The sequence below is a fragment of the Ixodes scapularis genome, unplaced genomic scaffold (genome assembly GCF_016920785.2).
Source record: "Ixodes scapularis isolate PalLabHiFi unplaced genomic scaffold, ASM1692078v2 PGA_scaffold3__209_contigs__length_174095766, whole genome shotgun sequence".
In the NCBI taxonomy this organism is placed as follows: Eukaryota; Metazoa; Arthropoda; class Arachnida; order Ixodida; family Ixodidae; genus Ixodes; species Ixodes scapularis.
The window spans coordinates 113,962,992-114,106,767 of record NW_024609868.1 but is presented as its reverse complement, the minus strand read 5'-3'; the positions used below and the strand labels follow the sequence as shown (position 1 = coordinate 114,106,767).

The 143,776-nt window shown below is 46.8% G+C and overlaps 5 protein-coding genes across 6 annotated transcripts in view; 3 read left to right on the top strand and 2 right to left on the bottom strand.

Annotated features, from left to right (window-relative positions):
- The window catches only part of LOC120842270, a 5,074-nt gene extending 2,759 nt beyond the window's left edge, over window positions 1-2,315 (bottom strand). Inside the window, exon 1 of the mRNA XM_042292851.1 lies at window positions 1,239-2,315. Coding sequence (XP_042148785.1) covers window positions 1,239-2,252 — 1,014 coding nt within the window. The 5' untranslated portion in view covers window positions 2,253-2,315. The remainder of the gene's footprint in view (window positions 1-1,238) is intronic.
- Window positions 2,316-44,162: 41,847 nt separating this feature from the next.
- Window positions 44,163-52,827, top strand: LOC8030966 (NHL repeat-containing protein 2). The gene is made up of 4 exons (XM_002403827.5): window positions 44,163-44,405; window positions 45,015-45,936; window positions 46,002-46,224; window positions 48,386-52,827. The coding sequence occupies exons 1-4, from the start codon at window positions 44,219-44,221 to the stop codon at window positions 49,121-49,123; spliced, it is 2,070 nt and encodes a 689-aa protein (XP_002403871.3). The 5' UTR covers window positions 44,163-44,218; the 3' UTR covers window positions 49,124-52,827.
- A 19,468-nt stretch (window positions 52,828-72,295) lies between these two features.
- LOC8053960 (pre-mRNA-splicing factor ATP-dependent RNA helicase DHX16) lies at window positions 72,296-138,233 on the top strand. 2 transcript variants are annotated; one of them, XM_042292595.1, is made up of 23 exons: window positions 72,296-72,366; window positions 72,606-72,815; window positions 75,477-75,614; window positions 75,683-75,747; window positions 77,022-77,190; window positions 78,769-78,941; window positions 82,074-82,203; window positions 82,271-82,411; window positions 83,231-83,308; window positions 83,390-83,509; window positions 94,930-94,998; window positions 98,489-98,599; window positions 104,759-104,874; window positions 108,304-108,445; window positions 113,685-113,753; window positions 114,422-114,553; window positions 116,618-116,737; window positions 119,082-119,222; window positions 127,212-127,430; window positions 128,887-129,180; window positions 131,664-131,825; window positions 134,527-134,703; window positions 137,911-138,233. In XM_042292595.1, the coding sequence occupies exons 2-23, from the start codon at window positions 72,618-72,620 to the stop codon at window positions 138,046-138,048; spliced, it is 3,102 nt and encodes a 1,033-aa protein (XP_042148529.1). In that variant the 5' UTR covers window positions 72,296-72,366; window positions 72,606-72,617; the 3' UTR covers window positions 138,049-138,233. The 2 variants fall into 2 exon arrangements, with proteins under 2 accessions (XP_042148529.1, XP_042148530.1); XM_042292596.1 differs by having other exon boundaries at window positions 72,296-72,478.
- A 2,909-nt stretch (window positions 138,234-141,142) lies between these two features.
- On the bottom strand, window positions 141,143-142,096 carry LOC8053959 (proteasome subunit alpha type-3). The gene has a single exon (XM_002435334.5). The coding sequence runs from the start codon at window positions 141,956-141,958 to the stop codon at window positions 141,197-141,199; it is 762 nt and encodes a 253-aa protein (XP_002435379.1). The 5' UTR covers window positions 141,959-142,096; the 3' UTR covers window positions 141,143-141,196.
- Window positions 142,097-142,311: 215 nt separating this feature from the next.
- The window catches only part of LOC8053958, a 2,928-nt gene continuing 1,463 nt past the window's right edge, over window positions 142,312-143,776 (top strand). Inside the window, exons 1-2 of the mRNA XM_002435335.4 lie at window positions 142,312-142,497; window positions 143,331-143,776. The exon at window positions 143,331-143,776 is cut by the window's right edge and continues 1,463 nt beyond it. Of these exons, the coding sequence (XP_002435380.4) occupies window positions 142,429-142,497; window positions 143,331-143,776 (515 nt within the window). The 5' untranslated portion in view covers window positions 142,312-142,428. The remainder of the gene's footprint in view (window positions 142,498-143,330) is intronic.

Below are 143,776 nucleotides of genomic sequence, written 5' to 3'. Positions count from 1 at the left end.
GCCAGGTCCAGCTTCGAAAAATGAGATGCTCCGTGCAATGAGTGGAGGAGCTCCTCTATGTGTGGCAGCGGAAAGGAATCTATGACGACGGCTTGGTTGGGCGCACGCAAGTCGACGCACATCCTGATGCTGCCATCCTTTTTTCTTACTACAACGATTGGCGAGACCCACTCTGACGCATTTATTCTTTCGATGACGCCTTGGCGCTTGAGCTTGAAAATTTCTTCTGAGACCGCTTCACGCAGACTGATGGGTAGGCGACGTAGCCTGGACTGTACTGGAGGTACGTTTTGGCGCACCTTGACAGTGTGTGTCTGGTTTCGTAGCAGGCCAAGTTCTGATGTTAACAGATGCTCAAATTCCTCGAATCCGCGTGGAAGTTTTGACGTATCTTGTACAGAAGGGCTTGAAGCTTGTGTACAGCTTACCGCAGGCTGCTTCACCTTCGTGGAAAACTCGTCCACGCTGTCTGTACTTGGGGACTGTAATCGGGCTGCGCTGGTGACCAGTGGTGATCTTGACTGAGGGTGGGCTGCGTTAGTACCTGGTGGCACTGACGATTGGCCTGATGGTTGTGGACCAATGCCATGGGCATTCGGTAGATTTGGCCGTAACTGACTTGAGCGCTGCGACGATACGGTGAACGGGCGCCGCTGACGGTCACCCGCCGGCCTCACATCGGAGCGTGGCGTTTGGCCTGGGTCAGCTGCATCCAGATGAAAACATTCAAATTCAGCTCCTGATAGCCGAAGTTTCAATTCTCTGACGGCGTCAATACCAAGTAGAGAACGTCCTCCATGAATGACGTAAAAATCTAGTGGCGTCTGTCGGTTTTTGAATACGACTTGAGCCGTGAAACATCCCAACACAGGAATCGGTTGATGCAGATAATGCATAAGCCGTCTCGTAGGCTTGCGTAAGCAGATCTTTTTAGTCTTGTTAAGTGTCTCGAAAATCTTTTCGTTCAGAATTGAAACCTGCGAACCAGTGTCGATCAGTAACTGGAGAGGCAAGCCGTTTACCTTTACGTCAGCAATGAAGGCGTCGTACAGGCTGCGGTCTTGTGACTCCAAAGACAGGACGGGAGCATCCCCGTCGATGGTGACGTTATAGTTGAACGCAGTGGTCGGACCAGGCCTCCGCGGGCGTCCGGAGTTCTGTCCACGGCCACGACTTGGAAGTGCAGGTCGCCGGCACCCACCATCCGCGGCTGGCGGCGGCGCGCGGCTTCGACAAACGACGGCAAAATGTCCGATTTTACCGCACTGGAAACACTGCGAGTTGAGTGCAGGGCAGTTCTCCCTGGCGTGATTCCTTCGGCCGCAAAACCAACATGAGTAGTTGTCCTGTTGCGGCCCCGTTCTCGCAGGAGGCGGGTCTCGATGTGGAATGTTACTCTGTCGCGCCGGCGGGCGTGGAGCATGGGCTGTCCCAGGACGCCCCCATTGAGACCTCGGAGCATGTCTGGTGGGGTCACGTGGCCACGATGGGAACCTTGCCCCATGTTCGCTGAAACAGTCGTCTCCCGAGAAGAGTGCTGGAGACTGGTCGTCATGACGAGCAGCCGCTTGTACTTGTTCGGTCTCGGGCCCAGCAACATACTGCACGGGTGCAGTGGAACAGCTGGCGACGGGCTCCCCCTGAGGTGGCTGATGGTACTGCTCTGCTGTGCGTGCCAACTGCTCAAACTGCAGCGCGAGCTGTATCGCGCGCTCAAGCGTCGGTACCTGGCGACCTACGCAGTCTCTAAGAATGCGATCCTGAACACGGCGCGAGATCAAACCATCAAGAAAAAGATCACAAAGTCGCGTGTTCTCGGACCCGTCTTCAAACGCGCAAAGCGCGTGCTGATGGCGTAACGCCGCTAAAAATTCCGTGACACTCTCTCCCGGCTGCTGAACGCGAAGACGGAGCTTCTTACGCTCGAGTGCTAGAGATCCGGAAAAAACAAAATGGCTCTCCACGGCCGCTAAAAAGGTCTCGAACTCGTCAAGAAGTTCCGAGTGTGGAAGGTTAGTGAATCCAAATGCGGACACTATTCGTTGCCCTTCAATGCCCAACAACGAAAAAAGAATCTGTTTTTTTCTCTTCGGGTCAACACCCTCGAGGCCCGCCGCACCTAGGAATGACATGAATGTCTCTTTCCATGCAGGCCAGGCCTGTGGTGGCGGTCCCGGAACTGCGAGAAACGGCGGTGGCGGTGGCAACGCCGCGGACTGAACGACCGTTATCTGCCGTTGTTCAGTATTCATGATGTCTGTTTGAATATATCGTTAAAGCAAGAGTATACGCTCAACTGTGCATGAAAGAGCGCGGACTCTTACAGCTACTTTACAAAACAGAACCAAAATCGTGTAAAACCCGAAAAACACTTTGGCTTAAAGCCTCTGAGCACCGCACCGCAAATCAAGAACAAGAATTGCGTAGCTCGAGTCGCACAGTCACGATAAGCGAGTCGAAAAGGTGCGAGGACCGTAATCGAAGCTCACATACAAACTGCAGCAGCTAAGTGCCATAACGACTTCAAAGTGTAAGTTTTGAAAATAGGTGAGCGACTCAAAAGATGCTCGTAGCCAACGGCTACATACAGTTGCTGCAGTATACAGAGCACTTAGCAGTCGCACACCCTTACGCGGTGTTTAGGACAAAAGGGGAATTCTGCCGGCAAGCCGCGAAACAGAAAATACGGTGAAAAACGAAATGAAAGCAAAGAGCTCGGGGCTTGAAACCGCTACAATAAACCAACGTAGGGAGCCGGGATAGCTACCGGGTGCCCAAGCCGATGACTACCCTAACGTTCCAAACGGCGGTTGGCTGTAGGAAAACGAAGCCCGAATTGACAGCGGAGAGCGGCAGACGCGGAGGACCGTCAGACCACGAACCCTGAACAATCCTCGTCGCCATAAATGTAGTATTATAAGACCGCGCGCTGGCCAGCTAGTCTTCGGGGTGATGAAGTGCCGTTCACCTAAAGGCAGGTTCGCCGGGACATCGCTGGATGCGTGAGGTCCGACTCACCGGGCTGCGGTGTGGGTTCCGGGAGACGGCCGGTCATTTCGGAGCGGCGATTCCTCCGACGACATCAGATCCCGCAGGAGCAAGCCAACGGACACGTTCGTTCTGGATTGTGGTCTGAGCGTGTCCTCGAGCGATCGGCCCGATCGCTCGCCTTTTATTGACTTTATAACAATGGGAACCGCTACCCAATCAGTGCACTCGCGTGATATGATCTGACGTAACTTTCTCTTTTACACATCACTACACTTAGCCAGCTCCTTCTTGTGCATGCGGGCGTGGTGTTCTCGTCTTTTCTTGTGCCGCGCAGCGTCCATGTTTCTTGGGAGAGGTTTGCACCCGTGAGTGACGTCAATGAGTTCCCATGGTGCCTTATTGCTCGATGACATGGGGCGTCTTCTTGTATTTCAATTCCCAATTACTTAGCAATTTTTCTTCCCTCGGTTGTATGCTGTAGACGGGAGAGTTGAGCCTTGTTCTGTTGGTTCATGCGGTCGGTGAGTTCTGGGAGGATCATGCATTTGCTTACTTCCTCTGCCGAAGTGTGGCTGGGAGCCCGAGGATGGCTTTTCTTGCTCCGTTGAGCATGCTTTTAAATCTGGAAAGATGGGTTTTCGTGAGCGGGTAGAATCTCGCCGCGTATGCTATTTTGGATACTAGCACTGCAGTCAGGAGCTTTTTGGCTGTTTTTCCCCACCTCTTCCCATTTTCGTGGATATTCTTCGGACGAGATTGATACCGTGTTTCAATTTCTTGGACAACTCGGCCAGCCAAGCTTTGCTTATTCTTGGCTTGTACCCAAAGTTCATTCCGAGGATTTTAACGGAGTCTTCTTTTTGGACCGGGTCTCCCGCAAAGGTAAGACCTAAGCTTTTGTTGTCATGAACGCGGTCGTAGATGGTATATTTCGTTTTTTTCTGGCGATGGGAACATTCCCGTTTCGGCCAGATATTCTTCAATGGTGCCGAGCCCCTTCTGCAAGGCGAGAACTTGGGTTTCGGGAGGCCCTTGATACGTCCAGATCGTGACATCATATGCGTACATCGTCGCCCTGAGGTTGGGTATTTTATAAAGTTACCAGAGGAGTGGTGCCATGACGATGTTGAATAGTGTAGGTGACAGTATGGCGCCCTGGAGAATTCCATGGTGTTTTCTTGAGGGGTTCCTTCTCCACATTCTCTGCGAGAGAAATGATTTTACGAAGTCTAGTTGTTTCCCGTAAGGCCTTGCTGCTCCATTTTGCCAAGGACTGATTGATGGGGGACAGAATCGGATGCCTTCTTTATATAAAACGACACGATCGCTCGAATTTTTTTTCTGGGTGCATGTCCACGGCGTCTGTGTATATCACGTGCCGACTGTCATCTGTGCACAAGTTCAATCTAAATCCTGTTGGCGTTGGATGGAAGATGCCGAGGGTTTCGGCGTTGTGCTGAATCCTTGCGAGTACCATTCTTTCCATAAGTTTTCCCATGATTGAGGTCAAGCGAATACCTTGACATCAATCATGTTGCTGGCTTGTTGGACGTTCTTGGGGTCAGTTGCTGGCTTCCCTGGTTTAGGTATAGGTGTGACCAGGGACAGCTTTCATTCTTCGGAAAGTTTCCCGCTTTCCCAGATCTCGTTAAACCATTTGAGGATAACAAGCATCAAGGAGAATTCAGGGATGGGTGTTACACGCGCCGCACGTGCTGGCCTCAGCAGTAGTACCTTTTCTAAAACAAATGCCTAAAACAAATTTCCTATTGGTCTGCTGTGGCTGCCGGTGACGCGCCGCCGTTTGTAAGCATGCTCGCACCGCCGCGACAAACTAGATTGGCGGAGACGCTCCACCATTTTCGGCTCAAGTGCGTCCCAACATGCCCAAGCTTGGCGGTACTTATTTCTAAAACCCAAATTCATCCAGCGCTTTAATCTCACCGTTAGTTTATGTTGTATTTAAATTTTTTTCGTTTAAGTTTCACCACACTAGCTAGGTGGCGCCACGAACTGCCACAGGAATCCCCGTAGCCAGGCGGCGCTACTGTTCACCCATCAGGCCCGTGCGCCCAGGTAGGTTTCCCCCGGGGCGGTTGGCCCCCGGGTTGTTTGCCCATGAAAAAATGAGTACGTGTTTGGACCTTGAACCTGCTCGACGTGTCGTCTCTTCTGGGGCGTTCCCGCCCCTGGGCCTGCCGGTGCTCTCTTCCCCGCTTCGGCATGAAAGACTTCGTCTTTGGAGCAGGCCGCCTCGGCCCTGCTTCTTTTCCTTTTTTTTTTATTTTATTGGGCTCTCCGAATCACAACAGTTTACAAACAGAAACCGCTTCTTGCGTCCCAAGCGGCTACCGGTCGCTCCGTCTCTGCAAGCCTGTCGAGGCTGCTTATTTCACCAGTGCTAGAAAGCACAAATGCTACACGGGAGACAAAGTTGGAAATTTAATGAAGGCCTTCGGCTGTACGGTTTAACGTCTTGGAGGAGACAAGTTGGTTTGCAAAAATATTCGAAACTTTTTAGCAGACCTCGCGTTTCTTTGTTCCTTTGGTGTTCACCTGGCGAATTGGCGGTTAGATGTTTCATTGGCGTTTCGAGCAGCCGTTCATCGTATTCCTTCTGAAAACGTCCAAAAACGAGAATGTCGTCGATCATGTTGGCCACGCCGTCTTGACCTTCTGTGGGATTCTGGCCATTTGTTTCTGAAAGTACTCCGGCGGTGAGGTGATGCCGAATGGAAGTCGACAAAAACAATAACGAGTAAAGGGAGTAACGAAAGTCCTGAGCTCCTCTCAGTCGGCTGCCAGCCTAACCTGATGAAAGCTCGCTGTAGCGCCCAACTACGAGAAGACGGTGGCGTCACTACTCGATCGTCGGAAGAACGTGGCGCTCTCTGAGTACCACCCCGTTTAGACGCGTAGGGTCGACGCAGAGTTGATATGCTTCTGTAGGCTTCGGGACGACGACGAGTCCGGAACACCATGGGGATGGCTTGTCGACACTGCGAATCACTTCGTCGCTCTCCGACTTCACGAGCTCGTGCCTGACGACCTCTTTCAGCGGAATAGAAATCTGACGAGGCCCGCTGAGTGAGAATTTGGCACGGCGTCCGGTTTACATATGCCAATGGTGTATTCGTATTTGAGTGTTCTCAGTCCGCGAAACAATTCGGCATGGAGTTCCATAGCACCAAATTGATCGTACAACCTTGAAAGCTCAAATGCCCAGCCGACCCAGAAAAGATACAAAAAGGGACTCGATGACGTAGAGCCGCTGAGAACTTGTTTTTTCTTGCCACTGCAGTTGTGCCAGATGTGATCCCAGCACACGCCGCGGTTGATTTCCAAGTCCTGTTTGTAGGCTCTCAATCTTCTCAAGCTTGGACGGCACGTTAGGTAAGTCACCTGATACGGCAGACACCTCTACTCCGGAATCCACCTTGAATTTCGCTGTATAGTTATATACTGTGACGACCACGTACTCTGCCTTGGCGGGCTCTCCCACGGCGTGCAGCTGGATAAGTTCAGGAGCGCTAATCTGGACACTTGGCGAAAGGGTCGGCGAAAATTATGACGGCCGTAATTGGCCAACGCCGCACTTGATCTGGACGTCAACCAATCATAGCCCCAGCTTAGCTTTTCTTGAACGGCACGCTTCTGCAAAGTACCCTTTGCTTTTGCTGTAATTGCAAAGCGAGTTTCGTGTTGGGAAGTCTGAACGCGCGTGGAGGTGCGCGAACGCAGAACGAGCAAGTCGATGAGTCACAGCAGCCTAATGTTTCCGCTTTAGCTCCAGTTGGACGTGCTGGCTAGGCGTCCGAGCGTCGACGGGAAGAAACTTCTTGATTCTTCGCGGCGCCGACTTGGGCGGCACGGAAGCCCTAGATGCTTTGTCGAGCAGGCGCTCTTTCTTTATCGGCGTGTTCAGACGGGCGCGCGCATGAGTCCATTCCATGTTGAGCGTAAGCCTTGCTTTCCGGCACAGCTTATCCGAGAGACGCGTGTCTCGCAAGCCTATACGACAAACCTGTCGCGAACTAGCTGCTCCTTTATCACCGCTGACGGGTAGGGTCAGCGTTTTACGAGCTTGTAGAGCTCTGCGTAGTAAGCATCCACGCTCTTTTCTGGCCGCTGGACGCATTTGTGGAAACATGACGACTCGTAGAGCTCGTTCGCTAGGTGTTCCAACTGCGCGGTAAAGCGTGCAAGCACCGCGTCATACGATTTGAGACACGCTTCGTCGAGCAAGAACGTGTCCAGCAGCTGACGAGCTTCTGGACCCACACAATAAAGCAGGGAGCGTATTTGCACGTCTTTGGACGCTTAGCCAAAACCTGAGACAGCGGTGTAGTAATGGTAGCGGTCTCGCCAGGTGGGTGAGCTCCCGGCGTTCGAAAAGTCGAAGGTATCGCAGATTGACGCCAACCCACTGCTGGCTGGACTCATTCGACATACTTATGTCGTATTGACTGGAGTCCAGAGTATAGTTCAACACTTCTGATACCATTTTCGATGCTCTGAGAGACCATGCCGTGGAGGTGTGGGTGCAGTGAGCGAGGCCGTAACCGACACGTATCAAACCAGCAATCAGAATGGATTCCGTCCCTAGGACCAACTAACTATTTACAACGACACGAGGCGCCACAAACTTGTGGCAGATAATTCTTACAGACAATAGGTTGCGACCTCTGCAACATTCTGCACGAAGACACTGATGATGGATTCGCCATTTATTTGCAAACAGAACGAAATACAATGTAGCGATGCAGGCGAGTTGGTTCATTATTACAAACGGGTAGCAGCGCCCAAACCGTACACAGACAAAGGGACGAATGAACAGGACGAGCGCCGAAACTTCTCGACCGCAAACAGGAACGTTAGCACAGCTGCCACTTGTATTATGGTTGGGGCCGTGGGACCGCTGCCTTCGGCATTGGTAATGCAGTTTTGTGAATGAGTTCTGCAGCTCTGGCGAGATTAGTGATAAAACAAACAAGCGTTGACAGGAAGCTCTACGGGCACATGCGAACACTCCAAATGAACGGGTGCAGGGGGATAGGACATGAGGTGGGCGTATAAATTCTGTAAATACGTGTATAGGGTGTATTCACATGCCGTCAATCCGCGATTTTGCTGTTAAAGTGAGTGTAAAAAAAGTTTTATTTTTCTGAACAAAAAAAAAAAAAAAGGCCTGGTGAAAAAAGTTTTTGTTCACTCCTGATGTGAGGGTGTCATGCGAATCTTCGGAATACTCATCTTCAGCACACGCCAGACAGCTCATAACTACGAAATGGTGCACGAAATTACGTCAGTGAAAACAGCCTATATGAGGAGTTTAAACAGGAAATGGACGAAACGAACAGAGATGCTTAGAATTAAATTCCTGAAAATGGGCAATGGGGAAGGGGAGAGGGGGACTCAATTTTTTTTATCAGGCGATTTATTGCAGTGTTATTAAACTATCCAATCAATATTTTGCTACAGCGTAACGTATATTGTTATTAATAAAGTGAAAAAAATGCAACTGCTCGGAACCGAAACCGAAACTTGACTGGGGAGGAATAAGAATTAAGAATTAAAAACACCGCTAAGACACGGACAAGAACGAGAAGGTAGACGAACAAGGCGCTGACTTACACCTGAAGTTTATTCGTGCTAACATCAAGTATAAACACTGCAACGTCAAAAAAAAAAAAAAAATACATGACTTGGACGCCACGTGCTCCTTCCCGTACGAAAATGTCAGATACAGGCCGGAATGAAAAATGACGGTTCCGCCTAGACCCAAAGTTGGGGCACCAGTTTGTATCCAGCTTGGGACCGCGCATTTTAGACCCAGTCGATGTTTAGCGACAGAAAGACGTTTGCCGGTTTAAAGACAAACAAATGTTTATCACAACAATTAATTTTTAAAAAAAGGAGCTGCTAAAGGTCCATCCTGCTGCCGCCGTGATCCCAACCAGTCTCGACGTTCGGGCAGAGCTCGTGATCTGTGTCTGATACGCGCCACACGTGCGTCACGCGGCGTTGCACCACTGTCACGCGTCTTGGCATGGCAGACATTCCTACAGTTATCGCTTGTCCGCTACAAGGGCTCCCCCCCTAGAGGAGTCTCTGGGGAGATGTTTTGTCCAAGAGACGGAGCGATTTTTGCGGTACTGGGCGGGGTTTAGAGGTGGTGTCGAGTGTGGGGCAGAGGAGGGCCAACATAGAGGCTGGACGCTTGAAACTTCTGTTGTCTCAAGGTGCGCAGGTTTAAGGCGGTCGATGGAGATGGTGTCTCGCCGCCCGTTCAAGTCTAGTACAAAAAACTTCTCTCGTCTGTCCAGCACCTTGAAGGGACCGTCGTAGGGTGGGTCGAGCGGTTTCTTGACTGCGTCTCGACGTACAAAAACATGTGTGGCCGAGGTTAATTCGTCGCACACATACGTCGGGTGGCGGTCGCGCTGCCTTGTTGGTGTGGCACGAAGCTTCCGCATTACTTCTCGAAGCTGTGTGACATAGCTAAGGGGATCGGGCACGGTGGAATTAAGCTGAGTGTCAATCATTTCAGCTGGGAGGCGAAGCGTCTGTCCATAGACTAGGTCTGCTGCAGTGCATCCGATGTCTGTCTTGAGGGTGGTGCGCAGGCCTAGTAGGACGATAGGAAGTAGTCTGGCCCAGTTGTTAGGGTCGTTGTGTGCTTTTAGCGCGGCCTTTAATGTTCGGTGGAACCTTTCCACGAGGCCGTTAGCAGCAGGATGGTATGTTGTGGTACGAATACGAGATGTTCCGACGAGTACCATGAGCTCCTGAAACAGTCTCGATGCGAACTGTGCGCCTCGGTCGGTAGATATGGTTGACGGAACGCCGAAACGCGATATCCAGCCGTCGACTAGGGTCCTCATAATTGTTGTCGCGCAGATGTCTGCGATGGGGAAGGACTCTGGCCAACGCGTGAATCGGTCTATGCACGTGAGCATGTATCTGGCCCCTTGCGATGGTGGTAAAGGACCTACAATGTCCAGGTGAATGTTGTCGAAACGAGCGGTGGCTGTCTTCATTGTAGCGAAAGGTGCAAAGGTATGTCGTTGAACCTTGGAACGCTGACAAAGAAGACAAGTACGTGCCTACGCGCGCACATCTTTGTTCATTCCCTGCTAAACAAAGCGTTGAGCGACGAGATGTTGGGTCGCTCGGATGCCGGGATGAGAAAGGTTGTGCAGCGAGTTAAAAATGGGCCGCCGGAAAATGGGCGGTACCACTGGTCGAGGTGTACCTGTGGACATGTCGCAGATGACCGTTGTATCGCAGCCTGGAAGTAAAACGTCGCGTAGATCAAACTTCCTGGACGCGGAACGTAGTCTCAGGATCTGCTGGTCGCCCTGCTGAGCTGCTGCTAGAGCAGCGAAATCTACAGCTTTGGGGATGGCTTTCCAACAAGTGATCCGAGACAACGCATCAGCAGGTGAGTTGTCGGTGCCCTTGATGTGGCGGATGTCACAAGTAAATTCTGCGATAAACGAAAGATGCCGACTTTCCCTGGAGGAGAGACGGCTGTGTGTTGCTTGAATTGCAAAAGTGATCGGCTTGTGGTCGGTAAGGACGTGAAATTCCCGACCCTGTAGGTAGTGCCGAAAATGCTTGATGGTGAGGTAGATACCTAGAAGTTCTCGACTGAAGGTACTGTAGCGGGACTCCGCTGGCGAAAGCTTCCTGGAAAAGAATCCTAGAGGTTACCAGTGTCCACCAACAAGCTGTTGAAGTACTCCGCCGACAGCGACATCTGAGGCGTCTGTCATCACACAGAGAGGCGCACCAGTTAGCGGATGCTCTAATAGTGCAGCTTCTGCGAGCGATGCCTTGATCGCCCCGAAAGCCTCCGCTGCTTCCGGAGACCATGGTAGAGCTGCAGAGTCGCGCTGATTTCCCTTCAGGAGATCGGTCAAGGGCTGCAGAATAGTTGCACAGTGTGGTAGAAAACGCTGGTAAAAATTCACAAGTCCGAGGAACTCTCGAAGCTTCCTGCGCGACGTTGGTGTGGGGAACGTTGTGAGCGCGTCGACCTTTGATGAAAGTGGGCGGATGCCTTTGGAGTCGACGTGGTGGCCTAGAAAATCCAGTTCGGAAACGCCAAACTGACATTTGGCCTTGTTGATAATGAGTCCATATTGAGCCAGGCGCTGGAAGAGGATCTCTAGGTGTTCAAGATGTTGCTCGGCATCAGCGCTGGACACCAGAATATCGTCGACATATGCGAAGCAAAATGTCAGCCCCCGGGTGACGCTGTCGACGAATCGCTGAAATGTCTGTGCCGCGTTACGAAGGCCGAATGGCATCCTCACTTACTCGAAGAGGCCGAACGGAGTGATGATAGCCGTCTTTGGTATGCTGGATGGTTCCACCGGGATCTGGTGATAAGCTTTGACTAGATCGATTTTTGAAAATATAGTTGTCCCGTCCAACGACACGGTGAAATCCGTGATGTGTGGTAGGGGATAGCGGTCTGGAACGGTGGAGTTGTTCAGCGCGCGGTAGTCGCCGCAAGGCCGCCAATCCCCTGGGGATTTCTTCTGCACCATGTGGAGGGAAGATGCCCATAGACTTGACGAAGGCCTGATAATGCCGAACTCAAGCATATGCTTGAACTCAGCCTTTGCAATCTTTAACCGATCTTCCAGAAGTCTTCGAGGTCGAGCATAAATGGGAGGTCCGGTCGTCACGATGTGATGAGTGACGTCATGTTCCACTGGCTGTAGAAAGTTGGCAGGCCGTGTGAGCGTAGGGCACCTTCGAAGCAGATCTTCAAACTTTGTGGCGGGTGGAGTGCAACGTTGCGGGAGTGATGATGAGGATTCTATGCCTTGGACTTTGAAGTTGGTCGTTGAATCCACAAGGCGCAGTCGCTGCATGTCCACTAGGAGTTTGAAGTGATGAAGAAAAGCTGCCCCTAGGATTGGATGCGTCACGTCAGCCACCAGGAACACCCATCTCAGAGGTCGTCGCAAGCCGATGTTTAGTGTGAGTGCTTGTTCGCCGTAGGTGGCAATGGCAGACTTGTTCGCCGCTTGCAAAATGACGTTGGAGCGCTCTGGCTTGCTTGAGATGGACGTCACTGGTAGGATGCTAACTTCGGCGCCGGTGTCGACTAGGAACCAAAAACCAGAATTCTTGTCTGATATGAAAAAGAGACGGCTGGCTTCGGAACCGGCACCACTCGCCGCCTCTAGTGGTGGGTCTGGGCGTTTTCCGAGGCCGTGCATGGTGGAACGCACTTCTTGGCTTGCGCGCCGAAAGTGCGATGGTACCAGCACGTACCTTGGTAGGGCGAGTGAGAACGATGCCGGCGCTGTTGGGAAGTCGATCTGTGACGTCGGCTTGTTGAAATGCGGGTGGTGAGGGCAGCGATCTGAGCAGACAGGCGTCCTATCTCACGATGAAACTCCTCCCTAAGGCCGCTGACGTCGGCTGTGGCAGTCGTCACGCCAGCAGGTGAAGTCGTGGGCGGTAGTGGTCCGGTCTCACCTTGGACTTGTGCAATGGTGGGCACAGCAACTTCTATGACGGAGTCTGCGAGCTTTGCCAGTTCTTCGAGGTTAAGTCCAGACGCACACGTCAGGACCATGCGGACGTTAGTCGGCAGCCTCTCAAGGAAAAGCTCCCGGAGCAATGCGACGTCGAAGGTAGGCGCCTTCTCACCCAGAAGTTGCTGTAGGCGCCGCAGCAGCTGTGAAGGCTTACGGTCGCCCAACTCCTCTGAAGTGAGGAGCTGTTGGAGTCGACGCTGTTCCGAAGACGTGGTCCTCCGTATGAGCTCCGCCTTGAGGGTGTCGTAAGGAGTGTTCGCAGGCGATGTAAGGACCAGGTCCCTGATTTCCGCTGCGATATCTGGCGGAAGCGCTGCGATGATGTGGTGGAACCTCTGAACTTGTGAAGTGATCCGCCAGGTGGTGAACTGGCTCTCCACTTGGGCAAACCAGATCTGTGGGTCCGCCGTCCAGAATGGAGGCAGGCGAAGGTGGAGTGCTGAGAGTTGACCCGCAGCGGCCTGCTCAGGAGTAGACATTGCGAGGTAGGGTGGCTTGGATATCGTTGGCGCAGAAGATGAAGGTCTTCGGAGGTGGAGCGTTCTCCGGGTCACCAATTTGTAGCGACAGAAAGACGTTTGCCGGTTTAAAAACAAACAAATCTTTATCACCACAATTAATTAAAAAAAAAAGGAGCTGCTAAAGATCCATCCTGCTGCCGCCGTGATCCCAACCAGTCTCGACATTCGGGCAGAGCTCGTGATCTGTGTCTGGTACGCGCCACACGTGCGTCACGCGGCGTTGCACCACTGTCACGCGTCTTGGCATGGGAGACATTCCTATAGTTATCGCTTGTCCGCTACAGATGCACCGCCAAAATTCCAGCTGCGCTCACCACTGGGCTCTACTACAAAAGAATTTCGTGCTATGCCCTTAGCCGTTACAACCGAGAGATCGTCGCGATTTCAAACCCAGGCGGACTGGGTCTGAAGTCGCTACGATCTCTCGCTTGTAACGGCTAAGGGCATCGCGTGAAATACTTTTGTAGAGTCCAGTGGTGGGCGCAGCAGTAATTCCGGCGGCGCACACGGTCGTCCAGGCGTCGTCGCGTCGTCATTAAACACAGTGCACGGAACGCACTCACACAGCACGCACAAGCACAGTATCCAGTGTTGAGTGCATCGGGAAGTTCCGGCGGGCAAGCGGTATCCGAGTTGTCCAAATACAGTTTTAGTGGACCGTACGCTATAGCTTTGCGTACGCAAGGAAATTGCGGGTCGTGAGTGCGCATGCGCAGAACGCAATAGAAGGGCTAGCGTATTGCGTACGCACGCAACGCTGGGGATTTTGCGTGGCTGGCTAGCGGGCTTTGCGGCACGCCGGGGACGCTCCCGAGAGATTTCGGACCCAGCGAGAGCGCAAGTTTCAAGATGGTGGTTACCTCGAGCGGCGCAGCAAGGGCGACGTTGTGTTTTCGAATTTGAAACTGCGTAATGTTCAGCTCGGCTATTCTTTCTGGGACCTACTGCGGTCGAATCAGATCATCGTGCAGCCGAAGGAGTGCACAGTGAAAATGTTCGCCGCTCGGAATGTGTGTCAACGCTGCGATCTGCTCAATGCTAAGCCTATTCGCACAGTTCATCGCCGACGGACGAACGACTCTAAAAGAAAACGCCGAAGTTCTCTCTATGCACTGGACATCAGTAGGTCATGAATTTCATTCCGCGATAACATTGATAAAAGGTGCCGTTTCCACGGGACGCCATAACGTCGCGTATTTTTTTTTTTTCTCCTTAGCGTTCCTTTCTTCGACGGCTTTTTTAGGTATTCCTGCGGGTTGGACTTGGGTCACGTGAAAATAAGGCTGGAATCAACTAGAACAAGTCTAGAAGCGAATAGGTTTTTGGACGCCGAGGCGACCGGGGGTCGAAAGTGAAACCCTCGAGTGAGATCGAGCACATTTTGGAATACAACACAACCGCGGCCTCGTGTGTGAACGTGAACGTTGCTTTTCGACTGTCGGTGCTGTCATTCCGTACAGATGTTGTTTATCCGCGCTTTGACGGCAAACTGGATGTGAAAGTGTCCATATTTGAGTTTCTGCAAGGATGACTGCGAAAGCGTGGACTATACAGCGAAGCGACCGGAAGATCTCGCTCCTTGACGGCATGGCAGGGTGAGAACTTTTTAAATTTTTATGGTCGTGTTTTCGTTTCTTGTTTTTACTTTTCGCTGAATGCATGCTTGGGGGTGATTTGATTGTGGCCTGGAAGCAACATATTTAAATGCTGGCGCTACTTGCAGGTGCAGAACTAAAAAAAATGACTTGATTTATGAGTTCAGGTGGGAATGTTTTCGCAATGTATGGAAGTGCTAGGTTATCGCGGTTGCAACCAGCACATCAATTTAAAAACAACAACAGAACTACATTGTGTCGTTTCTGCGTATCCTCGTCGGAGCGCAGAAATGATCCGCTACAACTAACCAGTAAGACCTACATTTTAGCGGGTCTCTGAGCTGTAGTTTGGAGTGCACGCAAGCCGGAATATGGTACATTGACCAGTTTACTACTTATCCATACACCAGAGCCATATGCTAACAATTCAGCTGGAGCTCCTTAGGCTCCCCAAGGAATCCCACCACACACCAGGAAGCTCTATGGAGCATATTATTATTATTATTATTTTCTATACCTGGTTTTATGTGATCGTGCAATAAACGTTATTATTACTATTATTATTATTATTATTATTGTTATAGTGCATTCGGCACATCAAATTCAAGAATAATTTGGATGTTTGTGATCCAAAATACCAAATCGAAACACTGACAGTGTTTTCTCTCAAATACAGAACCCTTCAGCTGCACTTTAAGAAAGAGCAATATTTTTTTGTTTTGTATTTTTATAACCAATTTTCGATTACATTACCTTTCTTTGGATTAATATGATTTCCCCCTTTTTCGTTCCATTTCCTGCAGAAGCGGTCAAATACACATCCTGGATACTGCTTTGAGGAACTCGGGCTACTGTACGGCCTCCATGGAACAAGCTGAAAACTGACAACTCAGAAGAGTGCTTCGGAATGTATAGGCAACTGGCTTGCTTCTAATATCACGTGTCTACAAGGCACATTTACGAAGATGAAACAAACTACTGCTGAGGAGCACGCTGTCAACGATCACTACAGCTAGCAAGTATGGAAACTAGAAAGATCTTCCCAAGCGAGCAGATACTTGACGCCCTACCTGCAACGTGGTATACCTGCAATGTGGCCCTGGGCTGTAAAAAATAAGACACAGCATCCCGGCCTTGGGCTATGTGGCCAGCCGTGCAGTCTACACCACCTTGAAAAACCAAAGGGGCGAAAAATGCAAGGCCGCATCGACAGCACGAAACAAGTTGGTTACAGTTTGTACGCACACACGGGCAGCGCTCCTCCCATGTGTTTCTTTTTCGTCCACGTCTGTTATACGCGCTGTGTCCCAAGAGGAAGACTGAGCTCTCGCATTGAAACTCGTTATAGAAGGGCTTGTATTTCCTGGTGTAAGTGCTGTAGAACACAACTATGTTGTTCACCAGTTGGTGATGCCCAGCCAGTACCGACTTGTCACATATCTTATAATGGAACTACTTGCCAAAAAGACTTCCGTCTGTGAAAATTAACATACGAGTGAGCTCATTTTAAAACACGTGTTGTCACAACAAAATGCACAAGCATTTTCTTGTGACATGTTTGCAGCAAAATGAATGTTCGCAGTAATGCCAAGAATGCCAAACAAAAGAAATGAAAAGCTAAAACTCTGCAATCAAAGACACTCGCTGCCAACCGTCACGGACGTCAAGAAGTGAACTCGGACCAAGGAAGAGTATGTCTGACGCCTGTGATGATGAACCCATCGTGAGTTCGAGCTGAAGCATCTGTTGGGCCGCAGTGAAAGCATTCAACTGAGAAACCTTTGTTGCAAGATGACAACAATGTTTTAAGTGCCAGGCAGCATCTAAAAAAAAGCTAAGGGGTCAAAGATAAACAAATTAGTTCCTGTCCGGCCAGGAACATGCTTGCGCTTCATCCTCATGCAAAGGCAACTGCTCTCTGAAGTCGGTGAATCTGTGTGTGTGTGTGTGTGTGTGTGCGTGTGCGTGTGCGTGTGCGTGTGCGTACGTGCGTGCGTGCGTGTGTGTGTGTGTGCGTGTGTGCGCGCGCGCGCGCGCGCGCGTGTGTGTGTGTGTGTGTGTGTGTGTGTGTGTGTGTGTGTGTGTGTGTGTGTGTGTGTGTGTGTGTGTGTGTGTGTGTGTGTGTGTGTGTGTGTGTGTGCAGATAGTCGTTGTCCTTGTAGCAGTCTCTTGGGTATCTCGTGGTGCTACAGCGTAAATGCCAACATGCTGCACAGATTTTGTGTCTCGGTGTCACGAAATCTACAGCATCTAAGATGCATCTGTATAAACGTTTTTCATGGCGGATATTTTCAGAACTTATGGATACCAGGAGGCTCGTTTCGCAGTGTTCAAAGGTGACCAATTTCTTATTTATGACTTTCTTTTGTATTGTAAATGCAAGCAACTTTGAATACGAAGCTCCCATGCCCACTTCTGTTTGTGTACAAAACTTGCTTTTAGCCTCCCTAACTGTGTCGTTTCACAGACTCGGTACTGTCGAAGTACATCAGCGTATGGGGCAACGCTCGGGTATTACGGTACTTTTTTTTTTTTGCAAATATGAAGTTGATACATTATGATAGTGCCAAGAAATAGGTCACAGGTGTTTTTTCGATGTAGTAACAAGAACAAGTACTATATTTTAACAGGCAGAGTGCATTAAATTGCTGAACCTTCGCAGGTTTATCACAGGTCTAAGAAAAGTTTGTCAAAATATGTGCAATACATTTTTCAAACTATGTGCAATAAATTTTTCAAACCAGCACATCACAATTTTAGAATGTTATTACTTTCATACTTGTCTGGCAATTCGCGTCCCGTTGCTGTTGCATCAGGTGTCCCTAAGGGTAGTGTACTCGGGCCTTTATTGTTTCTAATATATATCAATGACCTACCATCATCAATTAAATCGACAATTAGACTTTTCGCTGATGCTTCAGTTATTTACCAGAAAATTAATACATCTATAGTGATCACAATATTGTCCAAGACGATTTAGATAGAATATCATCATTGTGAATCCTATGGCAGATGAACATTAACAGATGTAAATGCAAAGAAATGTCCGTAATGTAGTCCTCCACTAAAACAATAACCCTGTACTCGTTACTTTCCCAACCACAAGAACAATCATTGTCATACAAGTATTTGGGCGTGTATTTCACAGACTCATTATCATGGATTGAGCAAATAAAAAATAGCGCACTAAAAACACTTGGTTTGCGAAAGAGCCATTTGTATGAGAAACTTATTGTGTTCAACTAACATATGAATCATACAAGATATATACGAGCCCTATAAGAAGCATATAAGAACTATATAAGAACATATAAGAAACTTGTAAGAAGTTTCTTATGTATCATAGTTTTTCATATAGTTTTATATGGTTATTATATATCTTGTATGATTCATGTGTTTATTGAACACAAGACGTTTCTCATTAAAATGTTTTTTTCCCATACCAAGTGTCCAATACACATATGAATCATACAAGATATATAAGAGCCCCATAAGAAACATATAAGAACTATATAAGAACATATAAGAAACTTGTAAGAAGTTTCTTATGTATCAGTTTTTCATATAGTTTTTATATGGTTATTATATATCTTGTATGATTCATATGTGTATTGGACACAAATTCCTCATACAAATGAGATTTTTTCGGTAGGGATCTAGCTCCCTTCAAGACAAATCTACTCGCATACAAAACATTTATCCTCCCAAAATTAGAATATGCAAGCAGAATTTGAAATCCACACCTAAGTTACCTAATCTCGAGGCTCGAATCTTCAGAGCAAAGCAGCCATATTTATATGCAGTGGTTATTCATCCGAAACTAGTGTCTCTGCTTTAAAAGCTAGCATAAATCTTTCTAATCTTGAAAGAAGACGAAAAATAGCCCGATTGTGTTTTTTTAAAGATTAATATTACTCAGATTGCAATTTTCAATCTATTTAGTGCTGGGCTGCCAATTTTACATCATCTATAATAGATAATTCCTGCAAGATTGAACCATTTCATTGCCATACTTACACTTTCCTCTTTTCTTCCTTAGTACTTTGCAACACTGACTGGAACAAACTGCCTGACCATATTGTACTGAGATATCCCATTTCATTTAAAAAGAAGGGCATCAATTTGTGTAACTGCACCTTGATTTGTAAAACTGCATCATAACAATAACATGCTAATAAGCGTTTTTTTTGTGCGTGTGTAACATCTTTTGTTGGTGTCGCCCGTTTCCGGCTTGAGCGGCGTCGGCGTCGCCGTCGGCGTAACCAAGGTCACCCCAAGGTCACGTGACCCCCCGAGGTCACGTGACCCCTCTTAAGGTCACGTGACCCCCAAGGTCACGTGACCCCTCCCAAGGTCACTTCAAGGTCACGTGACCCCCAAGGCCACGTAACCTCCAAGGTCACATGACCCCTCCCCGAGGTCACGTGACCCCCGCCGAAGTCACGTGACCCCCCCCCCCCCCCCGAGGTCAGGTGATACCCCCCGGAGCATATTAAAGAATGAGGGAAGAAGGAGGAGGAGGGGTCTACCCTCCCCTCTGTACCCTTCCCTCCTCCTCCTCAAGAGCGGCGCTCCAATTCGGCGTTACAGGGAGTTGTAAACGGCTTTCACTTTTTATGTTTCATTACTTCTTGTCTTTTATTTTTGAATCCCCCCTGATGTAATGCGTGTTTGGATTCCTTTGACGTGAATAAAATTAGATGACATGAATGCCGCTACATCATTTATTCAATTGTTACTTTAGTTCATTTTATCTGGTCCTACTACCTCGATTATTGCCATTTCAGAGGGATTCTTTTTTTTTTATACAACTCCCATGTCGTTCAGAAATAATTACACCACCCAGTTTATCGCTTAAAAAATAACAAATCTGTCTCAAGATATCACTTTCTTGTATTTCACTACAATAATTGTAGGTTATAATAATTTTCCTGCGTTCTAAAATTGGTTCTTTAAATCACTCGGCGTTCACAGCTCTCATGTTAGCTCATAAAAAATAAATAGTGCGAAAATCCGCGTTTCTACGACGTAAAAGCTACGCGCGAAGCCTTCAGCTCAGCTCTATAGCGCGGCGCTCGTCAGCCTGTTGCCGTGACGTCACTGGAGGCGTGTGCTGGCCTTCTCCTCTAGGTGGTGTTGGCCGACCCCCCCACCCTCCCCCACCGTCCCCCCCCCCCCTCCCTCCCCTCCTCCAGTCACGCATGTGCGCACCCGCTGGCTGGGAGCAGAACCTACTGGAACAAGGGGAGCGGATCGGATTCACCGATCACCGTGCGATTCCAGTGCGTTGCGTCTCACTGGATCCGACTGGTTACACCCAAAATCGCGTGGATCGGAACTGTCCACAAGTTTAGAACCCCGCGAATCCGAATTGGAACCGCCCCGATCTGACATTTTCGTACGGGGCCGCGGACTGTCGCCGGTGAACGAGAGGGGTCGGTTGAGTTCACACGCGCCTCATGTGACTCAACTTGAGTTCACACGCCGCCCGCCACTGCGCTTCCGAAAAGGGCTAACCGCTAAAAAGCACGAAAGTGTCTTTGGGGAACTGTAGTAGACCGTTTCCGCAGCCCGCTAAGCACCCGGATAGCGCTCCGTAATCCGCCACGAGACCTTGAACTATGCAGATAAGGCTGGCGGCGCGCATGCGCAGCTGCGGCGTTTTCTTCAGGTATACCGTAGCGGCGGAGAAAAACGCTCTACTACAGTTCCCTAAAATTGTCGCATCCTGCTTGCGAAAGAGCGGGACGTTCAAATATGCCAATGAGGGCTCTGGATTTTAATAAAACTTTGGTTGGGGCTAGTTGGTACATATCGATTAAAAGGTTAAAAGGCGCGAACAATACAGGACGAAAAAAGACACGTACAACACGGACAGGGGCCTGTCTGTGTCGTACGCAGGGCCGGATTAAGGTACGGGCTAAGGGGGCTGCAGCCCTGGGCCCCAGGCTGTCAGGGGGCCCCATGATGGCCGCTGAAAATTTAAAAATGTTAGTTTTTTTTTGTTTTTTTTAATTTAAGAAAGTTTAGGCAGAAAGCAGGAGAAACCCTCTGAAGGGCCTCTGGCGCAATGGCCTTCTCGTTCTCTTTTCCTCAACAAGGAAACAAGGATGCCATAAAGCCCCCGTCTCTAGGTCAGCTGGCGTTTGTGAGCTCGTTGTACAAGAGCGTGCCAGAACAACAAAGTTTAACACGGCCTCCCATGCCAATTGTTAGATTTTTTTTTTTTTTTTAATTGGAGCTTTCTTCTGTACTGGGGCCCCCTTAGCGTGTTTTAGGGACAATTATGGGCAGGAAGTTAAGCAAGCGTTAAGCAAGCAACGCAGATGGTTCACACATGTTGTTTCGAACCTTTTCACGGAACTCCATATGGAGTTTATTCCAGAACGATAAGTTTGAAACAAGCGAAAAGGTTTCGTCACGCCGCGGTGGTGGCGCGTCGGACGCACTTCCGGTCCGGGGCTGTGGGCGGAAGTGCCCATGTGAGACGTGTATTCCTGTGTTGTTTTGAAAGGAACCAGACAAAAACCTGCCTTCTCGTCAAAATGCTGTGACTGGGGCTGTACCAAAAGTGTCGAGAAAGATTTGAAGGTCAGTTTTCATGCGCTCGGTTCGTTCGAGAACGTGGATATGTGCCGTGAAAAGAGAAAACCAGACGCCGTCGGACCACGATTGCTTGGGCGGGAAGCATTTTGGGTTGAATTCACGGATACTTCTGGTCATCAAATTTATTTGTTTTGTTCCAAAATGAGCGCCGGAAAATCGTCAAGTTGTAAGGACCACCTGCGGACTACGTTCAGTGCGTCTTTAAGTTCAAACGGCCGCCTGATCGTTCGAACTGTCGTCTGCTCTTTCAAACGTTTTTGCTTGTCGTCTGCTCTTTTAGAGGACACCGGCCCGCAGACCAAACGTGGGCCCGGTACTTGCGGTAAGAGGTAAGTGCAGGCCTCAAAAGACTCAAGTTTGAAGGTTGGTAAGCAGGCTGGACGTAAACAGTAGATACAAGGAGATGTTGGTCATTGTTACCAGTGGCCATCACCGACTTGTTATGCCTGATTCACTTGGTTAGATTCTGCTTGCGATTTTCAGTATCGACGTCGACATCTCAGCTCCGGTTCACGCTTTTGCAGTCTGAGCGACGTCGCTACTGAAAATTGCGAGCGAAATCTCATCATGTGAATCAGGCTTTAGCATACATTCTGCGGCGTCCAGGCGGAATAAATCGCCGCATGTCAGATGATTCACGCGAAGTATTGTGGTGTAACGAGCCTCGGTAATTTCGTTGACGCCGCTCAAGTAGTCAAACATCGTTAGGAGGACGTAGAATCAACAATTTTAACGCCAAAAAGAGCGCGGGGACTCACACCGACGCCGACAACATCGCATTTCAATGGTTTGTTTATGGGCGACGGCGAGCTTCTTGCCCACAACCCCATCGCGCATGCGCGGCGCCGGTGGCGTCCGCTAGGGGCGCTCCGGGCGCTCCGGTTTGTTTACATGAGTTGGAGTATAGCCACCAACAAAAAGGAGTTTTAAGGAGCCGGCTCTTAAAGGGGCCCTGCAATGACTTTTTTATTAATTTTTAATTTGCACCGAACCTGAGCGCACTGAACATAGTAACTTAGTGAAACTTTTCTTTTCTCGAAATTCCTTTTATTTTAAAAGTTATAGGCAAATTAAAATTACAAAAACAAGCAAAAAATAACCTCCCTCATGACGTCCTTGGTTGCTTGAGAGTGGCCGTGAACTAGAAGAGGGGTAGTGAGCTTATCGAGCGCTCACGGCTGCCGCACTCCGAGTCGACGGCGCGAGAGGGCGCCTTTGAAGCATGTTCTGGATAGGCTGTATGCAGCGCGCAGCCAGAGCGGCTCTCATTGCATTTGCTGCGCGATTAAATACTAATTCGGCATGACACTTCATTGGCCACAAACGACAGCAAATACGGGGTAAGGATCAGTTTATAATGGGAGCTACTTTGCGCTGCCATACCGCGAAACGGCCAAACCGCAAGACATAGCTTCTCGCCGAAGGCCTTCGGAACGCTCGGAGCCGCTCGGATCCTCCTGCCCAAATGACCGCAGCGCCGCCGCGTACATCCGTGACCTTTCCGTGTCGGCGCCTGATCCCACTACTCCTTTCTAGTATGCGCCGCCTTTTCCACCGCTTGGTGGCGGGTATGCCGACGGGTCATTTCTTGTTTCCGTACTTTATGAACTGCATTCGTTTCTTTTTTTATCTAAAATACTGAACAAAAACAACTTTTATAAAAAATTGAAACGGTTCGCGCCACTTATATTTTGTATTTCGACTAAAAAGAAGCTTTTAGCGGCTCTGACCAGTAGTAAGCCTAGGACCAAAGACGTCACATTTTGCGCGCTTTCGGTACCATGGGTCGCCCTCGTCGGTGGAGGAGGTTTCCGCGTCGTCCGGTTAAATGACGCACTGATATTTAGTTACTCTCTCCGTGCCCGCTGGAATGCCTGAACCCCAAGAGACGTGGAAACCGCAAAAAAGGTGGACGCTTAAATATGATTGCAGGGCCCCTTTAAGACGCCCCTTAGTAGTTTTCGATGAGTACTGACTTAGGGTGACCACCCGTCCCGCGACTCGCGGGACTGTCCGGCATTGAGGGCTTGTGTCCCGCGTCCCGCAAGATAATCCAGAAATGTTCAAAATGTCCCGCATTTCACGCTGTCGTAAAATTCACAATTTACCTCATGGGGCTGCCGAACAAAGGGACGCGGGGAAGCGTGGGGGCCTCTGGTAATAGGGAGTTGTAGTAGATCGTTTTTCTCCTCCGCTACGGTATCCCCGAAGAAAACGTCGCAGCTGCGCATGAGCGCCGTTAGCCTTGTGTGCATAGTTCAAGGTTTTGTGGCGGATTACGGAGCGCTATCCGGGTGCTTAGCGGGCTGCGGAAACGGTCTACTACAATTCCCTAATCGTATAAATTGCGATGGTGCTCTATTTACCATCCTAGCATTGCGGGAAGCGACCGTCGTTCTTGGAGGAGATCGACGCTCATCTGCTGTTGTGCCTCTCGCCCTAGTGGAGAAGCACTGCAAGGGAAAATCGCTAGCCAAAATATGAAATATAAATTATTGCAATTGTTTTCAAATTAAACTGTGTCAATGCGAAAGGGTTGATTTGAACTATTTTTTAGTGAAGAGGTAGCGCCTGTCCCGTCGTCTTCGTCTCTTCACTGTCCTCGTTTTACATGATGGGGAAAACAGTTCAGAAAACACGGACTACGAAGAGGAACAAACACGACCGGACATGTATAACGTCAACCAGCTGGCCCAGTTCTCCGCCTTATTACTGTCCTCGTTTTGTTCGTACTTTTGTCCTTTTAATTCAGTGTGGGCCAACTAGCCCAAACCCAAGTTTTAATAAAAACATAGGGTTCTAAATTTGAGTACGAGTATGTTGATAAAAGTATATCGACAGGAAACAATGAGCCGAAAAAAGGTTTACTGTTTCTTCTTTACTTTTGATGCATTGAGCTTTATTGCAGTCAATTTTGATGTTTTAAACTTTTCACATTTTTCTTTTCACAACTTAGACACATTTAATAGCTTTGCTGTCATTAACATTAGTGTGAAATTTATTTGAGCTTAATGGCAGCAACACGGTGCGCAGGTGTATAATATGCTTTCAGCCACATTTAGTGGTGTGCGTGGTAATACATTTTCTCCACTGTATCCTTCTTAGATGCCGAAGTTGTAACCCCCCCCCCCCCCCCCCCCCCACCCCCGTTCAGCGTGTCCCGCATTTGAGTATCAGGAAGGTGGTCACCCTATACTGACTGCAAGGAAGTGCTCTAGAGTCGATTTATTTTCCTGCTGATTTAGATAATTTAGGGAAAGCCCCTAGTTATGATACCACATATTATACTCAAGTTTATTAACGTTCAAACGCTAGACATGTTCAGGCACTGCGTGGCGTCTAAAAACTGGAATGTGGTGCTCTCAAGGAACTCGGCTGATGAAGCGTACGATTACTTTATAGATCAATTTGGTGCTATATATAAAGAATGTTTTAAGCCTAAAAAAGTCACCATATCGAAAAAGTCTAAGGAACCGTGGGTCACCAAAGTAATATTAAGAATGATAACTAAAAGAAACAAGCTCTATGCACGTTTTTGAGCACTAGAGACCTAGATGTGTTTCAAAAGTTTAAGAAGTGTCGAAACGAGATAACCAGCATGCTGAGGAAAGCAAAATGTTCATATTATTATAGAATGTTTCACAGTGAAAATAGAAGTGACGTAATTTGGAAAAAAGTTAAAGGGCAACTCCACTCCATTTTTACAATTTTTGGGTTATGATCTGTTTAGTCGAAGCCGGCGACCCTGAATCACGAGATATAATTTGTTTTTCGGTAGTGTGTATAGTTTTGTAGATATCGCGAATGCAAGAATCGGTCCGGTGGCACGGCGAAACCGAAACTACCAGTTGAAGCAGCTTGGCAACACTGATACAAGTGGCGCGTCGTCGGCAAGTCCCGCGCTTCTGAGCCGACGCGCCGACAAGGTCGGCTCAGTCGCACGTGGAGTTTCAAAACAGAAGGTTAGATGCACATTTTCTTTTTTTACCGCTTCACTTTGTTGATATGCATCAAATGTAGTAAGTTTTAGTATGTATTTATAAAGTTGCCGGCCGAAAAAAAATTGGCTTGCTCTTTATGTTTATACAGCCTTGATGGAGATGCGCCTCAACGGGTAATCGGTCTCTTAGCTGTCGATGAGAAATTTGGCCAGTGCGGTACAACCGCTAACCTGGGGCTTTTAACGTGCATCACGCAGTAATGATCACACGAACGCGTGCCGGTACGAAATTTATCCAGATCAAAACGGGCGGGGGCGGCGGGGATCGAACCTAGGAGGTTCCCAGCGCAAGCTTTCGCTCCACGCTCCGAGCTGAGACGCGTTAGCCCACTCGGCCACTTCCTCCCCTTGCCGGCCTAAAAGCGAATCCGACTGCTATAAATATGACGCGGTCGGTGCCGACGCAGCGTGACTGTATTTGTTTCTTGCGCGCGGACCGAGAAAACGAAATAATGGGAGATAGATGGACAGATCTATCCACAAGTGGTAGCCAAGGTGCCTTTATGTGCACGCTAGTTAGATCAGCCGCGACCTGCTGCGTCCGGCCGATCGTGCTGGAGCAGCCGGCGGACGGTACGCGAACAGCGACGGCACCGCATCGTTCTTCAAAGACGCCTGTTTCGTGGTGAAACCCGCAACAGTCAGCAGCCGCAGATCCCGTCTCTAGGTGTCTGACGTAAAGTGCTGGGAGCAGAGCTTCGCGTTGGAGCTCGGAGTCAACGGTCTTCCGAAGTCTATCCGGCGAACGGCACCGACCCACACCTTGTGCCTCTTCCGGTCTCTTGGGAACTGGTGGAACCGCAGCTCCGGGTTGCGCACCCGGTTGTTGGTGCAGCCCACAGCACTACAAATCCTGCTCGACATTGCCCAACGCGAGACTGGCGAATCTCTCCGGCTCCACGACGCGCGCGTGAGCGAGCAGCACCGCTTCGCTCTCTTCCGCGCTGTCGCGGAAGCAATGCTGGAATTAAAGCAACTGCCTGGACGCTAATAAAAATAGGAGAACACAGGATAATGTGGTAAACACCTCGTGCCGTCAGCAGAATCGCAGAATGCCACGGGAAACGAAGCGTTCGCGGCGTCCGTACGAGAGCGTAGGACTAGACCTACGTCATTGCCCAGTGTTGCTTCACTAGCTCACCCGGTGCCAGCGTTGCTCACCCGCTTTCGGGCCGCTAACCGAGCCGATAGAACATTTCTAATATCGGTATTAATCGGTAACGCGGCGTCGGTTTGACGTGATATTTTGGGTATGGCCGTATTTTGACCTCCTAAAGCGATATCAGTCATTTCGATAGGGTCGACTTTTTGAGTGGAGTTGCCCTTTAATATTTTATTAGACCGGAAAGATCACGATAACCTTATAAGGGAACTTATAATAGAAGGTAATAAGTTGAGTGGAGTTGAACTAGCAAATAAATTTAATGATTATTTCCCAAATTTGCTTTCCCCTGCGCAAACAAGCGGCTCCCCGTGTTCAACTCAAGGAATTTCACAAAACTGTTTTCTGTTTCCTACCTACGAGAGCGAGGTAAGCTCGGCATTTCTGACACTCAAAAACAGTAAATGTACCGATTTTAATGGAATGCAGGTGCAGCCAATAAAATACGTGCTTGACATTATCTCGCCTTGCCTTACACATATCTTTAATTTGTCGCTCTCGACTGGGGTTTTTCCTAAAGGTATGCAGATAGCTAAGGTGTCTGTCTTATATATACAAGTCCGGAGGCAAAAATAATATGTCCAACTACAGACCGATCTCAATATTGCCTGTTTTTTCCAAGGGTTTAGAGAAAGTTATTCATGTTAGGCTTAATAATTTTTGTGAAAAAAATATGCTACTTACAGGTTCTCAGTATGGTTTTCGGAAAGGTCGCTCTACTGAACCGGCTCCTTTACAGCAAAAAGAAATTATCTTAAACAATTTTGAAAACAAGTGTCTAACTCTAGGAATATTTATTGATTTTTCTAAAGCCTTTGACCGGCTGAGTCACAAAGTTCCGCTAGAAAAACTATATTCTTATGGAATTCGAGGGCATTCACTGGCTCTTATAGAAAGTTACTTGAGTTTCCGGCATCAAACTGTTGAAATAAACGGAATTCCTCAATGCTGAAAGCAGTTCGGACAGGAGTACCTCAAGGTAGTGTCTTGGGGCCATTGCTGTTTAATCTATTTATAAATGATATAGTTACTATCACAAGAAAGGCCTCATTTCTCATTTTTGCAGATGATACCAGTATATTTTTTTCAGGAAAGGACATTGATAGTTTAATTACCGATGCAAATATATGCCTTGAAGAACTTAGTTGGTGGACTGTCTGTAATTCTCTGAAAATTAATGAACGTAAAACAAATGCAATTATCTTCAAACCGAAAGGTACAGTGTGTAAGGCCACCACAAAAATAATGATGAATTCCTCGGAGGTTAAGTTTGTAACTACTGTTAAAACACTAGGCGTGATTTTTCACGAACATATGTTATGGGACTCGCATGTTCAAAGTCTTACTCTCAAACTTTCAAGCATCATAGGCATTCTATATAAGAATCGCTATATATTACCATCTCGTGTAAAGCTTTTAATTTACATTGCATTATTTAATCCTCGCATATCATACTGTCATCTAGCTTGGGGAACTACGACAAGTACTAACGTTAATAAATTGTTTTTGCTGCAGAAAAAAGCAATTCGCATCGTAACTAAGGAGTCTTATTGCGCACATACTGAACCTCTTTTTTCGAAACATAAAGTAATGAAAATCAAAGAATATTTTAAATATAAGCTAGCAGCTATCTACATGACATCACTTAAATTTCATAATCATCCATTACGGCAAATTTCCAAACTGACTAGCAAAAATATTGCATACGATATGCGCAGCGCCGGAACCTTGAGAGTACCACGTCCAAGAACTAATTATGGTCTTCAGATGATTCAGCACACACTTCCAACAGTATTGAATTTTTTCAAACAAAAAGGTGTCTGCATTGAAAATGTTAACAAGAATAGGTTGCGTGAAATATTATCCTCCTAGTAACATATTTTTCGGTGTGGTGCATAAATGTTCTTTTTTTTTTTTTTTTTTTAAATGATGTAATTGTGTCCCGCTGACCGATCTGCCTGTAGGGGGCAGGGGCTTCGTCAAGCTGCATTTCTGCAGCTTTTTCTCCTGCCTCCATCGCCCATTTTGTGTTATGGGAGTAAATAAAATGAATTTAAATTAATTGAATTGAATATCTGGTCTGCCTGTGCAACTGGCAGACCAGATATCCTTCCAGCGACTGATACGAATACTGCAATGGTTTCACCAACCTCTGAGGTGTAACCTCTTATGTTTTAAACGTTGAGTCACAGGACAAAATGGCCGCCGAGGTCTAAATTATTGCATTTAAAAAGAACAGGATTAGTACTACGTCTGATGCGAAACATTTTTTCCATTCAAAAAGACAGCTTGTAGATACAAAAAGAAAACATCTTCTCGATTCTCATGATAAATTCTTTAAATGCAAATGTGCCCGAACGACATTGGTCGATGTCTTAGAATTACACGCAGTTTCTCATATGCTTTAAATGTGAAAGTATGTGTTTGTTTGCGAAACGAGGGTAAAGTTATTAGAAGAGCGTTTACGAAGTAGTTTGATCCCGATAAAGACTGCTTCAACCAACGAAATTTCTTTCTTGCCTATGTCAGTTCCTTTACTGTTCACACCAGTAATTAATTAACAGAGGGCTAGTTAGAAGTTAAAACACTTCCAATAATTTGGAACAATTACAAGAATAAGGGCTCTAGATTTTCGTGGCAGTTGTCGATTTGCGAGGCATGCCATTTAGGGGAAGCAAAATTAGAATGGGAATTTTGCAGGTACCTTTTCGGTTGCTGTATAACCCAATCCATGTGTGATTAATGATGTCACTCAACATGTTAGCAAGAGGGTCACCTGTGCTACAAATCGACATTGTGACCAATTTGTATAAACTGGCCCAGGCATGTACTCTATGAATCTAGCTGTAATTCTAGTCAAACAAATTCATGAACGGAGTCAACATTTTAAACGAAAGCAATTTATTTTATTTTTTTGTGGTTAAGTTGCTGGATGTGAACGGCAAATCCTGATATTTTCAGCAATGTTTATTTTATATCTTTTTTGTACCTCAAAATTACAATATTGTAAATTGCTAGAGCGGTTGATTATTTGCGAAGTAGCTTCTAAACAATCGCATCCGCCTCAATGCCAGCAAGGAAAACTTGAAATCCATTGAATCTACGGATCTAAACAAGGCTCGACAGTAATCATACGATGAAACATATCTAGGTTTAACAAGTTCAAAAATATACATATTGCCGTCGTCATCGTTACCTCCACCACCACCACCATTATCATAGGTAGATGCCTCATAACAGCCTCAGCCCAGGGCCCCCAAATGCCTTAATCCGGCACTGGTCGTACGTGTGTCTTTTTCCGTCCTGTTTCAGTTTGCGCCTTTTAACCTTTTAATCTCTGGATTTTTTTCCGCCGCCGGGGAGATGAGGCAGGGGTGCGGCTTTTAGTTATTTTTTATCGTTTTTGTCCAATCCTCTACGCTTTTTTTTTTTGTCGCGTTTATTTTTACAGTTTGGCTGCAGAAATGCAACAACTTCAAAAGTGTTTTTCTTTCTTTTTTTTTAGTTTGGGTAGCGAAGTTCGTTGTAAAGGGTACAACCATCTATCCTTGACGGGGGCGTTCGACGCTGGGCTTTGCTAAAATAACTTTACAGGGTGATTTCAGATAAAATCGATCAAAGGTGGCTGGTCGACATTTTTAAATCAACTGATGTGTTTGTTTATATGCCATTCTCTAGTGTGTGGTATAAACAAATCCTAATAATCATAAAATTACGGTCATGCGCGGCGGATTTCTTTATTAAAATTGCTATCAAAGTCCCCGGCACGCCCCCCTTTCTGAGATGACCCCGGAAAACGAGAGGGGCACCTCTTTACGCGTCAGCCAATAGAAAGCGAAGGATTCCGGCGTCGCTGCGCGCCGCCAACGCGGCCGACCGCCGACCCGCGGAGGAATCTCTCAAACACGCACGGACCGTCGTCGATGTGGCCCGGACTTTGTGCTCGGCAGTCGTCGTTCGTCGCACCGCACCGTCGCGCTGCTACTCCACTACGCAGTCGCATTCCACAGATGACAAGGAAACGTTTGCCTCGTTGACGTGGAAGGATCGCAAAGCTGGCTTCGGAGTCGGGATTCACGGGAAGAAGGAACACGTGTCCCGCAAACGCACTCCTGCACACGCCCCGGGAAGCAGACGAGCCGACGCATCACCCCCTAGCAACAAGCTTGCGGGGAAAAAACATAGTTCGCTGGTATAGGAGCGATAATTGCGGACTATGTTTCCCGCACCACAATCAGTTTACGTTTTTCTGAAACTCTAATTTACAACAAGTTTAAAAAGTGTTGCAATAATAACGTTCGCATTCACCGCAAGATGCAGCATTTCCATTTGTCAAGTTTTAGCGATGGGCAGGGAATGGGGGATTGCCTTCCAAGAGAAAATAGTCCCGATATATTTCTACTGCATCTGCTTAATAAACGGTTTTGTAATCGAAAACTTTGTATACATATTAACTTGCACCTACTACACAATATAACAATATAAACAGACTATCTCAGAAAGCTCCGGAGGGCCCCTTTATGGGGTATCCACACGAAGGAGAAATCCGCCACTTTCCTCCTCGGAGCGCGTATCACGTGAGACAAACGTAATCCCTTTTTGACGCCTCGCGGCGCCGTTCTCCTCCGTGGCGGAGGCGCGGATGCTTCGTGCTGTCAGCACGAAAGCTCTGCAGGTGCACGTGGCGGAGCTGGGGACGGAGTTTCCCGGGTTGTTGACGTCACGACATCCGTCCGCGGAGTTCTCCTTCGTGTGGATACCCCTTTAAGGCATGAAGAGGTGGACAGTTGCACGTTTAAAAGTGAATAGCTAAAACGAAAAAAAAAAAGGAGAATTCGAATGCTTTATTAGAAGCACACTATGAGTGCAGCTTGCTTGTAATTGATAGTAATTATATTTATTTCTATTGTAGTTCTTTTTTTTTTAATTGCCAAACATGCCAGCTCGAACGACAGTTGGCAAAATGTGGAGGCCTGTATCTCTTGAAATAATTTAATCATTATCATTTATTTTTCAGATAGCATTCTACTTATAAATGGCTATTTTTAAAAACTAAATAAGGTATCTGAGTGATATGGTAGTCGGTATGTATTTAGGCAAACATGGGGAAAAAATTCAAACAACGAAAATTTCCGATGGCAATAAAAAACAAACACCATCGTCGTTTTTTTTTTTTTTTGGGGTACCTTGTCATACTTTATTTTGGAATTCATTTCTATTAAAAACATGTTGCATTATTTAATTGAGAAAGACGGCACAACTCCCCAAAGTACGGTCCTTTTTTCAAAGCCTTCGATCACTCAGCAGTTCCAGTTTCAGTTTGAGTTCCAGTTTCAGGAACCTGTGGTGTCATCCTGACCGCATCATCATAATATTGCTGTACCATCACTGACTGTCATTCACTATCTGACCTGCGTACGTGACTCGCCTCGCTCTCCGCTTATCAGTGATACGGCGGTTGGCGATATATACGCGCGCGGAATAAAGGCTGGGGGTTGTTCTGCTGGGAACTACTTGGTTGGCTGTCACTTTCTTCATCGTGCCGCGAGACACACGACATGGTGTCAGAAGTGGGATGATGCTTCTCGCCCGTGTTGTTTTGGCGGCCCTCGTCTTGCACTCGGTTTGCAAGATGGAAGTACCTACAGCGGTCCCTCCTCTGGCAGTTCCTCCGCCCAAACAATTCAACTTCGACCGAACTTCAGAATGGCCGGAGTGGATTCAAGAATTCGACGATTTCCGCTACGCCGTGGGTCTCAACGAGAGGTCGGAGGAAGCCCAGGTGCGGACGCTGCTGTATACCATGGGAAGGCAGGCCAGGAAAATTTTCCAGACGTTTGGCCTCTCGGAAACGCAGTCTCAAAGTTACGATACAGTGAGGAAGAAGTTCGACGGCCACTTCGTAGCCACAAAGAACGTGGTTTACGAAAGCGCCTGTTTCCATCGTCGCAAGCAAGAGAGCGGGGAGAGTGTCGACCAGTTCGTTACCGACCTCCACGTGCTCGCTGACCGCTGCGACTTCGCACAGTTCAGAGACCGTATGATCCGTGACCGGTTCGTCGTGGGACTTGCCGATGCAAAGTTATCCGAAACCCTCCAAATGGATGCCAGCCTCACTCTCGAGACGGCACTAGCCAAGGCCCGCCTCAAGGAGACCGTTCGTCGCCAGCAGCAGGAGCTGCGTCCTCACTCAGATGCAGCGACCTCGGGGGAAGTGGACGCCGTGGGCCAGCGGAGTGGACGCACTGGAGCACCCGGCAACATGCACAGTCGGCTGCCTTCACTTCAGCAGCAGCAGCAGTGGCGGCTCTCCGAGCAGCACCACCAGCTCTGCACGTATTGCGGACGTCCGAACCACCTCAGGACTCAGTGCCCGGCGCGCTCCGCGCGTTGCCACCACTGCAATGCCAGAGGACATTTTGCTGCGGTGTGCCGTAACAAGGTTGAGAAGCCGAAGGTAGGCGTTTCTTCGCTCGAATGGGACCAACCTACCTATTTTGTAGGATCAGTTGGCGCTTCGAAAGCTAGGTTTGTTCAAGTGTCAATTAATGGCGTGCCGGTCTCCGCAAAAGTAGACTCTGGGGCAGAAGTGTCAGTTGTTCCGCCCAGCTTCCCAGGAGCACCGCCTAAGTTAACGCCCTCGTCGGCACAGCTGACTGGCGCAGGAAATGAGCGCCTTCGCTTGAAAGGCACGTTTGAATCTGACATTTTTTGGAAGGGCAAAACCACACGACAGACTCTGTATGTCGTAGAATCGGCACATGCAGTTTTGCTAGGTCTTCCCGCCATAGAGGCGCTCGGTGTGGTGAAATTTGTAGATGTGCTGGAAGATAAAAATTATGAGCAAAGGTACCCCCAGCTTTTCTCTGGTCTTGGGGCATTGTCTGGCGAGTACACCATTCGGTTGAAGGCCAACGCGATACCTTTCGCTATTTTCACGCCCAGGCGCATTCCCATTCCTTTAAAGGAGGCTGTTAGAACGGAGTTATCTAAGATGGAAGCCAATGGGGTGATACGGAAGGTAGATGGTCCAACAGAATGGTGTGCAGGCATAGTGCCTGTACTGAAACCCTCTGGCGAAGTTCGCCTCTGTGTAGACCTGACGCAGCTGAATAAGAGTGTACTGCGCGAACGCTTTGTCTTGCCAACAGTGGACGATACTTTGGGCCAGTTGGCGGGAGCTACGTATTTTTCGAAGCTGGACGCTAACTCTGGGTTTCACCAGATAAAGTTGGCAAGGGAAAGCCAGACATTAACAATATTCATCACCCCGTATGGCCGCTATTGCTTCCGGCGATTACCGTTTGGAATCAGCTCGGCACCAGAGCATTTTCAAAAGCGAATGGCCGAAGTCTTGGACGGGCTTCCGGGAGTAGCAAACATGATGGACGACATTTTAATTTTTGGAGCCACAAAGACTGAGCATGATGACAGATTGCGCGCCGTTCTCGAACGGTTGAGCACTGCCGGCGTCACCCTTAACCGGGCTAAGTGCTCGTTTGCGGTTCGCGAAGTGGCGTTTTTGGGCTACGTTGTTGGCGACTCGGGTATCAGACCAGACCCCAGAAAGGTACAGGCTATAACAGAAATGGCCATACCTTCGTCAGTTGCAGACATACGTAGATTTTTGGGCATGGTTAATTACTTGGCGAGGTTTGTGCCGAATCTCGCTGAAATATCTGCACCACTGCGGGAGTTGCTGTTGAAGGATAAAGATTGGTGCTGGGGCGGGTCGCAGCAAAAATCTTTCGATTCATTGAAGGAGGTTATTTCTTCAGCCGATTGTGTTGCGAAATTTAATCCGAGGCTTCCCACTGTAGTATCAGCCGATGCATCATCGTTTGGGATCGGCGCTGTATTGGCGCAGGTGCAGCCAGATGGTCAAAGACGGCCAGTTGTATATCTTTCTCGTTCTTTAACGCAAACCGAGCAGCGGTATGCTCAAATAGAAAAAGAAGCGCTGGCATTGACGTGGGCAGCAGAACGGTTGGAATGTTATTTGAAGGGTCTTGACTTTCAGTTTGAAACTGATCACAAGCCTCTGGTGACGCTTCTTGGGAAATCGCCGGTAGATGTGCTTCCGCCGAGAGTACAAAGATTTCCCTTAAGGCTCATGCGTTTTTCTTTCTCAATCTGTTACGTACCCGGAAAGCAGATTGTTACTGCGGACACCCTCTCTCGGGCGCCCCGCAAAGAAACCGATTTTGTTTTGGGGGAACTGTCATCTGAGGACGTTTCTAGTTTTGTAGCCGGCTGCGTCAGTGAATTGAGACTGTCGGCGCACCTCGACAAAATAAGGTTGGCACAAGAGCAGGACACCTCATGCCAACAACTTTTGCTTTACTGTCGCAATGGTTGGCCACGCTTCACAGTTGTGAGCAGTTGGTTAAGGCCTTATTGGTCAGAAAGAGCGAACCTTACGATTTGTGATGGCGTGCTAATGTATAAGTCTCGCCTTGTGATTCCTCAAAAACTCAGAAAGGAAGTTGTGGCTTCATTGCATGAAGGTCATCAGGGTATTGTCAAATGTCGCGCTAGAGCTCGCGAGTCGGTTTGGTGACCCGGTCTCAGCTCGGAGCTGGCTTCTGTGGTGAACAACTGCCTGCAATGTGCAAAGCTCCGTGTTCAAAGAGCGGAACCGATGCTGCCCTCAGAAACCCCCGCTCTGCCGTGGCAAAAGCTAGGTGCAGACCTTTTTCATTTTAGGGGGAAAGAGTACCTCGTTGTGGTTGACTATTTTTCACGTTTCCCTGAGCTCGCGCTACTGTCGTCAACGACATCTGCCGCTGTCATTGTGCAATTGAAAAGTTTTTTTTGCCAGACATGGTATTCCAGAGCTTATTGTAACTGATAATGGTAGTCAATTTGTATCTACAGAGTTCAAGGCTTTCTCAGAAAGCTACCAGTTCTGTCACGTGACGTCGAGCCCTCGGTACCCGCAATCTAACGGAGAAGCGGAACGCACAGTTCAGACAGTGAAAAGGCTGCTAGAGAAATCGGCGGATCCATACTTGGCACTTCTGGCTTACAGAAGCACCCCAGGCCCTCTCGGAAAAAGCCCATCGGAATTGCTCATGGGCAGACGCCTGCGCTCTACGCTACCTGTGCACCCTAAAGAGTTGACGCCGTGCACCGCAAGAGGCCTGGCGAGCCTCAGAAGGAAGGATGAGGCGTTCCGTGACAAACAAAGGCGCGACTACGACCACCGCCATGCGGCCAGGCCACTTCCACGGTTGCTACCTGGAGACCAGGTGTGGGTGAAGGACTGTCGAGCCCGGGCTACGGTTTTGAGACCAGCCTCCCGGCCAAGGTCTTATATGGTGCAAACAGAAACAGGAGCAGAGCTAGAGAGGAACCGCCGAGGCCTGGTACTATATAAGGAACCAGCACACGAAACAAGCGGTTCCCTCTATGAATTTCCGCAGGATTCCGGGGAAGGGGAAAATGGAGAGTCAGAAAACGAGGCGAATTTAACAGAGCCTTCCGCGCTCAATTCTGACTCAGCAGCTCAAGAAGAGAGCGGTACACAGGGCACGTACGTCACGCGTTTTGGTCGACCCGTGAAAAGGCCGCAATTTTATGGGTGTAGCTAGCATCACTAAGTTTGTTTTAGGTGTTCCACTGTTTGTTTTTGGGGGCAATATAGTTCAACTGTTGCATTAAAAAAAAAAGGGGGGAAATGTGGTGTCATCCTGACCGCATCATCATAATATTGCTGTACCATCACTGACTGTCATTCACTATCTGACCTGCGTACGTGACTCGCCTCGCTCTCCGCTTATCAGTGATACGGCGGTTGGCGATATATACGCGCGCGGAATAAAGGCTGGGGGTTGTTCTGCTGGGAACTACTTGGTTGGCTGTCACTTTCTTCATCGTGCCGCGAGACGCACGACAGAACCTAACACACATCTTTCATATATTTTATTCAGATGAGGTGACTGACAACTAGAGCAATCGGTCATACAGTAAAAGTGAGGAGAAACTAGATACAGCATTTTACATACAGCGTACAATTAGAGACTATTCGAGAAAAAGATGATGCAGAGTGAAGTTTTACTTTCCGGTATATTTTATGTTTAGAATTAAAGAAATAACTTTACTTCCGCGTACAAAAATAAAGACTAAAATTGTTTAGGTTAGCTCTGTATTTCCGGGACAAACCCTTTCAGGTGCGCGGCGCCACCGCGCCGCATTATAAGGGCTTCGATACTCTCGGTGTACGAATGGATCGTGGCAAGCCGAGATATTTTATCCTGAACGAGGATAACGTCTCGTGATTCTCATATGGTGATGAGATACAGAATATAAGCTATCACCAAGTAAAACAGTAGGTTAAATACCCCGCGAAGAAAACTGTGATAAATAAGATGTCCCTGCATTCAAAATGAGAAGTCCCATGGAGAATCGAATTCGGCACTTTACGCTAAGGCTTCTCTCGATGTACCCATTTAATAAAGTTTCTTCTAACCAGATACGACTGTCCGTGCTACATATATGTCACAGGTTCCTTCTATTGATGACTTGCACAGCCGCCACGCGTGCCAAGACTGAATGCCAGGAAAGGCGCGCACCGTCAGCCACTCCTTTTTTTTGACGATACCGAACAACCTACGTTCAGATACACAAGATGCACCCAGTTTCTCGGATAAAACGCTCACCATAAATATCGTAACTTTTTCTCCTTTAGTGGTAGGCTTGAACTTTGTCAGGAAGCACGAGGGTCCAGTTTTCAACAAAGTCAAAATGAAAGACAATGCTCCCGCGCTGCTTGCACTGCTTTTATACTCACACCATGCATAACGAAAGGACTGTCGCGCCTGGAAGCTACAACCCTGTTCAGATTACGTACAAGAAGTGCTAGGACACCCGCGTGGTTATACAAGATCGGAGTCACGCAGTCTCCGCTTTCCTCAACATGTGCCGTCCGCTGCGACCAAAATCACCTGCTTCTGGAGTGCCCAAACTTTCAATCACAACGAGATACGCTTTTCCAGCGTCTCCGGGCGATCGGCGTGGCACATGCAACTGCAGATGACCTGACTTTTCCTAGCGGTTCTCGATCACACCGTGAAAAGACGCAGCGCTTTCTACTCGACTTCTTAAAATCGACGACTCTGCTTACACATTTGTGACCATATCTTCTTAGCCGAACGATACTCCCGATGTAATTGCGTACTTTGGAGCGCACATAAGTGCTGCTTTAGGACAATATGTGTGAATGTAAATATGTATGAGTGAGGATGTATATGAGCAACAGAGTCAACACATCAATGTTAGGCTAACCGCTTACTATTAAAACGTCATTCTCTCTCTCTGCACTGCCGTTTTCATCGTAGCTCGCTTTATCTTGCGTTTGTCGGATAAGGTTGTGAAATATCCAACTTTCAACCGTTACTTGAACGACTTTTAGGACAGTATCAGGATCCAATGTTTTTTTGTTTGTTTTTTCACAAGGTCGTTGGACTCCCATGTTGTAAGCACAATCTCTTCATCCTCTGGGATATGAGGTTCCTCGAGTGTAAGAGACTGGCCATTTGGGTAGTGATCACAGCCTCCTTAAATACACAGACTTGTTATTAGGGGGTCACACAGAAATGCTGAGTTCATTTCACGAGTGTTGAATGTTCAGCCTGTAACGTTCTCCACAGAGGAAACACAAAGGTAATGATTCTGGTGTGGAATACATTTGACCCATCTAGGGCGCAAGGAATCAAATTTCGTTAGCCCAACGCCGGAATCAAGATGTCTTTGTATGCACGAAATGCCTCTCGGGTGGAGCGTGTCAGGAAGCGCTTTGGCACGAACGTCTTCTCCCCGTCCAGCATGACAGAGATCACGGCCTTCTGGTTGGCACCTTGGCGCGAACATTGTAGATCCTCTTTCGTGAAGTACTCTTGGGCAGCAGACACGTTCTCAGGGCTCAGCTTGCACCTCGTGTAAGGATCCGGCTCATACCACGCGCCATGATTTTCCTTACCTAGAGCGTAACACTGTCGCCATGCTAACCTTGCCTATATTTTAACACGGCCGACAGTGTATGCGCACAATTGCATTTAGGCGGGGCTCGAATATATGGGTGTTCTGCTGTCTGTCGGTGTGCCTCTTTGTGCCTGATATTACCGCCCGTAACGCCAGCGAGTGGGATGGCGACAGGCACGACTGCTCAGTAAACAGGCATCGGCGGCCATATTTTGCTGGTTGAAGCGAACACCGTCATCCTCGACAGCGAGCGAGGAAATTCAAAAAAGACTGAATTGGCCGTAGCGACAAGTGTCGTCTGTTACTTCCGTCAACTATTGCGCCATAATCGTGATCTTCGCGAGGAATCGCGAGGAAATGATTGTTGTTAGCCACAAAACACTATGCATGCAGAAAGGGAATGTTTAAATATGTTTTTATTCTAAATATAAGTCAGGGATATATATGAGAGAGAGATGGAGATAGAGGGGAAGAGAGAGGAGCATATAGTGTCGTAGGAAAATAACGTAAACAAAGTTCCCAGAGGCCGATAGCTGCAGGATCTTTTCTCGGGTCACTAGCTCGTAATATGATAGCTCTTTGCGCACAGTAGTTTCTCCTCACTTTTACTGTGTGAAAAATGTCTATATTTATCGATGGCCTCATTTGAATAAAATTATGTAAAAGATATCAGTTAGTTTCATAAAACTGGAACTCAGAGTCACTTCTCGTATAGGGCACTGCTAAGTGTAGGCTTTGAAAAATTAACCATGTTGAATATACCTGAGACTGGGGTAGAAAATAACATAAAAGTCGAAGAAACAGAAAGTGACAGGACGACGTCTCAAACTCAGCTACCAAGTTTATTTAGTCCTCCTCCTTATATAGCCCAAGAGTTGCCCCTTTGTGTTGGTGGTGGGCTGTTTGTGGGCTATATAACGAGGAGGACTAAATAAACCTGGTAGCTGAGTTTGAGACGTCGTCCTGTCCCTTTCTGTTTCTTCGACTTTTATGTCCTTTTCTACCCCAGTCTCAGGTATATTCAACATGGTTAACATCCACCAGCTCGCCTGCACCCTTACTATTTTATCTTTGAAAAATTACCATACTTTGGGGAGTTGTCTTCTTTCCCAATCAAAAATTCCAACATGTTTTTCATAGAAATGAATTCCGATATAGAATATGACAGGGTACCCAAATTTAAAAAAAAAAAAACGAAGGTTTTTTTTTATTTTTTTAATTTGCATCGGATTTTTTTGTTGCTTGAAGTTTTTCTCATGTTTGCCTAAATATATACCGACTATCGTATCACTCAGATACCTTATTTAGTTTTTAAATGATAGCCATATATAAGTAGAATATTATCTTAAAGGTATATGATAATGATTAAATTATTTCATGAGATACAGGTCGCCAAATTTTTCCATTTGTCGTTCGAGCGGCCCTTTTTGGCAATTTTTAGAAAACGAAATATAATATAAATAAATAAAATTACTATATATTACAAGCAAGGTGTACTGATAGCTTGTTTCTAAAAAGTATTAGAATTCTCCTTTTTTTCGTTTTAGTAATTCACTTTCAAACATGCCCCCTCCATCAGTGCGCGTAAATACAACTGTCCACCTCTTCATGCCTTATGGTTTTTTCTATTCCCACATTTTTTTTTTTTTTTTTTTTTTGTCAAAACTAAGTTTGGATTTGTTCATACCAGACACATAAAAACATCAGTTGATTTAAAAATGTCGACCAGCTACCCTTTGGTCGATCTTATCTGAAATCACCCTGCAGTGCCATTTCCTTACATTACCCGAAACTGGGGCGAAACTGGGACGTTTCGACGCATACCCGTGCCACACGGGCAACTCGAGTGCCATTTACAACGAATGACATTTGAACGATCGGCCAATCAGCGCGCGACACTCCGAGCGTGGAGCGTTCCACGCGCGACAGATCGCGAGCCGATTCATCGATCACACGAATGTCATTCGTTGTAAATGGCATTCGAGTTGCCCCTGTGCCACGGGTATGCATCAAAACGGGGAAGAGAAAGGCAAAATGATAGGAAGGCGACGTCTCGAACACAAGGTTTATGCCACGGCTCTGGTTTATTCAGTTCACTCTCCTATATTATATACCCCCACTCTTATACCGCCCTCTAAATACTATACAGGCTCCGCTAGCATACACAGTTTCACTAAGTTTCGCTTGCTGGCAGCCTGGCACCGATGGAAGAATGAAGGAGAAAAGGATTACATCACAAAGAGGTGGCCAGAAGGTTGAAGGAAATTATCTGCAGGGCCATTTGAATGAAATACAACTAACTATCACAGCTGAGACAGGTGGGACAAAGAAAGTGAGACTCACCTCCTCGCTGCTCTGGCCCAGTCTCAACTAGGGATGTCGCGAACCACCCTAGGTTCGATTTCAAAAGGTTTTCGATATTTGCGAAGTGAACTGAGGTTCGATATCGAAAGATTTCGATATTTTCGTACCGACCGAGGTTCGAATTCGAAAAATTCGGAACTTTCGATCACAGTAGAGTTTCGAATTCGAAAAGTTCGAAGCTTTCACGGTTTTTAAAATTTCGGGTTCGAATATTTCGAATATTTTTTCACTTGAGGCTCGATAAATTCGAAGATTTCTAACTTTCCTAACTTGAAGTTCGAGATATTCGAAAAATCTGAATTTTTGGGGATCTGAAGTTCGAAAAGTTCGAAGATTTTGAAATTTTTGGAAATAAAATTCGAAAACCTCAAACGCTTCGATTTTTTATATACATGAAGTTCGAACAACTCGAAGATTTCGAATTTCTTTGTGCATAAAGTTCGAAAAGTCCGAAAGTTTCGAAATTCGGGGGGAAAAAAGAACTTCGAAGATTTTGAATTTTGAGTTTTCAAAGTTCGAAATCCGGTTTTCAAGTTCCTCCACAGTTTCAGTTTCAAATAACGTTTTCACGACTCACTGGTTTCCACGAAATCAAGTTTAGAAAAGTTAGGGTGTGATATCTAGACTCTGCGAAGTTGGTCAGGCAATTAAATGAGACGACCAGTGTCCCGGATGTGCTGGAATATTTGCCAGTGCCGAGTGACGTGTGACCATAAATCAGTAATTGTGACCGCCAGCCCGAGGGGGGGTCTTTGACGTGCATCACGCAGTAGTGATCACGCGAACACACTGTTTTACGATACTCATCTAGTTCGAAATGGCCAGGGGCGGGCAGGAGGTTGAGGCTCAGAAAAACCTTGAAGCGACCTGGCAGACTACCTCCCCACCCCTTGCACGCTGGTAGTAATCCGATCGAACGCCGCCCGAGTGACGCTGGCATATAGTAAGTTAAGTTTGTAATTGTTTAGGAGGTTTATATTCTGGGACGGAGGAATCGCCTCGCAAAAAGCACAGAACCCGACACAACTCGAGGTCGAGGAGCGTTCTACCATACAAGTGGCGTCGGAAGAGGAAAAACGGGAGAGGAGGGGGGGGGGGGGGGGGGGGGGGCTGGGGTTCAGCCCCCCCTTCTAGATATTTCGGACTTATTTTAATCTGAAATTATTTAGGCATATGTATAGCTACTGTCGCTCTTCACTACATAAAAGATCGCGTAGATGGTCATTGTTAGAAACTCGTTGTCAGAAGGCACTACTCGTCACATGCTGAGTGGTTCGGAAGTTCAAAGCTATGTCTTAACGACCTAAATAACTGTGCCAATGGTAAAAAAAAAAAAAAAAAAAAAAAAAAAAAAAAAACATATTAATAAATGCGGGGATAAAAAGCTAGAGGAAAAAAAAACTATCAAGAACTCGCCGGAAATGTTGCAGTCTTGCATATTCAGAGGTTCAGAACTTCGAAACAACTTTCTCCTACCAAAATGTGTACAGGCTAAAAGAAACACGTCCCAGGAACGTGAAGCGAAAAAAAAAAATGTTTTAGTTTAATGATGTGCTGAACTTTAACAATATTAGAAATCTTCTCCCATGAGTTAATTTATCCCTTAACTTGAAAAAAACAATAAATACATTATTTTGTATTCTGCAGATGGCAATGATATGTACTGTCTGTGGTGTTAATTTAAATGCGATACCTCAAACAACTTAGACGAAAATAAACACATGTAGATACTTGTTCGGACATTTCTTCGAAACTCAGCTTAAATAACAATAATCATATCTTAAGACTACACTTACCTATGCTATACATAGATCAATCTTAAAAAGTTTAACATCTCTACCATAAATAGCTTCGGCTACATCGCGCTTCAAATCTGGCACAAGCGATAAACGTCAAACACCCGTCGTCCTTCCTCGCTCCTTCGGGAATTTATTTCTTTAAAACTAAGCATGCCAGAACATTGAAATAAACGGCATTGTCTTTCGTAAAGAACGCAACACCGCATGTAAAAGTTCGAGAAAAAAAAAATTACGAATGTGCCTCAGTACTTGAATTCAAATGAGACCGTCCGCCGGTCTTTCGAAGTTCGACGAACTTCGAACTTTTACCTTAAAAGGTCGAAGGTCGTCGACCTTGTGACTTCTCAGGATTCGAAAGTTCGAAACTATAAATAAGGTCGAAAGTTCGAAAATTATCGAATTCCTGAGCACAGGAAATTCGAAAGGTCGAACAGCTTCGACCTTTTTAGTGCAAGAAATTTGAAGGTTCGAAAATCATCGAATTTTTGGTCAGTCAAGTTCGGAAGTTCGGCAAGAGTCGAATTTTGCAGCGTGATAAGGTCGAAAGTTCGAAAAGGATAGAATTTTTTAGCGTAATAAGTTCGACGGTTCGAAAAGCGTCGAACTTCTTAGCTTAACAAGCTCGAAAATTTGACTTCCGTCGAATTTTACGATATAGAAAAGTCGAATGTTCGAAATCTTTCGAACCTTTTGAACCGCTTGAATCGATCATCGAAACTTCGATTCGAAAAAAGTTCGCGGCATCCCTAGTCCCAACTAGGGGTGTCGCGAACCGGCCGAGGTTCGAGTTCGACCAGGTTCGACTTTTTCGACCTTTTGGTGGAAAATTCGACGAACCTTGTATTGAGGTTCGACTCGTGTGCGCATGCGCGACAGGCTGGCCAGTTGGCTTCGGATTGGATGGTAATGGCTAAGGGATAAATTAAGGGCAGCGCTGATTGGTTATTTCACTTAATACAGTACAAAAAAAATTAAGTTATTAACCTCTTCAGTGATTAGAATTAGTTTTTTTTAATTGCAACTGCTTATAAAATAAAATAATTATTTTCTTAAAAAAACATTCTCCAAACCTAGACATGCTTGTATCAAGGTCTGGCCACACTGTCCACAAAGTCGAACCAGTGGTCGAACCGGTCGAATCTGGGGAAAAGGTCGAAGGTTCGTCGAACCAGTTCGACCCAGTCGAACCCCGAAAGTTCGACTTAAAAATCTGGTTCGACAAAAGTTCGCGACACCCCTAGTCCCAACCCGGTGTTTGGGTAAAAAGGAAAATTGGCGGCTCCCTCGCCTGTGTGAAAAGGCGGAAAATGCATGATTTTATTTTATTTTATTTTTTGTCTGGCTTTTCAAAGGTTATTCTGATGATATCCCTCACGGCCTGGCAATAGACAAAAAATGCAGAGGAGAAGGACGTTTCACCTTAGCATGCACTAACTGCGAAGGCTGTGCAAACGCGAGCGGGTAGCCTTGACTGAAGCAATCGCCGTGTTTTGGTTTTAGGCTAGGCGGCGCAAGTTACCGCCTTTTGTGAAGGGTACAGCCAGGTACAGCCGTTAACATTCTTTCGTCTAGCGACCCAACACCGTGCCCATTTTCGTGCCTGCACCCTGCACCACCTGCACGCCCGCACCCCGCATGCACACCGAGAAAATGACGGGCGCTGAGTACCCAAGCTCGCTGCTCAGGTTGCGAGAGCTGCAGGAAAGCTTTGAGAGAGAATATAAAGACGCAGAGACGGAAGATCGGAACTCGCTAATCCACCGCTATATTGCCTCTGTTGATGACAGCGATGATCGTTTCCTACTCGGTGACTTCGGTTCAGGTCGGTTCCTCTTCCTTACCTAAACTTTAGTACAGCGCATGCTAAAGCTCTACGTGTGCTAAAATATATATATATATAAAAAAAAGCCTAATCGTCACTGTGTATTCGCCGAACTCGGAACGCGTCTTGGGCTTCGTTGCTCTCGCGAGGCCGACGAGACGAGCATCTCCTGCTGAATGTAAACAAATACAGAACGTGCACACCGAGGTGCCGCCGATTGGCTTGACTGCGTACAACTTGGTTTGGAAGTGACTGTCCCGAACTGGTCGCTTTCGTTCGTGATCGTCGCTTTTGTGAAGAGTATGAACGCACCTGAAAAGACTCCGCTGATGTGCTCACGGGCCACGGTCCTGGGTATCGGCTATTTTCTTACTCGGGTCGTGTTGGCTTTAGCCAACTTCTCGCGCATTACGAAAGCAACTCAAAGATGAGTTTACGTACGCACGCAATTTCGCAAAAATGACACACGCACGCAAAAGCCCAAAACGTGCTTTGCGTTCGCTACGTACACAGTGGCGACGACGCTATTTCTTCGCGTGTGGCCTTCTAAAACTGCCAAATGAAAAAAAAAAAAAAAAAAAAAAATTACGAACCCGTTGCATCTTTCAGACATGGACTGGATTAATACCTCTAGACCGCTGACTGCGTCGGACCTGCGCGGCCGCGTGGTGGTGCTGGACTTCTTCACCTTCTGTTGCATCAACTGCCAGCACGTGTTGCCCGAGATCAAGCGCCTCGAGGAGGAGCTTCCCCCGTCCTCGGGGCTGCTGGTGGTCGGCATCCATTCGGCCAAGTTCCAGCACGAGAAGCGGCCGTCGAGCATCGGACAGGCGGTGCAACGCCTGGGCATCAACCACCCCGTCGTCAATGACTCCTCGAGCCGGCTTTGGCGAAAGTTGTGGGTTAACTGCTGGCCCACAATGGTGGTCCTAGGGCCCTCGTCGCAGGCCCTGCTCATGCTGGTCGGCGAAGGGTCCACGAGTTTCCTGCATCTTTTCTGCCGAGCAGCGGTGGACCACTTTGGACCCGACCTGCGGCTCAGTGCGTTGCCATTGGACCCAGGCGGCACGCCTTTTTCCAAACCCCTCCACTTTCCTGCCAAAGTGTTTGCCACCGAGACGAGGCTGGTCGTCGCCGACACGGGACATCATCGGGTGCTGGTGGCGGACCATGACGGCAGAGTGCTGTACACGGTCGGGTCGCCGGAGCCAGGATGGCGGGACGGCGCCCTCAATGACGCCCGCTTCAACGGTCCGCAAGGGGTCGTATGGAGGGACCCTCACTTTGTGTACGTCGCAGACACGGGGAATCACACCGTTCGCGAAGTGGACTTGGAGCAGGCGCAAGTACGGACCGTGGCGGGCACGGGGCAACGGGGCTCCGACCTGGAGGGGGGCAGGCAGGGACCCCAGCAGCCGCTTAGTTCGCCGTGGGACCTCTGTTTGGTGGAAGACATACTCTTCATTGCCATGGCCGGCTCCCACCAGCTCTGGGCGCTTGCGCTGCGGGATAGCCAACTCTTTGGAAAGCTGTGAGTTCGGAGAGTGCTGCACACGATCGAGTTCAACAGTTGCCGTGCTTGTTCCGTCTTTTCAGGCATCTCGGCGCGGGCACGTGCTTGCGCATCGCGGGCAGCGGCAGCGAGGAGAACAGGAACAACAGTTACCCGTTGCGAGCCTCGTTTGCCCAGCCCTCGGGAATTGCCTTCCATCCGCCGGATGTGCTCTGCATTGCCGACAGTGAGAGCTCGGCAATCCGGACGTTGTCTCTGCGGACTGGAGCTGTGAAAAATCTTGTTGGTGGAGCCCTTAATCCTACGGTAGGCACGTTCCTGGGTTCTTCTTGACTCTAATTCAAATGCCGGAGGACGGAGCGGGCCTTTGCATCTTTGCACTCCCTTTAATTAGATCAACATCTTCACAGAAGTACCTGAGTAGGGTAGACTAAATAGTGAATGCTTAATGAAATACTAAAAACAGTATTTGAAACTGTATAGTATGAATGTTGCAGTTTCAAACCTGATGGCAGAGGCACACTGCTGTTCAACCTTAAAGGTGCACTGAAGACATTTCTGAGATTGTCTCTTCTTGGTGATAACTTGCCCATGGGCTCCAAGCATCCAGAAATCCAGAAATTATGCCGGTGCGACGTCTATTTCCCTACCATACTCAAAATGTGGTCGAAGTTCGTGCCACGCCCCATTGTGAGAAGAAAAATTGAGCACAAAATTCAGTGGAGGCGCCGGCGGCGTGACAACGAGCGCACAGCAGCCAGTCACAAGCAGCCTCTCTTGGAAAGGCAGCTTGCGGTTGGCTGACGCACGCACATCGTCATACCGTCGGCGCCCCCGCTGAATTTTGTGCTTTAGATTTTTCTGCTCATAAAGGGGCACGGCACAAACTTCTATTACATTTTAGTAAGGAAATAGACGGTGCACGAGCATAATTTTTTCGATTTCTCGGATGCTAAGATCCTGTAGAGTGAGTTATCAACAAGAACAGACAATCTCAGAAACGTCTTTAGAACAGACAATCTCAGAAACGTCTTTAAATGCATTTAATAGTGCCACATGAGAGCCAGGCTTTGGCGAAGGGACACTCTCCTAGCAACTTGTTTTGCCTGTTGTGTGAGGAGGCATAAGCAACCTCCAGACCTGGGTGTGTGGAGGAAGTTGGACCACTTATGCGATTGACTGATTGCTTAGCACGTTTTGGCTGTCTATTCATATGAAACAAACTGCAAAACACCGATTCATGTCGTTGGAGTTTTGTGCTGTAGTAAGGTGGATAGTCGAGCTAGTTGGTAGTTGTGCAAGATTTGGGGAAAACAGTGCTATAAGACAAGGACAAAGAGAAGGAACATCGATGCACAAGAGCAAGACAACAGGTAATGGAGGTCTACCCCATCATCTGTAGGGGAAGTAACCGTGCGGGCCATGCATCACTGGCATTATCTGAAAAAGAGTTGGAATTTCTAAGGATATGACGATAAAGGTACCGCATGGGCCACCATGAACGGGGGGCCTGCTATTATGGGGGCTGTGTGCCACATACGCGCGTGAAGGATTTTCTCTTTTGTCTTCGTTTTCTTCTAGTAAACCATATAGTGGTGAGTCAGCGCTTGTCCTGTCGTGTATGTTCCTTCTCTTTGTCCATGTCTTGTAGTGTTTTTCTTTTTTTTTCTAAATTAGTGTGCTGTGTTGTTGCAGTGAAGTAAGAAATATTTGGATGCTGTGTTGCCTTTTTCGATGGCCCCACCCCAAGGATGATGTACATGCCAGTTTTCAGTTTCTCTGTCAAACTCGATAGCTGCATTTTGGTGCTCTTGACCAAACATAACCTCCAAAGGGTCATTAAAGTTAAAATACTATGCACCTCCAACGAAATGAGATTTGCAGCTTGTTCCTTAATATTGGTAAACTGCCACAGTATATGGTAATTGGGCCGCTGCTTGAGCAGTTCAATTGCCTCCTCTTGGCCCAATTCAGAGGTTGAGAATGTACTGTCATGCGATGAGTAGTTTAACAATAACCGCTACGATAATGTCCCCGTGCCAGTGTTGGGAGCTTGCGCAGCAGTGTTAAAGGATGACGTGCAAAATTATGTTCTGCCTGGCAGAAAACTCTTCCCCAGTGTCCTTCTCTCTATTTCTTCTTGCACTCTCCTTGGACAGGGAGCTAATCCATGCAGAGAGGAAAGGTTTCCTCCTTTCTGGCTGCATAGGGCTTTAGGGTTGGAGAGCATGGAAAACTTAATTGCGGGCCAGTTCTACAAATCACTGGGGTAATCTGAGCATAGTGGAGGACTCCTTGCTAGCATGCTTAGCTTCCCACTTTTGCTCAGATTTCAAAAAGTGGAAGGCTCGCCTTTTGGGAAAATGTCAACTTCTGTCACCTCTACCAGGTCACTTAGCTATTCCTCTGCTGCCCATTTACCCACTGGACAAAAATCTCATTTTATTTTTTTCTCTTCTCCCAACAGGACCTGTTTTGTTTCGGGGATGCCGACGGCAGCGCGCTGGATGTCCGGCTCCAGCATCCCCTGGGCGTTTGCTGGAGTTCCGACAAACAGCTTCTCTACGTGGCCGACAGTTACAACCACAAGATCCGGAAAGTGGACGTGCAGAAGCGCCTCTGCACCACGCTCGCCGGCACCGGCGTCGCGGGTGACGCTACCGGGTCCTTTTCGGACGAAGTGCAGTTTGATGAGCCCGGCGGCCTCTGCGTCGTAGGCTCCCGCCTTTATGTTGCCGACACCAACAATCACTGCGTCAAGCTGGTTCACCTGGACTTGGGTTTTGTGGAGAAGGTAACTTTGACCCTGCCGGATGCGACCGACTCCAGGGACGAGGATAGTGCCAGTATGGACGTGAGCAGAGTGGCTCTGGCGCCAGAAGCGTGCCTGCGGTTAGTTCTGGAGCTCCCGGCGGACCTTGCGCCCGGCGCTCCCCACCAATGGAGACTCTCCTTCGACGAAGAGTGCTGGCTGCCCCTCTCTCCCTGCTCTGGGACTCTCGGGGAAACCGAGGTCGCCGCGAAGCTCCGGCTGCGGTCGGAAAACGTGGCACGCCTGGACGTGCGAGTGATTCTGGAGACCTACACGTGCAGGAACGGGACGTGCACTCCTCGGCTCCATTCGTTTCGCGTTCCCGTTGCTGTGGCCGGCCGGGGCAAGCTACTTGGTGAATGCCGCATCACGAAAGAAATGTACGAGGAGTGAGCGTGGATCTCGTTCGACAAGTGCTAAGCGGCGAGGGTGCTGTGAAAATAAGTAACTAATGCCGGGGAGCAACGGGGATGATCCTCTGCCTCCCTTTCGAGGCCGGCTTCGGCCAGTTTGAGCCAACAAACGGCTAATGCTGTTTAGCTGTGTACATGTACATCCGGTCAAAGTTCTAAGGGTGAGCGCTCGTTTATCCAGCATTCTTTCTCGCCATGGAGCAAAAAGAGACACTGGAGAAGATTAATATGTATCAGAGATTTGCAGTAATATCCCAAGTCGTCGTACACCCCACTCCATCACTTCAAATATTCTAAATTTGAACCCCGCAATTCACAAACACCCGTACTCCCTGAACATTGCGACCGTGAACCACAAGGTTGGCAGATGTTCCGGGACGAAGACGAGAGAAAAGAAATTGAACTTTTTCACTTTTTTCGAAATGGACAACTGAGTGTGTAGTACTATGCAATTTTATGATGGTAGCTAGGACCATACTGCTGCAACATTTCTAAAAGTTAGTTTTTTTTTAAGAACCATTACCGAATAGAACTGCCTACTGAAAGAGACCATTGACAGCCCATTGCCTTAGGACTTTTTCTCAATGCTTAATATATTTACTATACATGTGCATATAGTGGATTTGGATTTTAAAGCGAATGCATTAGTGGTTTTGGCCGAATATCTTTTATTCAAATATCGATTAGTTTCTTCAAAACCTTCCACTACTGTTGCATCGTGGTTGATTTCGTGACGGTTGTTTCCGAGCTTCCACTGGTTGATTTCTAAGCGAAGTTAATTTTAATCTAAGTATAAATATAAACTATGGTCTCAGAAAGTCCAGTGCCTACATTGGGATTGCAAAGTAAATGACGGATTTGACATAACATTAAACCTGTTGAGGTGCCAACCTATACCTAATCGAGAGGATTTATAAATCTTTCTATGCCAATATCCTTCCACATGATGAAAATAGCTCAAAGGACGAAGTGAAGAAACACCCGGCAGGAGAAAACTTCTTTCAATCTTAAATTTGTATAAAAAAAAAAAATCATGAATGACGTTACGTGATTGCGATATTTGTACTTTTGGAGAGGTAATCACGGCGGCTTAGCCTTGTTGAGCACGCTTTTTAGCGGGCACCGGTGTATTGCAAAGAAGAAACACACGCGGAAGCAAATTTTGCGTATGTTGCTTCTCCGCAGTGCTCCAGTGCTTGGCAAGTTGCACGCTCAACAGGGCTAACCCGCCGTGATCAACGCTCGAAAAATATTAATATCGCAGTTTATCTCGAAATAAATGTCAAATAGCGTATTATTCGAAACTACTTTTCGAAATTCGGATAGTCGGGCAGTCTTAGTATTTAAGGACTTGCCTGGTTGAATTTGTTTTTTTCTTATTTGTTATTGCTGTTTTGTATTGAAGATGTGCCACCTTTTACTACGTCCTTTGACTTGTGTTATATTCACACTTATCTGACCCCTAGCGGGGTCTGTCAAATACATAAATGAATAACTTCAGTGCCTTGTCTGGTAGCGTGCCAAAGGCAGCATAATAGTCCCTCCCGGGCCGCCGGTTGCCGACCCCTGGTTTAGCCGATGAAAGTACACGCACAGGAGGATGACAAATATTATGATGTCGTGCATTAGAAGCTCTCTGGTCCCGTCATCGTCTGAATCTCCAAACGATGTCGGCAACGCCAGGAGCTAAAATTCGTAAGAAAAAATTGCAATATAGTTGGATAGTGGCTCCTGTGATAAAACATCATTAGCTCGGTGCGCGCGCGCATCGAGCTTCACCGCTTTGCATCGGAGTGCTAGGAGCAGCGGTTGACATGGGTGATGGTGGAGCGCATGTGTTAGCGCGATAGACTCGGTAATTATGCTCGGTAATATTACAAATCGACCTTCTTTAATCCAAATTGTAAATTGACCTAAAAAAAAACAGTTGAGAAATAAATAAAATGCGGGTCTATATCTGATAAATATGGTATATATAGTTTCCGCGCGACAGTCATTGAAAAAGCAGCGAACTTTAACTCAACTCTGGCTCCATCGCCTCTTTATAGAGCATTGTCGTTTTTAAATCACAAGAGTAGGTTTTCATACGTGTTTAGGGGTGGTTGTTCTTGCAGTTTATGATATTAGTCTTGCGTTTGGTAGTTGCATAAAACTGGGGGACGCATTTAAGAGCGCAGCTCTTAGGCGCCCGTTTCCGGCTTGAGCGGCGTCGCCGTCGGCGTAACCGCGCGGTGCGTTATGGGATGTTTCCCATAATGACGTCACCGCGCGTTGCATTATGGGTAATTTCCCCCGCTAAATTTCGCGGAAAAAATTCCCCGCTAAATTTAGTGGAAAATATTTCCCGCTAAAGTTAGCGGAAAATATTTCCCGCTAAATTTAGCGGGAAGTTTAGCGAAATTTTTCCACGAAATGGGAGGAGGGGAGAATACGGATGAGGAGGAGGGGCATACGCTCCTCTCATCCTCCTCCTTCCCTTCCTCCTCCTCAAGGGCTGCGCTCTAATTCGGCGTTACAGGGGGCTATAAACGTCTAATTTTTTAAAGCGAAGTTGTTATGCGCTAGGGTCTGGGAAAAAATGCGTCCGCGGATGTTGACAGAAAGCTTCCCGTTGGTCGTGGCAAGTATGAATAAATAAAAAGAGGGGCAACCAGCGTGAGTCAGCCGTCTTTGGCATTGAGGTCCTGATCCCTTGTTACCATCTCTAGGCATCGTCCTCGAGGTAGTCCTTGAGTTCGTCCTAGCTGTCGTCCTCTAGGACGTCGTAAAGATAACAGCTTCGCTGGTCCTCCGTCTTCACGTGAAGTGGAAGGGCTCTACAATTTTTTATTGATAGATACGTTTTAGCGGATATGCAAATTTTACTGGCATTTTACATACATTATCTTTACCAGCTAAATAAACTACCGAGCGTAAAAGAGGGGGGGGGGGGGGGTAGCGGTTTTATCTCAGCTGAAATGTTGCGCCACATTTCGTTTGTCTTTTTTTTTTTTTTTTTTTAATTCCCATTGTAGTGGAACTTACTCTAAAAAGAAGGCCCTGTGTTCCCGTTGCGCCCTCTAAATGGTGTTTTTTGTTTTGTTTAAAAAAAACAAAAAAAGAAAGATTTGTTTAAAAAACCGTGAAAGCTACACTAATGCGGTTTGTGCAAGTGATTTATATGGTCGTTAATTAACTAAAACATGTTAATTAACTTTTTTAACTATTGAAGATACACATATATGGTTCTCATTAGAACTTTGCTGATCATCATCGAAAACAACTCAATCTACAATAGAAACTTTGAGCACGAGGGAAGTGCGTTGTGGCATTAAAGTTACCACTCGTGCAGCAGGAGCAAGGCTGCAGGAGGGAGTAAGGAAGGAGCAGTCCCGGATATCCACCTCTTAGCGGGCGATCCCGGAACTACTGATCGAAGGCCAAGTACCGTGTTGATCACTTTGGGGAGCATCTGTGAGCCGTCTTCATAAAAACAACAAAAAGGATGATGAGCAGTATGAAAAGGGGGGTTCCTTCTTTTTTAAGCTTCCCAAAGACAACTTCTTTTATGAAGAAAACGACATACTAGATTTTCTTAGTAAGAAATGTTTAGTTTTCGGTGAAATTGTATTTATTACGTCAATAAAATAGGTCTGCGCAAGTGTCTAACCAGTATATTGTATTTTTGTCATTGCCTTTTTTTTTTTCTTTTTTTTTTCCTGCTTTCTTCTTTTCTGTAATGCCTCTGGACCCTGAGGGGACAATAAATGAATTCATAACTAAAGTGTAGTCTGGTGCTCGGGTCCTCATCTGGCGACCTCTCTTTACCTCAGGTCCGAGTCAGTTTTGTCATTTCTAAAATACAGGGTGATTCAAGGAGACGCCAAGCTCTTCAAATCGACCGCAAAATTCGGTTTCTTAACCTATCGCGCTACGACTTTCTGCAGCGTTGCTCACAGATGGTGCATTTTTTTTTTTTTTTTGTAAAATTTGCAAAGAGCGAACTTACCTGAGGAAAAAGTAAAGAAAGAAAAAGGCTTCGCTTCTATGAAAACGCAGCGACGCCACCGGTCTTCAAACAACACGGTGCCGTTTCGCAAGGGAGACAAGAGATGGCGCAAGGAACGCTGCCAACGAACGAGCATACGGCGCCGAGAGCCGGCCTCTACAATCTTTTCGACTCAAAAGCGGCGCGCGTTCCGCAGGCAGCGACAGTCGCGGAACCAAAAATAGGCGCGGTGGCAAAAAGGAACTGCAGTTGCTTGTCTGCTAAAGACGCCGGCTCTCGGCGTCGTATGCTCGTTCGTTGGCGGCAGTTGGCGTCGCGACCGCTTGCGCCATCTCTTGTCTCCCGTGCGAAACGGTGCCGTGTTGCTTCAAGACCGGTGGCGTCGCTGCGTTTCTATTGTAGCTAAGCCTTTTTCTTTTGTTTACTTTTTCCTCGGGTAAATTCGCTCTTTGCAAAATTCAAAAAAAAAAAAAAAAAAAAGCACCATTTGTGGGCAAGCTGCACGAAGTCGCGGTCGATTTAAGAGCCTGGCGTCTCCTTGAATCACCCTGTATATATATATATATATAAAACTCCTTTTTTATCTTTTTAGATTGGAACCGTCTTCTTACTTCTGTTGCCATAATCCAGTCCGATTGTTTGTGTCTTGCCTTTACAGTTACATTTTATAAAATTGTATTTATTGTACGACTGTCGACCCTAAAGGTGTTGAAGTAAACAAATGAATAGAAAAGGAAGTAAATAACGACGATAAATTTGTTTTCTTTGTTCCCCTTCTACAGAGATAATTATCGTCATTATTGTCTAGATCACTTGCACCTTTGCATTAATTACATCGTCATCCTTGTAAGTAAATTACGGCTACCTCGCACAATATTGACAGGTGGTATGCTCGATACCCAATAAAAAGTTTACATACCATGCAAACAATTTTTTTTTGTAACTGCTTAATTTTAATAATTGTATTTTTTTGAAAGGAAACAGGGCAGACGAAGTTGGGATTCGTGGAGCCGACTGATTAGTAGTGGAGCCCATTACTCGAATTCCTCTTGATCACTAAACTTTTGCCCTAATCACCCTAACCGTTGTTAATGTGCAAAATACAAAAAAAAAAAAAAGAAAACAAACAGATAAAACCATTGCCAATGGCGGTTTCCAATTGCTTGTTTCCCATATATTTTCAAAACGTCGCACGACAGTAATTTTGAATTACGCGCCAATCCGCCGCCTGCTAGATCGCAAACTCAACGATGAAGTTAACTCAATCGGTCGCTGATTGGCCGCCCTTTTGGTCACGTGATGTGACGTTGCGATTGAGTTTTCCCTACGGATTCCGATGAAGTTCGAGCTATGCTGTTGAAATAATGAAGTTCGCGGTGACGTCAAAATGTCGTCACGATTGAGTTCGGCGATGGAGATAACTTTGTAGTAGTCGGGCAGCAAAAGTTGCCAAAGTCAATGAAGATGGCGACGTTCATGCCCGCGGACGGGGCGGACCAAAGCGGACTATCGCTACGTTTTTATGTGTTCGCCGTTCAAGGTTCGTCAGGGACGTAATCGGGGAATACTGCCCGACACTCGCTGGTGCTGACATTTGCCGTGGAAGCTTTGGCGGCGTCGCGAGGGGCCCCATATGGTGACCGCCGAGCAGCAAGTGCTCTCTTTGAGCGTTGCTGGCGGCACGTTTTGCTGCGACGAAGACGTCACCGTGCGTCGGTGTGCTGCGAGTCGCATTCTTTGGATGCTACAGAGGCGATAATCGATAACCCGGGGCTGAAGGTGGGTGGGCTTCGCGCGCCAAGTGAAGACGGAAAGACGACGACCAAGAAGTTCAGCGATGCGAATTCAGCGGTGTTGTCGGTAAGTGCTCAATACACATTTTCTCAATGCGCTTGCACGAGAGCTCTCGGTAGAAAACGGGTGCCTCGTTCACCGTGATGAGTGTCGTGTGAGATAGTCGCACGGATTCAAGCTTACTCGTGATTGCATGTGTATCATCCAAATGTCTCGGGCCTCAACATCTGGAAATTGTTCTGCTGCAGCACGTTGTGTACGTTTTCATTTTACGATTGCAGGTTCAAACTGGTACAGTATCTTGTTCTTTGCTTGTGTTGTCTGAAACGTTTCTGCTGCTTTTCTGCCACACCGGGTAGGGCGCCTCGTCGCTGGTCTGCCGCTGGCGTGGCCTAAGAAGAGGGGAGGAGCCTGGGAGAGGGGAGGGGGAGGGGCTATTGCGGAGCGCCAATGGCGAGGTGCGCGGAGGGGCGCGCGCCGGGAAGCAGGCACGGGCGCTGCGGGCTCCTATTTCAGTTGCTTTGTCGGAGTACAGATGGCGCTACGAGCGCGCTGTCGCGTGGAGTGGGGAAGACAGGGCAGACGGGCGCACCAAGGACGCGGACACCTCTTTGAGTTGCTTTGTCAGAGTACAGATGGCGCTACGAGCGGCGCAGTGCGCTCGTGACGGTTGTGCGCCTTTGCGCTACGCGGTGAAACGGGCGCACGGTCGCACTAGCGACGCCGGCGTGCTGTCGTGACGGCTCTTGCGGCGCGCCGCCGTGGTTCGCTTGCTTTTGACGGCTCTGCGCTCGGTCGCGCGTCGTCGCTCTCTCTGCACGCTTATGGCGCAGGTCACTTGATGAACTCGCGCTCACTTTTCTGCGCGCTTTTAAACTGCAGATGACGGGGCTCTTTAGCGCTTTTGAGTGTACACATTTGAAAAGTGATGGCAGTGAGGTCTTGTGAAAGTAATTCGGAATACGTAAAACAATCCCTGATTGATAGACAGTTTGACGTCTATTTTTAGGTTATTGGTTGTCGTATCAATACTGCTTTTCTTCTAGCAGTCTGCTAGCTGAAAGGCTCAAGACAAACAAAGACAACGCACTGGGTACATGACCTCGCATTAACGGAGATGAAAGCGAGGAACAGAAATAACTCTCGAACGGTAATAAAGTTGTTATTTTTGCATGAAAAAGCAATGCTTGTAAATTGCGAAGGGAAATGAATTTCCTTATCAGATATTCCTGCTTTCTTTTCACAAATTTCTTTTTCTTTTCGTAGGTTTGTTAGTTTGTGCACGGGTATTGTGACTCAAAATTGGAGCGAGCAAGCCAAAAGGCACTACGGCGCAAAGCAGCAGGGACTGGGTTAAAGAATTTTACATATATTCAATTTTTTGGACTGCACAATTAGTTCACATCTCTCGCCCACCATCAAACAACTTCTCACTCAGTGTATCAGTAACCTGAAAAAAAAAAATACAGTACAAATATTTCCACTTGTGTAGGTGATCAACCCAGTATAAAAGGCTCTGGATCAACCAATCGAGCGAGCACGGAAATAGAAACCGGAGCAGCTATCATCCAAGCATTTCAAACTTCGCAGTGTAGCAACTGCTGCCTGGCGAAAACAATAAAAATAAAGGAACAGCTGCACTGCGCGAAAAACTGGCTCCCACGCCACAATGCCCGATTGGAATTTTTTTTTTTTTTTTTCGCGGTGGTGCTTAGATACGTGTTCCCCACCAATACAAGCCTCGTCATCGTCCGTTTATTAGAGCTCAGTTATAAAATTTATTGAGGTTTTTCGTGTTTTGTTTTTTGCTTCCAAAGCACCTGTCAACGTGCTCCTGGCACTACTTGACCGCGCGCAGAGCAGAAGACATCGCGGTATTACAAAGTCCCTACATACGAGCAACTCTTACAAGCTGCGACATTCTTTGAAGCGCCGACTGCTTGACGGTGCAGTTCTAAGGAAGCGAATGGCGGCGCACAGCAGAAGACTGAACGGAATGGCGCCATTTTGTTCCAGTGGAATCTGCTTCGTCATTTGTATACATGCCTTGAACCTACGTCACATGACGACGTTGAACACCGGTAACAGGTACCCATGCTGGTGGTTGAGTCGATGGTGATTCGCGGCAAGAGCCTTGGTAAACTGCGCCGCGCTCGGTTGTAGCAATTGCTAAGTGCCCCGCCCAGCGTTTCGTCGGCATGCCCCGCGACAGAGTAATCATCAGGTTAGAAAAAGTACGAGCAGCAGGAAAGGAATGCGGGCGCGCATTACTGAGTTTGCGGACGGATTTCATAGCGGCGAGCGACCGCACTTTTCTACCGTTGTTTACGTTGGTGCACACCTTTGCCTCTGCTTTCTCCGTTCGTCCTGTGGATACCCTCGGCCTTTCGTTTCATCACGCCGTTTCCACGCTTCAAGCGCACATTTGGGCTGTTTGCCCGGCCAGGCGGCGATCGGTCAGCGGCGCCGCCGTGTGCACGCTCACAGAGACGCCGCCGCCGGGGCATCGGCTTGTGCCGTCTGCGACATGATAACCTTTGCAAGGAGCGAAAGTGTGCACGTGAGCTGCTTAGGAAATATAATTTAAACCTTGATACAAGGAGAGTCGTCTTGTTCAGTATTTTTTTTCTCCTTTTTTCAGGGTTTAGATTATGACGGTAACCTTACTTTGCTTACCAGTACTTCGCGAGATCGTAAATGTTTTACTACAAGCGGCTTTTTTTTTGCCGACAGGATGGTTTTTTTGCGTCAAAACTTCGTTGGCGGCATATGGAAACTTTTTGCTCATAGCGCAATCGCACCCACGCTAGCAGCCGCCTGCCGCTCCTTTTATAACGTCACATTTCTCCATATCGCTAGCAGGGAATCCCGATGGACAATGCCCCGGCCAAAGCGATAGGGCCATTGTCTCAACGTACAGCTATGCCTTTCCTTCTCCCTCAAACACCGCCATTCGCGTCACCCGCGCCGAGGGGCCAGACGTCCTTCGTCGCTGTGTCGCCATCGAAGTCCGGACGGAGGAAGAGGATAATCCATGCGGTAAGGGATAATCCCACAAACGCGCCAGAAGCTAGGAGAAGGCGGAATCTCTCCAAGGCTGTCGGGACGAACTTCGTCAGTCAACTCAATAATCCTTCGTTGAAGGCCACGTTGGCGACCCCAAGGCGCCTCTCGCTTTGCTTCCGGGCACAGCTGACCGGAGCCATCCGCATATTTGTGTACTCTTGTCCCCGGCCACTTAATAAACGTATCCGGTGTGGGCGACGAAAAAATAATAAAACGCTTCAACCTGTAAATAGTAAAAAAAAATTAAAAAAATAGAGGGGCGGCAAAACGAGAATGTGTGACGGGACGGCTACCACTTATATCCTAAATATATTGTTTACTCATTTTTCATTCGCGACTTCTATATTTGCTTTGAATATTTACCTGCAAATTGTGTGTTGAATATTATTTTTCTGCTTGTAATATTTCAAACTGTACCACCCTACAACAACCCCGAATGGGGTTAGTAGTATTGGAAATAAATAAATAATAAATGTTATATTGGCGTGGCGACGGCAAAACAACGTTTTCGCCGATACTGGGGCGCCCTTGTGAAAAGTGTCTATACTCCATTTCACTAAAACCGTGCAGTACAGCCAAAGTTAAAGGGGAGTAAAAAAAAATAAAAAAATAGAGGGGCGGCAAAACGAGAATGTGTGACGGGACGGCTACCACTTATATCCTAAATATATTGTTTACTCATTTTTCATTCGCGACTTCTATATTTGCTTTGAATATTTACCTGCAAATTGTGTGTTGAATATTATTTTTCTGCTTGTAATATTTCAAACTGTACCACCCTACAACAACCCCGAATGGGGTTAGTAGTATTGGAAATAAACAAATAATAAATGTTATATTAGCGTGGCGACGGCAAAACAACGTTTTCGCCGATACTGGGGCGCCCTTGTGAAAAGTGTCTATACTCCATTTCACTAAAACCGTGCAGTACAGCCAAAGTTACAGGGGAGAGAGCATGTGCTAACCTGTTCACGAGGAGGGAACGGGGGAACGGGATTCCCTCCTCCCCCCTTTCCCTCCTCTTGAACAGGTCAGGGGTACACTCTCTCCTGTAGCTTTGGCTGTACTGCACAGTTTTAGTGAGACGGGGTATAGTCACGCGATAACGCAGTGCATGCGCACTTATTAATACTAGTAATAATACTATTAATAATATAATAATTATACATTTTTATTCATAGTAATATACAAATACAAATACAGGTCTGCGTGAGCCAAGGGAGGCTTATGTTGCATGACCTTGCGGTACAGCCCATTCCTTGCAGAAATAGCAGGTAGCAACATAACTCACTAAATATCAACTGTAGATTTATCACTTGGGAATATCATGTAATAAATTTTTTCACTCTTTTTGAACCCATGGTTAGAATAAGTTATCTGGTAGCTCATTAAAAATCTTCGGCACGTAAAATTACCTAATGCTTTGCCCATAATGAGTATAGATACGAGGAATTTCAAAGCCGAGTAGTGTTCTAAATATACGTGGGGCCAAACTCTCAGTTTTAAAATCACTGCATCAAAAGTGACAAAAAACAACCGCCTGAATGAATAACGAATAGAAACAAGGCAATTTGAGTAAACTAAAAAAGTTATCACCTGAGGTGTTGAAGTAACACTTTTCAACATCCCCCTCAGAATGCTATCAATTCTGGCGTGCCATTGTCGAAAGCAGTTAAAAAATAGAGTGACACCATACCTAAGGACACCACACCAAAGAGTGCATGAGCATTTTTCTACTTGCAAACAGAAGGTACACCTTTAGGTTATGGAGCTAACAAGATACACTGGCGACCAATCTCCGATAGAGGCGTCCGCTTTCAAACGGCAAACGCTCCCCATAGTTTGAGTTGGACCCTCTCTACAATCTAGGCTACAATCTAGGTAAACTCAGTTTTCCGAGGGACGTTTTTAGATTTCATTTGCTTATATGACTACTCTGGGCCCTGACTTGTTGTGATATAATGATAATTAAAATGACACCGCCCCGCCAACGTGCTCGCATTTTTAAAATAAGAGAGCAAGTATACTGCCGTTCCCGTTGCTCAATTCACTCGGGAATTAACCAAGCTCGATATGTCTCTATGAAAGAATCAGTTAATTTGGCAGTTCTTGCTTTCCCGAAGATTTTCATTACTACACCCATATACTTGTCTTTTCATGGCGATATATATATATATATATATATATATTTTTAAGGCGAGAATCCCGAGCTCGTAGTTTTATCTTAGGCAGTTGCTCCTGCTGATCGAGAGTTCTCCGAGATGCATTTTTCAAGGAAGAGTTCACGCTTGCAGCCTAGTCGCGGAATTGTTGTACATAACAAAAAACTGGGAAGCAAAACATAAAGCAAAACAAAGGGCAAATGAACACAGATATGGTATGTAGAAACGATGTGAAAAAGTTGAAAAAAGAGGGCCAATTTCCGAGCGAAAATGAATCGGCGAGATGAGATCACGATGGCGCATGCCATTTCTAGTACTCGAGACATGGGAACCGGGACTCGTAGCCGGTTGCCTGCGGGCTGCGTCTCGGCGAGTCGCGGGCCGCATGCGGTCCGCGTGTTTGAGACCCCTGATCTAGGCTATCACGAACAATAGGCGAAAGAAGCGATGCCGCCGGCATGATCCTTTCCTCGTTATGTCGTCACTCTAAGTATCGAAGCCGATTTTATATAAAGGCATTTTGTCTCGTTTATAGCCGTTAGAAAACAGTTCCGATAACGCGTCTTGCTCTCTTTATGGCACACAAAACAAACACTATTGGCCTCGAGACCCAGATTGGATTGTATGGAAGCGTGCTTTTGTTTATCTATGGTTCTCTATGAGGCATGTGGTGATTCTAAGGACATTGAGGCACCCTAGGTGATTCCATCTGTCCACAATGCGGGTGGAGACAAAGCATCCACACCAGCGGCACAGAGCACGGGCAAGGGTACAGAGCACGAGCTCTTAGCATTTGACCCCAGTGCGCGAGCGCTGCATTGGCGTCTCCCATGGGTTCGGCCTCACGTGCGTAGCATTCCTTTTGCTCCAACTAAGTGTAAAACAAAGCGTAGTTCTGAATTTCACCGTATGAGTCGTGTCGATCGAATCTCGGGGCGAATAGTCGTGGGCGAAGAGCGCAGTCGAAGTTCCGCCTCCAGCGCGAGCTCTCTCGTCTTGAAAGCGGAAGAGTGCTCACGCAGCTGTAGGGAGTATTCACTGGACGCCATATTTGTGGATGCTGTTTAGAGCGCAAGCTCAGAACGAGCTCACATCAATAGGTTGCTAAGACCGGCACTCTTGATGGTGCGGAATGCACGTTGCAAAAGAACTGTGGAAGCTCGCCGTCAGCACGCGCTCAGCATTCGCGCACACAGCTATGGCCGACAGTGAATACTCCCTATACACGCAGCCAAAGTACACTCTAGCCAAAGCGCTGCGAAAGACAAAGAGCGCGTGATGGAGGCACTGACTGTAAATGCCACTAAGATGGCCGCAATGCCATCAAAAGCATCTCTTTTTTTTTTTTTTTTTTTTTTTTTTTTTTTTTTAAGACGAGAAAAACAACTTTGTTCTGCGACGTGCCGGGATCGTGGATTTGTACAAATTCGTTTTGTTAAACGTCTCACTTTCCTCAGTTATTCGTCGTTCTGTTACATGTCATTCGTAGTGATTGGCGATGCAAAAAAAAAAAAAAAACTGACAATTTTTTTAACACTAAAATTGTTGCACTACCCCTACAAATGGGCGGTGCAAGGATATTCAGTTGGAATGTGTTTCACTTTACACGAGTTTACTGGCGCTCGTGGGACCCATGTATACTCGCACGCAACACCACTGACCGAGAAACCTCTTTCTTGCAGTGTAATTTCAAGGATAAAAGCGAGCGTGATCTTTCAGTCTATCCTTCGCAAAACTTGATGACGTGCGTGGGGGTCGCAGTGTTGGTATAGTCCCCTAGTGATAATATTTAAATGCGGCTCATAGATTGAACCCGAGCATCGCGTGAGCACTCGATTTGGACTCGTGATAATCGATAGCTCGACAAGCATTCGGGTATAGTGGCTCGTGTGTCCGATCGCGGCAATCACGACGCCGAACCCAAATAATGTCTGAAACTCAGCGCGTGTCCTGTGCTTTGCCAACCTCAGCGTGTGGCTATGATCCACACTGGCGGCATATCATCGGCTCCAGATCACTCGGCCGCTTGTTCTGACTGCGAGTTGAGAAAATAAACGCTGTTTTTTTTTTTTTTTTGCGACGTTTATTTTGTGCGGGGAAAAACGAACGCGTGTTTGATTGGTCACAAACGTGCAGGGATTCGTTCTAAGCCAGGGGTTTCAAACACGCGGCCCGCAGGCTATCAGCTTCGAGTCCCGCGGTTCCAATGTCTCGACCACTAGACATGGCATGCGCCGTAGTGATCTCGTGTCGTCGATTCATTTTTGCTCGAAAAGTACCTCTGCTCTTTTAACGTATTCACATAGTTTAAACTTATCCGTGTTCATTTGCCCTTTGTATTGTTTTATTTTTTGCTTTCCAGCTTTTTGTAATGCAAGAGCGAGCTATTCGTTGAGGGATGCATCTCGGTTGCGCGATCTCTCGATCAACAGGAGCAACTGCCAAAAATAAAGCTAAAAGCTCGGGATTCTCGCCTTCAAAAAAATATAAAATAAATATCACCATCAAAGGAGCCACGAAACGATTTTTGTACCTTCGCCAATTACTACTTAAAATCACTCACTAACGTTAATAACTGAATAAACTTGACTTAGTTTTTCTTTCTAGGCAATGGGCAGTCGCTAAAAAAATTCGAGAAATATCTATATGCATCGTCTATCCCCTCAAATCTAAGCCAGAACAAGCGGCCACGTGGCCTCGTGCCAATCCTATGCCGTTAAACGGCTCCAGGAATCCAGGAATTGTTACGGCTATTCTCATCACCGCAGTGGGTGGACACGAGCCACGATCCGAGTGTCCGCCGAGGCATTGACTGTTACGAGCCGAAGTCGAGTCTCCACGCAGTTGTCCTGTCTAATCTATAAGCCTACACTCAAATGAGTTTGAGACCACTGTACTAATACCCCTGCCAGACGGGCACGTTAAATGACATTTAAGCAAAATGACATTACAGCTCGGCCAATCCGCGTGTTTAATAAGCCACGCTGCGCGTGCACCCGCCACATGCAGAACTATAGCATCACGAGCTGATTCGCCGAGCGATGAATGACATTCAATCAAAATGACATTTACCTTCCCGTCTGACGTGGGTATAGGCCGTATTCGCGCAAAATACATAATTTGTTTTACCGCCCCCTTTATGGGCTAGTTTTGATTTCGTCTTGAAAGGGCAACATATAATTGTTTTTTCTCTTTATATCCAACGGTCGCATTATGAATTGTATTTGAAATGATTACGCGTATCTTCAAATAGATCCGACTTCTGTGTGTAAAGTGCATCAGTTTATTCAGTGCGAATGAAAACTCTGTTCATGTTCATCGCAGAATAAAAAATCTACTATATTTTTCCTTATTCCTTATTTTACTCTTCTATGCTTTGTCTTACTTTCATACAGCTTTTTGTGTTTTTATTCGACTCTCCGCGTAGCTGGGTAGTCTAAAAAACAAGAAAACATAATAGTCCCAGAGTGCCAGACTTCTAAACGGTACGTCCCTACGGTGGGTTTGTACGATTGACGTATGCGAGCCATGTCTGAACTAGAAGTCAACTAGAGGTGACGATACGTGGGGAGAAACAATTTCAGAGTAAAAGTAGCGCAATATTTTGGCTCAATAGCGTTCTGAACAGTTTGTAGTCGTAGATAGTAGTAATAGGGACTTTTAGCAATCCGCTACTGAGTTTCGCGTACCGCACTACCGGAGCCTCTGAAGCATGCTTCTAAGGGCGCGCCCCGATGATACCTTGAGCGGACGGTAGCGCAGTACGCGGAACACGGTAACGGATTGCTAGAAGTTCCCAATATCAATGTAGAATTCCATTCTAACGGAACCTGACTCAGAATTCGCCACCGTCCGAAGCATGTGCACAACTGCGCGTTTCAGCACGTGTCAACGCGTTATGATCCCCCCCCCCCCCCCCCCCACACACACACACACATTATCTGGCACTCCCAAAAAAGTGTCGTTAGATGGCTGTCCATTTTTCCAGGACTCTCATTCTGCGTATGTATGACGGTTTATGAGTTGATGGGAAACTCGTACATTAAGATTGATCGAATTCGCTTGGCTTCTTTCGTGCCTTTGTCAGACTGGCACAGTCTCCGGACCCCCCTGGTATCGATCGGCAAGCTTGGGAGAATGAAACAAACAAGGGCTCGAGATTGAGTATGATAATTGAGCTTAAAGGTGTCGCACTAAAAAGGGCAACGAGGATGTCTTATTTTTTTTTTTTTTAAGACAAATAAATTTTGGTATTAAACTATCACGATACTTATGTTATGAAATTTCTGAAATGCTGTCATAAAGAAAGAGAAAGCAAGTGACTGCAAAGCAAGTGGGAGCCTTCCGGGAGCCGCGAACGAAAGTGTACGTCCACACGGCCACAGGCGGTCACTGGCGGTCACACGACAGCACGACAGTGACCGCGTAGCCTCCGCCGTGCATTGGGAGCGGCCGGCGCTTGGAGGACGGTGACATCACGATGTAGGGGACGCCCCGCTTCTTAACACTGTAAAGTCCCTTCATTGTTAATTTTACGAGTAACGAGAACCAATCCAAATGACGGGGCCCATTCCGCTGAAACAAAATGGCGTCATTCCGTTCAGTCTTCTGCTGTGCGCCGCCATTCGCTTCCTTAAAACTGCACCGTCAAGCAGTCGGCGCTTCAAAGAATGTCGCAGCTTGTAAGAATTGCTCTTATGTAGGGACTTTGTAACACCGCGACGTCTTCTGCTTTGCGCGCGGTCAAGTACTGCTAGGAGCACGTTGACAGGTGCTTTGGAAGCAAAAAACAAAACACGAAAAACCTCAATAAATTTTATAACTGAGCTCTAATGAACGGACGATGACGAGGCTTGCATTGGTGGGGAACCCGTATCTGAGCACCACCACAAAAAGCAAAATTCCAAACGGGCACCCTAACGTGAGGGCCGGTTTATCGCGCAGTGCAGCTGTTCCTTCATTTTTATTGTTTTCGCCCGGCAGCAGTCTGAAATGCTTGGATGATAGCTGCTCCGGTTGCTATGTCCGTGCTCGCGCGATAGGTTGATCACGTACACAAGTCGAAATATCTCTACTGTATTTTTTTTTCATCACTTGATACACCTTGTGAGAAGTTGTTTTGAAGGTAGGTGAGAAATGTGAGCTAATTGTGGAGTCCCAAAATGATATATGTATAATTCTTTAACCCAGTCTCTGCTGCTTTGCGTAGTTGTGTCTTTGGGCTTGCTTGCTCCGATTTCGGATCACAATATCCGTACTGAAACTAACGAAAAAAATGTGAAAAGAAAACATAAATATGTGATAAGGAAATTTATTTCCCTTCGCAATTTTCTACCGTTGCTTTCATGCAAAAATGATAACTTTATTACTATACGAGAGTTATTTCTGTTCCCCGCTTTCATCTCCGTCAGTGAGGGGGGGGGGGGGGGGGGGGGGATCAGGTACCAGCACTATACGTAATGCGTTTTCTTTCTTTTTTTTTTTATATTGAGCCTTTCAGCTAGAAGACTGCTAGAAGAAAAGCGGTATTGATACGACAATTAATAACCTAGAAATAGACGTCAAACTGTCTATCAATCAGGGATGGTTTTATATATTCCGATTAAATTTTACAAGACATCACTGCAATCACTGTTCAAATGTATAAACTCAAAAGCGCAACAGAGCCCCGTCATCTGCAGTTTAAAAGCGCGCACGAAAGGGACCCCAAGTTCATCGCGTGACTAGCGCCATGTTTAAAAGCGTGCAGAGAGAGAGCGACGACGCGCGACCGAGCGCAGAGCCGTCAAAAGCAAGCGAACCACGGCGGCGCGCCGCAAGAGCCGTCACGACAGCACGCCGGCGTCGCTAGTGCGACCGTGCGCCCGTTTCACCGCGTAGCGCAAAGGCGCACAACCGTCACGAGCGCACTGCGCCGCTCGTAGCGCCATCTGTACTCTGACAAAGCAACTCAAAGAGGTGTCCGCGTCCTTGGTGCGCCCGTCTGCCCTGTCTTCCCCACTCCACGCGACAGCGCGCTCGTAGCGCCATCTGTACTCCGACAAAGCAACTGAAATAGGAGCCCGCAGCGCCCGTGCCTGCTTCCAGGCGCGCGCCCCTCCGCGCACCTCGCCATTGGCGCTCCGCAATAGCCCCTCCCCCTCCCCTCTCCCAGGCTCCTCCCCTCTTCTTAGGCCACGCCAGCGGCAGACCAGCGACATCTTTACCGGGCGCCTCGTCAAGCTGCAAGCCATGCAGCTTGACGTTTGACATTATATGCCCCATCTCCCACCTTTGTATATAAAGAAAAATAAAGAGATTATAAACTCAATTGACACCTCTTTGCTCTGAAGGCATAATTTTGGGTATTGTGCAAGACAAGTGGAATATCTCCACTTTTTTTTCAACTTTTTTATTATTACATTTTCAGCCTTTTTGGGATGCTATGCAACTACTATCTCCAAGTAGAGGCTGCATTAGCATATAGAATTTCTATCTAGTCTTGATGTGCTTTTGGACAACTGAAAAGGTTATGAAACATTCATGTCAGATACCGCCTCACTGTTGTGTGCAGGTGACAGCGACAAAACCCTGAAGCCGTGCTTGCACACCAATTCCTCGCAACCCCAATGGATGCCCTGCTGTTCTGAGGCCAAGCTTAACAAAAAGCATTGCTTAGGATTCTGTCGTAGAGCAGTGAATAGGATGCTGAAAAGCAGGTTCCGGTGGTTGCAAAGGTGCTGGGCACAGCAACATCATTTGACTTTCTGCACAATGCGGGCTTGTATAGCTCTATTTTGGGGCCTCTCCCTTGAGCCCCAAGAGTCCGACCCCGAGGACGGTTTAAGCTTTGACAGCAGAGGACACGCTGTGCAGTGCTGAAAATCTGAGAGGTGGCCACCCCTGCAAGTATGTGCTGCCTACCAGGGTCTCCCTGCTCAAACTTGAAGCCTGGCAGCTGTTGAGGCTACTACAAGCTTTGTCTCTCGTCACATCTGCGAAATATGCTTGTGTGTATCTGCTTGCAATGTTTTGTCATACTTTGTAACTTGCCAAATTAAGTAGACACGGTAAGTCCCTTTGGCTGCAGAGTGGTCTACCTAAAAGACAGTTCAAGCAGAGTTTTGGTATGGCACCTAAAAATGGAAGTTTGTAATAAGGTGATGTTTCTGAAAAAGCTTTTTAACACAATATTTTTGGCAGGTTAACCTTGCAAAAATGCAAACCGCATAACTGAAACGTCGAGGCATTAGAATAGAGAATAATAGAGGGCCTCCTCATGGGTGGCATCTTGTTTCCCATTGACTGCATAAGCATTCTGGCTCTAACAGTACATTGTTCCAAGCATAGAGGAAGAAAAGGTGAAGAATTAACTGTGGTTGCTGGTATCTGGACGATTGAACTTGCACCACCGTGTCACCGTTAATTGTGAAATTTCTGGTTCCCTGTATATGAAATATACATCGACATCTGAAGTCGAGATACGAGTCCCGGCACATAAACAATTGCACCGAGATTTCCTGACCCAAAATTTGTATTCCATGTATGACAATTTTGTCGGGTATGACCAAGGTAGTGCTGCAAACCTTTATTCCATGCTATACTGAAATCATGACAGACGCAAAATGGTGCCTAGGGAGCATGTTTTATTGTGCATGGAAATTCTGCACCCCCATGAGGGGCAGCACGAGTGTGGTCAGTGAAGATGACTGCTGGCTATCTGCAGCTGCTTGTCCCTCCACAGCCTGCAAACAAAGTACACGAAAAGGGTGAATGTTGATAAAAACAAGCATTTTTAAAGACTATGTTACAGAAATTGCATAGAACAAGAGAATGCCAGGGGTGTGGTGAGCAGTAGTGTATGGCATACCACTGCTTTTATCTTCTTTTAGAACTCTTATGCAGTGCTGGAAATATCAAGAATGCGAGACTCCTGTAAGGCATTTTGTTTATGCGGGCACCTCCCTAACCAAGGAACTGCTCAGACCAGCAAGCTCATGCTGTGGGTCTTCCAGTACAACACGCAACCTATGAAGCAAGCAGCCTTGAGCAATGTGCACCTAGCATGCTCCAATTACTTTGCAGCAGACAGGCCTGCTCTGTCCATCACATGAAAAATGGAAAGCGAAAAGTTGGAAATCACTCACTTCGAAACACAACACAAGGTCCGAAAATGAAAAGGAGCAAAAACAGAAGAGTCCTGCATTCACTTTCCTTTATGCTATAACTGTCTGTCATAACTGATTCCCAATGACAAGTTAACTGTTGTTCCCGTCAATGTTTTTGGTGCTGTGGAAGTCCAGCTCTTCCGCATTGCATTGAGCAAACAACAAAGACTGTGAGCCCAAGCTGCTCTGGGTGTAACTCAATAAAGCAAGGACGAAGAAACTTGGCCTGGAATAATTCATTAGTGCCATATGACACAGGTTTTCTTTCGACGGTTCTCCAAACAATGCTTGCCAGCCAATTTTAGACCTTGACTGCACTTCTCTACATCTAGGGCACTCGTGCTGTAATGTTGGGTGCCCAGCAGCATGTGCAATGCAACCAGCTGCTCCCTCTGAGTGGGCGGGAGGTCCTAAACAGTGCAGCTGGGGGCAGTTCAGGCCCTCACCATCCAGGGTGGCAGTGTACAGCTGCAGCTGAAAAAGATTAGCACAAGTGACCGATGACCGGAGTAGCAAAATTGCGACAGGCAGCGCTATTGTTCCCGAGCGCGCCGATAGCAAGTGCCAGTCATGTTCCATGTCTCAAGGTTGGTGGCTGCCAGAAAATTGAGGGATAAGATAGCTTTCGGAATGCAAGCTTTAGGATGGGCTGCTTTGTGCCGGCCACCACCGTGTGTCGCGAATTTGCTGCTCCGGTCGTTGGTCGCTTGTGCTTATCTTTTTTCGCTGCAGCTCTACCTGATGACTGGTGCACAGCTGACATGACACAGTTTCAGTAGCATGCATACATGGTTTGCAGGTAATGTCATGTCAGTATAAAAGACAAGACCTTTGAGTACTTCCAAGGGCACCGTGTTGGTGACCACCACTTGGTACATGTCAGATGTGGTTAATGGCAGAGGCTGCTCATATTGCCATGCACGTCTCCGAGCAAGCTTGCCCGTGGCCGAATGGTTATTGTGCTTAGCTTGCACACAAAGGGCTGAGGTATGATGCCTGGCCGCACATGCACCTTTTTGTTATTTCTGTAAATGTTGCCTTCTGGTTTAATTCAAGAATCCCATTGCTTGTTCAAAGTCAGAATGTTCTACGCACCAAACTTTCTACACGGATGTACATGAGGGGCTCGATCGTGCTAGTCCGCCGACCTTCGATGCCTGTGATGTTACCTCTTTGTATTTTTGTTTTCGGCACAAGTTTGCCAAATTAAACGTTTAGTTTCTGTTCATTCATCACCTGACCATCTGTCATTCACGAAATTTTGGTGGATGTGCGGGACATTAACAAAAAGGTGCATGCGCGGCCAGAAATCGAACCTTGGCCCTTCGTGTGGGAACCAAGTATGAGAACCATTCGGCCACGGGCGCGCTTGCTCGGAGACGTGCGGGGAAATACGTGCTAGTGCACGCACTTGGGCTAAGCCTAGGCAGAAGTTTAAACCGTCAAGTGATGATGACAAAGTTTGTCCGTGTTTGTCCAGTTCAGTATGCAGAAAATATTGCTCTGTGTGGTGGCGAGAACCATCTGCTACTTACTCTCAACTGTGACAGATTGTGATATCTAGCCAAAGGTGGAGGACGTGAATACCTGAGTGCAAAAAATGAAGAGAAGTATACGGAACTGCACACCAATGATTTTGCCGAGTTCGACAGGCAATGCCCAGCCAGGTGCGTCCTGCTTCCACAGCCCTTTGCAGCAAATATTTTTAGAAGTGGACCTTTTATATAAATAGCAGACACCGGTTTTGGAATTGGTGAGCCAGTTTTGTCTTAGTGTCATTCCCTTGTCAATTTCATGGCAGTGGGTAGATGTGGTGTTGCCGGGAATGTTCGGTGGAAGCAGGTTGCTGTTGGGAAACAGGACCGGAGGCACCGTCTTTTTCCTGACACAGTCTCATTAATTGGATCTGTGTCTTGTCCGACACAAAACTCAAGTAACCATGTGTGGATTGTCTCTGCACCATGTGTACACTTAAGTTTTTGTAAGTCTTGCTGAGGTGTCACCTTGCTAGAAACATCAACACGGTTGGACCTACAGTCACCTTGGGAGCTACCGACCAGGCACAATATGTTAATGACAGCATCTTCTACATAGCTATGCACAGTGCAGGTCATGTTCACATTTTTGTGCAATTGCTGAGATGGGTACAAAAGCTGTCACTTTGGGCCACTGGAGCCAGCGCAGTTCACCATGATCACAGTGTAGCAAAGCTGCAACCCCACAACATCAATGGCCACCAGCATGAGGCTACCGACGACACTCATGCATAATACATGTCCTGACACAGGCGCAAACCACGTATTATGGAGATGAATCCAAACTGTTTTTTATACCTACCATTTGGTGGTGGTGGAGCTGCCATCTGTGCTGGGTCCTCACTAGCACCTTTGGCCACAGCAGATGAGTCCTGCATCATCCAATCAAACACAAGTTAATGCACAACAAATTGGCAGCCTTTCTGGTTCCGCGTTGATGTAATGCCCATTGCCTACACTTTAGAATTCAGGTATCGGAGTGCCTCATGCACAGCTCTAGAGAAATTAACTCGTCAGCTTGAGCGCTACGATCCGAGCTTTCAAAGAAACATCACGAGGCAGCACACTCGTGCAAAGTCAATAAGACCAAAAACAACACAGTGTCTGTTTACTACACGTAGCAAGTTTTAGGAGACCGTTACCGTGTTCTGCGGTGGCCACGGTACGGCTGGTAAGGCTTTAAGCGCGCTGAAAAGCGTGCTTCAAAGTTACAGCGCGAGCTCCCAGTAGCAATTTCGGTGCGCACGGCAACGGTACGCTAAAACCGCCCATTGAGATGCCATGCACTTACTTACCGACACTGCAGCCGAGATGCCGTGTGGCGACGGACGAGGCGCGTCCGCCCTCGAAATCATGCGCCTTCTTCCGTGTCTTAGCGAGGAACCTTTCTCATATGGGCCAAGATTCTGTCCTACTCGAGTTCAGCGAGGACACTTGGTTCACGTCCCCCACCAGACTGCCGAGTGGTAATCGTGACGTGAAAAAGCCCGACTTGACAGCAAAAATTCCAAAAAAATAGGCAAATCTTCGTACAGACACACGAGCACTTTACGTGCGACAACCACCGTCGGCCATGACGATTCATCACGATCGCGATGCAGCTCACGCATTGCGATCATCTAAATTGTTTCACTTACGTAGAAAGACATGATTCATGCGACCTAGACTTGACACCGGTAATTATATTTAGATTGTACCGCATTATACATTTTCAGAAGTTAAAAATGTTGCTTTTACGAGACCCTTCGATGCGGCGTTGCGCATTTCCCTCTAGGGACATATTTTGGGGACAAATCCCGATGAAGTTTCAACTCAATCGCCACTCTCCGTCGACGTCATCAACGCGCCGCGATGAAGTTCCCTGCCAGTTGAGTTCGCCGCCGATTGAGATTAGACTCCTCCCACCGGCGACGTCACGATGAAGTTTCTTCATCGCTTTTTCCAGCATAGACAGACAGACCGGCGCGGACCAGTGGCGCGGACGGTGCCGATAAACATCCGGCACCGCGGGCCTCCACCCACGAGTCGACGCCGCCACGCCACTCCACGCCGACTAGTACACTCATGTGTAGTTTCTGTAGTTTCTAGCTTTCTAGGGAAGTATGGAGGGGAAGTAAAAAGCACCAGAAAAAAATCGTATGTTTGTATCATAGTTTGTATTAGTTTATGCCACCGTGGTTTATGCGCAGATCTGTCTGCTTCTTGCGCAGAAGTTTGGTGACGTCAGAACAGCGCCAAGCTCTGATTGGCTTTGATTGAATGGATAGAGGGTAGACCTAAATGCTAGATGCCTTGAGCTTTACCCACTATTTTTATCACGTTCTGTCAGCATCGCAACCCCTGTGCAAGAAGCAGATGAACTTGCGCTCCACATAGGCTAGGTGGCGCAAGCTACAACCCATTATAAAGTGAACAGCGTTAACGTTCTGCACTGACGTTCTGACGTTCATCCATCGATCCACACACTAAACAAACAACAACATGGCGCCGCGCACGTAACGTGCTTTTGACGACCAAATTCGCAACATTTGGTACGTTTTCTGTCACGTTGTTGCACCTGAACTAGATTGCTCCACATAATCTCGCAGCCTGAGAGCTAGTGCAGGAAGCCAATGAACAGTGACGTCTCGCAGTAGAAATCGGGTAGGCTTCTGCGTCTTACGAGAAACATCCCGCTGAGTGCTTGCAGCAGGTCTTTCACGCTGAGCGATATTCTACTGGAGCCCGCACCTCCACTTTTTTTTTTTTTTTTTTTTTTTTATTTGATTAGGGGCAAGGCGCCATGGCCGGAATCGAGCAATGGGTCAGCGATCAGCTCCACTCGATCCTGGGGCTCAGCGATCGGTATGTGGCACAGTTCCTCGTTCACTTGGCCAAGAAGAGCAGCTCCAAGCAAGACCTCGTACGCAAGATCCAGGACACCGGCACGATCACGGTCAACGATCAGGTGGTCGGATTCGTCGGCCAGCTCTACGACCAGGTGAATGGACCTTTTTCATAGTTCGACCACGATCGTGGCGCGCCCTCGCGGAAATCGCTCGAAACACTTTTGGTGGCCCTGGTACCGTCTGTCCGTCGTCTGCGCCAGGCCTGGCGTTCCTCCCGGTCCATGTGTTTACGTGTCTACTCTGGTGGCGTTGTTCCGTCTTTCCCCATTCTGAACGTGTCTTTCTGTCTTCATTTCGCGTGCATATTTTCTTCGAAATGGCTGAGGACGACTTGGAGGATTAACAAAAGCTACTGTCTACGATATAGAGGACCTTGTTCGTTTTTATACCTTCAAGGGTGCTTACACATCCGACGCTCCATCAGTTCCTACCATCGACTCGGAGCCACTTAATCGTCACTTCGGTATCGCGTCTTGCAATTGGCTACTTAGAGAGGGGTCTGCTTTCAAGGAAGAGTCGCAGAGTGTTATGTAAGGAAAGTAATGGTGACCAGTTTCGATACCGACCCAACCATCTACCCTGTGCGGAGCTTGTGAGCTCCGTTTATAAGGTCCGGCCACTACAAGCAGCTGATATTTCTTCCCTCGATCGCTTAAGTTATTCGAGCTTATTGCGTCCGTCACTTCGCCGTCCTGTGTACCGCGCGAACGCACGAGCATCACCGTATTTGGGAATGTGTAAACAAACTCGGGCGGTGTGAAATTCGGGCGGTCCTGATGTCGCGAAGGCTCGCCTGCACGAACAAAAAGAAAGGAACGGCATGTTAGAAAAATCTCTCTTTTAATTCAGCACGTTTACAAACCTTCGACAAAGTGAACCCGGCAAACAACGGAGTTCACGGTTGGTTGCCAAGGCATTCCATCGGGGTTCTGTCTCCGTAAGGCTTAAATTCGTCTTGCACGCTTTAAATGTTTTGCCAGCGACTGATATTTTTATGTGATTTTTCTTCTCTTTTAACATGGTAAGACGCGAATGTCTATAGCGCACGCCTGAAGGACGGAAAGATTTATCATGTTATTCTTTACTTGAATACCATGTACGGCATGATTACGTCAGACAACCTCGCGTGCACATTTACTATTAACGGACAAATAGTCAGAGTGTAGGCGAGCTGGTGTAAGTTGAACATGGTGGTAAACTTGATATACGAATACATGATAGAACATCGAGGACAGGGACGGAAACAGGATTTCTTTGAGAAGTCCTGTGTCCTTGATCTTTTACCCTTTCATGTATTCATATCTATTCACCAACACGCTCATTTTCAAGCATTAAACCTGAGACTGGTGTAGGAAAAGGAAAACGCAAAAAAAAAACAGGCATCGTCTCAAGAGACGTTGCCTGTTCATTTTCTGCCTCCTTTTGCGTTTTCGTTTTCCTGCCCCAGTTTCTGGTTTACCATCATGTTCAGATTTACTGTATTAGTTAAAATCAGAATGTCCCGCCGCCACATTGATGACCCAGCCAGCTGACACGGGGGATTCGCGTCCTATAGGCTTTTGAAAGCAGGCAAAAAGGGCGGGGTGTTTGACATCGAGTCTTTTTGTGCACCACCCACAAAGGCTGCTGAAACTCCATAAAGGCTTCCATTTGAACCATTTTTGCTTTTATTTGTTCAACGTACAGCTGCGCGGTGGTGAGGCGCGACGACTATGAAGCCAAGCTGCGAGAATAGCGGAGGAGTCAACCCGAACCAGCACTGTCTGTGCGACCGAGCGGACTTGAGAGCCACCAAAAATGGCGCCTTTCCCTTCCTTCCCCTCTCTTTCAGAGTCGGCGCATGCGCCCAGCGATCTCTGAAAAAGGTCAATTGGCGAGTCTTGTCTCGCCTACATCGCTGACCTGTGGACGCCGAATTGGCACAACAAAAGCAAGGTTGTCAGAATCTACACAAGGCTCGTGGTCACGTTACTGTGAGCCCTGTGTACTAACTTACTCGGCCCTCTTCTTTATTCCGAGATTAAGAAAAGGAAAATCTACTGTGAAGGAAGGACACACAGTTTTGTCTTGGAAGTGGCGTTTGAACAACTCGAACATGTGTGGGGTGCCAACAGTGGATCTTGGCGCTGTAAGACGAGCCGGAAAGAATGGCCATTTGCGCATACAAAGCTGGAAAGTTCACCAAACGTGCATTTAAGTTGCACATTTTACTTGATGAAATTTCAAGGCACTGCTACCTTTCTGTGAAAAATGAGGCCAACAAATTTGAACAAGGCCATGGCAAGCATGTTCGCAGATGACAGAGTTAGCGATGGTCGTAACTGGAAAGTTCACCAAACGTGCATTTAGGTTGCACATTTTACTTGATGAAATTTCAAGGCACTGTTATCTTCCTGTGAAAAATGAGGCCAACAAATTTGAACAAGTCCATGGCGGGCATGTTCGCAGACGACAGAGTTAGCGATGGTCATAACTCTTGGCATCATTTTTTGATAAGAGCAGTGAGCAGACATACAAGTGTGTTGTCTGCTCACTGCGCTTATGGACGCCACTAATTGCAGCCATCGCTAATTGAGCAGAAATAGGGCCTTCATAGAAGAAACGTCAAATTGCTGTCACATTTCAATGTAGTCTGCAGTAACAGACTGCAGAAACTCAACCCCATATTTTTCTTCTATCTTTCCAAGAATATTGTGTTTATTTTAACAAGTTTGGGTTTTTTTCTCCAAGCTACAGACAACCACATTTTGCAGGTTCCGCATCAGGAGCAGCGTGAGAAACCGGCCAGGGCTCACGAGCGAGCCATCAGGGAGGCCCTTGAGCAGAATGCAAAGTATGAGCTGCTTCCAGACAGTGACGACGAAGCCAGTACAGCTTCCGCCGTCAAGAAGGTGTGTCTTTCTTTTTTTATCATTGTCCCTGCATTCTTGTTTCACATTCTGTTTACTCTTCGATGCAGAAATCAACCAAAAAGCGCCACCTTCGGAAGAAAGATACCACGGATGACGCTAGCGACGATGAGAGGTATGAGTGAAGTTGTTCCCACAAACGCGTTCTATGACAAATTTTTCCACATATCCTATAAAGTAGGGCTATTAGGAGTCCGTTGTTTCCTCATGACCTGTGAATAGTTCTAAATAGACCCTGCGTATGTCTGTATGGAAGACTTCATGGTATACTGCAAAGAATTCCTTGAAACTTTGACTCTTGCAGTTGTCCTTATTGGAAAGTAAAGTGTTTCAATGGTTGGACATAGTTTAGGCATAGTTATAGAACATACTGGTGTGTTCCTGCAAGCCAAAATCTCGCCTTTCTATTGCATATAGTATTGGCAATAAAGTTTGTAACTATTGAAAACGAGCGTGTTGGTTAATAGAACATTTCTGCACCTTCATTATCATTCACAAAGACAGAGGTTGAATTCCTAACACCAGAGATGACTAGATTACTGACACCTCGTCGTGACGCTAGAGCTTTTTAAACTTTTATATTTATGGTACATTTTCCTTTGGGACTGTAAACAACAATATTTCTGCACCTTCATTATTATTGACAATGACAAAGGTCGAATTCTAAGTAATCGGAGATAACTAGATTAGTGATACCTTCTCGTGACGCCAGCGCTTTTTAAACTTTTATATTTATAGTAAATTCCCATTTCTTTATAACAATTATCTCCTTTTTCTCTTTGAGGCCATCCTTTGTTGTTGCTAGATGAAAGAAGACCTGTTCCCGTCCTCGTCCTCGCTGTTTTACACTTTCAAGTTTTCAAAAAGTTTGTAAGCTTGTGAACTACTATTTTAAGAATAATGTTAGTTAAAAATATGAGTTCCCCAGTGTCTTTAAAGGGAAGAATGAATTCCTTAATGGTTCACCAAACTCCTTCCAAAAATGTTTTGAAGTGACTTGATAGGACATTGCCTCAGTAAGACACACATGGCACAAAGTTACTACCCCCCCCCCTCTCCCCCTCCAAGAAAAGTATAATATCTATGTTCCGAGACTCGTTTGAGCTATTATGAGACATGCTTTTACCGTATTTTAGGGTCGTCGTCTCGAAGAAAGACATGTTTTGGAATATTTTCATGCTTAAAAAAGTCCCGCAATGCAAATATGGTGCTACATTTCTTTTTATTTTTTAAGAGAAACTTCAGTTTTAAGACATGTGTTCAATTCAGGCACCTAAAAGAAATGTTTTTTGGGGGGGGGGGGGGGGGGGGGGGGGGGTAGAGATTAGTGTCCCCTTTAAGACCAAAGGGTCTGAGATCACTGAGATCGGGCGCTGTCTTCATCTGCAGCCAAAGAGCAAAGCCCGACGACAAGAAGACGAAGGCCGAGCCAAGCTGGGATTCGGATCCCGAGGACGAGAGGCTCAAGGACTTGAAGGAGCGGGACGAGTTTGCTGCCAGGCTGCGGGACAAAGACAAGGAGAAGACGAGGAATATTGTGGAACGCTCCGACAAGAAGGTAGGGCAGTGCAACACTGCCGCACAACTCCTCAAAGGGTGGCAGTTAAGAAATGCACAAGCATACCCGAGGGCTTCCACCACCAAACATTAGCTTGGCTTGGCAAGGCTCGCGTTTGGCAGCTGCGAACATGCGGCCACGCCTTTTGAAGGAGCTCTTTTTTTATGCTTTATTTCATGATACCAGCTTTTGTTCGAGGCACCTGCTTGTGCCGTCAGCTTTTGCACACCACCAAGCAGAGTGCGGACAAACTTGATTACCATATTTTTGGACCATAGTCACAAACTATACCTATTTAAGAGGTGAAATTTTACGTGGTGCACGCTCTTTACAGGTGCGGACTATACAAGTATTTTTTTTCCTAGATTGTTCGTTATAAGGAGGCATGACACAGCTCGTGAATGACAGTGTATGCTAATAGTGATTTACATATGATGCAAGCTTTTTTGTGCACTAATAAGGCAGGCATATTTTGAGGTGTGCTGCATATGAGAATTTAATGAGAATAGTCCGCATCTTTTTTTGTTCTAATTTTGTCCCTCTACACTGGTGCGGACTATAGTCCGGAAAGTATGGCACATGATGTTGAAGGGGCACTCAAATGGATTTTGAGATTGTCTATTTATTGTAATAACTCAATGTATGGGCTCTAAGCATCCTAAAATCCCGAAATTACATTCAAAGATGCTTAGAGCCCGTAGATTGAGTTATGACAATAAATAGACAATCTCAAAATCCACTTCAGTGCCCTTTTGAGGGGGCACCGAAGTGACCTTTGAGATCACCTTTTTATGGCGCAAACTCGATTCGTGTATCCCATAGATCCTACAAAATGCAGCATTATGATAGGGAGTTCTCCATTTTTCCTATTGAAAATGCAACCAAACGTTGCGTGTTCTCCCCCTTTTTTCTTAGATATATCTCAGAAATGGAGCGTGTCACAATGTTTAGCCGCGCTTTTAATGCGAAATGGTCGCGCGTCATTGTAACGTTGTATTTTCTTGTTCGCCCAGCGCGGGTAGAGGGAGTTGTTGCCCTGAAAGGCAAACTCAAGATCCACTTTAGTGACCCTGGGGTAAAAACCTTCTGTGGTATGTTTCGGCTTGTACAGTGATGACCAGTACAGTGATCTCTCACTGTCCTGGACACCTGAGTTCCCTATGAGAAGCATCCATATCGTGACTTGTCCATAATATCGAGACAAAGACGCATCGCAACCTGTCCCCAAAAATGTTGTCTATATATACCGAGGTATCCATACTAACGGGGTTTGCATTAACGAGACATAACTGCACATGCATTTCTATAGTCACTGACGAGATGAAAATGGTAGGGGGAGCTCCAGTCGTCCCGCTTGTGGCGTGAGCTTCCTAGCTTCAACAACACTCCAACGACTCGTGCACCTCGAGCACGCGCATGCAGCCAAAGCGTGGCGATAGGCATGTAGCATGTGCCGGAGGTCGGGCGTTGGGACATCACGCTCTGCCATTCCCACTCTGTCAGCGACTACAGGGCGGCTGAAGTGGGCGAGGGTGACTCGTCACCCAGTTGTGCGAGACTGGTTCCTCTCTGTCCCAGGCCTTTGAGGAGGCGGCCAAGCGGCTGAAGCTGGAGGCCGAGGACCGCAAGAAGATCCTGCCCAAGCTGCGGGTGGAGTCCCGTCGCAAGTACCTCGAAAAGCGGAAGGAGGACAAGCTCATCGAGCTCGAGGGGGACATCCAGGACGAGCAGTTCCTCTTCTCCGACGTCAAGTGAGTCTTCCCCTCTCTTTGTATTTGGTGATATGGTTTGGAGTAATGTCGTGTAATCACAACCAGTGGCGTAGCCAGGAATTTTTTTCGGGGGAGGAGGCTTGGGGTAGGAATGTGATGGAGAGGGGGGTTTCGCTATGGACGTGAAGAGTGGGAGGGAGCCGGATCACTCGGAGGGGGGGGGGGGGGGGGAGGGAAGGGGGGAAGGGGGGAAGGGGAAGGGAAGGGAAGGGAAGGGAAGGGGTTTGACGGAGAATCAACTTGTGGGGACAGGCTGACACGTAACATAACAGAGAGGGTGGCTCCAGTGGATCTCATGCTGTAAAGCAAGTCGAAAAATCGACAACCAGCATATAGAAGGGTCAAGCTTTCACTGAATGTGCATCAAGTGGTCAGTTACATAGGTCAGCTTTTTGGATCCAAGTCACTCAATATCGTATCACGCTCACAAAGTATTTTCGAAGTTCATTCACACTCTGATCAAAAATTTTGCCAAGATCCAAAAGCCACCGCCATTCGTACCAAAAAGTCCATCAATAAGGAAGTCACCACCACTCAAATCACAAAGCTTCTCAAGATATAAAAAGCTCATAACCCCTCACATCACCTGCGACTTTCATCATGAACAATATCATTGAAATCCCCAAAGTCAAACTCACAAAATGTCACGAAATATCACCGACCTGCAAATGTCATGAAATATCGCCAATATCACCAACAAACAAATAGTATCGCGAAATATCATCAATATTAATGACTCACAAGTATCATGAAATATTTCCGATATCAACAACTCACAAGTATCACGCAATATCACCAATATCATTGACTCACAAAATATAACCAAATATTATGGACTTACAAATATCACGCAGGCTCACCTCACTGTGCTGCCCGCTGTCGTTCGGTTCGGTTTTGGTATTTGCCGTTCAAACGAGGCAAAGCAATGGCAGCCAGGCTCATAGATGTGTTGTCGCTCCGTAACCACATAAATGGCGCTTGTTTTGTTTCTGTATATACAGTGCAACCCACTTAGGACGATAATCAGAAAACCTGAAATTTCAGTCGTTATAACCGATTATCGTTGTATCTGGGCTATAGTTCGTTGCAACTCAAGAAGGTAGGGTGAGGGTAAGACAGGCCGGGGATGAGGAAGCAGACGAAATGCTAAAGAGAGAAGGAGGTTTTTCCCTTTCTTCTCCAGCAGTCTGTCTGCTTCCTCCTCCCCGGCCCATCTTACCCTCGCCCTACCTTCTTGAGTTGCAACGGACTACAGAAACTGATCATCTCCAGTCTATAAACTCTAGAAACTGATCGCTACAAGTGGTACATCGTTATATGTCACATCGTTCAAGGTGGGTTGCACTGTATTTCTTCGTCTATGTGTGGTGCGCCCCATGATCATGTGGGTTTTTCGCAACAGCAGAATCCTAGAGGGGGAAGTGGAGGGGAGAGCTAGAGAGAGCCTTGCCATGTGTGAAAAACGAGGGAGAGAGGGAGGGCAGTGCCTCTGCTGTAGAGTGGGGTTTTGCATTCGTATATGAGCATTGTTTTGCCAGGAAGGCGTCCTAACAACTACCACTGTAATAATCTTAACTGTTGACACGCACAACAGTATAAAGGCCATGTGCACTGCCCTGAGAGGCGGTCGCACTGCCCGCTCACACGCAATAGCATAAAACGACCGCACACCGCCGAAAAGAACAAGTGCATACCTTCTATGCCCAGCAGGTCTAAAAACACACGCGTGGAGTGACGTTAAAAGTAAACACGCAGCCCTTTCTCGCATGACACTCGAAAATGCACGAGATGCAGGAAAGGGCGAGGGCCCTTCTTGCACGCCTTTCCCATTTGCCACCATCGAGTCTACTTCAGTGTCACATAAGAACCTGTGAGCATCCCCCGACCACGACGGCAGCCCCCTCTCCCTGCTGAAAACCTTCCTTCGGGGAGGCAGCTTTACATTCGTGCTATGCAAAGCTCCAGTGTGCAGACGCGTGGTATACTGCTTGCAGGGTCAAGGTCATTCGTTTGAGCGACAAACCAAAAGTCTCCTGCATCCTGTTTTGAAGTTCCAACAGATTAATTTGCAAGCAGATGAACTCACAATCTCAACACGGAGTCACTTCATGTCACGTCACAAGCTCTATATCATAGAGTCACTCAAACCCACTCACAATCAGGCGATGAGTGTGAGTGAGTCTGATTGAGTTAGTTTGTCAAGGTATGGTCAGTTTCACCTCTTTAAATTTTAAGGCATATTTCTCTCTGTAAAAATGAGACCAACAAGCTTGCCAAAGTCAACGATGGAAGGGTTCACAAGCGACCGTGTCAGTGATGATTAGAACTTGTGGTGCCACCTCCCAGTAGGCACAACGAGCGGACAACGGAGTATGCCATATGCTTTCTGTTCTTTTCGGGAGGTGGTGCCACAAGTTCCATTCATCGCTAACTCCGTTGTTTGAGAACACGTCCGCTGTTGACTTTAGCAAGGTTGTTGGTCTCATTATATGTGGGAAGAGAAGTATGCCTTCAAATTTCACAAGGTGAAACTCACCACCTCAATGCAAATCTGGTGAAATCTTGACCTTTCTACATGCTGGTGCCTCTGGCTTGTTTTACAGCATAAGATCTGCCGGGGCTATCCTACGTTTGTGTTTATGGCTAGCTTAAGTCAGGAAGTCAATGTTTCACCTATGTTCTAGAGCAGTGGTTCCCAAATAGGGGTCCGCGGACCCCAGGGGGTCCGCGAATCCACTTCTGGGGTCCGCAAAACCCTCAACAAAAAAATTTTTTTTTTTTTTAGTTGGCACGTTTTTTGTAGTTTGAAGCGCGAGTGTGCTACGTATTGATGAACTGACCAGAATGAAGTGATGTGGCACCTTTGTTTTATGTTTTTCTGCTACGTAGCAATAAAAGGCACCTGTTTCATGCTCCAGATGTGTTAACTTACTAACGTCCCCCCCCCCCTCCCCCCCCCGCTGGAAGGGGTCCCCCATCACTGCCAGCGGTCTGCAAGGGTTCCCCAACACATCCATGGCTGAGAACCACTGTTCTAGAGTTTTACCAAGTAGCTCAAATGATTGCAGTATTCTTGAAGTTGCCCTCGATAATGATATTCTTTTGTTTCAGGCTGAGCGAACGGGAGCGGAAAGAGCTCGAGTACAAGCAGAAGGTCCTCACCTTGGCCAAGGAGCACGAGAAGGCTCGCGAACTGCAGAATGTCCAGCGCTATCGCATGCCCGAAGAGAAGAAAGGCAAGGTAGGCACTCCGACTCTGACATCTCGGTGACGTGGTTGAAACGACGTGGTCTGTGTCCCATCCACAGGACGACATTGAAGAGTATGTTGAGGTGGACGCCAAGGAGCAGGTGCCGCAAGCGGAACAGCGCAAGTGGGAAGAAGAGCGACTGGGCATTGCCCAGCTGCGCTTCGGTGCCAGAGACGCCCACGAGAGACACAAGCAAAAGGTAGTCGAATGCTGGCTTCTCTTATACTGCTTTACTGCTTGCTGTTTGGTTGTTACTCTCGTTGTTATTTGTCTCTTCTGCTTTCTACTCTAATTCGAGAATGCTGGTGTCATTATATTTGCACGACTCGTCAATGCGAGTCCTGTCGGTAACCTCAGGCAATCTGTGACATAGGTGAAATCGTTTCTTAGAGTGGGCTAACCAGTTTCATGTATGCTGTGCTATGAGTGAAGACTGCTGCTTGGGAGTGTTCCTGCAACCTGTTAGAACTGAGGGTAATTTAAATTTGAACACAAATTGAGTCACTGTTGAGAGGTTAGTAACCTAGTAGACAAGAAGAAATAGTAGGTAAGGTGATTTACTTTAACTAAGAGTAGTGTGTATACGAGTAGTATAATTTTGCCTGCTGTAAACATAGAAGATTCTGCTCCATGCCTGCGCAGCACATTAGGACCACTGCATACTTTTCTTGTGTTCTGTGTTCTTGTGTTCTTGTGTTCTGTGTATATTAGAAGACTATACTTGATTGTCTCGTGAGGTTAATCAGATGACTTTCTGCTTTCATGTAAGCAAGGGTATCAAAGGAAAAGAAACTAAGCGGCAAAGATAAAACAATTAAAATATGACTTGCAAATTTGTTAGCTAGAAAGGTGAGCGAAACTTTTGCTTTTGTAAAAAGATTTCTAAGGACGCCGGAAATAGAAGTTTAAGAGCTGAGTTCCCGCCTTCTCATTTATTGTTTTACGTCATTTCTGTTTGGTCCATTGTTGCTATGGTCTGTTATGACACGTTTAATTTATTTGTGGTCTTGATTTACAGGAGAAAAAGTATGAGCTGATCTTGGAGGATGCCATCGAGTTCGTCCAAGCTCTCCGGGTTCCCGGGACAAAGGATAAGGTGAGACCTCGTGCCAAGCTTAGGTTTCTTGGGCGTTATTGTGGCTTCTCACTCTGAATCGTGACGCTCTTATCTCTGCAGCACAAGGGTCCCGAGCTCTCCGAGGGAGAGCGCAAAAAGCTCTCGTTACAAGAGACTCGGAGAAGCTTACCTATCTTTCCCTTCCGTGAGGATCTCTTGCAGGCCATAGCTGATCACCAGGTAAGCCGGCTGCCGACTCCGTCTAGTGCTACGGCACCTGGAACGCATCTCCGACTTGTCTGTCTGTTGTGCCTTCGCTTCGAATTCCTCGATGTCTGCCTCGCAACTTCGCAGCCATGTTGCGATCCTAGCAGTTGCGCACTAGTGGAGGTGAGTGTGGCAGATGTCTGTTTCGCTGCATGTTGCTCTTCAGCTCGACGGTTTGCAAAAGTTTCGTTAGCCACGAGTTAAGATGCTGCAACGACGGCGACACTTGCGTTCACTCGTCTTATTTGCTGGAGCAGCTACCACAAACTGTCCAACAGCATGGCATGCCAGCTATTGTGGCTTATTCTGTCGCTACTTTGGGACTATTTAGTTTGGCAGGGCAGTATAGGAAGCTAAGCACATCCATGGAAGATGAGTTCCAGGTGCCGTATTGTTACTGTGGCGGGCATCATTCTTTTTTGCTAGGTCCCTCAGTCCTTGTCCTAAAAGTGTGTCGTGTAAACTGGTCTTGCCGTGCTTGCAGACTGTGTGACCTTGCAGGATTAGCTTGGAATTGTTACACATAGTGAAGGTTCGGGGTTTTGGATAAATCGGACAAAATCTGAAAAACTCTTCCCAGCCAGTAACATTTCTGTTGGTTCAAATTTATCCGAAAAACTCCAAACTTCAAAGTCACAGTGGCCCCCCCCCCCCCCCTCAAAAGACGGTGATTTACAAGTAAACTTTATGATCGCACAGGGTCAGTGGTCTGGAAGAGATACGATTTCAGTTTCTTATAAAATCTCAAACTGCTGACAAAAGGGGTTTGCCTTTTAGCCTGTCAAGGTTCCCTGAGGACGAAGAGGTCATGGTACCCAAACTTTATTTTGTTTTTGAATTTTTAAAAATTGAGAACAGAGTAAAATAAACTCTAAATTTCAGAGAAATGGGAATCTAACAAAAATAAACTTCGATAAACCGAATTTTCAGCGAAAAATGAACTCCAAAAAACACCCTCTGAATTTCACGAGAAATAAACTCCAAAAACACAGAATCCTACACATGATGTAGATCAAGTGACTCGAGCTAAAAGGAGGCCGAAATCAGAAGGAGCTGTGCAACGATTTTGACGTTGAAAGAATTGGCATCTTCTATTTTTGAAGTTGTTCACCTTGTCACAAAGGACAGACAACACACCTCCTTCCTTCGAAATGTTGCGATTCCGCCGCGTAATAGCGAGGCAAAAATTAGAATATTCCCTGACCTGCAGCCGCGAACGGCGGCCGTGAGAAACATGCGGCATGACATCAATGGGATTCTTGTAGAAAGATAGCAAGTTGTGCGAACACCTGCTCGATAAAAGGTAACTTTTCTATAAATCTTGTCGTTCCAACATAAATATAAATGTGTCAAAAACCTGGTATCATTGACAAAACTATTATTATACGGAGTTTTAGTGGCGCCATCTATCCTAGTTCCACAAAACCGTCAGCTCTATATGCTACTGCGAACAGCCGCCAGAAGCCGGAGGGGGAGGGGGACTGAGCCGGACAGGTATGACCGGACTCGGATGAGACTTTTCTCCTTTCACCATATTGTTTGCACTGCGCCCGCCAGCATGGGGTCACACGGTCGCGGGCGGATGAGTTCTCGCTGTTCACTGATGGCTCTAGAGAGAGACCTTCACCGGAATTCCGCACCAACCCCATTGACGTCACAGCACACGTGACTTGGAAGATGGTGAAGGAGATGAGAGGCGCCGAAAACCTCAATCTTTGTTCATTTTTAAAATAAATCTAGGACACGCAGGCAAAAGCGGTGTCTTGTTCTTTACTTTAGAAAGGTCGAGACACCAACTCCCAAATTATTTAAGCAAAGCACTAAAACTGTTGCACAGCTCCTTTAAACTCCGATTTGCAGAATCGTCTTCTGCCAGCAAGAAAAATTCGATTCTTAGTTTCCTTCTTTCCATTCACTCTCACACTCTTCTCTCCTCCTCTCCCCACATGAGCACATAGCCACCAACCACAAGGGGGCTGGGGGCCAGAGCCCACCTTGAAAAGAAGGGATGCCGGGCTACCCCCCCACCGGTCAGGGGTGAAATTAACATACTACCAAAATATCCCAAGTCATCGCCCACCCCCCTGCCGCCTGAAATTCATAAAAAGTTGGAGCGGGCCATGTCTCCGTGGGTGAGGACAAAAAGCGGAAAAAAATGCCCTTTTGTGCGTATCTAGCGCGGCTGCACAAGAGATACATTAAAGGGGCACTGACACGTCAAAATAATATTTTTTTTATTATGCGAAACAATTGAAAACGATGCCTGGACATTACCTTCAACATTCGAAACTTGGGAATTCAGTATTTGTGAAGTAAAAAAAAGTGAAAGCTGCTTACAACTCCCTCTAACGCCGAATTAGAGCGCAGCTCTTGAGGAGGAGGAGGGAAGGGCACTGGGGGGGGGGGGGGTTAAACTAACCAGGGGGGGGTCACGTGACCTTGGGGGGGTCACGTGACCCCAATGCCGATGATGTCATCACTGACGTCACTGATGACGTCATCAGTGACAATGACGATGCGGGTACCGATGACGTCATTAGTGACGTCACTGATGACTTCACCAGTGATGATGACGATGACGATGCGAATGTCGGTGACGTCATCAGTGACGTCGCTGATGACGTCATCAGTGATGATTACGATGACGATGCGGATGTCGGTAACGTCATGGATGACGATGACGATGCGGATGCCGGTGACGTCATCAGTGATGATGACGATGCGGATGCCGGTGACGTCATCAGTGATGATGACGATGATGATGTGGATGCCGGTGACGTCATCAGTGATGATGACGATGACGATGTGGATGCCGGTGACGTCATCAGTGATGATGACGATGACGATGTGGATGCCGGTGACGTCATCAGTGACGATGACATCATTGGGGGGTCACGCGACATCGGCGGGGGTCACGTGACCTCAGGGGAGTCACGTGACTTCGGGGGGTCACATGACCTCGGGGGGGGGGGGGGGGTCACGTGCCCCCCACGAGGTCACGTGACCCCGGTGGGGTGCTCGCGCGGTGCATTATGGGACATTTCCCATGATGCACCGGGGTCACGTGCCCCCCCACGAGGTCACGTGACCCCGGTGGGGGGCTCGCGTGGTGCATTATGGGACATTTCCCATGATGCACCGCGCGGTTACGCCGACGCCGCTCAAGCCGGAAACGGGCCCCTAAGAGCTGCGCTCTAAAAAAAAAACAATTTTCAAATGCCAAATTTAAAGTTCCCGCACGATCCACGCCAGTGGAGTGACGTCAAATCTTTAAGGGGTCCTGCGAGTCGAGTTTCTTTCACGCCTCCGCTCTTAAACGTTTTTTCGTGACCCGAAGCGAGGAGGTGAGGAGCGGGAGAGAAGGGCCAGGAAACCAGTTTCCTGCATGCGTGCCATGCTGCCTATCGCTGCGAGCAGAAGACGCTGCCCCGGCAGAGTCACAACCGAAACTACGATACACAGACACCAAACCCAGTTGTTTTGACCGTTCAACGATTTCGTTTTCGAAGTCTGAGAGGTTTACGGGCACCTATAAAAGACCACTTTGTTCGATTCCTCCGCTCACCGATCAATCTCTGCTACATGCGTCAAGCGCCGCCATGTTTTCCGAGGGAGAATAAAAATCCAGGAGGCGACATCACACCGGACTTTGATTTTTGGTATTTCAAAAAGACTGTAGTGCATTCACAATTGCATTAAAAAACATATTTTACGATTTCAGTTATTAAGTTTTATAGAAATGTCACCTACAAAGCTTCTAAATTTCATGATTTTTGACGTCACAAATCAAAAGAAGCGAAGAGGTGAGGAGCGGGAGAGAAAAATGCCAAAAATAAAAAGGCGGGCGCACGCGTGTAAATCTTTTTTTCGCGATGCGGTATTTTTTTGCGTGTCTAACTACAATTTTTATCATTTTAGACAATAAAAAAATATACGACCTTTGGGGTGTCAGTGGCCCCTTAAACTTAAAACTTCAATTAGTTTAATTATTTTATGCAAAGAGTGCTCATGAAAGAATGTTTTACTATTACAAAGTCCATTGCTTGCATACGCGCTATGAACACCGCCGATCAGCATATAGCGCGAACGGTTGTTCTGTGAAAGCCCGTTTCAAACACCGTCATGTTCTCCTCGTTAGTGACAAAAAAAAGAAAAGGTTCACAAGAAAATTGAAAAACCAGCCAGGCGCAACAAGCAAGCGGGCAAACGAAAGAAGCGACGAAGAACGATGCTGGGGGAGCGGGAAAGCCGACGATCCATTGGCAAATGCTTTGGCATCGGGCCAAGTCAGGCGCCTTGTCAATCACAAGCTCTTGTGGAACTTTCTTGTTTGGTGCATACATGCGTGTGTCCGTGCACGGCGCGCTATCAATGCAAATTAAGGTGGCATTGCTGCGTGGCGGAAATGGCACCATGAACAGGGAGCTCGAAGTGGGACACTCTACAGACATCTGTGTGTGGTGTTCCAGCAAAGCTTTATTTACCCATTGGCCTTGTCTTTAACATTTACAAGTGTGGTTGCGACGTGCCGTGAGAAAGGGCAGGTTCCCAGCGACCTTACAATGTTGGAGACAGACTTTGACCTTACACTCTGTGGTTACATTCCAGGATATGGTGCGTTCGCTTACCTTGTGATCCCTGAATGGGTTACGGTTTGCGTTAACTTCCCAGCTTTTCTTTTTTGTCGGGACAATGTTTTTGTAAACAAAACAAACTTTCGTTTTGTTATCTCTATCGTTTTCTTTTTGCACGGATACACTACGATTTCGGGGTCACTCGCGGATAAGATGCAAAGCAAAGAGAAGTTCTTTTCCTCTTTCGTTTTACTTTGTCAGGAACGTCCTCCAACTGTGAGGTTCGCGGCCGCGTCATTCGGGTAGGATGAATGTTTGTGTTGGGGTATTTGTAGGGGTGGGCGATGACTCAATGTTTTTTTGGAAATCGCTATTGGCCCAAAAAGTGGGGTGGGCAATGACTCGCACTTAGGTGAAATAATTACCTAAACTTTATTAAGGCAAAAGCCTTACTTCTCCCATTGTTCGAAAAATAGGTGTCGTGCCCGAAATATGGTTATAAAAATATGTCAAGCACATGCCACTCAATCGTATGCTCAAGAATGATGTCGTCCTTGAGGCGGCGTCCGTGAGGTTGTCCTCTAGGCGTCATTCTTGATGTCGTCCTAGACGTCATCCTCTAGGCATCGTTCTCGATGCCGTCCTAGACGTCGCCCTTGAGGTCGTCCTAGAAGTCGTCCTAGACATCGTCCTCTACGCGTCGTTCTCGACATTACCCTTAAGGTCATCTAGACATTGTCCTAGACGTCATCCTTGAGGTCATCCTCTGCAGCATCCTAGACGCCGTCTTTGACGTCGTCCTTGATGTTGTCCTAGAGGTCGTCCTAGACGCCGTGCTTGGCGTCGATCTCTACGACGTTGTCCTATACGTCGTCCTAAACTTGAATACATGTAGAAACGTTACTCGAAAACATTTCTCATACGGGACTATCATGCTTTCGCCTTCCTACATATAAGCAGTCTAAGTGAACTCCCGTTTTATTTTTTACTTAGTGGAAATAAATGTATGGTTCTAATTAGAAACTTTCTAAGTATCATCCAAAACCCTTAAATCACACGATTTTAGGACTACTTGAAGCGTGTGTACTTGAGTTACCACTTGTGCTGCGGGCGCACAACACCGTGCAAGGCTGGTGATGCAAAAACGAAAATGATAATAAAATTAGCTGCGTTTTCACCATATTTTTTTTTCTCTTCTCAAAAATAAACTACAGTTGCCGACTGCTTTTTCGGATGCCGATAATTCAGACTTTTTCGATGTTTCAGACCTAAAGGAGGAACCGTGACGTACCCGATTGAAATAGTGCATATTCACGACCAATGTTTTGGACAGCTTGAAGTCCGAACCTTAGATTGTTTGGACAAAATCATTTCGAGTGATCAGCAGGAAACACCACAGAGAAGCCTCCATTTTAGATTCTATGTTGGCTGCACATGGATTGACTTAGTTTGGCAGTGCTACTTGTGGGAGCCGCCCACTCCACTTCCCTGATTAGGCCCTATGGCGGCGGGAAAAGCGCTCTGAGCTGTCCAACCGTCAGCTAGAGCGCCCCATCTCGTGCCTCGGAGGAGCAGCCATCTTGGCTGCTTACCCTCGCATTGCATGCCTCCATCCCCCGTGCCCCCCCACCTTGCGGGGACACGCGAAACGTCCCCCTGGCGGTTGGACCTTCTTGGGTCCGAGGCTGAGGCAGCCAGCGGAGAGGGAGAAAGAGAGAGGGGGGCCTTGCGCCCCGCTCTCGGGACTGCTCGCGGGGACATCCAATTGTTCGGACGTGTGGCCCGGCCCTCCCTGACGGCCCACCTCCGAGCCCGCTCTCGGGAAGGCACGACAAGGTAAGGTCTGTTCCTTCCTTGTCGCCCATAGCGTGTTTCTTATCTGTACATGATTAACACGTAAAAAAAACACCCGATTATCCCTTGCCTTCGGCGTGTCCGTGTACTCCCTTTTGAGAGTCCCGGCTAACGGTTGCAGCCGACAGTCGAACTCGCCGCAGCGCTTAGCATGATACGCTGCGGAGTGGTAGGTTGAGCGGTTGGCCTCGTTGCCGGACGGCGTCACCCCTTTGAGACCTCCACATTTTGGCGCCCCACGTTGGGCGCCAAAATGTGGAGGTCCCAAAGGGGTGACGCTGTCCGGCAAGGAGGCTGACAGTCGTACCCGCCGCAGCGCTTAGCATAATACACTGCGGAGTGGTAGGTTGAGCGGTCGGCCTCCTTGCCAAACGGTGTCACCCTTTTGAGACCTCCACATTTTGCAAAATGTGGAGGTCTCAAAGGGGTGACGCCGTCCGGCAAGGAGGCCGACCGCTCAACCTACCACTCCGCAGCGTATCATGCTAAGCGCTGCGGCGGGTTCGAATGCCGGCTGCAACCGTTAGTCGGGACTCTCAAAAGGGAGCACACGGACACGTCGAAGGCAAGGGATAATCGGGTGTTTATTTTACGTGTTAATCATATACAGATAAGAAACATGCTAAGGGCGACAAGGAAGGAACAGACCTTACCTTGTCGTGCCTTCCCGAGAGCGGGCTCGGAGGTGGGCCGTCAGGGAGGGCCGGGCCACACGTCCGAACAGTTGGATGTCCCCGCGAGCAGTCCCCTGAGCGGGGCGCAAGGCCCCCCTCTCTCTTTCTCCCTCTCCGCTGGCGGCCTCAGCCTCGGACCCAAGAAGTTCCAACCGCCAGAGGAACATTTCGCGTGTCCCCGCAAGGTGGGGGGGCGCGGGGGATGGAGGCATGCGATGCGAGGGTAAGCAGCCAACATGGCTGCTCCTTCGAGGCACGAGACGGGGCGCTCCGGCTGACGGTTGGACAGCTCGGAGCGCTTTTCCCGCTGCCATAGGGCCTAATCAGGGAAGTGGAGCGGGCGGTTCCCACAATTCCCCAAGTACTGCTAGGTCCTACCGGTGACGCTATGCTACGGCTTAGCGTCACCAAGCAGAGCAATAGGCATGGTGCCGTGTGCTCGGCATACTGGCAGACAATATAGGCCGTTAACCAACATGTGCTGACCACTGCCCGCTGCTGCAAACCGAAAGCACCGCTGGCACGTGCATCAGGTGCCGTCAAGTAGCCGACGCAGCTAACGAACAACTGTTCTCAGCGGTCAAAATCTAAAAAAAAAAGAACCGACCAATGGGAGAAAAGTGTGAGAGAGAAACTTTATTCATTGGAAATGTTTGTTTCACCTTAGCAGAGCAAAATATCAAATCTGAAAACAGGAATAATAGTATGTGTTTCATCGTAATAAAAAAAAAAATGTTTCCGTAAATATTTAAAAGAAAACCCACCGGATAAGAGATGGCGCCCAAATAGCCGACTGGAAGTCACTCCAAGATGCTGGAGTCGGCCCCGTTGAGTGCGCTTCTCACCGAGCCCCTGTGCACTGTGGGGAAGCAATACCTGCAGAGCTTGCGGGCTCTGCAGGTATTGCTTCTTCGCAGTGCACGAGTGCTCGGTGAGAAGCAAACTCAATGCGGCTATCCTGCCCCGATTATGCGAGAGTGTATGCTAGGCATCAATGTCTTGACAGCCCGCATTAATAATTCATGCATTTTCTTTTTTTTGCCAAGTCTGAAATAGAAGGAAGAATATTTGCATAATGCGAGCAGATTTATAAATCCCGTCAATTAGTATAGTAGCTGCGACAAATCTGCCGTTTACATGCTACAGTTCATGTAGTTATATTAAAATTAACTGAGCTTAAAAGTGGATAAGTGTAAGGTTGGGAAAGACCTTCACGAGCTCAGTTAAACTTTTGTTTAAACATGGTGCATGGTAGTGAGTAACTATTTGAGATTCAATTAGAAAATATTTTGCCAAAACCACTCTTTGCTTCGAATTCACCTCAAACTCAAAACCCACTATTTGCACATGACTATATCAAAAGTTATTTTCTCAAACTTTCAAAGGGGAAATGGGGCCCATTCCTGAGAGTTTGCGCCATTCAGCCCCATGCACTCGTGGGCTTTGTCAGCCACCATTTTCCCATTGAATATTTTTGAAAATCCCCTCTAACATTTGAATCAGATAACGATATGTCCTGAAACGTTTGGATTTGGTCCGGATTGCTGGTAGTACATTTGGGCAGAGGCTGAGTATCCGGTGATGCATAGTTTATTTTTGCGATTAAACAACCAGGAAAATTGTTTCGGTGACATCCTGCAACTGGGGGGGCGGGGGGCTGGGGGTGAGGGTGAGGGTGAGGTGAGGTGAGAGAGGGAGGGGGAGAGGAGGAGGAGGAGGAGGAGGGGCATCCTTCGGGAAATTGAAAACTTCCCGCCTATGCATGAGTGGGTTTCTGAGCTTGTCTTTACAGAAATGAGGAGGGTCTCCCTCTTTCTCGAATTCAGGGAGAGTTTCTTTCTGGCTGCTCGCCGGCCTTTAAGTCATAAATAAAGATAATTGTCATATATACAATGCTACTATTTCTTTTGGGTTCATTATTTGTTTTCAGTACTGTCTGCTCTTTTTCTTCGGACATATGAAAGGGTGAGCTACATGCGAGATGTTTTTTACGCTTTACAGGCTTTATTAAATCAGCCGTGAAGGTGAATCTATTGTGGTATTTGCAGGTGAGTTACGCAAACAGGGGGACAATTCAGGGGGCTAATAGTCACAATACATATAATTTGCTAAGATTTGTTAAATGTTTTTTTAATTAGTGAAAATAATCATATAGTTCAAATTAAACACTTGCTGAGCATCACCTAAAAACAGTAAGTCGCTAATTTTTAGAAAGATTGAATATCTTGGAAGCACGGAAGTGCGCTAATGTTACCAGACATGCAGCAGGCACAAAATTAGCCTTGTTAAAATGTAGACGATAAAAGAGCGCGGGCACGTCTCTCCCCTGCCAGTAAGCTCCAGTGCACCGCTGTTCTTCCCATGCACTGCCAGTCTCGAGTTTCCTGGTTTAGTGGTTTTCGATGTCACTCAGCAAGTTTGTAATTGGAACTACAGTCAAACGCCTGTGTAACGAAGCGTGTGGGACCGCGATAATTCTTCGTTATACACGTCACTTTGTTATATCCGTCGCGCACTTTAATGACCCCAATAAAGCAGATAAGCAACAAAATAGCCCGTTGTACAGGCTATTTTATAGTAGAAACGTTCGTTGTAGCGGCGTTTGACTGTATATGTTTATCTTCACTAGTTAAAAAGTTGATTAACAATATTTAGTGAATTAACCTTCTTACCGTCACTATTAGCCCCCTATATTATGTTGCCCTGGTCATGTAACTGACCTGACAGACAGCATTAGTGTAGCTTTTGCAGTTTTTTTTTCAAAACAGTCTGAAAAGCCTAAAAACAAACACCCTGTATCTTACAATTGCGTACATTCAATTAAGGTCCGTGTCCTGAATGTTTGTCTGCTCCCGTGCTGTGGGTCTCAGGTTGAATTGGGGTTAGATTTTAGGCATGGGCAAATAGAGGATTTTGGGTCCAATTCGAATTCGAAGCAAATAGTGATTTTGGCCGAATAATTTTGAATCGAATAGTTCGAATAGTATAAGCAACAAATACCACAAGATATGCTTAAACTATAGTTTTATATTTGCCCTTATTTTGTATTAGAAGCACTGTACTTGTTAATTACAAGTGTATTGAGTTCCGGAGCACGAAATGGTCAAAATGGTCGGACGCTTGCGCCACCTGGCCGGAAATCCAAGCCAGAGTATGCCAAACCCGTTTATATCGAACTCGTAAGAAAACGTCTACCAGTTCGATATAGCGGGTAATTCGATATAAAAGCTTTAGTCAACTTGACTCTCGAAAATCCACTTTATGCTGAAATATTACACACTGAAGTAGTCTTGCATCTTCTGCTGCTTTTTCTTCATTGCATCCGCGATAACGATATTTTTCTACGCTATCGACATACTGCAAAATGCTGAGGCCGCTACCTTCTATATTCGCGTATTAGCGCCGAAGTGTGCCGAGAGCACGGAGCACGTCCGAACGGGAGCGCCTTCTCCTGCAGAGCTCCGTTTTGCTCTGCAAGTTGGCTTTCCCCTCCAACAGGGTGGACGCGTTGGGGGAAGCCAGCTAACAGAACAAACCAATATCTTCTTTTTGTTTTTTTTTTTAATTTAGGCGGTTGCCTTTACTGCTTTGAAGAAAAAAAAAATTCTCTTTTGCGGACGGAGCGGGGAGAGGGGAGCACCCTCTCTCGGCTAGCTATATTTTCTGTTCTGGTCGACGCGGCCGCCCAGAAAAAAAGCTAGCGTGCTCTGCAAGCTGGCTTTCCCCCAATGCGGCCGCTCGCGTTGGGGGAAAGCCAGCTTGCAGAGCAAAACGGTGCTCTTGGCAGTAATTAGAATTATAATTAGAATGCAATTTTCGATATATGGGTAGCGGCTGCTATTTTTGTTCGATGCAACCATAGTTTTTGCTATACATTATCACTGTAACATTACTGAGCACAAAAATTTCTCGATATAAGGAATAATTCAATCTAGACAGGTTCAATATAGTCGGGTTTCACTGTATATAGAAAGGTCGAATAATCCTATATTGTCGAATAATTCGATATTGTCAAATACTTAAATTCGATTTGAAGTGAATGCCGAATAGAACAGAATTTGATTGGCTATTCGTAATAACCGAATATTCGCCCATCTCTATTAGATTTGCTCAGTTTGCTTGTCTTGTCTCTTGTGTTCTATTTATTGAATATCCTTGATTTTATGCAAAGTTTTGGAACTTCAAGTTGTTGATGGAGTTGCTGTACTTTCTAATCTTCATTTCTTACAGTAGGCAATGCAGCAGAAATGTCGTTAATGAGTTTTTCATTTTCTCGTCCTTGCTGTTTCAGATACTCATCATCGAGGGGGAAACTGGCTCTGGGAAAACCACTCAGATACCTCAGTACCTTTACGAAGCAGTGAGTACCTGCTGCATACCCTTCTTTTTATTTTAAGGGCCCTCCTTTTACTGTTTCACTACCGGGTCTTTTCCTGGCTGCTCCTCGCCCCCTGCCGAGTTTTTTTCGATTGTCGCCTCAGCGGACATTTTATGCTAGTAACTCGGAAATGGTGCTCCCCCTTGCATGTGCCACCTGCGATATGAGAGCTAGAAATACGTAGAAAAGACATGCAGTCACGTCTTTCCACTGGATCGGTCTGCCGACATAAACGCAGCAGGTACCTGGCGCCGGAAAGCTCTACCACTGCGTCCACAACGGCCCGTCTAAACAAGCCACTTAGATAAGCTGCCTCATTGTTATTGGTTTCATAGAATTCGGAATTGATAGAAAGTTCATCGTACATCAAAGAAGAGATGCGCGTGCCACGGTGATGCGTCATGGCTGCACCGCCAAAACGAAGCGACGGTGCGGATCAAGAAACATGCACTCCACTTGTTTGCCAAAAATTAACGTACAGGTTCTACGTGTTTAAGCGACCTCTCCATAAATGGCGACACAAGCCCGCATCAGTTTTATTTTTTTACATGAGTTAAATTGGGAGTGACACGGAGTGAGCTGAAAATGCAAAACGAGCATGCTCGAAAGTAGCAGGGGGTGTGCCCGGGGGGGGTCAACGAGTTATCTTGGGCGTGTGGGTTTGAAAGGGTTACTGTGTAAAATCCCGAGAGATAGCCCTACTAAAATTGAGAGAAAATTGGGTGGAAATGAGGAGTGAGCTAACTTTCGGTGTGCAATCAATGAAAAAATGCTATCTTTAGGTAATGTGTCTCTGTCAAACTTGTTATCACGGCGATGGGCAATTAAGCAAAGATGACTGTACAGTATAGACCACTTACAACGTAACCGCTTATAGTGCAGGACCGGGTATAACGCGGTTTTTTTAAACCACCGGTTCGTCTCCCATAGAACTCCATGTAATTACATACCGCTTAAAATGCAGGCGCGCGAAGGGAAATACCGGTTATAGTGCGGTTTCTGGCACAGCCCGCCGGCCGCGCCGACGACCGGAGCAGCGAGCGCGCTTCCCTGTGCGACACTAGATAACGGCGCTGACGGCGCGAGCAGCAAGCGGCACTCGCGTGGCAGTTGCGCCAGAGCCGAGTTGCTCGAAGAAGCGGGAAGAAGCGAAAGGCTTCAGTTGCCATAGCGACGGAGGGACGCACGCACGTGTCGTTCACGTGCGTGCGTCCTTCCGCTGCGTTGGAAACAAACAACCGCAGCGACAGACCAATCGCAGGTCGAGGAGAAGTGTTGCGCGCGCATGCCGGTCGCGGGCCGGCGGGCCGGCTGCTTCTATCCGCAAACACGGCGTCGGTTGTGATCGTCGTCGTAGACGGCGTTCATCTCATCGTTCCGCGTAAAAGCGCTATCCTTGACTGTGAATTTTCGTTGTGTGTCGCTATGATAACCCAGCATGTACTAGAAGGGAAGATCCACCTACTCGTGCGGCGATGTCGTGGCGGCGCTCTCAAGACGGCAGAAACGCCCGTGTCGTCGTGTTTGCTTACTTCGACTACAGTGGTGATTTCTAAGCATTTGTGTCCTCGAACATCGCCCGGATTTCTTATTTGGCGCATTTCATGCGTGCGCTCAAGTTCAAGGTATTACTGGCGCGTACCGTGTGAAGGATGCGAATTTTCACGCGTTTTCATCTCCGGAAAAAAGTGATTAGGGTTAGCAATCCTGAACGCTCTCAACGTCCGTCCGCAACCCGCGACGCCGTTAAAAGGCTGCGCCAGGCAAAAGCTGCTCATTTCTGTCAAAATGTGTAACACACTCGAGATAGAACTGTACTAGTCAGGTGAAATAAAGACTTTCCTCAAACTAAGCTTTATTTTTCATCTAACATAAAATAAATTCTTTTCACAAGTGTAAGTTGTCTCATGGCATGTATTTTGGCCAGAAAAATTGATGTTTTGGTTATAGTGCGGTACCGCTTATAGTGCGGATTTTCGCGACTCCCGCGACATACGTTATATGCGGTCTACACTGTACTTCCCAGTCAGCAATGTTCGCTTAAATCCCGGTCAAGCTAAACTGACCGGATCAGTGATGACCTCAACATTTATGTTGAGGTCATTACTGATCCGAGCACTACGATTACTAGGGGTGGGCTATCTTTTGGTGTTTAAAGGAAAATAGGAAATCAAACCGAAAATAGGGGTGGGTTACCTTTCGGGGGTGGGGCATCTCTTGTGATTTTACCGTACATTTAATTACGGGCCGATTCACGGCAAGCTTTTTTACCTGGCAGAAGTTTTATTTTTTTCTTCTGTTTTTCTTCTTGTCTGAGTTTATTTTCCTCTTTTAACTCTGGAGAGTCAGGCCACTACAAATGGCTGCGGGCCCGTACCCATAGACTTGTTATGCCTTGCAAATGGCTGATAGGCACATATATAAGTTGCGTTATTGCGAACATGTCATCGGCGCTTTTTCGCATTTTGCTTTAAAAGAATATTGTCGAGCATGAGACTATGCTTAGGTTAGAGCCCCAAACGAGAACTTTTCAGCACACCAGCGTTGTTCATCGTAGCCTTTTGATTCTGAGAGAAAAAACTAAAAAACCGGCAATCGCTCGTTCAAGCTAACAGTGTCATGCCGTGTACATGTATATGAGAAAAAAAGAAAGAAGGTAGGTGGAAGCAGGGGTTCAGTTTAAGAAGGGAGAAGGAAACGCATAGAGTCCTTGCAGAGCTCTTTTGCAGCTATGTCACCTACAAGAGCAATAGCTGTCAATTCGTTTGGCAGCGAGCTGCCAGAGCTGGACAGCTTGGATTGAGAATGACTGCTGTGGGCGCTCAGTCCTGGCAAACAGGCTCTGGTGTGTCGCTGCTCACCACATGGAAGCGGGGGACAATGGTAGAGACGAGAAACGCTGGCAAGCAGCCAAAGAGAGGCCGCATTTTGTCAAAGGCCCAGGTATTCCATCCTACAGCCTTTAAAAGTTGAGTAGTCTGCATGTCCCTTTACTGAGGGCTCCTCCCTGTACAACCTTCTGTTTCCTTCTTGCACAAAAGCTGAACAGCCAGCAGGCAGGCAGAAATTGGAGGAATATGGCATAAAGGAGGAAAAGGAAGATCAACCTGAACAATAAAAAAGTGAAAATGAGAAATGTAGACAGCATGGGTTTAACTTTCTCGTTATTTTTTCCTGTTGCCCAAGGATGCAACCAATGTAAATTTTTGGCACTTTATTTACATATAAAAATATTTAAATATTTTTAATATGTTTTAATGTGCCCTTAACTTTTTGGTTTTAACCAAGCCCACTTAGAGTGATAGCTGCTCTGACAACCAACTGCTTTCACAACGACCTAATTTTACAAATCTTCAAAGTTGGTTAGAGAGACTCTTTCTTCCTCGAGGGTTTTGTATGCAGAGTCGTTTCTGCCTGGGAGCGTTAAATTTGGTTATTTGTGTTCCCCCAAATTCTCTTTGTTTTTATTCAGGGCTACACGGCAAACAAGATGAAGATTGGATGCACCCAGCCGAGGCGAGTGGCAGCCATGAGCGTTGCTGCCCGTGTCTCCGAAGAACTGTCAGTAAAACTGGGCAACGAGGTACGCTGGTGGTGTCTTAAAGTCTTGTGTAAACACCACCCCCCGAGAGATTGCTTATCCCGGTTTTGGGGCTGAAGATCCATAACATAAAAATTCCGAAACATTGCCCGCCAGATCTTGATCGCACTATGTTTGTTTGGAATCGCATCAATTGCGCGACCTGCGGTATCGGTATGTGTGACAAGCACGTTCGCCGCGGGTTTCCTTGTGTTTATTGCACTGTGATATGCGAATCTGCTTCGTCCGTAATCTGCGGTATCCGTTCCTGTAACATGCAAATTCGTAACTCGCTCCTGGATTTTTTTTTAAATTTCTTTTGGCCCGCGATTTGCGCGCAAGATATTGGTTTCCGTGATGTGCGAGTTTGTAGTGGTTTCCTGTGTTTATCGCACCGTGAAACGTGGATCTCTTGATCTGCGGTACTTCTTCCCATGACATGCGAGTTCGTAGCGGGCTCCTGCGCTTTTGTCCGCGATCTGCGCTTGCCATTTTGGTTTCTGTGATACCAGAGTTTGTAGCGGGTTCTCGTGTGTTTATCGCAATGTTAGGCGCGAATGTGTCCTGTGTCTGCGTTCTGCAGTATCCGTTCCCGTGACAGGGGAGTTCGTAGAAAATTCCCACATACTTATCACACCATGGAACGCTAATTTACTGTGTCCACGATCTGTGGTATCAGTTCCCGTTTCACATACAGTCTAAGCTCGTTATACCAGACCTTGATTTTGACCAAGATTTCGGTCTGTTGTAAAAGGAGTATGTTGTATGCAGATATGAAATCGAGTCAACGGTATGTAGAGGAAAACCAACCGAACTTCACAAATCGGTATGTTATATCCAAATGTCTGTTGTAACCAGGTCTGTTGTAACGAGCTTAGACTGTAGTTTGTAATGGCAGCCCTGCCCCCCTTTATCACCAATTTTTGATAAAGTCTCACTGTCTCATGCCCAAACATTGCCTACCTCCTGTTTTTCACCATTTATCTGTTCATTTTGGGTCGGTGTTCTTTCGGGACTTTACCAAATTATGCATATGAGTCATATGCATGTTTAGAATTTTTCTATATACTAATAGCTACAGCACTCCTTAAACTTTGGACTTTTTCTTGATTGGACCAATACAGCCTCTGAAAGTATGCAAGGTGCAGTCCAAAAATTTTGGGACTAGTTTTCTAGCGTAAAAAGAGACGGCAGCATGGGAATGCTCGCTCAGCTGTCGAAGGCAGCAATCTTTATGTGTCATTATGTGAAAGGGCGCCATTCTGTGAACATTTGGAGCTTCGCTAGACAATTTTTCATGACCATGCACGCGAGAACAATTGCGATTTCAGCATTGACTGCAAACCAGAGCGAGAGCGAACATCAATTCTTTATCAAACTCGGCAGATTTGAAACAAAGATCACCGAAATGATTCGGCAGGCTTATGGCAAAAAAGCAGTGAGGCGCGAGGGGGGTTTTGAGTGGAACTCGTGCTTTAAGAATTGCGGAACATAGGTAACTGGAAGATGAAGAGAGGTCTTGGACGGTCCCCTTACCTCTCTTCTCTTTTTGTCATAAATAGATTTCATAACAAAACAACTAGAACTGCAATAGTACAAGGTTAGAAGTAAAGATGACAAAGAACCAAGGAGAAAGGTAGCAGCGATCCCATATTTCCATCAGATTTCGCACAATGTCAGCCTCTGCCAAGAAGTTGGGAATTGATGTGGTGTGCAGTGCAGGTTTCAAACTGAATTACCTGACACCTTTTTGGTCCAGCAAGGAAATGTGGCAAAAAGTCCATCGGGAGAGGCCGGATCCCTGTAAAGTAGGTGTAGTTTATGAGATTCCGCTTGCATGTGTCTTTAGGAACGTGGGACAAACCTCGAGAAGTGTCAACAATAGACCCTTGGGGCATAAAAGGAATGTATAGATGAATGTGACAAACTCAGGATTAGCAAGACATATGAAAGAATGCAAGAGTTACAGCGCTTTTTGGTCAGAGAGTTATACCCTGAGAATCAAAATATATGAAAGGGGTTCAAGACAATATTTCGGTCCTTTCTGTAGGACTCTTTACTTCTTCTCCGGTATTTGCATGTATTCTCCCAAAACCAGCAGATCCGCACCAGTGGCACCCTTGTCCTTCCCCACGACTGTCTTCAGGATACTGTTTAAGACTGTTATCCAGCACATCTCAATTACCCGGCCAGCCAGGCATTTACATGAATGCAGCTTGAACTCCGCCAGCCATGGTGGATCAAGAACGTGGCACAGAACGCGAAGACAGTCATAAAAAAGTCTAACCTGCTGCCACAACTCGCTTCTCAGCACCCTACAAATCCGTTTTGCGTGTCTCAGGGACGGTCTTAGTTGTCCAAACAGTGCCGTAATCTGGGGGGGGTATAAGACCTTTCCTTAGGTAAAAGGTGATGACTCTTGCCCGACAGATAGAAGAAACAATGTAGCTCGCCAAGGAATTCACCTGAGACATGGAATAAAGAACATTGAAGAAAGGTAGAAGAAATGTAGTAATGTAAAACTTGTTGTTGGCCTAGTTGGTTCATGATGCAGTCTAGAAGTTTTTGCACGACAAAAGGGACAATGAAAAGGGACTAGACACGGGCAAGCATACCTAGCAACTCATCGGTTCAACGCCAGCAACTCATGCGCAGGCATGCTGGGTTCAAGAAAATATTTTGGTCCTTTCTGTAGGACTCTTGACACATTCTCCGGTATTTGCATGTATTCTTCCAAAACTAGCAGACCCGCACCAGTGGCAGTCTTGTCCTTCCCCACGACTGTCTTCAGGATACTGTTTAAGACTTCTCCACCACATCTCAATTACCCGGCCAGCCAGGCGTTTACATGAACGCTGCTTGAACTCCGCCAGCCATGGTGGATCAAGAACACTCCCACTTCGGTTCAACGCCAGCGTGAGTTGCTGGCGTTGAACCGACGAGTTGCTAGGTGCGCTTGTCCATGTCTACTCCCTTGTGATTGTCCCTTGTTCCACACAAAAAGTTCTAGACTGCATCATGAACCAACTAGGCCAACAACAAATTTTAATATAAAAAGGGTCATGAGAGAAACAATAAGAATAAAATCCAAAGGGAATTGCATTTTCCAGGCATCAAAACAGCTTGGCAGCAAATCTAAAAAGTTCCTTGGAACCTAAAGATTGAATATTTTCTTGTGTGTGTTTTTTTATTTTGTAGTTTAGAGGCCACTTTAATGTCTCTCTGACCCATTGTTTTTGGTTTGTAGTCTGTTCTCAAACTAATTTGCACTTTTCTTTTTTTAAGGGGAGGAGGGGGGAGGCAATTGCATTTTTTTTTTTAGTGTACAAGGTTTGCCTTTGTGGCAGATGTTATAGTTTATAGGTCACGTAGTGGTGTGTTCGTGTTATGTTGTCTGTCCTTCAAATGTTAGCATTTTTTAGAGGGTTTTGTTATTGTGAAAAAAAGTGTTTCAAGGTCATAGCCATTATGAGAAAGGGTTGTACATTTTAGGTGAATGGGTCTACCGGTATCAAGGTCTATACATTAAAGGTATACTCTGGTCGTTTTTTGAGCTAGCTATACAAATTGCATTTTCTGATTACCTGGACCTTAGACTTCATGGTATGCTATTTACTGTCTCAAAATTCAAGATAGTCATTGAGAAAACCGTAAATGAAGATGATGCCGAAACCAACATTCAAATTTCCGTGCTCCCTCCAGTGGTGTGACGTCACAAATGGTACAGACTTTCAGGTTGCACAGGTAATCTTAAACAGAGTATGGCAAGCATTTTTTTTATGCTTCTCGGTGAATGAGCTTCCAAAAATTCTTTTCCCATGATCAAGCATCTTGTAATCATTTGGGAATGTGGTTTACTGCCCACTTTGCATCATTTCTGTCGTCGCATTTCAGTGTCGCCAGTAGGGGCTCTCAGTTTGAGAAACACGATGAGAATGAAGTTATGAAATTCAGTAACTTTGCGAATTTCATTTCTTTTCACACGATACTTGGAGAAACGGTACAGTCGTATATATCGGTACGTTGAGCCAATTTGGAGGCAAATCAGCTGCCATAAAAAAATACCTTTAAGAGGTCATTCGGTTGTCTTGTCCACGTAGGGCGTACCCGCAAAGAGGTCGGTGGCATCACTGTCGGGTGTATAATATGAGGAGCCAGAAAAATAAATGATTTTAGCTGCATTTGAGATGATCTCCTACTGCTGCCATTTTCTTCGACTTAGAAGTTTTCATGTTTCCGCACCAGTCTTAAATGTTACATTATGATTGATTATCACGAACTCCCTGTACACTCACTGTTATTTTGTTAGCCCATGTACGTCCTTGCAGTATCACACTTTGCTATAGGGAGGTTCCACTGTAGTTTGCTCAGTTCATCTCTGGCCTTAGTATTCCAGCAGATGGAACTGATCTCTCATTCGTTCACATATCTATCTTACTTTTGTTTGTTTTAACTAAATATTAGTTGTGTGCACGAGTATCATAGTGTCCTTAGCAATCTACTGCAGCAGCTTGTCACTTGAGCCTCTTTACTGTAGAAGCCTTGGCACAGTGACAAGTTTCTTACTTCAAGACACGAAAGAAACTGCCTGTCCATAATTGATATTAGCCATGGGCAAATAGTGTATCTTAGGTTCAAAGCGAATAATGGTTTTGACAGAATATTTCCAAATCGAATATCAGATAGTTTCTCCAAGCCTTTCACTCTTGTTGTACCATGCTTAAACAAAAACCCAGCTAAACTCATGAATGTTGTTCCCAAGCTTCCCTTTGTCCATTTATAAACTAATTGTGGTATAGCTGTATTTGTGAACAGTGACCTTAGGAAGCTTGATGCCTTAGGGATGGCAAGTAAACAACGGATTGGACATAATATTAAACCTAAGAGATGCCCAGCTATGCCTAATTGAGTGGATTTACAAATTTTGCTATTTACAAATATCTTTCAATTTTGAATTTGAAAAAAAAAGTATCACAAATATTTAATGCAGGTTGTCAGGGCTTCTCTGCCTAACATATACTACTCTTGCATAACGGTCACGGTTTAATTTTGAAAATTTTACTGGACTGTAGATATTAACATTTACAAAATTTTACATCGGAGCTGTCAAGGGCTAGTTTCCCAAGTATCGTGTCTGCGGGCAAACAAATGTCAACACAAAAAACTCTGGACAGCTACCACCATCTACGAGTGACGGCGGCAACCTTTCTAGCCTTTCCACTCTGGTTTTTACCAGAGTAGAAAGGCTGAATTTCTCTAGGAGTTTTCCTACAAGTTGCCTCAAGGACGACGCCTAGAGGACGACGTCCTCTAGGTGTCGTCCTCGAAGTCGTTTTACAAGTTGTCCTTGAAGTCATCCTAGGCATTGTGCTTGAGGTCGTCCGAGAGGTTGTCCTCAAGGTCATTATGGAAGCCATCCTTGAGGTCATCCTAGACGTCGTCCTCGAGGTCGTTCTAGAAGTTGTTCTTGAGGTCGTCCTAGACGTTGTCCTCGAGGTCATCCTAGAAGTCGTCCTTGAAGTTGTTGTAGACGTCGTCCTTGAGGTCGTCCTAGACGTTGTCCTTGAGGTCATCCTTAAAGTCGTCCTTGAGGTCGTCCTTTAGGCAACGTCCTTGAGGTCGTCCAAGAAGTCGTCTTTCACGTCGTCCTATACGTCATCCTCTAGGTATCGTCCTAGATGTCGTAAAGATAACAGCTTCGCTGGTCATCCATCTTCACTTGAAGTAGAAGTGCTCTACATTTTTGTTTCTTTTTCAATACACCAGGCGCGCACGTGCATTATTACGATTTGAAAGTGTGAAAGTGTGCTTTCCTCCCGAGCACACAATTGCGATATTCATACTTTTCCAACTGTTGGTCACGGCTGGTTACCCCGTTCGGTGTGCTTCTTACCAAGCACCGGTGCACTGCAGAAAAGCAGCACCTGTGGAGCTAGCTTCCAGGGGGTTGCTTCTCTGCAGTCCACCCAACACGTTAAGAAGTGTGCTAAACGGGGCCAACCCACTGCGATCAACGCTTAAAAAAATATTAATATAGTACCTCATCTTGAAGCGAATATCGAATAGTTTATTATTCAAAACTACTATTTGAAATTTCGAGTATTTGCGCAACACTAATCGATATGCCCGGAGTCTTTACCCGTCGCCGTGTTTTGTCTTCAGGTGGGCTACAGTATACGATTTGAGGACTGCACCTCGGAGAGGACGGTGCTCAAGTACATGACGGACGGAATGCTGCTGAGGGAGTTTCTTTCAGAACCGGACCTGGCAAGCTACAGGTAAGGGAACGCGGTCATATTCCGTGGGAAGACATGGCCACTGCCCAGTGGGGTGTCCAAAGCCGCGCAAACACTAAACGAACACGTTTTACAGCCACGGCCATTATTGGCAAGGTTTCGCTCTAAATTTGGCGGACAATCACAGTTTCATGTGACACCGTGACATCACGGAAAGTTTTTGTCCATTAATTTTAGTGCAGAAATTTTCCCACCTCATATTAGACAAAGAATGTCCCGGTGAAATCCGGCAGGAAAGTTGTGGCATCATGTGACGGGGTGATCCCTACACTTTTGTCAAATGTTGAGTGGTGGTGAATGATTGTGTCTAGTTTGTGTGCAGCAGAGTGTGTGCAGCACCTCGACCGTGACCTCATTTTTTGTTCGGCACAGACGAGGAACCGGCATTCTTAACGTGACAGTGTGAGGAGTTTGTGTTGTAGAAAAACTGGCTTTGGCGTCGGTGTTGTCGTGAAGGGAAAATCCTGTTTGGTCGATAGGGTCATGACGTCACAGCCCCATAACCTCGTGTGGGAATTTCAAACATCCCACAACGCTCACGCTCACGTGACATCACGCGTAAAATAAAGTGATAGAAAACATGATATGTAATGTGAATTAAAGGTTGCCCCATGTCTCAAATGATTTAACTTTATAAAGTAATGCATTTATTTGCCTTAAAGGGGCACTGACACCCCAAAGGTCAGATTTTTTTTATTGTCTAAAACGATGCACATAATAGTCATAGACACAAGAAAAAAAAAACGGATCACAAAACAAAACAAAAATTTTCCCACGTGCGCATGCGCCTTTTTATTTTTGGCGTTTTCCTCCCGCTTTTCACCTCCTCGCTTCTTTTGATTCGTGACGTCAAGAATCATGAAATTTAGAAGCTTTGTAGGTGAGATTTCTATAACATTTAATAACGGCAATCGTAAAACGTTTTTTAATGCAGTTGCAAATGCACTAGAGCCCTTTTTGAAATACCAAAAATCGGAGTGTGTTCCAATGTCGCCTTCTGGATTTTTATCCTCCCTCGAAAAACATGGCGGCGCTCGACGCATGTAGCAGAGGGTGATCGGTGAATCGGGGGATCGGACAAAGTATTTTATTTACCCATAAACTTCTCAGACTTCGAAAAGGAAATCTTCAAACAGTCAAAACAACTGGGTTTGGTGTCTGTATCGTAGTTTCGGTTGTGCCTCTGCCGGGGCACCGTCATTTGCTCGAAGCGATAGGCAGCACGGCACTCACGGAGGAAATCGGTTTCCTGGTACGGTGGTTTCCGCGACGCCGGCGCCCTTCTCCCGCTCTCACCTCCTCGCTTTCGGAGCGGAGGCGTGAAAGAAACTCGGCTCTCAGGAGCCCTCAAATTTTGACGTCACTCCACTGGCGCGGATCGCACGGGAACTTCAAACTTGGCATTTGGAAATCTTTTTTTTTTTACTTCAAAAATACTAAATCCCTCAGTTTTGAATTTTGAGGGTAATGTCCAGGCATCATTTTCAATCCTTTCAAACAATAAAAATAAATATGATTTTGATGTGTCAGTGCCTCTTTAAAGAAAATTTTTAAGGATTTTAGGGGGATTCAAACTTCTGACGCTTCGGTTACGATCCAGGTATGCTACTGACTAGGCTACGTCCGCCGCACTTCCTGCTCACTGGCAGTAAGAGCATGACAAGTGAATGGGGTCGATTATGCTATCGCGTTCCACCTTAAGGGTGAAGCTTTTTTGTCATCTGACATCCAGTCAGAGAAAGTGTACATTCTAACAAGTGTGTGGCATTGATTCTTGCAGAAGTGGAGTAGATTAAGCTGACTACAGCTTTCAGCCTCAGGTCTAATGGTGCATTCCACTGGTCGTTTAGAGTGCACCAGGATGAGTGGACCCGGTCCGAGATGGAGGATGCAATACGAATGGAGTCGCTCCGCCTTTGTATCCCTAGTGGAATATAACCAGTCCTCTGGGATCGGCGGATGTCTTCCCGTCATTCACCTTTTTGGGAATTCCCTTCCTGTGGTCCCAGACGTTGAAGCACATGTCTTAGCAATCGTGGCGCTAACAACACTGCTCAGCGCACGAGCCAAGTTAATCATGATGTGAAAGATGCGCGTCGATAAGCGATGTGCATCAGCGTAGCCCATTTGCCTCTTCATCAGAATACTCATAAATGGTGTCCAAATATGTCTCGATTTTCGGCTCGTTCTGCAGAGGTCCGAAAAAGCAGTCAAATTCACGCGGGACATACAAGTAGTCCTCATCGTCGCTGCCTCTTGAGCCGCTGCTGCTGGAGGAGCTGCTCAAGCAACCTGACAACAAGCCGTCACCAAGCAGCAGCAGCAGTAAAGTGGGCGGCACTTCACGAGTGGCCATTACGAATACTTCCGAGGCGAGATGCATGGCGAGAAAGGAGGTCACGGATCCGCCGAAATCAGTGGAGCGACTTTTTTTGGATTCAGATTGAGATCTGGAAAGGGAGCTGATTTAAAACAACGACTGGAACACGTCCGTCTCGATCTTGATCGCCCAGTCAAATTGCGTGCTCCAGAAAAGTCGATCCCAGTGCGTTTCAAAACGACCAGTGGAATTGACCATAACTCTGTTTGTAAATGCTTGTTCAAAGCATTTACAAACAAAATATGCTATACTTCGTTTCACCTTAAGTTCAGACACAGCCGACGCAACGAGCTGATGGAACCAATCCGACAGCGTCAGAAGCGCACCGTCACGGCATTTGTCATGTTTCTGTACATGTTCTGTCATCGCTGAACCAATCATAAACAGAAAAGGCTTAGTGACTTCCACTTTTGACGCTGCTTGAATGGGCCCCATTAGCTCGTAGCATCGGGACTTAAGCTGAAGTGAAGAATAAAAATGTTCTTCAAAGTCCCACTTACCCAGAAATTTATACTTGAAAACAGGTCACACTTTTTCAGTCAGTTTTTTTGCATGGCCAACCAAGATTTAAGACAGATACTGATAAGGACTCTATTGTTCTAAATGACAGGTGACAATGCAGGAAAAACTGGAAAACTAAAGGCTTAATGTGGCGTACTTGTGTCAGAAATAAAGTACAGTAAACTTACATTGCGGGCATCAATGTCGGCAGAACAGTAGGATTCAGTGCCGGCGAAAGACTGGTTCTGTGTAGCGTGCTATGGCTGCTCTTATACAGGCCTTGTGTTCAGGAACATTCGAAACCAGAAAGTGCTATAACCATCAAGAATGGTCTGAAACTTTCCAGCAGTAGAGTGAAAAAAAAGCAAGTCTGATGGGGCTTTAACCCAGTACTTCTGCATTGCAGTCGCATGTGCTGCCAAATCCGCTACGTCTGTTGCTATACGACTGGATTGTGTTACTAAGTTAGTAGTCTGCAGTGTTTTTATGTTGTATGTTTCTGTTTTCAATGTTGGTCTTTTCCCTCATAGTGTCATCATAGTAGACGAGGCCCACGAGAGGACACTGCATACGGACATTCTGTTTGGCCTGGTCAAAGACATTGCGAGGTTTCGGCCAGATCTCAAGCTGCTCATCTCCTCTGCCACTCTGGATGCTGAGAAGTTCTCGGAGGTGAGGGGGCTTTGGTCTTCAAGCGGTCTGTAAGAACACCATATTTCAACATCAAAGTTGGATGTGTATAGGAACTGCCGCTTGCGTCCCAAGCGACTTCTGGTTGCACCGTCTTTGCAAGCCTGTTGAGCTTGCTTATGTCACCAGTGCTAGAAAGCATACTTGCTACATGGACAACAAAGTTGGAGATTTAACGAGGGCCTTTGGCTGTACAATGTTACATCTTGGAGGAGGCAAGCTGGTTTGCAAGACCACTCGAAACATTTGAACAGATCTCTCACTTCTTCGTTCTTTTGGCATTCACCTAGAGAATCGGTGGCTAAACATTTATTCTACATTTCAAGCAGCGGTGTTAAAGTGGCCTTTGTTCATTTTTTTATGAACCATAAGTTCTCTGGGATGTCAAAGACTTGAGCAGTGCCTTGTGGCCTTGTTAAATTAGCCTGAGTCTGGGATAGGTTTAATGTAAGAACACAGCAAAAGAGGTCAAGTTTTTGTCCCTAGTGACGCCTGCCTTGGTTTCAGTTATACCCATTTAAAATTGTAAATTTATGCCAGGTCACCTCAATAAAATGTTTGTCTTTGACCTAAAAAGGGGTAAGGATGTTTCCAACATAAACTATATCATATAGGTTGTTAAACATTCTCCTCATTGAATATTCATACTGAGAGCCCTTTATTCGAGTGAACAAAATAATTTGATTTATTACAGTAGGCTCACAATAATTCAAACTCAGATATTTCATACTTCTGGTTAATTCAAACAAATTTCAAAATTTTGGTTGACTTGCTGTGTTTTTAATGTATTCATAAGCCGCTTAATTCGAACGGCGTTTTCGTGTAATAGATGCTTTTTGTTTTCGCGGCCCCTTTGAGTTTGGTTCTTTCTGAGCAACGATGCACTGCAGAGAGGCAACAGCCGCGAAGCTTGCTTCCGCGGGTTTTGCTTCTCTGCAGTACACCAGTGCTCTGTAAGAAGCCAACTCAACGGGACTCAAGCAGGGCACACATGAGCTATGAAAACGGGCACCATGTGGAAATTTCCACAGCAACTTGCACGGACACTGCGACATGGCGGCATGGCATAGGTCCACATCCCATTGTCCACGCAAGTTGCTATGAAAACTGCCACACAGTGCCCGGTTTTATGGCTCATGCATCCCCTGCTTAATAGCTCACATTAGACAACTTCTTGGCTCGATGAACAAACTTAATTTTGTTTCGAGTTGTCATATACTGTCTAAACAGTCCATGATAAACAACATTTTTGAGGGATAAATAAACTTATGCCATAAATTTCACAAATGTTTCATGTGTGGCATACCTGCTTATGGTCAGTAGGCTTACATAGAGGAAATCATCAAATATCTGCTTTGTATGTGTAGCCATTCGTATGGTAAATCATAATTTTATCTTGCATCATATTTAGATGAATTTCTGATTATTCAAACTTATGATGATTCAAACAAAATTTATGGCTTCCTGGAGTTTGAAATATTGAGTCTACTGTACGTGGGCATTTATCAGAGCACAATGTATACTGTGTTTTGAAAAAGCAAACAGCTTTGACAAGTTGCATCATCATTAATATTATTTATTTAACCTTGAAGGCCCTTACGGACATTACACAAGGGGGTGCAAACTGGAGAATTTTGTTATATAAAACAAGGAAACAGGGAGAATAAATACTCACACACTTTTGGTGAAAATTTATGGCATAAGCATAAGTTGCTTATGCAATAACTTCATTACTGATATTTCTTTTATATTAAAATTTTAAGATACCGTTTGAGGTTGTTTTTTTTTTTAATAAAAGTCAGCAAATGAAACATAAGATGTTGATGAAATGTGAATTTCAAACTGTTTTGAAACCTGGTTATGATTGTTGGTCTGGTGAATGCTGTAACTGCTTCAGGAATGATTTTTGTGGCATGACAAAGCTACCTAAGATTCCAAATGGGAAATCAATAGATCATTCTTAATTCAAAGATTGTTCAAAATAAAATTGTTTCCTTTGTTGGTATAGGTAAGCTTACCTGATTTCTGTAAGCAGCCTTTCTTTCGTGGAAGTATTGGCACCAGCCCTCCATGTTGTAATTTTTTATACTTCAAGAAAACAACTGAGCACATTATGGAAGTCTTTATTCAGTTCTGGAAATTATATCTCGCTTAAGTTGACACTATGCTGTATCGTGAGAGGATCATGTGACACTTGCATGCAACTTGGTGCCATGTGATTATGGAATTTGAACCCTGAACTTTACTACGAACTGCAGTGTTGTGCAAATATTAAAATTTTCAAATATAGTAGTTTTGTATAATAGGCTATTTGATATTCGCTTTGAGGTGAACTGCAATATTCATATTTCTCGGGGCGTTGATTTTGGCAGGTTGGCCCTGTCGAGCGCACTTCTTACCGAGCGGCGGTGCACTGCGAGGAAGCAACACCCGCGGAGCTCACTTCTTGATGGTGCTGCTTCTCCCCAGTGCACCGGTGCATGGTAAAAAGCGAAATCAAGGGGGCTAAAACGCTACAATCAACACTTTGAAAAGTACAAGTATTGCAGTTGCGTGCTTAGGAGAAAAGTACACTTTCAAAGCGGGATGGTGCACGCGCTTGTCTCGTGTATTTATAAAGGAACGGAGACTTTGAGAATTTTGATATTGCCGCCCGCAGAGGCGAGAAGGCAACGCTCGGTCACGGTCTTCTAGAAGATTCCCGGTCATTCTCGCAGCAGACGTAACTTTCCTTCTGCTTTGTTATTCTCGAAAGTGCCAGTTCATCCGCGCCCCGAGCGCGCGACGCTCGAACCTTCTTTGCCGAACTTTCGAGATAGTGACGCAGGGTAGATAAGCGGCTCCCGCGACCTTGTCGAGTCAGTCCCAGTTTCGCTAGCGCTCTGTGTGCCGCCGAACCGCCGCCCGCTTTTCTGCTACCTCGACGCTCTTTCGTTATTTATTTTTGGTTGGCACAAGTTCGCCCATTAAATTTTTATTTTCAGTTCACTGTTCGGCTTTTTGTCACCTTCATTCGTGACATTTCTGGTGGAGGTGCGGGGTAACGCATGTCCCTGCACCGTACTCCTCCGAGGGCCCGCAGTGCAAGTCCAACACCAAGCCCACGAAGACCCAACGAAGACACAAGCAAGACCCGATAAAGTCGCCGCAACCAAGAGCTAACCCGGAACTCGGATTTCTGCCAACCAAGATCAAGCAACCAACGAGGTCAACGATGGACCCCCAGACGTCGCAGACCTCGACCACCGCCGGACCACGGCATACCACCTGCAGATTGACGGGCTGACGGAGAGACTAAACAAGACCATCGCCGACATGATCTCGATGTATGTGGACGTGGAACACAAGACGTGGGATGAGGTGGTGCCCTACATCACGTTTGCGTACAACACGGCGGTTCAAGGAACCACTGGGATTACACCTTTTCAGTTGGTGCACGGCTGAAAGGTGACGACGATGCTCGACGCCGTGATGCCTCACGGCACCGACGAACAACGGCACCGACGAACAACGGCACCGACGAACGACGGCACCGACGAACGACGGCACCGACGAACGACGGCACCGACGAACGACGGCACCGACGAACGACGGCACCGACGAACGACGGCACCGACGAAGGACGGCACCGACGAACGACGGCACCGACGAACGACGGCACCGACGAACGACGGCACCGACGAACGACGGCACCGACGAACGACGGCACCGACGAACGACGGCACCGACGAACGACGGCACCGACGAACTACGGCACCGACGAACTACGGCACCGACGAACGACAGCACCGACGAACGACAGCACCGACAAATGATGGCACCGACGATGCTTAGTTGGTCACCCAACGAGCAGAAGTACGCCAGCTAGCCCGCCTTCGCATAAAAGACCAGCAACGTGTCAAAGCTGGCCGGTACAACTTTCGTTGCCGAGACGGGGAGTTCCAGCCCGGAGACAGGGTGTGGGTGTGGATGCCCATTCGTCACCGCGGCCTTAGTGAGAAACTGTTAAAACGCTGCTTTGGACCCTACAAGGTTATCCGCCGCCTTGGGGACTTGAACTACGAGGTGCTCCCCGACGGAACTTGCCCATCAGGACGCCGCCAGCCACGATCCGAGGTCGTCCACGTAGTTCGACTCAAGCCGTTCTACGCGCGTTAGGATTGTGACACTGCATGTTTGTTTTGTTTCGCCGCAATTGTTTTAGCCATTTCCGTTTTCCTTTCGTTTCGCATCGGGGCGATGCACTTTTAAAGGGGGGGGATAATGCCGCCCGCAGAGGCGAGAAGGCAACGCTCGGTCACGGTCTTCTAGAAGATTCCCGGTCATTCTCGCAGCAGACGTAACTTTCCTTCTGCTTTGTTATTCTCGAAAGTGCCAGTTCATCCGCGCCCCGAGCGCGCGACGCTCGAACCTTCTTTGCCGAACTTTCGAGATAGTGACGCAGGGTAGATAAGCGGCTCCCGCGACCTTGTCGAGTCAGTCCCAGTTTCGCTAGCGCTCTGTGTGCCGCCGAACCGCCGCCCGCTTTTCTGCTACCTCGACGCTCTTTCGTTATTTATTTTTGGTTGGCACAAGTTCGCCCATTAAATTTTTATTTTCAGTTCACTGTTCGGCTTTTTGTCACCTTCATTCGTGACAATATCTACATTGCGGTAAAATTTCCAAATTGTGCTGGCTATTACACATGAGTTAGGCAGAAATCCCCTGACATCCTGTATTAATAATTTGTGAGTGGAGAAAAAGTATTTGTATACAGCAAGAATATTTATAAATCCCCTCGATTAGGTATAGCTGGGCATTTCATAAGTTTAATTTTATGTTATGTGTTATTTACTCGAGTACTGATTGTAGGCTTTGAACTTTTGTATGCCAATGTCGATAAATGCAGTTAGGCTAAAATTAATCTAGCTTAGAAATAAACAACTGAAAGCTTTGGGACAACCTTCATGAGTTGAGCTGGGTTTTTGTTTAAGCATGGGGCAGTAGTGAAAGGTTTAGAAAAAATATTTAATACTCGATTCGAAAATATTCGGCCAAAACCACTATTCGCTTCAAATTCGCTTCGAACTCAAAATATACTATTCCCACTGGCTACTATGAAGTTAAACACTATGTCTGTGCTGTACTGTTTACTGAAAATGCAAAAGACTGAATTTTCTGAACTAGAATTGGTGCATGCACTCGCATTTACAGAATTCACCCCCTTTGTGTGCTTTTGCAGTTCTTTGACGACGCACCCATTTTCAAGATTCCCGGTAGGAGGTTTCCTGTGGACATATACTACACCAAGGTTTGTATGTTTTCGAGCTCTCTATATGTTTTGTTGGTGGTACGCAGGCTCATTGCTACAGGTCTTGATAGTAGTAAATGCTATTTCACTTATGCTTTAAGCTGAACCTGCTGGATACGGATGCTGTTACAACAGCATCATATTCCATGACATTGTTACAACATAAGGATGTTGTGAATCTGCTGAGGTTCAAGTGTGGCCAGGTTTGACTTTTTTTAGCATTTGATGCAAAGTTCCACAAAAGTGCAACTAAAGTTAGATGATTCTATGCATGCACATATATTAAAAACGAGCAAATGCTGCCTGGCCAAGGAGGGGGTGCAATGTTTATAAACTGGTAAAAGTTTGTAAATTTTTTTTATGTTTAGATGACACTGCTTAAAAAATCAGCTCGTTGAATTTCGTCAAAAGTATGAACGTCCGCCGAACCTGTCGAGCCTCGGGTACGATGAAAGTTTGAGGCGTTCCCGGTCACAACTAACATTGCCACGTAATTGACGAGCTTCGAGGCAAACGTGCAAACTCGCTCTTCTGCAAGGCAGGTGTAGCAAAGACTTCTGTATGCGTGCGTCGACTTCCGTAGAGAGATCCTCTACAGCAATGCTAGCATTCTGTCGTGGCACTGCACCGCGTGGCGGAGACCTGGACGAAGCAGTCTTTCCCGACAGGCACCCGAGGCGGACTACCTGGATGCCTGCGTGGTCACGGTGTTGCAGATCCACATCACCCAGCCCCTTGGGGACATCCTGGTCTTTCTCACCGGCCAGGAGGAGATTGAGTCATGCCAGGAGCTGCTCATGGTCAGCACTGCCTTTGCCGACAGCGCTACAGTTCAGAGAGTTGCACTCAGTGTGTTGCTGCGGTCGTGCAACACACTGAGTGCAACTCTTGCACTCAGTGTGTTGCGGCTCAGAGCATTGGCTCACCGCAGCTCGGAGCTTGTGAAACGAAAGCTTGTGCTGTGGAACCCAGGGATCCTGGGTTCAATCCCCACCCCTGTCTGTTTTGGTCTAGATGAGTGTCATACTAGGGCCAGCGTGTGGTCCGGTATCACTGCTGCGTGATGCTTTTCAAAATCCCAGGCTAGCAATGGCACTGCACTCACTAAATTTCTCGTCTACAGTGCGTAACATTAGGCTCGTTCGATTTACTTGCACCAGCTTGCCCCAATGCAGAATGTGTAGTGCCGTGAAGAAAAGTGTGAGGCATTGTACTTCCGGTATGTGTTTTAGGATAAACTACACCTGCAAATCAAATATGGCAGTGTGCACCAAGTGCAGCTGGCGTTAGAGGTATGTGTAGGTCAAACATACAAATGTCATAAACCCTGGTGTGGTAAAGACTCATTAATTCAAACTCCAGGAAGGTACAAATTTTGTTTGCATTATGAGAAGTTTGAATTATCAGAAATTCATCTGAATACGATGCAAGATAAAATTATGATTTGCCATATGAATGGCTAGGCAAACAAAGCAGATATTTGATGATTTCGTCTACATAGGCCTACTGATCATAAGCAGGAATGTCACACAAGAAGCATTTGTTAAATGTATGACATAAGTTTATTACAGCGAAGCTGTTTATGGCTAGTATTCTGTGGATTTTTCGTGTGCAGTGACTAAAAACTATACGCTCGCACCGCTGCATGTGCATGCCTTCCCCATATAAAAGATTCAAAGTAAATAACCAAAAAAAAGCACTGACGAACGCACATACAAGATGCCATTTGTTTTAGGCTTCTGCTTTAAAACACTTACTGGTGTAGACGCCGGCACGTGCAGTCCTGAAAGACACGAAGCTGCTGCTGCTTCGGGTTCTGAAAGACACAAAGCAGCTCCTCGTTTTTAGATAGGTATAGAAGTAGAGGAAGAAGGTTTTAATCCAGTTTATCAATAAGGAAGAAGAGGGCTGCAATCCAGGTTGTAAATACTGATAGTAATGAAGGAAGAAGAAGGCTTCAATATAGTTGGTAATCCAGCGGTTGTATATTTCTGTGTTTATTAGTGTTCAGCTGGAACCACCGAAAAAAATGATTGCATATGCACCACAATTGCGAGTAAGTGATGTTTTTGAGGAGCATCAGCGGGCGACAAGAACGCCAAGCTTGATGCAATCACTCACAATCCTGGAACTTTAAAGTCACGTAAATAATCGCCCCTTCACAGAGAAGAAAAAACCGAAACTCAAAGTAGAGTTTCTCTGTAGCATGCTAGATGGCGCCACGTGTCTAAGAAGGCGCTGAACGCGTTGGGTTTGAAATCCACTGATTAAATTGATTGATTTGAAAAGAAGCAGTGAGGAAATAGTTGAACACTTCACTTATACGAATAAATCTTTCACCATGCCGAGATTCCTTACTGGCACCACGTTTGTCGGCTGATGACACAATTTCGACTGGCCTGCAATACATGTGCCTATGTCTTCCGCGACATGTGATTGATCAACCGCTACAGCCTTTGATCCAGCTCTTCGCATCATCTAGTTCCTACACCAGGGGCGTGTGGCTATAGGTTGCCATAGCAACTCATGACTAGTTACAGGCAATCTCTGCTGACATTGTTTCTTCAGATGCAAGTGCCTAAATCAGGCATTGAAAAGTGAACGGGTGATATCTCAATGTTGGTTCTTGTGTCGTAAGTTCCCTCATCATGAGCAGTCACTAGCAGCTGCTATGCACTCAATCATGCACCAACACAAATGTGTGGACTAGCTTTTGGTTTACTGAATCAATCTGGTTTAGTAAGACAGGGTTCAAATTCAATGCAGTTACATTTTCTCTAAAGTTGTTTCTTTCTTCAGGCTGCTTGGTTATGTGTTTTTTTATGCTTGCACGCTCGTGACCAAGGTGTGCCTTCTACCTTCAGGAGCGCACACGGAAACTGGGGTCCAAGGTTCGTGAGCTCCTCATCTTGCCCATCTACTCCAATCTGCCCTCGGAATTGCAAGCCAAGATCTTTGAGCCAACGCCTCCTGGTGCCAGAAAGGTAGCAAACATCCAATTCTTTATGCTTGTGTTGATCTCGTGCAACTTTTTAACTGAAGCTTCTTCTGATTTTCAAGCTGTAGAGTCCTCAGGTCTGCTGGAGTGGCTGAAAATATTGGACCAGCTTCTCAGGAGCATTCGATTCAATATGCCATTTCTGACAAATCTTTTATCCTGCATGCAGCTTCATATTTGTCTTTGTTGTTTGGATGGTTATCGTAGAAATCGTTAGGATATACTTATGTGATGAAGCATGGTGTAAGGCGCCAAAAACAATGGACGCAGGAAAGAAAACACACTCACAGGCGCCACTCACAACTAAATTTGAAAAGTGCAGAAAGTAAATAAATACATATCTCATCACCTTCCTCACATCCATGCATGCGCCTGGCCGTGAGTTGCACGGTTTATCAACCATTCACAGAAACTTCTAAAAAAAAAAAAAAATGCACTCATCTCCACGTGGTGAATGATGTTGATTGGGGCGAATCTTTGGTGGTGCTGATGGTAGTGATTTTATTGTTCATAGATAGTGCTGATGGTGCTGATTTCTTTTTTAATTGCTCATAGGTAGTGCTGAGTTCCGGGTTGCATTTCGACTTCATCATTACTTCTTTATGGTCGGTGAAATGCATAGCCAGTGGTTCTTCTTGCGGATCAACTTGGATCCGCTAGAAGCTGTGGGAACACATCTTCACCGCTTAAGTCAACGGTCCATGTCAGAAAAAGAAGGCGGGTTATGGATTGTGGTTATATACACAGTTGAGCATTTGACCGCAGCGCTCTCTCGTCTATAAACGTTGAGCCAATGCATGCAAAGTTTAACGCGATTATATACGCATTTGACCGCAGTGCCCTCTCCTGTATAGACGTTGAGCGGCTACATGCAACGTTGGAGTGTAGCGTAGTGGTTAAGACGTCTACCTCGTAAGCGTGCGTCCCGGGATTGGCCCACTTTTTTTAAAAGTGGGCCGATCCCAGAGGCAGTGCAATCGATGTGAGCGCGGACGCCGGACAAGGAAGGTGACGTGAGGAAGGTGACGAGATATGTATTTATTTCTTTTCTGCTTTTTTCAAATATAATTGTGAGTGGTGCCTGTGTGTGTGTCTTCTTTCTTGTGTCCATTGCTTTTTGTGCCTTGCAGCATGCTTCATAAAGTTCACCAACTAGCCCAACTGCAAGGTCTACTTACGGGATATGACACTTGACAGTGTGGAGCGAGATTACCATTTTAATTACTTATGACTTGAGCGTTTAGTTTTTTTATATTAGTAATTTTGGGTTCATATTTCATGTCTCGAAAAAAATGAAAGCCGTTTACAACTCCCTGTAACGCCGGATAAGAGCGCAGCTCTTGAGGAGGAGGATGGGAGGTTACTGAGGGATAGGATGGTAGGGTACTGAGGGATAGGTGACTCCCTGAGGTCACGTGACCTCGGCGGGGGGGAGGGGTCACGTGACATCAGAAGGTCACGTGACCTGAGGGTGGTCACGTGACCTGAGGGGGGTCACGTGACCTCAGCGGAGGGTAACGCGACCTCAGGGGGGTAACCCTCATGACCCTCATGAGGGTAACCCTCGTGACCATCGTGAGGGTAACCCTCGAGAGGGTAACTCTCATAACCCTAGTAACCCTTGTGAGGGTAACCCTCCTGACCCTCGTGAGGGTAACTCTCATAACCCTCGTGACCCTCGTGAGGGTAACCATCGTAACCCTCATGAGAGTAACCCTCGTTACCCTCGTGTGGGTTACGAGGGTTACTCTCGCTTGAGGGTACTGTCATAACCCTAGTAACCCTTGGAAGGGTAACCCTCGTGACCCTCGTGAGGGTAACTCATAACCCTCGTGACCCTCGTGAGGGTAACCTCATAACCCTTGTGACCCTCGTGAGGGTAACCCTCGTGACCCTCGTGAGGGTAACCCTCGTAACTCTCGTAAGAATAACCCTCGTAACCCTCGTGAGAATAACCCTCGTAACCCTCGTGAGGGTTACGAGGGTTGCTACCCTCACGAGGATCACGAGGGTTACCCTCGTAACCCTCGTGAGAGTAACCCTCGTAACCCTCGTGAGAGTAACCCTCGTAACCCTTGTAACCCTCACGAGGGTTACGCGCGGTTACGCCGACGGCGACGCCGACGCCGCTCAAGCCGGAAACGGGCGCCTAAGAGCTGCGCTCTAAAAACTGGCAAGATTGGGAAGGCTCCCTGGCCTTTTAAAAGTAATCGAGCAGTGTTGCCTCAGACTTAAAGCATGTGTTGTTGAAATTTCTCGCCTTCCTCCACTCTGTTTTGTGCTGTAATGCAGGACCGTAAGAACCACTCGGTGAATGGGGCTTTGTGCAGGTTGTCTTGGCAACCAACATAGCAGAAACCTCCCTGACCATTGATGGCATCATTTATGTCATTGACCCTGGGTTCTGCAAGCAGAACAGCTACAATGCACGGACTGGAATGGACTCCCTTGTGGTCACCCCCATTTCTAAGGTAGGTCGGCTATTGTGTGTGGTCACACTTGAAAAGGGGCATTATTCGCAGCTGAAGAAGTCAGTATGCTGCAGAATGCCAGAACTCACAAAATAATGCAAACAAAATTCTGCAGTAGGACCTCATTGATAGGCTTTTCAGTGGACTACAGTATAGACCACTTACAACGTAACCGCTTATAGTGCAGGACCGGGTATAACGCGGTTTTTTTAAACCACTGGTTCGCCTCCCATAGAACTCCATGTAATTACATACCGCTTAAAATGCAGGCGCGCGAAGGGAAATATTGGTTATAGTGCGGTTTCTCGCACAGCCCGCCGATCGCGCCGACGACCGGAGCAGCGAGCACGCTTCCCTGTGCGACACTAGATAACGGCGCTGACGGCGCGAGCCGCAAGCAGAACTTGCGGGGCACGGAGGTTGCACGAAGGAGAGGGGAGAAGTGAAGAGAGAGGCTTCAGTTGCCATAGCGACAGAGGGACGCACGCACGTGTCGTTCACGTGCGTGCGTCCCTCCGCTGCGTTGGAAACAAACCGCAACGACAGACCAATCGCAGGTCCAGAAGTGTTCGCGCGCGTTGCATGCCGGCACACTATTGGCTCTCTCCTTCCCCCCCAACCTCTATTACAACGCTTCTCCTCCTCCGGTCGCGGGCCGGCTGCTTCTATCCGCAAACATGGCGTCGGTTGTGATTGTCGTCGTAGGCGGCGTTCATCTCATCATTCTTCGTAAAAGCGCTATCCTTGACTGTGAATTTTCGTTGTGTGTCGCTATGATAACCCAGCACATACTAGACGGGAAGATCCACCTACTCGTGCGGCGATGTCGTGGCGGCACTCTCAAGACTGCAGAAACGCCCGTGTCGTCGTGTTTGTTTACTTCGACTACAGTGGTGATTTCTAAGCATTTGTGTCCTCGAACATCGCCCGGTTTTCTTATTTGGCGCATTTCATGTATGTTCTCAAGTTCAAGGTATTACTGGCGCGTACCGTATGAAGGATGCGAATTTTCACGCGTTTTCATCTTCGGAGAAAAGTGATTAGGGTTACTAATCCTGAACGCTCGCAACGTCCGTCCGCGACGCCGTTAAAAGGCTGCACCAGGCAAAAGCCTCTCATTTCTTTCAAAATGTGTGACACACTTGAGAGAGAAGTGTACTAGTCTGGTGAAATAAAGACTTTCCTCAAACTAAGCTTTATTTTTCACCTAACATAGAATAAATTCTTTTACAAAGGTAAGTTGTCTCATGGCATGTATTTTGGCCTGAACAATTGATGTTTTGGTTATAGTGCGGTACCACTTATAGTGCGGATTTTCGCGACTCCCGCGACATACGTTATATGCGGTCTACACTGTACTGTAAACAAATGTATGATGCCAGAAATATGTAACAATTGATAACACTCGGTGTGGGCAAGGACATATGCAGACTTGGAGCACTCAAACTCCCTCAGAAAAGATAGAAATAGCTGCCTAGTGCTAGTATTCAACTTTTTTACAGTACAAGCGCCCTTGTAAGAAGCCGCAACTCGTTTGGCTGTCTGGGCAGCTCTTTGATAGGGGTGCCAGTCTTTGGCACTGCTCTTGCGTAGCTTTCCAAATCTTGGTTAGAGCGAACCTCAAGTTCCCTGGCGCTATACTGCCACCTTCCATCTGGGTTTCGGTCCGTGGTTGACAGTATTGCAAATGTGTTCCTGAAGAGATGAGGCTTCTCTATGACGTAGAAATTCTAACGAAACCAGCAAGTCTGTACAAGAACAAACACACAGGTGACAAAGAGATGAAAGAGAGCTGCACAGAGCCGTGGTGCACAGAGCCGCTCTGACACAAGCGCCATTGCTTGTGGAACAAACTAATACATCAGTACGTAAGTTGAAGTTTTATTGAGGTTCAAATTATATTGTTGGCCGTGAACGTAATAACCGGGAAAATATATTGATGCAGTTCTACTGCAGTTAAGAATTTGGTGCATGCCACCATGTGGCATTCCTGTGTTTACCGAACATAATTCAGGCTTTCACATACTGTTTTTGTTTTTTCACACAAAAGCCCCACCTGACAAGTTTACCGTATTTACTCAAATCTAGGCCGATAGTTTTTATAAAAAAAATTAAAATCATAACTCGGGGGTCGGCCTAGAAACGAGGATGGGACTGACGCCTACACCACTTCGCAACAATGCCAGCGACCGAAACCGAAACTGCCGTATCTATTCGCCGTAGAGTCTCGCTGCTTCATGTTTCAGAAAGCTTTTGGTGCACGAAAACAACCAAAACAGCAGCAGCCAACAGCCGCCCCCCCTCCCCCCCCGTGGCCGCTGTTCGCGCGCATACCTCGGGCGTCGGGTTTCGCGCCTCCGCTGCGCGCCTCCGCTGCTGCGCAGCCTCCTGCATGCCCTCGCTACACAAGGGGGGACAGGGAGGGAGAACTACGGGATGCGCCATGCCAGCCATGCACCTTGCTCCTTGCCCCCTCCCTTCTCTCCTTCGCAAACGCGCACACACACAAAAACAAAAATGTTTACTTTCGTTTGTTGCTCACGGCGACTCGCGGCATTGCTTGCGTCTTTATTTGAAAACGCGGACATAAACCGCTAACACCCTTATTGGCTTCGTGGCCGATCTAGTATTGTATATCGGAAATAAATGCCGTTCTGTGTTTAATTTCCTTTCTAATCAACTTAGAATCGAGGATTTTTTTTGGCTTTGCCGTTTTGGGGGTTTGGCCTAGAATCGATGCCGACCTACAATCGAGTAAATACAGCACCTGAATTCGAGTGAAAGCGCCCTATTAAGACAGAATAAGATAATGCTGTTTTAGTCAATGCTGTGAAATAGGAAATTATTACATTCTCACATTAGAAAACAAAACAAATATTTTATGAATGTATATACCAGGGTGTCGAACCGAACCGAAAACCGGAACCGAACCGGTATTTTTTCCGGAACTGAACCCGAACCCGAACCGTTATATTGTTATCGCGATGAACCCGAACTGGAACTGAACCGGAAAAAAAATAACGGTTACCGGCTCATGTCAAAACGGTTCGGCCACGCGCTGTTGACAATGAATGTGCTATCAATGCCATTTGTTTTTTAAGTGCCAGCAACTGACACACACCTCGCTTACATATTTTTCTTCTCCACTCAGTCTTAGGAATATAAACGCTGCATCCATGAATCTTGACATAGGAACCAGTATTGCGCTGGTCGCGGCTTCCACGGAAGAAAGAATTGAAAGGCTGTGCAAAAAAAAAAAAAAAAATCGCGTCGCGGGATTTAATTTTTCCTACAATCTCGTAAATCCTAAATGCTGCTGTGTGCTCATTTCATAACACGTTTCTAGAACGCGCGAGTTCTTGAAGCTTGCTTCCATCGGGATGAGAAAAGAAAAGGCTGTGGAGTTTGATAATAATGCATCCGGTTTCGTATAGGCACTTAGAAGCTAACATATTTGTGAGACAGCGAACTCTTCTATTTTAATATTTATCCTATTACGTCCTTCTGGCGTTGCGTTCGGTGAAGTGTTTTTCATATTCCGTATCTTGTTTAATGAAAACTTCTTTAAGGGTCTAATTTGAGTTACCGAAGGCTAGTTCAAATAAAGAAAGCTGTATTTTCTCCCCACTGTTCCTTCAATTGCTTACACGCCGAGGTGGCGGGATAGTTAGCGAGTTCTACTTGTAAGTGGGTTTGTAAGGATGTCGCGGATTTTACAGCTACTGCGTCGGACCCAATTAGATGAAGTCCGAATGCGTAAACCTCGGTGAGGTAACCTTTGAGTGCACATAAAGAAACCATTCCTGGTAGAAATCCCTGAGCCTTACACTACGATGTATCCCGTTTTGTATGTGCTGATTTCAGATGTTTTATTTGTAATTTATTTTGATGTTGCAATTTGTCATTTATAATTTCCGAACCGGTTCGCAAACCGGTTCAGCGCCCCAAACCGGTTCGCGGATCGAATTAATCGAACAGGAACTGAACCGGATCAAAATAAATTTACCTGAACCTGAACCGTAACGGAACCCGTATTTTTTTCGGTTCGACACACTGGTACATTTGAAGGGTATATATACCGTACTTACTCGCATTATGAATGCACTTTTTTCCCGAAAAATTGACACATATTTGGGAAAGCGTTCATTACACTGGGTAAACTTTTTGCATTTACACACTTCGTGCAAATGCCATATTAGGTGCCAATATGACATGGCAACATACTGTGGCACGTCTCCAGTGATTGAGGTGCACCCGCGGCTGGTCAGGGGCGCGCCACAATAACCATGCTTTATAAATTGCAAACCTTTTTAGCGCGCTTTCGGGGTGCCTTTTGCGGAAGGAAAAGCAACACGACCATTCTTAGGTGATATATATTGCTAGTATTTGGTGGACACGCTCAGGTATATCCGCGACTATGCGTATAAGAACTCGTACGAAGTCCAACCCCCGAACTCCTGCAGTGTGCACCTCGCTGTGCCGTTCTGTTACGGATTAAATAAACGCATTTACCCGGAGTATGGGAAATTAGGCCTAACCAATTTCACGATTTCACTGTCCGAAAGCGGACCACAGACGACAGCTTGTTCGTTGACATCAATGCATCCGATAGGCGAAGAATGTCCGGGGCTCGGCAATTCCTTGACCCAAGCTTCGTCAAGTGTGCGCGACACTCGGTTTCACGGTTGATCACTTCCGTAACTACCACAACTACGCACTTGCGACCATTACGCCATTACGGGAGCGGCTTGGCTTGGCTTGACTTGGCCTGACTGCTTGGCGGCAAAAGAAAACTGGCTTGGTGGCTTGCTAAATTGGACGGAATTCGAGACTCGCGGATCCGAAAATTGGAGGTGTGTTGATTACGGGAGGGGAAAAAGAAAGGCAAAATATTGATGCCCATTGTGGGGGGTACGTTTATTATGCGAGTAAATACGGTACATGATTATGATGAAAGCAGAAATGAGTTGAAAAGAAACAAAAGAATGAAAAATTAGGAACCCGAGAAACTGTAATACAGGGGTCTTCTGCACGCCTACTAAATGAACTGCTCATTGTTCAATACTGAAACTTTACCAGAATCTATATGATTTGAAATGTTCAGCCCTATAGGTCACCTAGATGACGAGCATAAACAGATTTCACACATATCTGAATATAATGCCACGGTCCTTTGTGAGTAGCAAGCATAATTGGGCTACTTGACTGTGCAGCTCCCAAATGGTGCTAGCTGTCAGTTCCAAGACAGGGAGGCTCTGAGTGAAAACTGTTGTCGCATGAAAGCACCGTGTAGCATCATTAATGAGTCAAGTAGGCTTCTAGCATTTGATTCAGTTAATGTATACTGAATTGCAAGCAGGGTATTTGGCTGCCAGCATGTTCCTGCTCGGGTAAGCCAGCACGAGCTTTGCAAGCCTACTAAACTTTCCTTCATGCAGTTGCTGGACATGTTGACACACGTGAGGCACCAGTCAGTGCATCATGCTTTCAAGTGTATATGGGACTGAAACATTTAGATCTAGTTTTCACTGCTGGGGCTAGGTTCCCACGAAGTATGAGCGTTCGATGATGCAGTGCTCAATATTATGCCATGGAAACACCTAAATGGCAAGTCCGGTGGACCCTGCAGTGTGTAATTGAAGGGTAATGTCGAGGATCAATGTAACTTTAAATGAAAGGAACAGCAAGCCATAATGTTTTTACTTTTTAGTCATTTCTTTTTGCTCAGGTAATGCTGTCTGGTTGTTTCTGGTACCAATGCAATTAATATGATTGTGGACAGCCCATCACACTTATTTGGCGCAGCTCAAAGTTTAGGTGCGGGTCTCCCAAGTACTTTAAACGACTTGATTTTTGTGAGGGCCTAAATTTCGCGAAGTTTGTGACTTGAACAATATTGCGAAAAACTGTTCCCACGAATATACACCTGTTGTAATGAATACGCAACACATATCACTCAGAATCGTGAAATTTTGCATCTGCAAAATATTCCCAAAACTTATGTTTCGCAGAATTCGCGAAGTGCTTTAGCTGGTGAAAATACAGTTGTTTGTGGTACAGTGTAGACCGCATATAACGTATGCCGCGGGTGTCGTGAAAATCCGCACTATAAGCGGTACCGCGTTATAACCAAAACATCAATTTTTCAGGCCAAAATACATGCCATGAGACAACTTACCTTTGTAAAAGAATTTATTTTATGTTAGATGAAAAATAAAGCTTAGTTTGAGGAGTCTTTATTTCACCAGACTAGTACACTTCTCTCTCAAGTGTGTCACACATTTTGAAAGAAATGAGCGACCTTTGCCTGACACAGCCTTTTAACGGCGTCGCGGGTTGCGGACGGACGTTGCGAGCGTTCAGGATTGCTAACCCTAATCACTTTTCTCCGGTGATGAAAACGCGTGAAAATTCGCATCCTTTATACGGTACGCGCCAGTAATACCTTCAACTTGAGCACAGGCATGAAATACTCCAAATAAAAAATTCGGGCTATGTTCGAAAACACAAATGCTTAGAAAGCACCTCTGTAGTCGAAGTAAACAAACACGACGACACGGGCGTTTCTGCCGTCTTGAGAGTGCCGCCACGACATCGCCGCACGAGTAGGTGGATTTTCCCTTCTAGTACGTGCTGGGTTATCATAGCGGCACACAACGAAAATTCACAGTCAAGGATAGCGCTTTTACGCGGAATGATGAGCTTCCACCACGCCGTCTACGTCGACGATCACAACCGACGCCATGCTTGCGGAGAGAAGGCCGGCCCGCGACCGGCATGCAAAGCGTGCAAACACTTCTCCTCGACCTGCGATTGGTCTGTCGTGGTTGTTTCCAATGCAGGGGAGGGACGCACGCATGTGAACGACACGTGCGTGCGTCCCTCCATCGCTATGGCAACTGAAGCCTCTCGCTTCGCTTCTCCCCGCTTCTTCGAGCAACCTCCTTGCCCTGGGAGTGCCGCTTGCGACTAGCGCCGTTATCTAGTGTCGCACAGGGAAGCGTGCTCGCTGCGCCGGTCGGTCAGCGCGGTCGGCGCGCTGTTTCAGAAACCGCAGTATAACAGGTATTTCCCTTCGTGCGCCTGCATTTTAAGCGGTATGTAATTACATGGAGTTCTATGGGAGGCGAACCGGTGGTTTAAAAAAGCTGCGTTATACCCGGTCCCGCACTGTAAGCGGTTACGTTGTAAGTGGTCTATACTGTATTTCAGAAATAGAGAGACAATATGGATTGTGGGAACCGCAGTTGTAGCAAAAAGCCAGATCGTGCATTGTCACCCATATTTTGTAGGTACACACTGTGTGACACAGCAGAAACATGACATTCGTGTCGAATTGCACTTTACTTAGAGAGGGTATCGACGAATGCCAAGTTGTAACGCCTACATTGGTGCCTCAGATGAACACAATCCACCCCACTCTGGTCACTGACAGGGTGGGAACTGCAGCACTTCTATTAAACACACGGCCTGCAGCATGCAATCATTGCTCTTCACCGTGATCCTCAAGCGCTTGCACGCTCAAGGATTACGAGATGCCGAAGCATTATCGAAGGCAGGAAAGCTTGCCCTAGACGCGGGACTACCGGAGCTCCTCCCTGCTGTTCTCGTCCTGTCACCAACTATGCAGAGCGCAAGTTCATCTGCTTCTTGCGCAGGGGTTGCAGTGACGTCGAAACACAGAGGTCTGATTGGCTCTGATAGAAAGATAGTAGGTAGACCTCAAGGCAGCTAGCACTGAGGTCTACCCACTATCCTTCCAAACTGAGCCGGTCAGAGCTTGGAGTTTTGACGTCACTGCAACCCCTACGCTAGAAACCCACGAACTTGCACTGGGCGTCATTTTGGCCAGAAGGTTTCACTTGTGCAGAGAAGCCTGACAGTTGCTCGTTCCCACTAACTGTGTCGCACCTTGTACATGTGTGCGTTGAAAACGGGACGTCCTGCCGCTCGCGGCCGACTTACCCACGTGTCGTTCTGCCCGTCCAGGCATCGGCGAGGCAGCGGTCGGGCCGGGCAGGGCGGGTGGCGGCGGGCAAGTGCTTCCGGCTATACACGGCCTGGGCGTACGAGCACGAGCTGGAGGACAACAGCATCCCCGAGATCCAGCGGGTGAACCTGGGCAACGTGGTGCTCATGCTCAAGTCCCTGGGCATCAACGACCTCCTGCACTTCGACTTCCTGGACCCGCCTGCGCACGAGACGCTCGTAAGCAGGGCGGAGACGCGTCCTTCGAAAGGGTGGCCGCGGCAAGGGTTTCGGCGGGTGCTTCCGACTGCGCTCCGGTGGAGCACAACAACGTTTTCTATAGTTTCGTCACAATTGGAGTTTGTTTTTCTCTCAAAAACAGGGATGTGTTTTTGGGGGCTTATTTTTTTCTCACCGATCGGATGTTTTTCATGTGTTGGTGTTCTGTATCGGACAGAAAAATTGGCGTTCATCAGGTTTTGTGTTTGAGAAAACGGGACACGGTCGTTAGATTCCCCAACCTCTGGCGAACACGTGAATGAACTAAATGCATGGAAAACATTTAGCAATAAGAGGAGGAAATGAGAGGTTCCGAAAGGAAGAAGCAGCCTCACAGACAGTTCAGTGCGGGCCCTTCTCCGGGTCGACATAAAATAGAAGTTCATATAAGGATTTTTTCCTGTGAAGGTTGGGTCTACCTGACTTTAATTCAAATTCAAGGCTTCATTTTTTTAGACACACTGGAAGGGTCTCCCAGACTCCCTCAGGTCCGCCCTCATTTGGGTTTTTTTTTTTTACTTTTTTCCGATTTTGATAAAACTGGCTCAAGGACTACTTTTCGGGGTTTATCGGTACTACAGTCGACTCATTAATTCAAACTCTCTTAATTCAAACTTGCAGATAATTCAAACTAACATGCAGGTCCCATCCTATGCATCTCTATGGGAAAACACTCCTGATAATTTAAACTTTGCTTTATTCAAACAAATTTTTGGCCCCCCTCGAGTTTGAATTAACGAGATTCGACTGTGCTACCATATACCAGAAGTGCGAAACCCTACTAAATAGCATAAGAGATCTTTCTAGAGCGCAGCTCTTAGGCACCCGTTTCCAGCTTGAGTGGCGTTGCCGTCAGCATAACCGCACGTTGCATTATGGGACATTTTCTATAATGACGTCACGTGTGACGTCACGAGGGCAAAATTTTCCCGCTAAATTTGGCAAGAAAGATTTCCGCTCAATTTAGCAGGGAAATTTTTCCGCTAAATTTAGCGGGAAAATTTTCTTGCTAAATTTAGCGGGAAAATTTTCCTACTAAAATTTACCCTTGTGACGTCACGTCTGACGTCAGACATGACGTCACAAGGGTAAAATATTCCCGCTAAAATTGGCGGGAAATTTTTCCGCTAAATTTAGCGGGAAAATTTTACCCTCGTGACGTCACACGTGACACTCCCCTCTATACCCTCCCCCCCTTCAAAAGCTGCGCTCCAGTTCGGCATTACAGAGAATTGTAAACGTCTTTCATTTTTCTATTGTATTACGACCGGTCCAAAGTTATGAGTGTAATGGCATTGCACCAGTACCCCAGGAAGAGGTCTCAGAATGTCCTTTAGTCCTTTCCGGAGTTTGGGAGTCCAGCGACGGAACAAAGCCTAGTTTCGAAGTGTGCCCAGCTTTCTCCGACCACTCCCAGGTGCTGGCACTGGAGCAGCTGTATGCGCTGGGGGCCCTGAACCACATGGGGGAGCTGACGAAGCTGGGACGGCGCATGGCCGAGTTCCCTGTGGACCCGATGATGGCCAAGATGCTGCTGGCCTCGGAAAAGTACCGGTGCTCGGAGGAAGTGCTCACCGTGGCCGCCATGCTCTCGGTGAACAGCTCCATCTTCTACCGGCCTAAAGACAAGATCGTGCATGCTGACACGGCCCGCAAGAACTTCTTCAGCCCCGGCGGCGACCACCTAACCCTTATGTGCGTCTACAACCAGGTACAGAAAGATCTTCCTTTTCTCTTTGCACTTTTCTTCTTCTTTTTTTTTCTTGCCCAGCCATACAAAGGAGCTAGCTGGTTGAAGCTACAGTAGTCGGAAGAACTTGAAAAGGAACCTCAAAGTGGCAGCCAATATTTCTTTATGTTACTTGAAAGATGTCTTTGACTAATTTGTTTACCGTACTGTACCGCCCATTGGAGCTCTGCACGGGCCAATATTTAAGCGCCCGGCCCAGTTCAGCCCACTGTCTATTGAGCCCAGCCAGGCACATCTGACACTCGTTTTCGCGGGCCCCCTGAGGCCCGCTCTATTTTCAGCCACAGTGATGGAAGTGCTGCGCCAATTGCGCCAAATTGCGCCGAGGACGCAATCCTGCTACTTGTAGCGCCAAATTATTATTTTACCGAAGAATTGCGCCATGCCTGCGCCGAAATGAGATGTAGCAATAAAAAATAAAAATTGAAGTCTTATCAGAGCGCGTGGCGGTACCGCGGTATTTTCCGCGCCGCAACTGTTACGCAAACCGAAACTGCGAGGGCGCATTATCATCATCATCATTGAAAGGAACAACGTTAGAAACATCTGGGACCAAAGCCGCAGAGGCTAAGCGAAGAACCATCCCACTGAGCAGCCTATCTAAAAAAAAAAGGCCGAGCTTGTTGATGTTTTCAATGTTGACCCGCCTTGTTCCCGTGCGCTAGCTACTAGCGAAGTCAAAGCTAGCCAATGCTCTGTGCATTCCTGACTCGCGCGTGGGCTCGTGCAGTGTGGGCACCGTTACGGGCTCCATGCGTGCGCTTGTAGCTTCAGCTGCGCTCGCACCGAAGCTGAAACGAAGTATAGTTGAGTTGCACCAAACTCTGGATGCAGTGCTGGTAAAGCATCATCGTCCTTTTCAGAGCACAAAGCACTGCTCGACTCGCGCGACTACGGTGTCTGCTCTGCGGGTGTCGCTTCTCAGCAGCGTGTCGGTGCATGCCAAGGAGCGCACTCAACAGGTTAACTCGCCGTGATGTTGTGACTTCGCCAGCACATCAAAAATGAATCGGAATTTTTGAAGCGAATATCAGATACCGAAATATTTAAAGCTGGTGCCCGAAAGACAACTCTAATCTGAACTTAAACATTCCACAACAGTGAGGGTCTTTCGATGCTGTTGTAGATACCTTAAAATAAGTGCAGGCTGATAAAACTAAATATCCTGTACCATCAGAACTCAGTGTGACATATTTAATTGTATTTTTTGATCTGACAAGCAGATAAACTTTATTTAAAAATGTTTTTTTGTGTTTACTTTGTTGAATTATATATATCCTGTCCTAAAAAGGCGACAGGCGCTGTGTTCCAACAATAGAGATGGGCTTTATATAGCAATGCAGCATTATTTCATTTTAAAGTAATATGCCAACATATGCCGGACCCTGCTCCAAAAGGGCCACTACCTGCTCCGAAATAACATTTTGCCTGCTACAAGGCCTGCTCCAAAAGGTCAAATGGCACTTCCACCACTGCAGCCAGTACGACTGAAACTCTCCTGCCACTGCTACACACATTGACTACAGTACACAATAATCGGTGCTCTATGAATATTTTTTTTTTTTTGGCAGCTGTTACGACTTGAATTATTTTGCAGGTTTATGCAGCGCGTTAAAATAAAAAGTCCACCCCCGTCGACTTTTGTTTCGACCGTCGACCTTTCTTTCGGCGTTGCGTTCGAGTATTTTTGGGTCCCACTAGTGCCAGTAAGCTGGTTAATAGTGAGATACATTCCTACCCAATATCGTTGCATGGCCCCTTAAAGGGACACTGACAGGGTATTTATGCTCGCCGAGGTTTTTAGTCGTACACGACATATGAGAGCCCAACTACCCAGAACAGAATTTGCGGCTCGAAATTCAGTTTCTTTCTGCCCGAAAACCGCCGATCGAGAACTGGCCGTCTTGAGTCGGACGTTGTGACTTCTAAAAAGCTGCAAATACGCTGATTGAAAAAAAAGTTGCACAGAGAACTGGAAGCATTCTGTGCGTTCACTGCATAATTCTCAACATGGCGGCATATTGCGTATCATGGGACTCGCGGGCGGGACGGCAATGGCAGCGGATGACGGGCGTGCGACCCCTACTTCAGAACTGTCGTTTGTGGTACCGGCAAATCTGTCTTCTTCGAAAAAGAAGTTTTGGACCGTTTAAAAAAATTGGAATTCATTTTGTATGTCAGTTGTCTATTTTGTTCTGAACACTTTTGTTCACACACCCCACGGTGGGCAAACGCGACGCCGATGCTCGACACAGCTGTTGCCGTGACAGTACCGTAGATTAATGCGGGACAGCTCAATTTCTTAAGCTGCCCTTTAGACTCTACAATAATATAATAAAGAATGTTATATTAACATAGTATTATATTTAGTGGCTCTAGTTTCCTTGCGGTACTACACTGAACCGGTACTGACCGGCGGCTCTCGTCCCACCCTCGGGTCCCAGTGGGCCGAGACGGACTTCTCGACGCAGTGGTGCTACGAGAACTTCATCCAGCACCGGTCCATGAAGAGGGCCAGGGACATCCGGGACCAGCTGGAGGGGCTCATGGAGCGGGTCGAGATCGAGCTGGTCTCGGACCGCTCCGACACAGTGGCCATCCGCAAGGTGGGTCCGCATCACGGGGCCTGGAAAGCATCTCCGACCGCCGCACATACCGCGTCTTCGCTTTTCGTGTCTCGATTTCCACTCGTCGACATCGTGCTTCCGTCGTGCCGTTCATTGCCCACTGTGATAGTCGTGGTGGCACAACGGCAGAGGTTGACGCAGCAAACCCTCGTTTTGCTGTTGGCTTCTTTCCTGCTGGACGGTACACGGAAGCTTCGGCGGCTAAGAGTTGGGACTCTGCGACGGTGGAAATGCTCGCTTCCGATCGTCTATCTCGGCTGCATTTTTACGACCGATCGCCGGGCTTTTGGTGGCCGACGGCTCGAGCGGCCGGCTTCTGCAACATACTTTTTGTTTGCCACTTTGAAACTGTTCCAGACTAGTGGGTGGTATAAGGTGTTGAACAGGCCGGTCGACGATGCATTCCGGGCACTGTGGTCCGCAGTTATGGACTGAACCAAGTTTCGGTTGGCAGCAATTTTTATTTTTATCCGTTTTGTAAAGTACTTTGGGTCTGTGTGAGAAAGAACTGCAATTACCTTCCCATTGGAACGGTCCTAGGTTCCTCGTGCGATGCTCTATGTCCTAGAGCAGCTGTCGGTTGCTACACTTTGTTTTTTTCCTTTTGCGGTTTCACAACTTACAAGGCTTGCGGGTGCTTTGTGTTTAGCCTTTGCAAGCCCAACTGCTAAGCGGGTGATCCATTGTCAAGAGATAGTTTTTTCTTTGTCGATTTCGTTAAGAGATGGTGCCGCATGTTCGGTAAAGAAACGGATTATTGGGGTCGAAAAGGACAAGACAGTCTCATTGTAAAGACCAGTGCAAATAGACAGAGACTGGTATGTGTTCTATCTCATATGAATGTCAAAAGTGTTCATTCTGAACTGTAGTTAGCTGTAATAAAAAAAATGAATTCATGTTTCCTTTAATTGAGGCTCAAATTAGTTTTAATCTTTTGAACTAACTACAAACACTATGTTGGGGCACCTTTAATTACCCTTTCTACTTTTATGTAGAATTTGTGCTGCTAGAGTGGTTTGCACTTAAGCTTGAATTATGTTAGTTCAAAAATCCCTAGACATGTTGCTTGAAGTGATATGTGCAATAATGAACCAGTTTAACGTCATTTTTTCAGATTAGCCTCATCCTACAAATGGGCACCGCTTTACCCTGGAAGACCAGTGTACCTTAATTTTATTTTCATCACTTAAACCATTTCAACCCAATCATGCATTCATTAAGCTTTAACTGATAATGAAATAGAAAATAAGTGGTGTGACACAAACCTTTCACTAGGCATATTTTTCTGCGAGCTTGGTGTTGTTAAGGCATTTTTACCAATCTGAGAAAGTTGGGAAGAATATATTGGGATGGGTGTTACCTACTAGTTTTTATTAATATATGTGGTTGGATAAATGTAACTAAATTACAGCAAATTAATTACAACTATACTTGCAAGCTGTAAAATATTGAGCATACTGCTTGTCGCAATAAGTGGCCACGCTCTACTTTTGAAACATTCGAAATACATGAAAAGGACATATCAAGTGCCTACCCCAGCAAACTTCTGAGCCCACCAAGCAAACTGAAAGGCTTCTTCGCGCCTGGTGCTTCTCCGAACACGCCTGTGCAAAGCAGCGAAGCTTCACATGCGCACGTGCCATTTCAGTGCGGCGATGCTTGACGTCAAACCGTTGGTACAAGGCAGGCTTGTGATGCGAGTGGCACTGCTACTTCTTTCGCCTGATACCTACAATGCTCCTACACCTTTTCATTGGATGAAACGAGGGCCAAGCAAAAGCCTGGCCTGGCCTAACATGTGCCCCCTCTGCTTTTCCACTTTAGCCACCTTTGTGGCTCCAAGTCCTTAGGTGGCAGGTTCGAATCCCGGCTGAGGTTTGTGCAGTCCAACAGAAAAGGTGCCGAGGTTTCAGTCGCACGTCAAAAGATTTCTGGGTGGTGAATATTAATCCTCAGTACTCTGCTGGGGTGAGCCATATGCTTTTCGTTTGTTTGGAACGGGAAATCCCAAATTTTCGCTTTTCTGCTCTCAAACCTAGCGGGCGACCGTCCCCATGATTTTTTTTTTATTTTCCCAGTCTTTTGGGTGGATGCTCGTCTAATATTTTATGGTTATTACTTTGTAGTTGGTGGAAAGTGGTTAGCGCTCATTGCTGGTGTACGGCGTGTCCTTCCCAAAAGTTAGCAAGGTATTCTTTCACTGCAAGAATAAAGTATATGCTATGCATCGCCAAACGCTCATTCTCTGCCCAAATGTTGCACTAGTGGACCAAACCAGTTGCTAATGTTTTGGGATGAACCGTCATCTTATTCAAAAGTTATATAAGTGGGTTTCTTAAAATTTCAATGGGAAAATGGAGCCCGTTTTTGGTAATCGGCACCATTCAGCTCCATGTATTCGAGGGCTCCGTCGGCCGCCTTTTTCCCATTAAACATTTCAGAAAATCATTTATAAATTTTTAATAAGGTAATGGTCACTTCTGAAACTTTAGCCTCCCGTTTGAACTACTATCACTACTTTTCGGCAGAGAATGAGTATTCGGCTAAGCATGATCTATTTTTGCGATAAAAAAAACCCCGAAAATCTTTTTTTGGCACACCATGTACACATTGCTAACCGAAGTTCGACGCAATTCGCTGCAGTGACCCCCCGGTCCCGACATGCCATTTTTCTCTGCAGGCAATTACGGCCGGCTACTTCTACAACACTGCCCGCTTCTCGAAGGGAGGCCACTACAAGACGGTAAAGCACCAGCAAACGGTGATGATCCACCCCAATAGCTCTCTCTTCGAAGACCTGCCACGCTGGGTCATCTACTTTGAGCTCGTCTTCACCACCAAGGAGTTCATGCGACAGGTGGGCTCGCAGTCTCTCTCCTGGTTGTGTTGCGCATGTCGTCGTTTTCTGCGCACTGCCAGCGTCTTTAACTGCAACGTTCGAGAATCCAGTAGCGCGATACGGTCATATTTCGACATAACGAATTTGAAGGAAAAGTCGTTTGTTTTCTCGAATTTGTATCGCTACGCGAAAAAGCTCACGGATTGGCACTATTATAACAATTAAATTGGGTGAAAGAAATAACCCCGTATTTACTCGATTCTAAGCACCCCCTTTTTTTCACACATGCAAAGTTCAAAGAGATTCGGAACATGTCCCGAAAATATGAAATTAGCACAAGAAATATGAATTAATTATAATCAAAATGAAAGAATAAATGTTCTAAAGGAAATAAATAAAGACTGGAGAGTAGCCCGCTTGCCATCAGTTTGCACCACGGTCGACTAGTCACTCTCGCGACTAGTCTTTGGAAGATTATGTAGGGTGCAAGTTTCCGACTGTCGGCTGTGATGCACAGCATTATGGTCACCCTTTGCTTCTCATAGCCAGTCATACGCATTTTTACTTCTTGGGCGCCTACTTCGTTCACGGTGCACGTCCTTGGCATGTCGATGTACACAGGGGTCTCATCGGCATTACCGATCTGCTCAAGTCCGTAGCGAGATCCGCGACGCAGCTTCATCACATAACACTGGAAGTTGACTAGCTTGTCCTCAAAGTCCACGGGTAGCTTCTGGCAGATAGTGGTGCGGCGTCTCAAAGAGAAACCGTTCCTCTTCATCATTTGCTCCACCCAACCTCAGGTTGCGCGGAACGCCGCACTCCGAACTGTTCAGCAGCCTCGTGATTTCCTATGTCTTCTGTGTAAGAAATAACCATTCTCTTGAACTTCATAGTGTATGAAGTACTCTTTGCACTCGTGATGGACGACTTCCGCAAACCACGTGCCCACAGTGAACGGAATACGATTGCGAGGCCAACGCGGACGAATAGGCTTAACAGACTAATCAACCGACTGCAACAAGCGCAAGGGGACCAAACAGACAAAACATCTTCGATAGAGGGTACGACAACGCACCCACTTTCGCAACCAGCACGGATGCGAAAGTGAGTATGTGCTGCCATCTATTAACTGACGTTGAAACCAAGCGCCAGCGGCTGTTTGCGACTCAGGCGCTTGGCGATACCGGCGTCACCAATCTTAAATTTCTTGTTGGGAGGGGGGTGCTTACATTCACATGCAAACTTTTTCGCAGCTGTTTATGTTTGAAAGGGGGGGGGGGGGGGGGGGGTGCTTAGAATCGCGAAAATACGGTACCTTTGCCACAAGATGCCACTCGGTCATTTCTGATTAAAAAGCATTACACGCAACAAAACGCTGCATATTTTATCAAAAATAAATCTGAAATCTTCCTCCGGTGCGTACAGCACAAACACTGCGGGACTAATGATTTCACGTCGTCCACATTCTCGCAAAGCACATCGATAACCTAGGTACAGCTTCCAAGAAATTTGTGCAACTTGCCGACTGCACTCGGGACATCGAATGTGGAAACGAATTCTTCCCGTCGACCTGTGAGCACTGCCTCCATGTCTTCGTCGTTCCCCGTGTCCTCGTCGCTGCAGTCTTACTCTTTGCGGACGACAATTAGAACGTCGTCGGTCATCGGCTCTGCCGGCGTCTATGCTGCATTGCGAGGGTCCGCGGCAAGCTTCTCGGTGACTTTGCCCCACGTTTTGCGTGCTTTGATTTCGTCCGGATGCTCACCGCCTTCCAGATGGACTGGCGTTTTCAGAAGAGGAGCTCGTCGTCAAAAAATCGGACCAAAGCTCGCGGCATAAGGAAGTTTGCAAGAAGCCCCACCGGCTGACATACTGCGAGGAGCATGAGAACTAGGCTAGAGTTGGATACAATGTAAGAAAGACGGTGCGATGGGGCTAAGGGCGGAAACTGGGAAAGCTTGAGTGGAGAGGAGCGACCTCCTTTCCACCGTGGCTTTTCTCGTCCGCACCTTTTTCCTCCCTCACAGTTTTTCTTATGTTGTATCTGACTATTGTGGCACAGTGCGCATTTGCCGCCTGCCAACGTTTGCTGATGATGATAGTCGTCAGTTTGGAAGCTGCCTAGTGGCAGAAGCCGTAAAGTAGCGGGAACACACAGAATCTTTCGTTCATTTTTTAGGAAATAAATTTGTAATATTGAGGTGTTAACTACCCAAGTGATTGAAGTACTCACATTGTTTTGAAGTATTCGGTATTTTGAAACTGATGCTAACGAAATATTTTTACATTGAAAGCATAGAAAATCACGAGAGGATTTCAGAAATTTTCCAAAATTTGAAAACAATTAACTTGACATTCGCAGTGCGAACGTTTGACTGTATTTGACTGTATTTCTTCTCACCGTAGCAGAGTAATCACATTTTTTGGCTGACAATGTTCAGCCTTTGATGTAGATTTGATTGAAACCAAGTTAAAAGCTTGATTTTGGAAACCCACAATTTGCGCCTTTTGATTGGAGTGATCGGTAGCCGAGTGTTTTAATACACCGCAGCTCCAAGCCCATGGAGCGAAAGCTTGCGCTGCAAGACCCAGCGGTCCTGATCTCAACCCCTTTGCTTGTTTCGATCTGGATGAGCATCGTATCGGCACAGGGTCTTCTACAGAGGCGCCAGAGCTATTCAGGAGATGGGGAAGCGACGGTGGTCGTGTTGGGGGTGAGGGGGGGGGGGGGGGGGGGGGGGGGGGGGCTATGGCGATTATGCGCCCCCTCCCCAGTATTGTTTCCTTTAAATTTCTGAACTGTTTGAAGGGCAGTTGCCCCCTCGCCTCCCCTGTTCCAACGCCACTGGTCTTGTATCGCTACTGCATGATCCACATTAAGGTCCTTAGGCTAGCAGTCATACTGAACTGGTGAAATTTTTTGCCTGCAGCGGAGACGTCCGGGGCCCTAAGCTACAGAGTGGGAGGGACAAAGCGGGACTGAGGGACCGGGATATCACCGCCTGCTGCGATTGTTCAGCGCCGTGCCGCACCGCTCTGCTGACCAATCATAGCAGGCAGCGATGACCCAGTCTTTTCGTCCTGCATGGTACAGCCTAGGGCCCCAGATGCCCATTAGGACCGATTAACTTCCCGCCGTCTAAGCATATACGCAACATTATTAGCTTTTGATATAGATTGAGTAACCCAGAATAAATCTTGCTCCTTTGTTCCTCCCCACAGGTGATAGAGATTGAGAACAGCTGGCTGCTGGAGGTGGCACCTCACTACTACAAGGCCAAGGACCTAGATGACAGTTCCATGAAGAAGATGCCCAAGAACACGGGCAAAGCTCGGGCCGATCTCGTCAGGGCACAATGAGGGCCGCTCAATCGATAGACTCGCTCATCATCTCTTTGAACTCCCTCTTCATTTTTTACACACCGAAGAAAAAAAACTCTACAAGGTGTCACTGCGGCACGTCTGATTGTACATAACTGCGCAGTCTGTACATAGCTTTGGCGAAGAAAAATTTCTGCCAAATAAACATAATTTCGAATCATAAACACTTTTTAGTCTGGATTTTGTTTGGGCTGAACATTGCCGTCGTGAAGGATAGTAGTAAATATACAGGGTGTTTCCGAGAGCTATGGTGTGAAACGAAAATGATATAAGTAAGCTAATAAACGGTCTGCAATGGAATTTTTTATAAAAGTGTTTTTGGGGCTGAATTTTTCGTATTCGAATCTCGCACATGTGGGTTTCTGGAACAAATGTTTAAGCCAGAAAAATCGTATCATTCCTATGCACAGGGCGGTAAACAGAAGCAAAACATATGGTTGATGCTGCTATTCACGGCTGACACTACATGAAACAAAAACTTCCAAAGTTACTTTGTGATGAACACTCAAAAGCAGATGCGGCAGATCCGAGCATCTAGTACCATCCAAGTATTTGTTTGTTTCCCTTTTTCGTTCTGTGCATAGGCATAGCACGTTTTTCTCTCATACAATATTTTTCCTCGGACCGGCGTTTACGAAATTTGCGTGTGACACATGCACTGCCTAAGGACGCCTTCGTGAAAAGTTTCATGGCACTGCATTCATTGGCTTAGTTACAGGCCTTTTTTTTTATGCCAGATTAGCACTTTGGAACGCCCTGTAGTAAAAAAAATGGTCATGCATCATTTTTATTTGCTTCTCTAGAAGGACCATGTGAGCTCACTGTAGTGGCACAAGTAAAAGAAAATGCAAACCTCAGTGTTGGCCCTCACCAAAGTACCAGTACACAGGTGAGCAGCCATATCAGTATGGAGATCTTGTTTGAAAGACCATGTAACACAAATGCAAATAAGAAAGCGATAAGGAAATGATTGAATGCAAGAGGTAGAGTGTCGAATCATTCTAGGATATTGCCTCCAACATAAAAAAAAGGGATTTTTGTTCTGCTGCATTCTAAATATGATATATATTTATAAAAATTTTGACAGCAAATGCATAATTTACATCTTTGAATATATAAACACGACAGGGGAGAAGCAGCTGGAATTCTCCACCGTGTGCCATTAGCACAAACAAGTTGGCTCTTTTTCACATTTTGCTGGGAACAAGGTATTATTCATGAGTGTCAAACCTTTGCTACCTTGAATGAGCACTTGCCACTGCACTAATGTAGTTTTGATGGCTATCTTTCTATTCAAAGAAGAAAATAAGAAAGGTTTTGATTGCTTGGTCGTGCTGTGTCATGATGAGACTGAGAGGAAATATGTTTATCGGGAAAAATATGATGGTGCATCTGTTAAGAAACATCAACGCCAAAAGGGACAGAGACCTTGTATGCCAAGAGGGCATAATGTAGTGATATGTGCATTAGCTGTAACATTATTAACTTTTTTGCCCGATTTTATTTACAGTGGCCAGTTTTGGCTATTCTTCAGGGTATTTCTCCTGCCTCCATCATCCATTAAACAAATTTTCACTCTTTTTAATCCCTCGATTTGTTTGGAGCAAGTCTAGCCTGAAGTTGTCAGCTCACCAGTCAAAAGCTCCTCATTAAAATTGAATGCCCGCCAAGCTTGAAAGTGGAGCTAGCATTAAAACCAGCAGGCTCGATTTCTATCTAGCATTTCACAAAAGTATTTCTATAATGCATGGTTTCTGATCAAATTTGGGGGTTTTACGTGCCAAATCTACGACGGGCATCTGGCACGCCCCAGCGGAGGACTGAGGATTAATTTCGACCACCTGGGAATCTTTTGACGTGCAACCGAAACCTCGGTTACACGGCGCCTTTTCCGCAATAAGCCTCCGTCATATTGCGGGCACCTCAGTCGGGATTCGAACCCACCACCCTGGGGATCCGTAGGCCGGCGCTCTCGCCTCGGAGCCACCGAGGCGGCTATGGTTTCTGATGCAGAAGTCTCCGACGTTGTTGAAAAAGCAGGCCAGGTGTGGTTAATGCAAGCTTCTTATAGCAATATCTACACCAAGTTGAGTTGAGACTACTACTTGAACTGACATGAGTGGTACCGTGTTGGGAATCTTTTCTGCAACGGCATTCAGTCTGCAACAATAATTTAAAACAAATTTTTCTGGCAAGAAAGAAAAAGAGAATTAAACAGCAATTTTCAACACTATGTTGATTTTAACCCGCACACTGACCGTAATTTCATTTCCAACATGCTTAGGTCCCGGGACGTCGCAAGGTTGTTCAGATATAGTCTAGCTAGATGTCAACATGGTGCAACATTGCAAAGCAAAACTGCCATGTCATGGTGGTACTTGGACTATCCTGGTGCATTTTTAGCTTGTGTCACGATAAATATAAATAATGAAATATTGCATCACAAACCATCAAAAGCTAAGGGAGACCCCAAGATTTCACTAGGAAGAGGCCATCCCAAGTTTGAACTCTGGAACTTCCTCTTTGGAGGGCTGAACAGAAGCTTAATGCCATAAAAGCAGTCTCTACCTTATGATGTCGTAAAGTTCAACACTGTGGTAGTGTGTTGCAATACTGTGGGCACGCTTCAGGAATGTTGTGGTTAGGCAACATTATTAGCCACAAAAGCCCTCTCTTCTTGCAATGGTCACCGCATACCTGCCAAGTCTCTGATATTACCTGGGCGACTCCCGAATTTCGACCATTCCATAGGGTTTGTAAGCTTAACACCCCCCCCCATTCCTGCACGTAAACAAGGAGTTTTTGCCGTAGCAACAGACTGCAGCAATGATGGCGAGACCCAGCTGAATCTCGCTTGCATGAGCAGTGCAATACAAATGTAGTGACGTTAACTTCATGTGTATTCATTGTCAATATTTCTCTAAACCCCCACCCCCGTCTTAGAAAATCTTCCGGATTTGGTTTCTCAAAACTTGGCAGATATGTCACCATGTAACAGCTGAAATTTATGACATGATGAAAACTGTAGAGTCTAAATTATGTAAACACAGCTAGGAGCAGGCTGAGGCAAGACAGTGGTGCAAAAACAATTTATTATTACTTAAGTCGCGATTCCAGCCGCCGTGCGTTACATGTCCTCGTCCGTGTCGGACTCCTCTTCGAGCGCAGTCTTGGCGTACGTCTCGGCCTCCTGGAAGACGTCCTTGGGCACAAACTCGTGGTTCCCCTTGGACGCCTCGCACACCCAGCTGAGCTCCAGCTCGAAGTTCTTGTCCTTCACCTCGTCGTGGATGATGTAGATGATCTTGGCCGCCTCCTTGATCAGGTCCTTGCAGCACAGGTCCCTCAACTGCTGCTTTTCCATCTCTGTCTTGGCGGCCTGGCGCGCCTTGCCGATGGCGCAGCCGTAGTAGCCCCACGACGTGCCCGAAGGGTCGATGCAATACAGCTGGGGGCCGTCTGAATCGTGGCTTCCCATCAGCACGCTGCAACCGAACGGCCGCACGGCGCTGTAGAGCGTGTACGCGTGCATGTAGAGCCCGACCCGGTCCTTGAGGTATTTGAGCGGGATGGGGACCCCGTAGTCGGACCGGTAGTTGGACGCCTCCACCCGCGCCGTCTCGACGATCTGCTTGGCGTCGGCGAGGAGGCCCGCGACTGCGACGCCGACGTGCCGGTCCACGGTGAAGATGCGCTTGTTGGCGCCGGCTTCGTAGAGCTTGGACGTGACGAGCTTTTCGACGGCGAACACCACACCGTCTTTGCCTCGGAGCGCGACGGCCGTGCCGCTGTTCTCCACCGCCTTCTGGGCGTACTCTACCTGAAAGACGCGTCCATCCGGAGAGAACTGCGACGCCGAGAGGTCGTAGCCCGTGCCGATTGAACTCATGGCTGTGCACTAGCGGAGATTAAAGGATTTGTTGTGTAGTCGTTGTAGTCTTGTCACTGCGAAATCACGGTACGGTGCCTATAGGACCACAACTTTAGCAAATCACGATTGATGTCTACTGTGATGGAGTTCTGAAAGCAGGACGAGTTGTCGTAATCAACCGTTCACCACTAAAATAAAACTATAATGTGAATTTTTAAAAATTTATCGTGATAACGTAAATTATAAGTTGTGTTTTTTAGTTACAATTTAAATTTATAACAGCTATTTTAGCTCGCTTGCACATCACCAGAATGCCCAGATGAATGATAGCGCCACCTCTTTGAATTGCAGAATTTTGAATGTTTGGGAAAGATAAGCGTGGCAGCCCTCAGCTGGGCCGCTGGGCACCCGCCGCCGTCATTGCGGAGGCAGAGTTCAGTAAGAAGAACAGGAAAACTGCGAAGTGCACAAGAAAGAAAACTTCAAGAATGCCGCCCCCTGCGTGCTGCATACCCGAGTGTTCGCAACGGGGATATAGAGATAATTGCGGAAACAAGGTGCGTGTGCTAGGCTGGGAGCGCGGAACACCGCGCTGCAATAGCGTAAGCTCGACCATTTCGCGCGTTCGCGACTGAAAAGTTACCTTGGTGTTTCCACGGGTGTGAAAGTGTCTTCATCACTGTAAGCAAGATGCACCATGTTTGATTGTGTGGTAGTTACCCAGTTGTAATGCTTTTAATGCTCGCTTTGGGGTCTAGAATCTGGTAGTCGACTGCAGGTTATGGTGCATGAGCGTAAGGAAGTATCGGCTGCTCGCTTGTCGAAATGCTGGTGGTGTTATGTGCATTAGTAGTCGAAGTAGATGGAGCAGAGCAGATCAAGTTTGCGCACAATGTGATATTTTTACATATTCTTGAGCACCAAACTTTCGCAACTGGAAAGCTGTTTTTCATGTGCTGTCTGAGGAGAAATTTTGCACTCAGGATGTTAGTAGCAGATTTTCTGTAGTTTGCATGCCTTGCACCTGGCGTCATTCCGTCAGCTCTCCAGCAACCACAAAGGAGGAACTCCTCTCTCAAAGGGACTCTCTTATGTGTGCCCCAGACTTGTCCTGACGTCGCTATTCTCCCTGTAGGAGACTAACCTGTCACTCTAAATTCAGACAAAACCATCTTTCTTCTCGCTCTCTCTCTTCTATTCTGGAGTTCAATGGATTATGTGACATCAGTGCAAGGCGTGCTTGAAAGAGTTGGCTAGACATTTCTGCTTGGGCTATATTTGAGTGACTCTACATTCCTATTTTTACCCAAGGCTTGCGTAGAAATGCAGTCTTATATCGAGTTTACCTGTTTAATTTGTTTATGGTGATCTGGCATTGCTTACATTCCAGGTGTCCTTTCATAAGTTCCCAAGGAGCGAGGCCGTGTTCCAGAAATGGGTTTCTGCCATCAACGGCGAAGATTCCAAGTTTCTAAATGTTACGAAATCTTCATTGGTGTGTTCCAGACACTTCCTTCCCAGTGATTTTCAACCAAAAGTTACCGCTCGGCGCAGGCTCCTTTATGAGACAGCTGTTCCGTCCTTGTTTACCTTCAAAATGGCGAGAAACCATCTGAAAAGATCTGCGCCATTGCACCATTTCAAACAAGATCCTGCGCAGCCATCTGAACAAAGACCTGTACACTCCTCTGGACTTGAGTCGGCGTGCCCTTCACGAGACACGGACTCTTCCGAGACCCCTCCGCCCATGTCGGACTGTGGGGACGAAGATTTTAGCGGAAGCGACTCCTCCGTATCGCCGATTGGCGAAGAAACTGACTTGCCCCTACCTCTGGT

Bases quoted from the DNA above. Each gene is read 5' to 3' on its own strand.
- LOC8030966 (XM_002403827.5), top strand. From the start codon at position 44,219: ATGCACACCGAGAAAATGACGGGCGCTGAGTACCCAAGCTCGCTGCTC. The intron at 45,937-46,001 runs GTGAGTTCGGAG...CCGTCTTTTCAG, and splicing joins AGCCAACTCTTTGGAAAGCT to GCATCTCGGCGCGGGCACGT. The intron at 46,225-48,385 runs GTAGGCACGTTC...TTCTCCCAACAG, and splicing joins GTGGAGCCCTTAATCCTACG to GACCTGTTTTGTTTCGGGGA.
- LOC8053960 (XM_042292595.1), top strand. From the start codon at position 72,618: ATGGCCGGAATCGAGCAATGGGTCAGCGATCAGCTCCACTCGATCCTG. The intron at 75,748-77,021 runs GTATGAGTGAAG...CTTCATCTGCAG, and splicing joins GACGCTAGCGACGATGAGAG to CCAAAGAGCAAAGCCCGACG. The intron at 83,510-94,929 runs GTAAGCCGGCTG...TTGCTGTTTCAG, and splicing joins AGGCCATAGCTGATCACCAG to ATACTCATCATCGAGGGGGA.
- LOC8053959 (XM_002435334.5), bottom strand. From the start codon at position 141,958: ATGAGTTCAATCGGCACGGGCTACGACCTCTCGGCGTCGCAGTTCTCT.